A 144,179-nucleotide genomic window follows, 5' to 3' on the forward strand; every position below is an offset into this window, starting at 1 on the left:
TGGCGCTGTCAGGAGTTTTTTGGAGCAAGGGATTGCGCATATGTACATACCCATGCATGGTGCATCAAATAAAGTATTGCCCATTTTCCAGAGCCAGGTGGTTGCGTGGGGCCCACATGTGTACAGCTAGGATAGCATGTACATAGTGCAGCGATTTTCACTATTATCAATACTAGTGTGTTTTTTCTACAATAAGGAGGAGTTGGTAGCGCGTAAAACTTCTCGAGGAAGCTATCCGCGGGCCGACGACATGAGGTCAGCAGGTGCGTCAGATGGCATCTAGTGGCGTCAGGAGGGCGAGCGAGGTCAATATTTGCACGCGGATGAGGACGGACACAACGTGGGTGTTTGCTTGTGAGAATTATGCAGAAAGGTCATCATGAGGACCTTTTTTTGGGGCCACTTCACGTGATGGCGAGGTGCATTATTGGAAAAAAGCTGAGTGCCAGGTGTGCGAATGATGCAAAAAGGTGACAACTATGCACTGCGAGGTCAATTTTTGGCCTGTTCGGGGTCCGTTTGAGGTCATCTAAAAGGCCAAGGGTGCCCAACTAATAAAGCTAAGTGTGGGAACTGAAAAAACTGAGAGAAGACCAGAAAAAACGTGGAGAAGAGAGGAGGAACAGCCGCAGGTGTGTTTTTGCTCATTTTGGAGCCTGTTTTGGCCGTAAACTGCTCATCCGAGGTCGGATTTGAGCACTTTGACATTGTAGACTGGGGTTTTGGGCCGTTCCGGACGCGATGGCGCTGTCCATTTTGCCAAATTCCTCACTCTTTTTCTGCTGTTTTTCTGTGTAAGTTTCTCCTATGAGCGAAGTTTCTGCTCTAGTTTGTGATTGTATCTGGTATCTTTTACCCATATTGTGTGAGCTGTTTGCCCCATTGGTGTTGGCCCAAGCTCATTTGTATCTAAACATCAGAAATTCTCCTCTTTTGAGCTGAGTTTTTTGGGTGTGTGTGTGTGTATGTGTGTGTCTGTGTGGAGTGGGCAAGTGGATAGTCTCTCTCCTCTCACTCCAGAGGTGTGTTCCCTGTCTCGGCCAGGTGTGTTGTGTAAGCCGAGTGGTGCCCCATAGTGTGTGTGTGTATCTTCCCAAGAGTGTGTGTCGGGTCGTTATAGAGGCGCTGTGTGTGTTTTCATCCCGCTCACATTCTTTTGGTGCCCCCACTGAGGATCTTCTTCGAGTACCTTCTGCTTCGAGCTTCGAGCTTCGAGCTTCGAGCTTCGGGATTACAGGTTACAGGTTACAGGTTACAGGTTACAGGGACAGGTACAGGTGATTCACACAGGTACAGGTAGCTGGAGTACAGTGATGTCACTTGCAGTTGTTGTGGGAATGCATCACTTGGCGCCTATTTGAGCGCATTGTCTGTTGGATTGTACGTTACTTGTGGAAACTGCCATTGTACGCCTTTGTGGAGCCATATATGGTTTTATTTGGCAGTCCCAGCCATTTCTGAGATTTGGTTTGGAAGATAGTCATTTCTGAGACTTGACTATATGCGATTTGCATTAGCTTTCGTGTGAGGGTCGATAGCGTGAGGTTTTTATTGAGCTGGGGGATTCTCAAATGTGGAGATCCTTTCGGTGATACAGGTAGCTGGAGCACCCTTTTCGTGACCTCGCCATAGGCTATGTACTAGTGAGTCCTACTTGATGCTCGGGTTCTATTGTTGACAGTTTATGCATACATAGACAGTCTATATTTTGGGTTCCTACTGCTCTACTTCTGGGGAAACTCTGTCGAAATTTTCCCAAGTTATGATGGCTGGTTTTTTGGTATTTTGAGCCATTTATGCTGTTATGCTGCTGAAATTTTGGCAAAATCAGAGGTTGAGTCAGGTGTGCCTTCTTGGGAGCTTCATGGTTGGCTTTAATGGATGATCAAAATGGCCCTCAGTTCACTCCTTTTCATTTAACGCAAAGAATTCAGATTAATGTTCATGTGTCCAGGAAGATCTTTTTCCAGCAGCGCATAGTCTTTATGTTTGGGCCAAGAAGATTGAGAGAGATCCTGGAATGTCCTTTGCCTGTTGTCATTCCGATGATCAACTATGAAAACTCATTTGATGTGCATGTGTTTGTTCTCATCTAAAGCTGAGCTCCATTGAAGTTTCTGGGAATTGGGTAGTGAAAAGTTTTGGGTTCTTGCACGTGTGTTTGAAGGGGTTCTCTAGCCATGGCTTTCTCTTATCCGGAGTTTCATGGAAGAAGTGATGAAGATGTGGAAGAATTTTTGGAAAAGATGGAGGTTGCCTGCATTAGCAACCAGATTCATGACCCTACGCAAATGTTACGCCTTCTCCAAATTTGTTTGAAGAGTGATGCACGAGCTTGGTCCAAAGCATTTGAAGAGGAGTTGCGTATGGGTGATCCACCTATAAGATTGAGTTGGGACAATCTAAGGCATGGATTGGAAGTGGAGTTTGTGAAGATAGAAGACCCTGACAAAGTGTGGCAAGAAGTACAAGGTTTGGTACAAAAGGAAGGTGAGCCAGTAGATGCGTACATACGTAAGTTTTCATTGGCATGGGAGCGAATGTGCAAGGCTTTAGCACCACAGGTACCCCCGCCTGACATGATGAAGAAGGACAGGTTCTTGGCTGGTCTTTGGGAGAATATACGTTGGAGAGTAGAGCTAAAGAAGCCTAGGACATATGAAGATGCACTAGAGGTAGCAAGGAACAAAGAGTGGAAGCTGAGGAAAATGAGCCAGTTAGGGGTGGAGTCTTTGCCAATGAGGTCTGAATTTCAGCCTATGGACTCTTTACAAGGTCGTATGTCAGGGGTTCATCATGAACCAGTGGTTCCTGTTACTACTCAGGTTATGCCAGCAGTGGTCACTACAGCAGTGCAAGATGATGGCCTAAGGCAAGACATGAGGCAAGTGGTTGATCTGATGAAGAATCTCAGCCTAAACATGCTAGGTCAAGTGGGAAATAATCAAGGTCGAGGGCGGTTTTCAAATCAGCCAGGAGGTGAAGAAAGACCTAGGAATGGTGCTGGACAAAGTAATAGTAGGTTTTGGAGGCAGACGCCCACATGTTATAATTGTGGAGAGTTGGGTCACATCAGCCCGCAATGTGATAAGCCACCAAGGATGGGGGGAGACATGTATCCATTGCCAAGACAGGTGCTAACTAGGTCAAATGATTATGGCATCGAAATTAAGGGAGACGAAGGAACCAGTGGTCTGACCCAGGAGGAAAAAGGGAAGACAAAAGTGCTAAGTGTAGTCACCTTGGAGAAGGCATCAAAGCTAGAGGATACATTAGTGATGCCTATTGGGAAGAGGACCACAGAGGATAAGGAAGGAAGAAGTGCCCCAGGTCCTAGTAAGAAGAAAGGAAAGAGCCATGAAGGCGAGGATGTCAAGGCCAAGAGGAAAAGGAGAGCTCGTCGAAAGTTTCATGTTTCAGATTTTCCACTAGGGGATGGGCAATTAAGCTATGACTTGAAGGAGGATCTGACGAGCAGGAAGGCAGATGTTACTTTTGGGCAGCTTATAGAGATGGTGCCTAAGCTAAAGCGACAGTGGAAGAGGATGGTTAACCCAATGGAGAAAGAGCCAGAGAGAGGTTTAGTGAAGGTGTTGGCAATGGACGAGCTACCAGACATTTGTCCAATAGTAGATGTGTGGCATAAAAGGAAAAATTTGGGACAAGGTTATGTGGATGGCGGAGCCCAGATATGCGTCATAACACACTCATGCGTTGAGAAGATGGGTCTCATAGTGGCTGGGGTGTCAGGTTTTCGGATCAGATTGGCAAACCATCAAAAAGTAAAATGCTTGGGTGTTGTAAAGAGCTTAGAAGTGGAGGCATATGATGCAAAGGCAGTGGTTGATTTTCATGTGATGCCAGCAGGGTTGGGAGCATATCCTATTATACTGGGCAGACCATGGTTACGTGCAGTGGGAGCTGTTCAAGATTGGCGACATGGTACAATTAGCCTCTATGGAAAGACAGGTACCAAGAAGCTTTATAATATGGACACAAGGAAACGATTAGAGGAGCTTTATGAAGATGAGGATGAGTCTAGTGATGAAGACTCTTCCACGGTGGCAGATGAGGACAGTGATAGCACTACCAGCAGTGACGAGGATGCTGATGTTGCATTTATTTTGATGGATAAAGAAATCCAGGAGTGTGGTTTAGTCGCATTTGCGAATGAAGTTGAAGATGAAAGTGAAGGGCCTTATGAAGTGATTGAAGGGCTGATGCAAACCAAGGTTGAGTTGTCAAAGAAGCAGGAATTAATGACGCAAATGATTAGTGGAGACCTCTCAGCTATGGAGAAGGATATATATTTGCATATGCTGGCTAGTTTTCCTGATTTGTTCATTACTTCATATGAAGAGATCAGAGGGTTCAAGGGTGAAGAGATGCATATAGAGCTGAAAGAAGGTGCTAAGCCAGTGCGGCAAAGGCTAAGAAGGATGGGTCAAGAGCAAATGGAAGCCTTGCGGGTAGAGGTGGACAAGTTATTGAAGGCAGGGTTCATAGTTCCAGTGGAGACCACAGAATGGGTGAGTCCAGTTGTAGTCAGTCCAAAGAAGGATGGGAAGTGGAGAATTTGTGTGGATTTTAAACCCTTAAACGCATCCACTAAGAAGAACCCATATCCTCTTCCATTCATCGATCAGATCTTGGATTCAGTGGCAGGTTATGAGAGGTACAGTGTGTGTGATGGTTTTTCAGGCTATTTTCAATTGAAGATTGCTCTTAAAGACCGCACAAAGACAACTTTCATTACGCCATGGGGCTGCTATTGCTACACAGTATTGCCATTTGGGTTGTCAAATGGACCTTCCTTCTATCAAGAGAGAGCAAATTGGGTGTTGGAACCATTCATTGGTAGTTGTGTTAAAGCTTTTATGGATGACTTCTGTGTCTATAGCAGTAGGGCTGAACACCATGAGAAGCTGCAGATGGTATTCGCTAGATATGATGAATGTGGAGGACAACTAAATCCAAAGAAATGTCATCTAGCACAGCCAAGGGTGAAGCTATTGGGCCATATGGTGTCAGAAAATGGCATTGAGGCTGATCCAGATAAGGTGAAGTCTATTATTCTTCTTCCATCACCTATGAGTACGAAGCAATTGGCAACCTTTATACACAAAGTGAAGTACATGGCACGGTTTATTCCATTGTCTTCGCAGCTTCTTTATCCATTACAGCAAGTGGCAAAGCATGATCCATTGCAATGGGATGACAAGTGTGAAGAAGTGTTTCAAGAGGTGAAAGAGGTGTTAGGGGGGTTGTCAGCCATGCAGGCTCCTGATTGGGAGAAAGTTTTTTATGTAAATCCATCAGTAGGGGATGATGCCATTGGAGCCATGCTATTGCAAAAGGGGAAGGGCAGCCATTATATGAGGCCAGTGTATTGTGCAAGCCGAGTGAAGTTGGTAGCGGAGAGAAAGTTATCGGAAGTAGAGCTAGTGATGGCCAGTGTAATATTTGCTTGTCGACGATTTCGTCATTACTTGCTACCACGGCCTTTTGTTTTCTTGACGAGTTATGCCTTTTTGCCACAGTTAATTAATGGTATTAACATGTCAAATGTGGTGAAGAAATGGGTAATTGAGCTGCAAGAGTTTGAGTTCTCTTTTCTAGTGGAAGATAGTACAAGGGCTACCCTAGCTGATTTGTTGACCTACAAGGAGAATCCCCTTATTGTTAAGGAAGAGGTGGTGAGAAAGGTAGTTGAAGAAGTGCCACAGATCAGCAATGCACATGTGTTGTTCTTTGATGGTTCATACAGAAAGAGCCATGATGCAGCTTCAGGGGGTATAGCACTTTATGATCCAGAGGGGAAGCTAGTATGCAAGAGAGGGTTCAAATTGGATGCGCATAGTAACAATGAGGCTGAATATGCTACATTGGAAGCCGGATTACACATTTGTTTGAAGCATGGGGTTCGAAGGTTGAGCATAAAAGGTGATGCCTTGTTAGTGGTGAAGCAAGTGTTGGGTGTGTGGAAGAGCAAGAACACCTCATTGAAGGAAATGTGCTTCAGAATTAAAGGCCTGTTAAAAAAGTTTGAAGCATGGAGTATCAGACACATTGAACGTGCTCTAAATGGAGAGGCACATGAAGAAGCTCAAGGCATGATTGGGGAGCTATTTGTGTTGAGGACCACTTTACCTCTTTATCATGGCCGGGAAAGTTTGGCTCAAGAAGAGGAGTTTTTGCTAACAGGAATCATTCCAAAGGAGATTCAGAAGTCTAAGAAGTATGGCTTTGTGCGTAGAGCATACTCGTACAAATTGATTGGTGATGTCTTATACATGAAAGGGGCTGATCTCGTGTTGAGACGTGTACCTTGGCGGGAGGAGCTTTACAGAGTGTTGGAAGAGAATCACGAAGGCGCATGTGGTGGCCATTTTGCTCTAAAGATCACCTTGCATAAGATTTTGCAAGAGGGGTATGTATGGCCTAGTTTGCACAAGGATGTTCACCATTGGTGTAGGTCTTGCAATAGGTGTCAAGCATTTGGGAAGAGAGTGTTGAAGCCAGAGCTACGAAAAACCATTATGGCGTTTGATGTGTTTGAAAAGTGGGGAATTGATGCAATAGGCCCGTTACCTATCACAAGCAGGGGCAAAAGCTATATTTTGACGGCAGTGGACTATCTCTCTAGATGGGCAGAGGCTATAGCAGTAAAACAGATCACTGCAAAGGATGTGGCAAAATTTGTGTATGATGAAATATGTTGCAAGTTTGGGGTGCCACTAGAGTTACTTTCAGATAAGGGGCCTGGCTTTAGAGCTAAACTGCTAGATTTTTTATGTGCAAAGATGAAGATTAGGCACCAGCATACCACTCCTTATTACCCGCAGTGTAATGGCTTGAATGAAAGATTCAATGGTGAGTTGGTACAGATTCTTTCAAAAGTGACAGAGCACCAAGGAAAGAATTGGGATTTAGAATTGCCTAGTGCATTATGGGCTTACCGTACTTCGGTGAAGACAGGTACAGGGTTTACTCCATTTCATTTGGTGTATGGAAAGGAAGCACTATTGCCTGTGGAGGTAGAGTTGCCTGCGGTCAAGATGTTAGAGAAGTTGCTTGGGCCGCCTAGTGATGCATTCAAAGAGAGGCTCTTGCAGTTACAAGAGGTCCAGTTGGATAGGATGAGCGCATTGGAGCATTATGGGCAGATGCAGGATAAGGCTTTGACAAAGATAAATGAAAAGGTCAAAAGTAAGGGTATCAAGAAACATTACTTGGTTTTGCGCTACAACAGTAAGCTGGACAACACCTTCCAAAAGAAGTTTCAAATTAAGTGGGAAGGCCCTTTCAAGGTAGTAGAGTGTTTTCCAAATGGCACATATCAGCTGGCTAACCTGGATGGTGTTCTACATAAGTCAAGGGTAAATGGATTGCGTCTTAAATTGTATCATGCTAGATTGATGATGGTGGAGCAAGATGAACTGTCTGTGGAGCAAGCAATGTTGGTGAAGGATGAGGAGACATGTGATGCGGCGAGTCTCATATCGCTCTTTGCTGCTGCTGATCATGAATGATCTAGCAGGCTAGGGGATGGGCAAATTATGTCAGGAGTTTTTTGGAGCAAGGGATTGCGCATATGTACATACCCATGCATGGTGCATCAAATAAAGTATTGCCCATTTTCCAGAGCCAGGTGGTTGCGTGGGGCCCACATGTGTACAGCTAGGATAGCATGTACATAGTGCAGCGATTTTCACTATTATCAATACTAGTGTGTTTTTTCTACAATAAGGAGGAGTTGGTAGCGCGTAAAACTTCTCGAGGAAGCTATCCGCGGGCCGACGACATGAGGTCAGCAGGTGCGTCAGATGGCATCTAGTGGCGTCAGGAGGGCGAGCGAGGTCAATATTTGCACGCGGATGAGGACGGACACAACGTGGGTGTTTGCTTGTGAGAATTATGCAGAAAGGTCATCATGAGGACCTTTTTTTGGGGCCACTTCACGTGATGGCGAGGTGCATTATTGGAAAAAAGCTGAGTGCCAGGTGTGCGAATGATGCAAAAAGGTGACAACTATGCACTGCGAGGTCAATTTTTGGCCTGTTCGGGGTCCGTTTGAGGTCATCTAAAAGGCCAAGGGTGCCCAACTAATAAAGCTAAGTGTGGGAACTGAAAAAACTGAGAGAAGACCAGAAAAAACGTGGAGAAGAGAGGAGGAACAGCCGCAGGTGTGTTTTTGCTCATTTTGGAGCCTGTTTTGGCCGTAAACTGCTCATCCGAGGTCGGATTTGAGCACTTTGACATTGTAGACTGGGGTTTTGGGCCGTTCCGGACGCGATGGCGCTGTCCATTTTGCCAAATTCCTCACTCTTTTTCTGCTGTTTTTCTGTGTAAGTTTCTCCTATGAGCGAAGTTTCTGCTCTAGTTTGTGATTGTATCTGGTATCTTTTACCCATATTGTGTGAGCTGTTTGCCCCATTGGTGTTGGCCCAAGCTCATTTGTATCTAAACATCAGAAATTCTCCTCTTTTGAGCTGAGTTTTTTGGGTGTGTGTGTGTGTATGTGTGTGTTTGTGTGGAGTGGGCAAGTGGATAGTCTCTCTCCTCTCACTCCAGAGGTGTGTTCCCTGTCTCGGCCAGGTGTGTTGTGTAAGCCGAGTGGTGCCCCATAGTGTGTGTGTGTATCTTCCCAAGAGTGTGTGTCGGGTCGTTATAGAGGCGCTGTGTGTGTTTTCATCCCGCTCACAGCGCATTCATCATATTTGTCTTTCCCTTTAATAAATGCATGTTGACGCACATGAAGACGCATACATAGATCATGATATTCCAAAATGCACTTATGTTCATGCGATTGGATTGTAGGTTCAATAAAATCCAACTAAATTTTGTTGGTCAATGACATTGTCGTTCCTATGAAATCATTTACGTAAATGACTTACATGAAATACCATATGAATACGAGAGTGTGCAAGTAAATTGAGTTTGTAGACAAATCTCCAACTTTCTTGAGTATTTTATAAGACACAAAATATCTCGAAGATAGTAAAGGTTTTGGCCCCCTTTTTGAGAAGGTAACTTGTTGATATTTCTCATTCTTTATTAACACATTAAGTTTGATCATCCGCTGAAAGATCATATGTAGTATTGATGTTAAATTATGTATCCGATCATGTAAATGTAGCCCTTTAGAAAGCTATTAAACTTGAGACCACAATCACTCATAATGTTGTTGGGAAATCCATACACCCGATATAGATTGTCAACAAGAAGCTTAGGTAGCTCTGGTGCTTTAATTGTGGACTTGGTTGGAATAAACTTGGAAAGTTTAGTCGATCGATCTAAAACTACCCATACCAAGTCATGACCTTGTACAGTGGTTGGTAGACCCATACTAAAACTGATATAGATAATTTCCCATTTACCATTAGTAATCTTCAATGGATGCAAGGGACCTCCTACTTTCAAGCACTCTGCTTTATTCACTTGACATTTTTGGTAATGCAACACGTAGTAGTGAAAATACATGTGTAAACCTAGCTAGTAAAATTTTCATCATATGAGTCAATAAGTTTTCTTTATGGATGCATACTTTGCACTTGGATTGCCATGACATTCACAAAGAATTTGGCACCAATCTATTGATACACAAACTCTTTCCTTGCCGAGCAGGTACCCATCATCTATGAAAACCTTATTCCATCTCTAGAGATCATCACTCAAAGGAGGAGAACATGGTGTTTTCATCATTCTCATATTTCCCTTTAGAGATTCCAAAAACTCATTTCAAAGATCTATGAAGAGAAAATTGACCTCAGACATATGATAACTAAGAGCATCAACTTTGTACCACATTGTATTGTCCTTAACGATACCAGAGCTTTGCGTCATCACTCCTAAAGAATCTTCGCTCACTAACCCTTTATACCATTCAAATATTTTTGTTGTGTACACCATCTAGTACTTTCATGGTCAAACATAATCTCAAACTAAGGTCCATACAAATAGTGGTGCCACTTTTTCAATGAATAGAGTTTTCTTTTGTAAGCAAAATAATTCTATTGTGCAAAATCAAGATTCTTGGTTTTATCTGAAATTGACTTTCCCTATTGAAAAAGGGTTGGTCCAATATCATGGTTACTATCATCCATTTATAATGCAAATGATTTTGTAGAATCCACGATAGCTAAAATAGAAGGTGTAGCTAATTCATCTTTGAGAGAATCAAAACTTTTCTATTGAGCTTCTCCCACTGAAAGGTTTTTTCCTTGGCTTTTAGTTGGTTCATCATTGGATCAGTAATGTGAGCATAGTTTTGAACAAATCATTGATCAAAATCTTAATATCCCAAGAAAATCTATAGCTCTTCTAGATTTCTAGGAGAAGACCATCTCCTAAAGGTATCCACTTTGGATTTATCCATATGAAACCCAGTAGTTGAAATAACATGTTCCAAATAGTGAATTTCCTCCATGAGACAATCATTGTATGTCTCCCAACCTAAAGCTTAGGGTCACTTGATAGTTCGTCTTCCTTTTCTCAAGCTTTAATGATGACGCGTTACTCTAAAGTACATAAGCAAGGATAAGAGCAATATAAGAGAAGAAATCATCTATCCTTCATGTTTGTAAATATAAGGTTCATACACCACAAGCTAGGTAGATAAATCACAGGTATTAATGGGAGCTAGATCCTATATCACAAAAATAAACTTTCATTGACATACCTAGGATCTATAAACAACGCCTTTTTCCCCAATTTTAAGAGGCACGGCCGCCATTCAAAAAGTCCTAGATATGATATGCTACTTAGCATTAACTCTAGCAAGTAGACTTATGAAAAGTACCCAACTAAATGGGTCCACCCATGTGTAGATATAGTTCCATTTGGATTCTAGTCTCCCACTTTCCATGCCAAATTCATCCATTCTTGGTGTTATTTATTTACTACCATATTTTTTTACATGTACAATTAGGGTTCATTAACTTTAGGCACGGGAACTTTTATACAACCCTTCAAACATCACCCAAACAAATTTTCTCAAGTAGGGTCTAATGAAGATAATCCTATATTTTAACAAAAGAAATTATCGAACTTCATGAGTTTGCCTCTACTCCTTGACTTTCTCTATCTAATCAAAATAGCCTTGGCAAAGGTTTTCTTATTTGCTAGCCGTGAAGTCGGCAATTAAAATTTTTGTTGGTGCTAGCGATACGTACTCACTCACTGCAAGAGGCAATCTCCACAATCCACAACTTATTCTCCACCAAACGTGGTATTTCTCACTAACCACGAGATCCATTTTGCAAGAGCATGCCCTATTCCTTTTCTAGGGATAACATTCCATAGTGATCAAACAAGCTTACCCTAGATCAAACAGTTATTTTTTCAAACCATTCTAATCACATTCTTGGTTAATTCAGGATATCATAAGATTCTAAGACATTCTTTCAACTTCATTTATGAAACCACATGCTTGTCTCTTGTTATGATAATCCATGTAGAGGCCTAGTGTGCCAATTTTTTAATGGAAACTTTGAACAAGACTAGGTATGGATATTACAGTAAGGGACATGATTGGGAAGGCTAAGCTTTCCTCTCAAGGTTCCCAATGGAAAGGTATGGAGATGCACGATAACCCAATCACCCATGAATATTCAAGCCTTTTATTCAAAGGTACATCGAGGCAACAAGTACGAAAGTGCAATAGAGGAGTGGAGGCACTAGAGTGGGGAGATCTGACCATTTACTTCTAAAACTCCATCTTACACTAGTCCCTTTGGCACTCTAAAGCTTGTAACCTACCATTGAACCCTCTTTAAGGGGACATACTATCCAAAAGGATGAACAATAAATTTGTAAGACATCCGGTCCATTTCTAGGACAGCTTAGAATTATGTTATGGGAGCATAGATGCACTAGACGTCGATATCAAAAGAAGCTCTACCCCTATGCCATATACACAGTTGTATGAAGCACAAATTCAAAGATCTTTGATAGATGATGATATGGAGGATTGTGCCATTCAAAAAGATTTTATTTTCCTTCCATGTCTAGGTTCTAATGATGAGGATGAAGTAGCACAAGATAAAGTGTTTTTCCATGGTGAATCTGAAATTCCTAGTGAAGATGGATTGCAAAAGATGCACGAGGGTTTCAAAGCTAGAGGAGGTGAAGATGGTGAGTTGACTCGTCTACCAATTTTGCAAGGGAATCCAAATTATCAAAAAATATTTGCTAGTCTTCTTAAGGGTTGTGGAAGTTATGATTCGATTATGGTGATTTATTCTATCAATGATTGTTTGAGTGATAATATCTCTGCCATTAGAAGGGAATGACTACTCTTACATGCATTCTTATAGAGAGATAAAGGTTTTGATTACCAATGGGATATGGATGTTGTCTTGTGATGCAAGGAAAGTTCTAATGTATTCTATGGATAATCAAATGCTACTTGTTGTCTATGATGTTTCACACTATTCAAAATTAGGTGAGTTTTGGTGGTAAGACCGGGTTGGGGGCAGGGGGGGGGGAGGGAGATTCCACCGTCATAGTACATGTGTCTTTAGGAAGGTGCACTATACAACCAGAAAATTATTCTCTTCAACGTGTGACCTCAATACATCTAGTTGAGCTTTATATACTTTTTTTGTAAGTGTCTTTCTTTTTGGTCTACATAAGGCCTCAGGAGACTCCCAAAACTCATAGGAGGAATTACGGACTCTTGGATTATTCTTGTAGCGAGCAATTAGAGGCCATTCCTATAACCTTTTTAATGAGGGGAACAACAAAAATTCATTTTTTGTTGGAATGTGTAAGAGAGGCATTAGCTAGCTGCCTTGCACACTCTCTTATCATTCTAGTTATTGTTAGGGGGACATCACTCTTCCATCATCTTACATGTGCCACTGTAACTAATCGCCTAGATTTTTATGTTTAATAATTGTTTTCTAGGTTGGAAAGTCTAGCTTCGTTGGACTTCACATAGAAATTTATCAGGAACATTATGTTTACTTATAATGGAGTGTAGAGAGATAAGCATTTTGGAAAAATAGAAAAGAGGACCCTCTATGAAAATTTGGACATTTCATAATGGAGTGGGTTCAATTTACATGTTTTACATATTAAACACATAGGGAGATGCACATCGAGCATCTAAACATGTGGCGAAAGCAAATTAAAGGGAAACAATGGAAAATTCTAAAAACAAAAAGCAAAAGCAAAGTGTAAAACACTACTAATCCAGTACAAGTCTCATTCAAGTGTTCAAGACATTGAATGTTGTTTTTATTAAGCTACAAGAAAACAATGTGAATAGTTAAATTTTTTGTCATGGAACGAAGCAAAGAGTGGATTTGTAGACCATATAGTACACATCACACTAAAGTGCCATACGAAAGTATGGGGGAGAGTCAAAATTGTGTCTCCTAAAAACCTATAAGCAATTGAACCTATGCCATGTCCCTAGTCTATGTGTGCAGTACAAGCAAACTCATACACACGGAAGTTTGGATGCAAATTACAAGCCTTGTAGTCTTATCAATGTGAATTCATGCTACTCTCTTTGAAATGTCCACCATTATTAATATGTATACTTGCTTTGTGTAATGATTGAGGGACCCGTGTTCTGATCCACCTATCGACCTCCTCTTATAGGTGCCATGGTCCATCTTTAAAAGACCCCTAAGCATAGCAAACTACAGTTGGACTTGCCTAGGTACCATGCCCCACATAGTGGGCATCTTACCCTTCTCCTGATATTACTTCCCCCTTGCAGAGTAGTTTTTGTCCTCGAGAACGTCAATGAAAAATCTCTTCATAAGAGCACCAACATTCTTGTTGTATAATTTGCGTTAGGCGTACTGGTCCACTTGAAAAATATCGTGAATCCTATACCCATGCATGGATCTATCTACTCATTGCAAAGACTCAAAATTAAAAAACTATACGACATGGTTTTCCAAAGAGATTTTACCTTGGGCGAAAAGGGTTCTCTTCCAGGATATCAAAAAAATAGAAGAGTTAACACCAAACAAGATGCTCTAATTACTCTATAAGCTATCTGTTCCATGAACTAGATGATAGTAAGTTAATGAAAAATAATCAAGCAAATGATTAACCATTCAACATGGTTGTGACACTACAAAAATTTGGTGCCCTGAGTCAAAATCCATGGGTACATTTACTCTCCACATGTGGAGTATATTTGTTGTTCTCCTTATAAGAAGAAGAGCCTTGGGTGGACTTTTGCCGTAGAACTAAACATATGTTTCTCTGTGGTTAGACATGTCTACATGATATCTGAATTAGCATGTACCTCTACTTGAAAAAATAAAGTGTCTCCATATGGTTGTAAAACTCTTCTAATTGAGTTGCCAAAGATGATTGTATCTATGATCAAGGCTTACATCCAAACTATACACGCCTAGTGTCCTGATCTAGTAAGAAAGGATCTTGCTTTGCACTCTTTCCAAGGCTTTACACTCACCATACCATCTCTAGAGACTCTTGGAGAATTTTACAAGAGACAAGTTCGAGAAAAACTAGAGGGTACCCATCGTACTTGTTGAACCCTGAAATTTTGGGCCCCAAGTTTGGAACGGACCTGCCCCCAATTTAGAGACAATTAAATTTTCATATTCTTAATTAGAATCTTGCCTATGTGTCTTGTCTTGTTGTGATTTTCTAAAAAGTGTACCAAAGTTGGGCCTTGAGAGTTTCTAATGCACCAAAAAAGCTAGGTCAAAATTGAAGTTTCTCAAGTGAAGCATTGAAAAAAAATCTAAAAATATCAATCTTGGTATCATCGGACTCATCTTTTCATGAGGTTTCTGATGCAGTTTTTAAATATTCATAATGATTAGATTTTCAAAATATCTCCCAACAATATTAAAAGTAAAAGGCTTGTTTGTAAATAGTCTCTAAGCTGGCTACTTTACCCTACCTCTATTTGAAAAAATGAAGTGTCTCCATATGGTTGTACAATTCTTCTAACTGAGTTTCCAAAGGAGATTGTATCTAGGATCAAGGCTTACATCCAAACTATACACTCCTGCTAGTGTCCTAATCTAGTGAGAAGGGATATTGGTTTGCACTCTGTCCAAGGCTACTTGTTGTCTATGATGTTTGAAATTATTCAAAATTAGGTGAGTTTTTGTGGTGATAACTGAATTTAAACTATGTTTTATTCCGAGAGCTGCACCTTAAAAAATCCTTTCTATCATGTGTGATTAGAGACTAGTAAAAAAAACCCTTTACACATTTGCTAGATTGGAATAAAGCTATCCTTCTTTTAGGGTGTAAGACCGGGTGGGGGTGGGGGGGGGGGGGGGGGGGGAGATTCCACCATCACAATACATGTGTCTTTAGGAAGGTGCAACATACAACAAGAAAATTATTCTCTTCAAAGTGTGATCTCAATACATCTAGTTGAGCTTTATAGACTTTTTTTGTAAGTGTCTTTCTTTTTGGTCTACATAAGACCTTAGGAGACTCCCAAAACTCATAGGAGGAATTACAGACTCTTGGATTATTCTTGTAGAGACCAATTAGAGGCCATTCTTATAACCCAGTACAAGACTCATTCAAGTGTTCAAGACATCAAATGTTGTTTTTATTAAGCTACAAGAAAACAATGTGAATAGTTAATTTTTTTTCATGGAATGAGGCAAAGAGTGGAAATGTAGACCATATAGTGCACATCACACCAAAGTGCCATACAAAAGTATGGGGGAGAGTCAAAATTTTGTCTCCTAAAAACCTTTAAGCAATTGAACCTATGCCATGTCCCTAGTCTATGTGTGCAATACAAGCAAACTCATACACACGAAAGTTTGGATGCAAATTAAAAACCTTGTAGTCTTGTCAATATGAATTCATGCTCCTCTCTTTGAGTGTTCAATTTACATGTTTTACATATTAAACACATAGGGAGATGCACATCGAGCATCTAAACATGTGGCGAAAGCAAATTAAAGGGAAACAATGGAAAATTCTAAAAACAAAAAGCAAAAGCAAAGTGTAAAACACTACTAATCCAGTACAAGTCTCATTCAAGTGTTCAAGACATTGAATGTTGTTTTTATTAAGCTACAAGAAAACAATGTGAATAGTTAAATTTTTTGTCATGGAACGAAGCAAAGAGTGGATTTGTAGACCATATAGTACACATCACACCAAAGTGCCATACGAAAGTATGGGGGAGAGTCAAAATTGTGTCTCCTAAAAACCTATAAGCAATTGAACCTATGCCATGTCCCTAGGCTATGTGTGCAGTACAAGCAAACTCATACACATGGAAGTTTGGATGCAAATTACAAGCCTTGTAGTCTTATCAATGTGAATTCATGCTACTCTCTTTGAAATGTCCACCATTATTAATATGTATACTTGCTTTGTGTAATGATTGAGGGACCTATGTTCTGCTCCACCTATCGACCTCCTCTTATAGGTGCCATGGTCCGTCTTTAAAAGACCCCTAAGCATAGCAAACTACAGTTGGACTTGCCTAGGTACCGTGCCCCACATAGTGGGCATCTTACCCTTCTCCTGATATTATTCCCCCCTTGAAGAGTAGTTTTTATCCTTGAGAACATCAATGAAAAATCTCTTCATAAGGGCACCAACATTTTTCTAATATAATTTGTATTATATGTATTGGTCCACTTGAAAAATATCGTGAATCCTATACCCATGCATGGATCTATCTACTCATAGCAAAGACTCAACATTAAAAAATTGCACAACATTGTTTTCCAAAGAGATTTTACCTTTCAAGATATCAAAAAAATAGTAGAGTTAACACCAAAAGAGATGCTCTAATTACTCTAGAAACTATTAGTTCCATAAACTAAATGATAATAAATTAATGAAAATCAATCAAGCAAATGATTAACCATTCGTCCTAGTTGTGACACTAAAAAAATTTGGTGCCGTGAGTCGAAGTCCATGGGTACATTTACTCTCCACATGTGGAGTATATGTGTTGTTCTCCTTATAAGATAAAGAGCCTTGGGTGGAATTTTGTCGTAGAACTAAACGGATGGTTCTCTGTAGTCAGACATGTCTACATGATATCCGAATTAGCATCATGTAGGGTAAAGTAGCTAGTTTAGAGACAAATTTTTTTGGGCCCCAAGTTTGGGACGGACCTACCCCCAATTTAGAGAATTGAATTGGCATATCCTTAGAATCTTGCCTATGTGTCTAATTGTTGTGATTTTTTGAAAAGTGTACCAACGTTGGGCCTTGAGAGTTTCTAATGCATTAAAAAAGGTCAAAACTAAAGTTTCTCAAGTGAAGCATTGAAAAAAAATGTAAAAAATATCAATCTTGGTATCATCGCATTCATATTTTCATGAGGATTCTGATGCAATTTTTAATATTCAAACTGAGTTTTACAATTCATGAAGCTTTACAATTCCTCTAACTGAGTTTCCAAAGGAGATTGTATCTATGATCAAGGCTTACATCCAAACTATACACTCCTAGTGTCCTAATCTAGTGAGAAGGGATCTTGGTTTGCACTCTGTCCAAGGCTTTACATTCACCATACCATCTCTAGAGACTCTTGGAGAATTTTACAAGAGAAAAGTTGGAGAAAAACTAGAGGTACCCATCGTACTTGTTGATACCCTTTATAAAAATAAGTGGAAAGTTTTATGGCACACTCAGTGTCCTTGCTTGTAAAAGGAACTAGCATACCTTGAAATGGATTATGCAAATACTAAACTAATAATCCAAGAGTTTGCAAACATGATAAAATTTGTTGGAGCTCATGTTCGACTGTGAGAAGAACAATGATACTTTGCAAGTTTATGGCATTTGTGCCATATGCACAATTCTAGTGGTGATAAATGTCTACAACATTATGATTCGTACTCACCTTCCATATCAAATGCATGCATGAAATATACATTTACGAGATAGCTTGCACATCACCCTAGATATCATAACAGAAACTTTAGATCAACGCTAGGACCTTATCGCTTTTGAAACCTTCCTTGATACATGGTTACTCATTGAAAAGAATGCCACCAAATAATGAAACCAATCCAACAATTAAGAGGGCTTGCCATCACAGGAGAAGTATATGGCGTGGTGTGTAGACTTGGAAAAAAAAGACTAGGCTTGTAGCCTTGCCATCGGTGTCCTTGCTACACCATCCTATAGTCCCTTAAAGCAATGGGGAAAAAAAAACTTATAAGTGAGTCATATTCATTGAGTCCTCTCTAAATACTGTGTGAGGTCCCCACCCCGCCGTATCAAACAGTGGATCTGATGGTGAACCTGGTGTCCACTAGATCTATAGCGGAAGCAAACAATGTGGTTCAGGGTTCAACTAGTGGACGATCTCTCATCACAAAGTGAGTCGAGTTCGAGCCTACTAGTAATGAGATCTAGCTCCACCTCGCAGGGGAAGCGTACTTAAACTATTTAGCGATCCTAAGACCCACCTTCCAAGAGGAGAGAAACCCCGAGTGCCTTTTTCTCCATGTTTCAGAGGCACGTACTCTCGAGATTTCACCGTTCTAGGGGCAATGAGTATTACTAGAATCAATTTAAACACTATGGGGACAGAGAGTTCCCGACCAATCGGGACCACCCATCTCATAGGCATTGGCAAACGGAGCCAAGCCCCCACTTTCCACCCCCACACTCACACTTCCTCGTGTGACCTAATTACTACCACAAAGGTTGTTCAACATAGATATTCCTTGTTTAATTTCGAATCACATGGTTCATTAAAACAGCCCTTCAACCAATATTGCAAACAACACCAAGACAGAATTCTAGTAAAAATTCTACTCAAACTTATTCATAAAAATTCCAATGTCCTGGAGGTACAACATCCCCCCTCCAGCGAGAGTTTACTCCTCCCGTTGTCGCCTAGCTGCCCATACAACTAGGTATGTCCACCGCATAGAAAGCACGACATGGACATTCCCACCGCTTAACCAGCAGACGTGGGTTCCCACTGCTTAACCAGCAATCGTGGGTATCCACCGCTTAACCAGCAGTCGTGGATTCAAGAGCCCTTAACCAAGAACTCTGCCCGCTGTGATCAGTAGGGGGGTCAGGACTGATTCAACATTGGAAATAAAATGAACATGTTGAGCTAAATTTTCCCTAGCAAACATTCTTTCCTCTTGCAAATAGCATACCCATCAATCATTTCTTTCCTACTTTATACTTAAATGTACTATGCATTCAATGCCGAGGTTTCTGTCGGATTTCTCCAACATGTTCGGGGATATGTTCATTCCTAACTAATCGTATGCAATGTTAATTAAACAACTTGAATAGAAATTGGGACCTACCTCTTCCATTTTCTCGTCAATAGCCCGTGAGATGGCCGGTATTTGCTCGTCCATGGGAGCCTTTCCTTTTCCGTTGACATTGCTTGTTCTCGCCTCACGGTCGTGGGCACCACCGAAGCGAGTTCTCTTAACCGGAGCCATTTTACTCACTACTTAAAATAATTAGCTTGAAGAAAGAGCTAAGGTTCGCAAGCGTCATAACAATCCAATAGATAGATTAGCAACATTAATTAATCTCTCATATATGAGAGGTTTAGATTTTTCCATATAGCAATCATTATGGATGATGCATATTCCTATGGAAACCGGCTCTAAAGATAATTATTTGGCTTACATGATTAAGAATAATAGGATTTCACTAATGGAATTACCAGAGAGATGAATTAAGTATGATTAATCTCTTTCATAGGAATTAGATGGTGCAAATTCACCTTATGCATAGGTGTGAGGAAGAACCAATTCTTAGAGACTTAATGACGGATTAATTTCTCCTTAATTACGTCTTAATACATAAGAGAAATGAATTCAATTAAGCTACAATGTTAATGAGTGATTACAATAGTGATTCTCTTCAATCTGCACAATTACTACCTTATCGATTAATTACTATGCTATCTAGAGAGAGAAGATTCTGATAATTATGCTCTAATCATTAATCGAGAGTGAAGAATGGCTGATAATTCAGCTATGGAATGATGATTACATAATAGAGTACGAATAAGGAGAATTTAGGGAGTAGTCATAGAGATTTTCGACTAGGAATAGGCATAATAGACAAGGAATTTAGATGGTAGAGAAAAAGATTCACAGATGGCATTAATTAAACTGTTATTACCGTGATTAAGAGCTGGTAATCTTCTCGATTTTCTGATCTAATCGAGCTTCTTGAGATGAAAATTTGGCAGCACCTCCCTCCTAGCTTCCTCTTCAATAGGTGTGTGATTCGGCAACACCTCCCCAATGTGTGTGGGTGTGTGTGTATGCACTGTGTGTATGTGTGATCATAAGTGTGTGTGTGTGTGTATGTGTGTGTGTGTGCAGGTCTTTAAATAGGCTCCTACAAGCTGAAAATCGATCTGGGTTGCTAAATGCATCTGGGAGCTTCTCCAGTTAAGCATGGCAAGTCCAGTTCTCTGCCCACCAAGTGTCAAGTTGGCTTGGTTAACTGGTATTGAGACTGAGTTGCAGGCTTGGCATCTTTCCCAAGACTCCCACAAAGCAAGAGGGCGCCCCCTAACTGCTAAAGCTGATCTGGAGTGGCTTGGGACCTGTTCCCACACAGTCCCGGGCCCCCGGTACCTCCCCGGACAATTTTTAGGAAATTTGGTTCTAGGCTAAAACGGGTCATACGAGTCGGAATTTGATGCCGAAAATTGATATAGAAAGCTCTAACTAAGGCGTACAGGCCCGAGTACCTGCCATATTTAGCAGCCCCCGGGGTCCGAAAATGCATTTTTTTCGAATTTGGAGTACGGGTGCAGTTTTTCGAGACGATCAAAACTGGACGGGTCGGGTGACCAAAAACTTACTACTTTTGGAAAATTTTCACAAAAATTATTTTAATTCACATTTTGAAGCTTTATAACATTCTAAACATCATGGCATTGATAAAATCTGGAAAACTGCTAAAAATAGTAACTTATTCCATTATGATTACTTCATGGTACAAGGGTGTTCCTTTTGATCGGGGTCAGAGACCTTACAACCTCCCCAACGTGAAAAATTTGAGATGTCCTCATCTCAAGAATACACCTGTATAAACTCTATGCTAACTACTTAGGTACATATATCCTTTGTCTAAAGTAAAGACATTCGTTGATATTAGAATAGTCTTTAGCTTTATGCATCTTATTCTGCTGAACTTTGATGATATTCTGGTGCTTGATTTATTGCTCACTAGGATTAGCAATTGCATCATACATTGCTGATCTCTCATCAGCTTCATCACCCACAGTTGGTTGTCTCACTGCGGCATTAGCGAAAGCTCCGCTTCCTTGTCCTATGTATCCTCTTCCTCGGCCTCCTCTTCCATTTGGTTGACCTCGCCCATTGACGTTCAGAGGTACATTATTAGCACCAGATGTTTGGGAAATTCTTTTTGGACATCAACTTTTGTAATGTCCATACTCCTGGCACTCAAAGTATCTTATATTGGGAAACTCGATAGCTGTCGTGGTAGCTACTACCGGACGATGGTTGTATGCAGGGATGATTGGTCTGTTACTCCAGTTGTCTGGTTTGGCCCTCTTTGAAAAATAGTATTCACTATCTTGGGTAGTCCTCTGAATCTCTTTAGCTAACGGTTTGGCCCTTAGCAAGGCATCCTGTAGTGTTGTCGGCCTGAGAGCTTCCAACCGAGTATTCAAAGGATCGATTAGCCCTTGGCAAAACCTCGCCACCTATTGTTCCAAGGTCATCTTAGGAGCATATCTCCGTAGAGTGACAAACTTTGCATAATACTCTTTGACAGATGAAGTCAACTGCCGAAGTGAAAAGAATTCATTCATCTTCAAGGTTTTATACGCAGGTGGTAAATATCGCTCCATCACAGCAGCCTTGATGTCTTCCCATGACTGGGAAGATCCCTTGATATCCAAGTCCCTGCAATGTTGTTTCCACCAGATCTTGGCATCGCCAGACAAGCGGAACATCGCAAGCATGGTTTGGTTCACGGGTTGGGTTCCCGCAGCTTCGAAATAGTCATCCATTGCTTCCATCCATACTTCCGCATCTCTCTCCACATTAACCCCTTCTCCTTTAAAGGTTGGAGGCTGAGCTTGTTTAAGGAGGAGCTTCTTCTCTTGCGCTGCCGAGTAGAGAGTAGCAGGCGGTGCCTATCCAATGGTATAAAACTCATTACTATAGCACTCTTCTCAAATGAACCTAAGCTTTTCCATACTCAAGAAGAAATTTAACTTTTTGGGGATTAACCAGCCTACTTAATCTGTACAGCCTATCACAAAGGATTTTAACCATTCCATCATTTCAATTCCATTGAATACATCCAAAATTATCCGATAAATAATGGTAAAAACTTTACTCGAGAGCTTTGATCCATACTTATAACTTTATGTGCATCAACAGGCTACTTGCCCGCAGCACTAGTCGCACCAACGACTTCTCAAAAAACATCATGTGGAACCCACTGAATCCCGACAAGCTCAACGAGTAAAATTCTTTAACATCACTCAGGAGACAATCCACTAGACAAATCCAATGTCATTATTCTGGGAAACATCATGCTCAAGCTTTGAGTACGAGCTATCCTATTATCCCTTATTTAAAAAAAAAAAAATCAAACAACATCATCTTCCAGTTCGTAAACCTATAACTCTGATACCAGGTGTGAGGTCCCCAACCCGCCGCATCAAACAGTGGATCTGATGGTGAACCTGGTGGCCACTAGATCTATAGCGGAAGCAAACAATGTGGTTCAGGGTTCAACTAGTGGACGATCTCTCATCACAAAGTGAGTCGAGTTCCAGCCTACTAGTAATGAGATCTAGCTCCACCTCGCAAGGGAAGCGTACTTAAACTATTTAGCGATCCTAAGACCCACCTTCCAAGAGGAGAGAAACCCCGAGTGCCTTTTTTCCCATGTTTCAGAGGCACGTACTCTCGAGATTTCACCGCTCTAGGGGCAATGAGTATTACTAGAATCAATTTAAACACTATGGGGACAGAGAGTTCCCGACCAATCGGGACCACCCATCTCGTAGGCATTGGCAACCCGAGCCAAGCCCCCACTTTCCACCCCCACACTCACACTTCCTCGTGTGACCTAATTACTACCACAAAGGTTGTTCAACATAGATATTCTTTGTTTAATTCCGAATCACATGGTTCGTTAAAACAACCCTTCAACCAGTATTGCAAACAACACCAAGACAGAATTCTAGTAAAAATTCTACTCAAACTTATTCATAAAAATTCCAATGTCCTGGAGGTACAACATCCCCCCTCCAGCGAGAGTTTACTCCTCCCGTTGTCGCCTAGCTGCCCATACAATTAGGTATGTCCACCGCATAGAAAGCACGACATGGACATTCCCACCGCTTAACCATCAGACGTGGGTTCCCACTGCTTAACCAGCAATCGTGGGTATCCACCGCTTAACCAGCAGTCGTGGATTCAAGAGTCCTTAACCAGGAACTCTGTCCCCTGTGATCAGTAGGGGGTTCAGGACTGATTCAACATTGGAAATAAAATGAACATGTCGAGCTAAATTTTCCCTAGCAAACATTCTTTCCTCTTGCAAACAGCATACCCATCAATCATTTCTTTCCTACTTTATACTTAAATGTACTATGCATTCAATGCCGAGGTTTCTGTCGGATTTCTCCAACATGTTCGGGGATATGTTCATTCCTAACTAATCGTATGCAATGTTAATTAAACAACTTGAATAGAAATTGGGACCTACCTCTTCCATTTCCTCGTCAATAGCCCGTGAGATGGCCGGTATTTGCTCGTCCATGGGAGCCTTTCCTTTTCCGTTGACATTGCTTGTTCCGGCCTCGTGGTCGTGGGCACCAACGAAGCGAGTTCTCTTAACCGGAGCCATTTTACTCACTACTTAAAATAATTAGCTTGAAGAAAGAGCTAAGGTTCGCAAGCGTCATAACAATCCAATAGATAGATTAGCAACATTAATTAATCTCTCATATATGAGAGGTTTAGATTTTTCCATATAGCAATCATTATGGATGATGCATATTCCTATGGGAACCGGCTCTAAAGATAATTATTCGGCTTACATGATTAAGAATCATAGGATTTCACTAATGGAATTACCAGAGAGATGAATTAAGTATGATTAATCTCTTTCATAGGAATTAGATGGTGCAAATTCACCTTATGCATGGGTGTGAGGAAGAACCAATTCTTAGAGACTTAATGACGGATTAATTTCTCCTTAATTACGTCTTAATACATAAGAGAAATGAATTCAATTAAGCTACAATGTTAATGAGTGATTACAATAGTGATTCTCTTCAATCTGCACAATTACTAGCTTATCGATTAATTACTATGCTATCTAGAGAGAGAAGATTCTGATAATTATGCTCTAATCATTAATCGAGAGTGAAGAATGGCTGATAATTCAGCTATGGAATGATGATTACATAATAGAGTACGAATAAGGAGAATTTAGGGAGTAGTCATAGAGATTTTCGACTAGGAATAGGCATAATAAACAAGGAATTTAGATGGTAGAGAAAAAGATTCACAGATGGCATTAATTAAACTGTTATTACCGTGATTAAGAGCTGGTAATCTTCTCGATTTTCTGATCTAATCGAGCTTCTTGAGATGAAAATTTGGCAGCACCTCCCTCCTAGCTTCCTCTTCAATAGGTGTGTGATTCGGCAGCACCTCCCCAATGTGTGTGGGTGTGTGTGTATGCACTGTGTGTATGTGTGATCATAAGTGTGTGTGTGTATGTGTGTGTGTGTGCAGGTCTTTAAATAGGCTCCTACAAGCTGAAAATCGATCTGGGTTGCTAAATGCATCTGGGAGCTTCTCCAGTTAAGCATGGCAAGTCCAGTTCTCTGCCCACCAAGTGTCAAGTTGGCTTGGTTAACTGGTATTGAGACTGAGTTGCAGGCTTGGCAGCTTTCCCAAGACTCCCACAAAGCAAGAGGGCGCCCCCTAACTGCTAAAGCTGATCTGGAGTGGCTTGGGACCTGTTCCCACACAGTCCCGGGCCCCCGGTACCTCCCCGGACAATTTTTAGGAAATTTGGTTCTAGGCTAAAACGGGTCATACGAGTCGGAATTTGATGCCGAAAATTGATATAGAAAGCTCTAACTAAGGCGTACTGGCCCGAGTACCTGCCATATTTAGCAGCCCCCTGGGTCCGAAAATGCATTTTTTTCGAATTTGGAGTACGGGTGCAGTTTTTCGAGACGATCAAAAATGGATGGGTCGGGTGACCAAAAACTTACTATTTTTGGAAAATTTTCACAAAAATTATTTTAATTCACATTTTGAAGCTTTATAACATTCTAAACATCATGGCACTGACAGAATCTGGAAAACTGCTAAAAATAGTAACTTATTCCATTATGATTATTTCATGGTACAAGGGTGTTCCTTTTGATCGGGGTCAGAGACCTTACATACTGCTCTTCATGTGATTGGCGGTCCATGTATAAGACCCTATGACTACCATGTAGCTTTAGCACCTCTTAGCCCACAATCAGAACTCTTGGAAAAGCAAAGCCGATATCTGAAGCTTGACACCGTAGAGGAGGCCCAAAATTGGGTACTCCAATTGGAAAAACCTCTCAAAATACGAAACACAAAGTCCTCGACGATGACAACAACGTGCAAGATAAAGAAACATTCAAGTCACCCTCTATTGGTCCTCGGTGACATCGCTACACAAGTGAAAGTTATCAACAAACATAAGATGGGACTCCTTTTCATGGTCATTTGCACAACAAAAAGTGAAGGTCACCGTTGCCCTTCTGCCCTTCCAAGCTGTCTTGCCTTTGCATGTTTTTTGCCAAAAAGATGGCAGCAGTGCTAAAAATAGCAATGATAGCCCTTCCAACACCCACAAGAAGTGTTACTAAAGCTCTAATACCACTCTACTGACTATAATAAGGGACTATAATTTTCTCCTCTTAATCCGAGCACGTCCTCTTATTACAGGTGCCCTGACCTATTTTTCGGAGACCCTAAACATAGCACACTATAGTTTAGGAGCCGTGTCCCATCCAATGGGCACCTTATCCTTATCATAATGTTGTGGTACACATCGCATGAGATAAAACAGACTTCAAATAGAAACTTGAATGAAGTTTTAAAAAACTCAACGTTGTAGCCACCAGCTAGTGCAAAACTCGGCATGGACATTCTTAAAAAGGAATGAAGTTAACCACAATTCTCAATTTTCCATATTGTCAGGCAACTGAAAAGTTTGTAAAACTGTATTTTTTGTGAGAAAATGTCATGAATGTTTTAGAAAGTTCCCAACTCTACCATACCTCATCTCTCGCCCAACAGTATCCATATCCACCTGACAGACAGCTAGCTGGGAAAACCATAAGGGATGGAGATGTTGCTCAAGAGATCAAAACAAATTTAGTGACGATGGACATCCCGTCATTGATTGATCGATCATAAAAGGCTTGATGCCTTTGTTTATGAACACCTTCGTCGTATTTTCCACCCTTTGTCTTCATGGGACAAAGGCATAAAAGGTGATACCCAATAATCTCAAGATGGTTCCCCCTTGGATTATTGAACAACCATGATCTAGGATCCAGTTAGGAAGAGGTATCCTGACTGCTTTAATGCCAGTCTTTTCATGATTGATTCTTGAGCCAGAGGCTGAGCAAAAGAAGATGAGATAGTCACAAAACTATTTCAGGGATTTTTTATCATTGTGGTGAGCAGACCATTAGTGTCATCGGCAAACTGAGAGAGACATTTCTGATTACCATTAGGCAAAGTTATTCCCCTAATGGACCCGTTCTGTATTCTATCTAAAATAAGCCAATTCAAGGCATCAACTACTATAGCAAAACGTAAGGGTGACAAGGGCATCCTTGCCTAACCGACCTTGCTAATAAAAAAGCTTTGGACATCTAGCAGTTTATAGCAACACGTGTTTTTGCATTCCCAAGAAGAGTTTGGATGAAAGAAACCAGCGTGGGCTGAAACCCCTCATAAGTAAGCTTTCAATGAGGAAATACTACTCAAGCGTATCATATTCTTTATCAAAATCAATTTTGCCAATGGATATTCAATGCCTTCCCACATGGAAATCACAGCTTCGAGAATTCTTCTCCCCTTAACGAAACCCTTTTGCTATGAAGACAGCGAGTTCATGAGGGTAGGAGTGATTCTCAAAGCAATAGCTTTGGAAAAAAAATTGTTTTCTGTATTAATAGGACTCGAGAGAGCCTTGTGATGGAATGATTCCTCCCAAATCAGTAGCAAAATAGGAGCTAATGTGGAATTGAATTTCTTATAAAATTCAACAAGAAATCCATCTATCCTTGGAGTTTTATTCGGTTTGAGAGATTCAATAGTTCTCCTAATTTCCTCTATTGACAGGTTCACTTCTAGTTTTTCGAAGAGGGATAACCCTTTTCCTACATTTCCACATGCTATTGTGTGCTCTGATTTTCTCTCGGTGAAGGCTCTCTGAAGGGCTAAAGAGCTCCTCAAAATGTTTCCTTGCTACCTCTAGGTTTTCGTTCTGAGTGCCCGCTACTCCTTGGGGGGAAGATAGCATAGGAAGCACTTCCCCTTGCCGTTTCTGCTTAGCTTTTTGAACATCTCTTTTGAGGGCTTGTCTATTCTACCTGCCCACCATTCTCTCAAAAGGATAGATGAGTGATGCATCGTAAGATCCTCTTAAGATCTGATTTGTTTTTTCCTTGCTCTTGGCTTCGAGTTCCACCAGCCTTGAGTAAATTCGGTCTATGTTGGCTCTCCTTTAAGCTACTTGTTTCCTGAATCTAATCAGAGATTTTTGTGTCAACCTGATTGCTTCATACCAAACTTTGGCAAGGGTGACTCCCTTGGAAGAGTTTTGCACCCATATGGCTTTAATGTGGTCTTGGACCTTCTAAATTTTGAACAGAGTTGAGCCTCTATAGAACTAATGGTTACTAATCCTAGTGTGCTTATGAGCTAGGGTAATTAGTGTTAATAAGCCCTGTTAGTTGTAGGCAAGTTAGGCACAACTGCCTGGGGCAGCTATGTGCACGCGCAGCGGGTAGTGATCTATGGCACAAGAGGTTTACCTAGGCTTGGCTTTAGATTCCCTACTAATTTTATTAGCCAGTTGAATTCACAGATAGCATCTGTCAAGTCTGTTTTTTCAGGCATTTCCTCCTTGAGAATAATTTTGCCAGGTGAACTCTCCTGTAGCACCTACATGCCAGACATCCATTTTGTTTTTCAACAAGTCCCAACTGGTTTCTTCGGTTCCCGAGATAGTAGTACCCTTTCTTTTATACATGTCCTCTAAAGTTTCAACCATATTCATATCCCGAAAGAGTAGTACTTGTCCTTCTACTTTGGTGAGACTTTAAAAAAGTTTGGTTCCATCCATAGTAGAACATGAAGCATCAAGTGTGCAAAGCACTGGTTCTTCTAAGCACATGGCTAACCAATGGTGCCCTGTCAGTGACTTCTAAGCATTTATCCTCTAGGGGGGGGGGGGGGGGGGGGGGGGGGGGGGGGGGGGACCCTAATGTAGCTCCTCCTGAAACTCTACTATGGTTGGAGTGATGCTAGCAAAGAGCTTGTGAGATTGTCTTCAATCTCGGCTGAAATCAATCTCGGCTGAAGCTCCTCTTCTGTAATTTTAATCTCATGTAGGCCAATGACATTGACTGGGTAGTCCAAACCCAATTTTTGATTTTTGAGATTTGTGGGGGTCTTAGATCCCCTTGACATTCCACAATAGGAGCCTCATTTATTAAACCTCCTATCTCTCCTACTCTTGTTCTAACCTCCCTTAGAGGACTTTGAGATACCGAGTTATGGGCTCTCTTGTTGTCCTTATGGCAGTACATAGGAGCAAGCCATGTATTCTTCATAAAGGGGTATGGGGCCACATTTTCCTTGTTGCTTTTGTCAGCTTTATCAGATTTATTTAGATCCAATTCCATCTTGTAGTCAGATTCCTTGACTTGCCTATCCAGCCTCATTGTGGTGTCCTCCTCATCGTCTGAGTCAGGGAAAGTAGAATCGGCCACTTATGACTCCTCCCATTCAGACAGGGTTGCTAGGAGGGAAAACCTATTCATTTGTTTACCCTTAAGTTTGGAATCACTTTTCTTCTCATATTTCCCTTTGTTTGTCTGCCTAGCTGGGGGGGTGGGCTGAGAGTTACAATTGATATTAGTTTTTGCACTAGTCCCTTTCTCTAAGTTTACTTGTGGGGACCTTCTAATATAATATTGGAGAGTTTGAAACTTCAAAGCCAATTTGGGAATCACCAATGTCTTAAAGATTTGGCCATATGAACAAATCTCAAACTATTTTTTAAGGCCAAACTCTTCCACAAGGTAGTACTCAAAAAGATCTTTCACACCATGACTTTGGCTAAGATTTGGCCATCTTGTCAAATTTTAAGATCATTTTGAAAGTGGGAGTTGGGAAATTCCCAAATTCACTAATATGGTGTTTTCTCATGTTTAGGGTTTTTCATCGGGCACTCTTTGACAAAATGTCCCTTTGCCCCACCATTAGGAAGAGGGTGAGGTGTATAAGGGCCTATTTATTTGCCATGTTCTTATGGAGGTGATTAACATTTTGACAAATAGGTGTATGCCATGTGTGCAAGAATGGTGGGTGTGTAAGAGATGTATAAGAGGTTTAAAGGATGCACTTTCCCCCCCAAAAGGGAGATGGAAATTTTTATGATTTTTGGTCTTCCATATGTCAAGCCAAGGGCTAGAGGGCACGGCCCGACCTAGGGGAGGTCAGGGACCTACGCCAAGGTCCGGACTTAAGGTGTGGACATGGGATCCATTTACGGGTGCAAAGGGCCATGCACCATCTTAAAAAATGGTTGGCTTGGAGGAGGATCTGGCATTCAGTCTCCCCTCGGCCTTTCACTGGTATCAGAGCTTGAGGGAGGAGAGGCTATGGAGGAAGGGGGAAATATGTGACTTGCATAGCTTTGTGCATCTCTATCTCTCTCTCAAGGTCTCTCTCTCTTTCTCTCTCTCTCTCTCTCTCTCTCTCTCTCTCTCTCTCTCTCTCTCTCTCTCTCTCTCTCTCTCTCTCTCTCTCTTTGTCTCTCTCGACAATTAGCAAGGCAAGGGGATACATCATGCTGGTATGCGCAATTGTCCTCGTGGTTTCAAAGACACGGGTTCATTATGGAAAGATTACCCCCTTCCAATAATCTCTTGCGGCTCCATCACTGGCAATTACATGAACGGAGATTAATAAAATCATCCATCAGGATCTTATACAGTTGGATACTAAGAGGACATGGGTAGACCCTACACAAGAATTGGGCACGAAGATGGCCAACTACAAAGAAAACTTCGTATAGCTATCTTAAGATGGATTTGTGATTCGCCCGAGCTATATGGATACCCACCTATCTCATGGTTTGAGATGTGCTATTGGTCAGATTCGTACATCCTCACACCAGCTGGAAATTGAATTTGGCAGATTTAGGGGAATCCCACCTGAGAGCAAAATTTGCAAGTTATGCGTAATGGAGCCGGAGACAGAATTACACTACATATGCCATTGCACCGTATACTATGAGATACGTGGGCGTTTCCATTGCCTATTTAAAGAAGGCTTTGGACCTCTAGATAGAGTCATGCAATACCAAGATCAAAGATGCTTAGGCTTGTACCTACTGGAACTACATCGGCACAGGGATAATCTAATGAGAAGACAAAGAGCACTACAGCCTCAGAGGTAGATCACAGATTTCTTCGGATCGAGAGTAGCAGAAGTGGAAGGAGAAGCAAGAGGCCAGCAGCCAACACAAAGGAGTACCCACATTCATACCAAAGGCACCCTCATTGACAGGGCGATTGAGCTTAGGAAATCAAGACGACCACGACCGAGATGTAGAAGCACACTTCACCGGAGCAGACTACAACAAAGGATTAGAAGAATTCTAGCCAGACACCCAAAATGCTCCTAAGAAGTTTATCGAATACTTTGTATTTAGTTTTTCACATTTATTTTCACACTTTCACACTTAGTACTTTGGTACTAAGGTACCCAGACAATGTAACAGATTCACCACTTTTGTATCAGTTTGGTCTCATAGGTCATTCTGGCCTTTTGTAGACGTTAATATAACATTTCTCTCTCTCTCTCTCTCTCTCTCTCTCTCTCTCTCTCTCTCTCTCTATCTCGATCTCGATCTATTTCAAGCTAGGCTGCCATGGCGTGGGCAAGGTCCCTTGGAAAGAGGAAGAGAATAGGGATGCAGGAGAAGCCCCTTCCATGGTGGGCTCAAGTTTGCATGACCAAGCATGTCGGCAAGGGTTCAAAGCCGGGCGATGTGTGCAGCAACCCTTGGATGAGGGAGGCGGGTGGCTTTAACTTGCAAAAAACCAAGCGGTGTTGAGCGTGCCGAATTCGCCTTGGGACAAGAAGTGGAATTTGTCAAAGCAGCATATCCCAACAAACACCACACCACCCATCCTCTCAAGATGTCACCTTGCGCAGACAACGGTGCACTCCATAGCCAGGAGCTTAGAGCAAATTTTTAGTTATTTATTTTTGTTTCTCACACTATTGGGCACCCTAGGTGCCAATGGACCACCCAAGGGTCTCATCACACTACCATGTGGCCATAAATTGCCATGCAAAGCTGCATGGCTATAGGAAAACAACGATTTGCAGTAGGAGAGCCGCATGGGGAAGCTGCAACATGCCATCATGCATCCAAAGGCTGTACAATTCATTCGACAACAAAAATGGTCAACACACCTTGGAAAATTCGGCATGCAAAAGGGCATCAACATGGTTCGATGATCATTGGCAATGGATGTGGGCCAACACAGGTATGACTTGTCTGTGAAATCATTGCCGATCTTTTTATGCTTTGAATATGATACCCTACTCGACACAGTCCCACATAGACGAGGTAGCTCTGTCTCGACTTTCGGTAAATAGAACGGTATCCTCAGCGGGTCAACAAGGTCCCCAATATGCAGATTTATTTAAAGTTTGTTACTAACCTCAGTGGGTCAACAAGGTCGTCGATACGCAGATTTATTTAAAGCTATCTTGTTTTTGAGTTTATTTTGCGGAAACTTTTCCATTAGTAAAACCAAGCGTCAAGGCCATGACTCATGGTGGAAGGGGAGTTTGTTCCAATGGATGTCTGTCAAGGACAATTGTCACAGTGTTCTGACATGGCCGGCAAGGCATGTTGCATAGCGGTATAGGCAAGGCCTGCGGTATGTAAGGCAAACATTATTAGGAAAATCGATGCGAGTACTTTATAGGTATGTATGCTACCGTGAAATTTTATTTTCCATGCTTGTGCAATTTCAATACTTACAAGATCTGTTTGCATCTGCTCCAAGCTCCCTATAATGTCTTCAATAACTCTGAACTCTGTAGGAGAGTAGGGAATGGGCTGAAAATAATCATGATCCAAGGCATATATTGCCAACCTTTATGACCTTTCAGTTGAAATAAAAGTGTAGCATGTTCTTGTTCTGGATTCTCAATAGCCCTAAGAATGAGCTTGACTAATAGTTTGTCTGCCCAAGAGCTAATGTGAGTGAGCTCTAAGCTCCCTATTTCCTTGGGCAAACAACATCCTTTCCATTTTACTTTGGCCAATCCTCTTTTGTAAGGATCCTCAAACCACAAGAAGTTTTTACATACTCTTGATATTTTTCCAAGTGTGACTCAGGGGGTCTCCAGCATGACAAAAAAAACAAGACATAGGCTGAGAGGAAATGTTTGACCACCATCCCCCTTCCTACTAGACAAGCCTAAAAACCCATCCACCTGTCAAGTTTGGAAGCGAATCTTCCTTTGACCCAATTCCACCTCTGAACTAGAGTAAATTTGAACCCCATAGGGATACCCAATAATCTAATGATGGTTAAGTACCCCTTGGATTATTTTTGAGCGTTGATTCTTGTTGACTGTGGTTGTTTTGTGTTAATAAGAATATTATTAGTGTTTTGTGTGGTGTTTATTGCTAATCAATCTAATAAATCGTTGAAAACGTTTTTTTGTTGATGACACCCTGAACTTCATCTCAATTTTTGGGGGTCTTCTGTTCAAAATTTGGAGAAACGGGAAAAGCACGATGGAGCACAGCGTACATGGCACTTTTCATCCAAAACTTGTTCATCTCCTGAGCTCTTCTATTTGCGTTCTAGGTTTGTGTCAATCAGAGTTCGCGGCAGAAAGTTGTGCTATTTTTACTACAATTAAGCTTGATGCATCTTTTGTCCTCATGCGTCTTCGTGAAGCGTCCGCGATGATTTTTCTAATTTTGGCGTCGATTTTTTCGAGAAAATTTAGATTTTTGCTATTCATATTGTGGCCATCAATCTTGCGTCTCACGCCACTCTATTTTGAGGACTCTTTTATTATTAACGTCTCCTTTTTCCTGCTTTTTTGGGTGACGTCTCTCACATCTTTGGACATTCATTGAGCATCCTTCTTGCGTTTATCATTGACAGAACGCAGTCCTCATATTTCTCTCATTTTCAATTGTGGACTTCACAATATATTATGTGCAGATTTTGTGATCTTATCTTATCGTCTTCTCACAACAAGATATGGCTATGACTATTCTCGTCAATGGATTTCCGTTTGGCCAGCCTTTTGTTCCTCCTTTCCAAGGCCAAGGATTTCAAGGCTAGAAAGCAAAGATGTTGTTAATTTTTGAATGCAATGAACTCTCTGATGTTGTTCTTGGAAATCGTGTTTGTCCGCCGTAGCCTGTTGATATGGATCATGATAAAGTGCTTATCACTGAAGGACCTATATTTGAAGATTGGAATGTTGCCTATACGGATTGGCAACGAGGTGATAAAGCAGCTCGTTGGTATATGCTTTCTGCTCTTACTGATTACCTTTTGCTTGACATGTATGAATTGCCTACTTCCCACGACGTATGGAAGTACCTTATTGCAAACTTTTAGAAGAAATCTATTACAGAAATACTTTATTTGAGAGGGTTACTTAACAAGTTACAATATGAAGTTAGTATTTTCATGACAAGACATATTGAATCTTCCATGACAATACTTTATTTGAGAGGGTTACTTCACAAGTTACAATATGAAGTTGGTATTTCCATGACAAGACATTGAATCTTCCAAAGCTATTATTAATCAACTTGTTGCTGCCAATGATCCTGTTCCACGAAAACAACTGATTACACTTATTCTTGTTATGATGAAGGACTCCTCTTATGATAACATTGTTACTATTCTCTCCAATAAAGATGGTCTGAATTTTGACCAAGCCTGCATGTCTTTAATTGAATACTCTCAACGTCAAGAACGTTGTAATGCTGTTCATGATACAGCTATGATTTCACAAGGGAGACTGAGTCACAACAGAGCGAACGTGCTTTTTATGCTCGAATGCATCCATTTCAATGAGGAAACCACAGAGGTGGACATCGTGGTAATGTTTTCTCTCGTCTCAAATTTCCCAATATGCAATGTTATTACTGCAACAGAAATGGCCATAGTGAAGATGATTGTTGGGCACGTCAATATGATGAAGAACACAATATTACCACGAAACAACCAGGTTTATCTAGAGACTCTTCTTCTTGTTGTTGTGAATATTATGGACGATCTAATCATCCCACTCATATGTGTTATAAGTGTCGATTCGACACAAATCGTAATAGAGCATATGCTATTGAATATCAAACAATATTGTACCACAAACAGACTGCATTCTATGTTCAGTTGCTCCAAATAGAATACTTCATGTACATGATGGATCACTTTTTATTGTCGATTATGGTGCTAGAAGAAATATAACATGTCAGTCTAAGTGGCTCCATAACTATCATCCACTACCAGTTCAACGCGTTGTTTATCTTGCTGATGATACTACTTGTCAAGTAAAGGGTATTGGAGACTTATATGTTGGTACCTTATCTTCTTCCACTCGAATTTTGCAAAGAGTATTACATGTACCATATTTTCAACGTAATCTTCTTTCAGTTGCTAGACTTGTTGATCTTGGTTTGTTTGTTGGATTTGATCATACCAAATGCCGAATTGAGAAAGATAGACAGACTATAGCCACTGCTCCTCAAAACGGTAATTTTTTTGAACTCTCTCTCAACGATGTTGTAGCAAATGTTGTCACTACTCCAGGTGATCATGATTGCAAAGCATGGCATCACCGTTTTGTTCACGTTGATTTCTCAGAACTCCTTGAACTTGAGCGTCATGATCTTGTTCATGGCATGGATCTTAAAGCCTATCCCCATATAGAAATTTGTGAATTTTGTGCTCTTGGGAAACACAAGTGTAAACCCTTTCCTCTTTCAAATACAACTCATTCTCATGACATATTGGATGTTGTTCATACTGATATATGTGGACCTCTACCTTCTTCGAGATCACAATATCGCTACTTCATTACTTTCATTGATGTTTTCTTATAGTATATGATTGTATTTCTACTTAGACAAAAATATGAGGCCTTATGTGTTTTCAAACAATTTCAGAAGGCTGCGGAACTCCAAACCGGTCGTCGCCTTAAGAAGCTTCGCAGTGACAATGGAGGAGAATATGTTTCTCAAGAGTTTGCGAGTTACTGTGCTGACAATGGAATTCATCATGAACACACTATTCCATATTCACCTCAAGAGAACGGCGTTGTTGAACAAAAGAATCGCACTATTCTCAATGCTATAAGATGTATGCTGATTCATTCTCGTTTATCTCGTGTTTTTTGGGCTGAAGCTACTTTGACAACATTATTTATTCAGAATCATCTTCCTACTACTGCACCCTCTGGTAAGATACCCATCACATCATGGACAGGTGACATTTCTTCTGTATCTCATTTTCGAACCTTTGGATGCATTGCTTATATTCATATTCCCAAACAAACACGAATAAATCTTGATGCTCTTGGTCTTAAAGTTATTTTTATTGGATATTCTGACACTTCCAAAGGCTACAAATTCTATGACCCTTCCTCCAAGAAAGTAATTGTGAATCATGATGCCACTTTTAATGAATAACTTATGGGAGGCTCATGGTCCATGGATGATTCTGATGATACTAAATCATTGATTCAGGCTTTTCCATTTCTTTCAGATGATGAAACTCATCCTACAGACAAGATTTCCTCTTCACAACCATCCATTCCGAATGTTGCCAATGATGATATTGATATTTTTATTGATCTGCCTATTGATTTTAAACATGGCTCATGTCATGTTTATGATGACGGTATTGTTGATAATGCTTTCTCTACTTCTGCAGATGCCGTTACTTATGATGAAGCTATCTCTTCACCACAAAAGGATCAATGGAAAGAGGCTATGGAAGCAGAGTACGATTCTCTTATCTCTACATTTACATGGATACTAACTGAGCTACCTCCTGGTCGTACAGCTATTAAGTGTAAGTGGGTGTATAAGACAAAACCAAAAGCAGATGTATCTTTCAACAAGTTCAAGGCACATCTAGTTGCAAAAGGTTACTTCCAAGTAGATGGTGTTGATGATCAAGAGACCTCTTCACTAGTTGTTTGCATTACAAGTGTTGGAGTTTTATTAGAATTTGCTGTTCAATTTGATTAGAAGCTCATCAAATGGATGTGCGAACTGCTTTTCTTAATGGTGACTTGGAAGACGAAATTTATATGGAACAACCAAAAGGGTTTGTTATTCTAGGTAAAGAAGACCTTGTTGCGCAACTCCATAAGGCACTATATGGTCTCAAACAAGCTTCGCGAGCCTAGTATACAAAATTCGATCTTTTTCTCACCTCTAAAGGATTCATCTCTTGCTCTTCAGACCCCAACTTATACATAAAACACCAAGGTAGCAGCTTCGTGATTCTTTCTCTTTATGTGGGTGATACCATCCTTGTTTCCAGTGATTTGAGATTTCTTCAGCAAGTGAAAAAGTTATTGTCTTCTGCATTTGATACCGTGGATCTTGGAGAGATTCACTCGTATCTTGGCATTCAGATCCAACGAAACCGTACAAAAGATATTTTATTCCTTTGATAATCAAAGTTTATTGCACATATTATTCAAAAATTTGGTATGGAATCCGCACATTCGGCCAACACACCTTGTCTTGTGAGCTCTATGAAGAACACTTCTAACAATGGCGGTCAACTTGTCAACGAATCAACCTTATGCTAACTTGATTGGATGTGTTCAGTTTCTTGGCATGAATACTCATCCTGATATTTGCTTTGTTGCTAATTATCTTGGACAACATCTTGCACGTCCTTCTCTTAGGCATTGGTCTGCAGCATAGCGTGTATTGAAATACTTGAAAGGCCCTACAGATTTTGGTTTGGTTTATCGTCAACAACTCACATCGGATTCCATGCAATCTCTTTCTCTTTTGGGTTACACAGATGCAGACTAGGTAAGCTCACATTCATCTATGCAGTCTACTAGTGGAAATTGCTTCTTTATAAATGGATGTCTTGTTTCTTGGACCAGCAAGAAATAATATTGTGTTGCAGTTTCTACAATTGAGTCAAAATATGTCGCAGAATCACTTGCAGATCGTGAGTTGATCTGGCTTCAATAAATTCTTGTTGATATTGGTTACTCTCCTCTTTCTAGCACACCCTTGCGGTGTGACAACCAAAGTGCTATTTAGTCTTACAAAAGACTACGTTCAAGTCAGAGCACATTGTTGTCCATTATCATTATGTCAGTTATGAAGTACGCATTATGGTTGAGCACTATCCAAGTGACCAGATGATTGCAGACATTCTTACCAAAGCCCTCATTGAGTCATGTTTCATCCTCTTGCGCTTGGAGCTTGGAGTTGCTTCCGCCTCACTCTTTCTAGATTAGCTTCTCTGCTATTGTGGTAGCTTTGTACATTTGACATTGTAATCATGTAGGTACCATGGACTATGCACACTCCATATTTGCACATTGTGATCTCTGAGTCACTTGTATACTTGTACATAGATACACAACTCACTTTCACATCATCATTGCTCGTTCATATTTTCACATTGTATAGGGGCTTGGGTTTTTCCGTTGAACTCCCCAAGGGTTTTTCTCATCCAAAGCTAGAGACCTTTGTTTCAGTGGGGGTGTTCGAGCTATACATGGCTCACTCTACTCAACTTGGTCTTGCCTATATATTTGTATCTTGTACTAAATATGAATCAATATTTGGGAGCGTACATGGTGTGTCTCTTGTCTCGTCTCTCTCTCTTTCTCTCTACATCTCAACAATAATAGAATGGTAGGGCATAAAATCCTTCATGCCATTCCCCTAGGTCTTTCATTGGTATCACAGGAGTATAAAAGCATCCATGGAGGAGACAGGTTGGGGTGCATGGGCCTTCCATGAAGAATGTATGGATGTTTTCTCTCTCTCTCTCTCTCTCTCTCTCTCTCTCTCTCTCTCTCTCTCTCTCTCTCTCTCTCTCTCTCTCTCTCTCTCTCTCTCTCGTATAGCGAGCTTGACAAAGGAGAAGAAGATGAAGCAGTTTTTGGCAACACGGTGTGGGCAAGGCCTCTAGTACACAGAGGGAAGAATTTTTTACCGGAGCTAAATACTCCCCAACAGACTTCATGAGGTTGTGAGGAATTTTTTATTCTTCTTTATCATGTAAAGCTGAGCAACACAATGCTCATAATCTATAATTGTCTCTCGCTATGCGTTGTGCTCCCAGGTTTTCATTGTAATTTTTTTCACTTTTTCCATATGTTGTGTGATCATCGACTATATGGTTTTGGTCAAAATTCCCTTAGAGGGGCTGTCTCACCACAAGGAAGACCATGGTGTGGGCCACCAGGAGGCATTTAAGGGTGTGCCCAAGGGGCTCTCCCACCCAAGGGGAAATCCCATAGGTTGGAGGCCATGGGTGGAACCAATAATGGCGAACCCATGATTGAGGCTAACTCATGCAAGGCATCATGTATGGGCATTTCAAGCAAGACATGGCAATTTTTGATGATTTAAGTAATTGGGAAAAGTACGTCACATGCAAGGAAACATGATGAGACCATCCATATCCAAATAAGCAAGGATTCCAAATGGAAGTGCCAAAGAACGCATTCTCCAAGCAAGATTAGCATGCAAAGCTTTGGTAATGGTTTTGAATTAATGTTGTACAATATGCAACAATGGGATAGAAGGATTCCAACCAAAAGTTGGTATCTTTTGACAATCCTACGACGTATTGCATGGAATAATAGTACATCCGACAAGACTCCACATGCTCATGTTTAAGTTTTTGCTTCAACTTTGAATTGGTTATGCAATCATTTTCATTCTGTCTGGGTTTGTGAATTCCAACTTGTGCACTAATTTTTGTCCAAGGGTTTTGTTGGAGTTTCTCAAGCATGGCTTGATTGTCATCATTGTCATCAATCCATTTCTCTACATGGATTGGCAAGCATGATCGATCATTCATTTCTAGAACTTCACGTGTCTATGACTTATACATATATACGATAGGTTTGCACATCATTTCAGACAAGCATGCCTTGTGTTAAGTTAAAGCAAGGTTGTCAACACATTATGATGTTCCTCAATTGACACGCAATTAATGAATCATCTCTACATAAGCAAGCACGGTTTGAATTTGTAATAGCATGGTTGCGAATGACTTAGGAAGCATATTATATACATGACAAGAATGTCCGTTGACTATGAGCATATCGGTTCCATGCTGTTTATTCTTTTAACACCAAACCTATGGCAAGAAAGGCTTCAATTTTAGGCATCTTGCATCAAATTTTTCAAGAGGGGAGACTTTGGAATGGGCTTGAGTATAGGTTTCAGTATGACAAAAGCCAAGAGGACATACATAATACATATGACAACTCTCACTTTATCAGCATACACGGCTATGAGCCAGATTCCATCAAAGCAAAGTAATCTGGCAGAATTCACAAGAAGAAATGCTTATAACCCATGTCTAGGTATTGCCCATCGATTTGGGATCAAGGGCACTAGCACCCAAATTTGGGATTTGTTAATATAAGGATATAAGCTCACATTTTACGCATGACAATGTGTTAGTGCAAGCTTCAATATACACATTGACATTGTATCATCAGTATGCACGTCAATATATTATTCATCAAAATATACAATAATATAAGTCTCCTTAAATATATCTAAATAAATATTGAAATAAAAATAATAGTATGACATTGGCTTTTGCAGTGACATTGGTTTTTGCGCATACCAACACTGATTTAAAGACGTGTATTTTGATACTTACATCGACGCTGGAACATGATTAATTTTTTTGGATAGAGAGGATTGGCAACTGATGCTCCATGTACTGCTGCACCAGGAACCAACCCTCTCTACCCAAAGGAAGAGTCTAAAAGAAACCACACTCCGCCTACATTTTGATGTTGAAGAGTACATTCAGTACAAATGAGCAAAATTGTAAGCATAACAAAACCATACACATTACAAGCTTCCAAAAGCATAACCATAATGTTCGACTCCCAAACCATAAGCACAACGACATGAAGATTTTATAACCATAACCAAAACATGACTTGAAACCGTAACTATAACAATATGAAAAATTTCAAGCAAGAATCTTATAATGATTTTAAATTCGTAACCATAGCAACAAGAAGATTCTCAAATCATAAATGTTACATGATTAAAATAATGTTACCATATTCACATTATAATTGTAAAACCATAACCATGCCCTGATTTCTATACCATGACCATAACATGATTGTCAAACCATAACCATAACATGATTTCCATAACATAATTACAAAACCATAACCATAACGTGATTGCCATACCATAATCATAATCTTAAACGGAATGCAAAACCATAAACATAAAAATCAAACTGTATATGTATATAATGAATATGATCATCGGGATGACCATAACTACAAAAAATAATATATGAAGGATGTGACTATCATCGTGATACCTCCCAGTTGATAGCCTCCCTCTCCTCGTAGGGTTGGTTCAAAAAATCCACCCATAAGTCTATGCTTGTACCCATACTTCTCCTCTCGGTGTGTCAGAGGGTGCTTAACTGCAAAATAAACAATTAACCACAGGATAAGTATTCAGAAAGCATATACATATCCGGCAATCAAAAGTGTATATAAATTACTTAAAAAATCAATTCAAAGAGTGTTGTATCCCCTAGTCCCAAGATTTGATGCTCCAACAAACTCCAAACGTACTCTAGCTTCATCTCTCTGCTGTTGAAATCTCTACGGATTGTCTTGTGTCTCTCATGAAATCCCACCACTCCTTTGCGTCAAACCATGTCAGATTTGTACTCTAGCCTTGTATGTGTCTCTCGCCTTTGACTAACGGTGTGACATTGTGGAAATTTCTACGCTCGGCATGTATTCTTTGTGAATGGCCTCGAAGATCATATTCTTTCTCTCATCATCCTGATCATCCCAAATATCCATCACAGAGTGGCCAAACTAAACTATACAAAGCTGTTGAATCTTCTATCGCATGGCCTTTTCGACCCTATCCATGACAACAGCCCCGTCCTTGGTCTTGTACACCTTTCTAGGATCATGCTCATGTGATATGGAAGGTGTATGTGGTGTGAAAAATGGTGAACTATTTACTGAAGAGAGTGGTGAACGCTCTCTCAATGGTGTGGACACATTAGTAGAACTGCTACTACAACAACCACCACCTTTAGAATGAGGCTTATCTCGTCACGAAGAAGAACAAGTCGTTGGTGTAATTGGCATACTCGACTGAGCTGTACAGCTGTTCACTGTAGGGAAAACACTCATCCTAGACGTACGGCCAGTTGTACTGGGTCTAGAAGGACCATCTCCCCAAAGGTTCTCCACGTAAGCAACCTACTCCGATGTAAACTGTGATAAAAAAGAAACCATTTTCTCGTGTGACATGCCAGCCAGAGTGTTTTTGGAAAGGAGAGCATGCATGGTCATTCATTGGCCATGGCTACAAATACACCAATAACAGAGATATATTAATTAGTTTGTTCACATATGAATAAAAGAATAACTTAAGCAATGCAAATAACAAAAAAGAATTAGCCTGCAACACAGCTCATTATATCTATCTAATGTTGTAGAATAATTAAAAAAGTTTTACAAAGAGACCCTAGAAAAAATCAATAGTCAATCTCTCATCTTTTATGAGAGTTGATGCACAAAAGATATCTATCTCAATCTATACTTTTGCATCTTTGTCATCAAACTCCACTTCTACATTGCTCTCTGCATCTACTTGCAGATCTGAGAGCTCATCTTTCGGTTCAAGCAGCTGCTCACCACTGATCTCCAGCTCAAAATCCACAATTACATCATCCGTCGGCCGTGTACTTTGGTTATAAATATCTTCAACCTCAAACTTCAATCCTTCACACACTTTTTTGCTATGTGGAGAAACTTAAACAACAAAGAGGCAGTGCGATTTTCATCCCATAGTGGATCTATTGTGAACATAACTTGCTCACAATGCTACAAAAGTATGAATACATCCCTACCATATATCCACACCCGCCTAGAGTTCACTTGAATTAGTCCACTCTTATCTTTATGCACAGTTTCATTAGGCCCACTAATAATAACTTTGAATCACTTGATATCAAAGATAAAAATCTCAAATTTCCTAAAGCTAATCTTCAAGATGTCTTAGATGTAGCCAAAATATTCAATCTGGCTAGTCTTAATGTCTCATCCATGTCACTACTCTGACTTTCTTGGACAAAGATTGACCTAACCCCACTATCAAAGGTGACCTTTGTTTGTCTATCCGTTGTACCCTAAAGTGTCTTCCATGAGACCGCAAAGCTCCATATTTGTGATACTACAAGAACATAAATTAAAATCATTTAATATTACTAAATTAATGTGGTCATATGAACTTGAAAATGAAAGTTGCAACAATATTTACATGCTAGTCCACAACCCCTTAACATCTCCTCTTCTTCTTCTGTAATTTAAACTCTGTTCCTCTTTGCCTGCAAAATTGTTTGCATGTAGCCACCACCAACCATAGGAAAGTCTAGCGATTTTTGAAGATCATCTAGAAAAAAAATGTTTCTAGTGGTACAATTGCTCTTGAATTGAAAGCGAGATGTCATGTGCTATTTCTTTTCTTCTTCGTACCTCTCTAGACACTTTTGAACACCATATTAGAGACTTTGAGACTTTAGAGCCAATTTGGGAATTAGCAACATGTCTGAAAGATCTAACCATATGAACCAAAGCCTTTCATAAGGTACTACTTGAAAAGACCTTCGAAGCCATGCTCTCAAAACTTTGGTTAAGATTTGACCATGTGGTCCAATCTTAAGCTCTTGTTGAAAGTGGAAGTTGATAAATTTTGATAATCACTAATATGGTGTTTCTGTTGATCGCATGAAATTTCTTGTGATCACAATGCTTATTATAACATTCACATAATCACAATCAATCTGATCACACAAAATCCGATAAGTGGTGATCTAGAAACCCACTAAAACCCCATTGGGGTATGTTTTTTTCTTGACGGGGCCATTGGAAAACTATAAGAAAGCTAAACCGACTCATTAAGAAATTAAAAATTCTTAGTGGGTATACCAAATTGGACAATTTTTATAGTTTAACGGAAAGTCAAGTGAACATTTCACATGATCATGTATTTTGAAATGTGATCATTCACATGTTTGTGTTCATGTTGATGAAATCCATGTGTATGACTTCTGTGGCTCGTCCCTTATCACCTTGACATGCACCTCAGTAGTCCACATTCAGAGAATCTCTTTCTAGATTAAGAGAATCCAAAAACTCACTGATGAGAACAAGAGACTCCTGCACAAGCCATTCTTCATCCATGCTACCCTTGAGGCGAGCCCTTTGACAAACGAACCCTTTTAAAGTCTTCATGAATCTCTCCAGGAAGAACATCTACTTGCTATGGACTACCTTAGTAATTGTAACTTCATCAACCACATGCACAAGTAGATGCAGTTGGATGGTAAGAATGTTTGTTGGGAAGTACTTCTCCATCATACACACGGATTTGATAGAATTTAAGCAAGTTGCATCTATGATATCTTTTCTTATCTCTTTTGATGGGATCCAATACACTAACTCGCTGATTTTATCGATTGTACAGACAATATTTTATGAAAATTGGTAAGATAAACTGTAAAAAATTGTGCCAATCGTAGGTCTTAAGACCAATAAGATTTCCATCTCTAGTAAAAGACATTTTCAAACATCGCGTACACGCAGTAGGAGTCTTGACTAAAGATATGGTCTTCTTCAATTATTGCTCCTCTACACGATGTGAGCGGGATGAAAACACACAAGACGCCTCTATAATGACCCAACACATACTCTTGGAATGATACACACACACACACACACACACACTATGGGACACCACTCGGCTTACACAATCCACCTAGCCGAGACAGGGAACACACCGATGGAGTGAGAGGAGATAGACTATCTGTTTACCCACTCCACACAGAGAGACACACACACACACACCCAAAAAACTCAGCTCAAAAGAGGATAATTTATGATGTTTAGATACAATCAATCTTGGGCCAATACCAATAGGGAAAATAGCTCACACAATATGGGTAAAATATGCCAGATACAATCACAAATTAGAGCAGAAGCTTCGCTCATAGGAGAAACGTACACAGCCAAAATAGCAAAAAAACAGTGAGGAAGTTGGAAAAACGGACAGCGCCATCGTACCCGGAACGGCCGAAAACCCCAGTCTACAATGTCAAAGTGCTCAAATCCGACCTCGGATGAGCCGTTTACGGCCAAAACAGGCTCCAAAAACACACCTGCAGCTGTTCCTCCTCCCTTCTCCATGTTTTTTCTGGTCTTCTCTCTTTTATCTCAGTTTCCACACTTATATTTATTACTTGGGCACCCTTGGCCTTTTAGATGACCTCAAACGCACCCCGAACAGGCCAAAAACTGACCTCGCAGTGCATAGTTGTAACCCTGCTGCATCCATCCGCACACCTGGCACTCAACTTTTCCCAATAATTCATCCCACCACCACGTGAAGTGGCCCCAAAATATGGTCCTCATGATGACCTTTTTGCATAATTAGCAGAAAAGAACACCCACGTCGTGTCCGTACTTATCCACATGCAAGTATTGACCCCATTCGACCTCCTGACGCCACTAGATGCCATCTGACGACACCTGCTTACCTCATGTCGCCAACCAGCGGATAGCTTCCTTGAGAGGTTTTACACACTAGAAACTCCTCATTATTGTAGAAAAAACATACTGGTACTAGTGATAGTGAAAATCGATGCACTATGTACATGTGGGTCCCACGCAACCACCTGGCTCTGGAAAATAGGCAATCCTTTATTAGATGCACCATGCATGGGTATGTACATATGTGAAATCCCTTGCTCCAAAAAACTCCTGACATAATTTTCCCATCCCTTAGCCTGCTAGATCATTCATGATCAGCAGCACCAAAAAGAGATATGAGACTCGCTGCGTCACAGGTCTCCTCATCCCTCACCAGCATTACTTGCTCCACAGACATCTCATCTTGTTGCACCATCATCAATCTAGCATGATACAATTTAATACGCAATCCATTTACCCTTGACTTATGTAAAATCCCATCCAGGTTAGCCAACTGATATGTGCCATTCGAAAAACACTCCACTACCCTGAAAGGTCCTTCCCACTTAATTTGAAATTTCTTTTGGAAGGTGTTGTCCAGCTTAGTGTTGTACTGAAAAACCAAATCATGCTTCTTGATACCCTTACTTTTGACCTTTTCATTTATCTTTGCCAAAGCCTTATCTTGTATTTGCCCATAATGGTCCAATGCACTCATCCTATCCAGTTGAACCTCCTGTAACTATAAGAGTCTCTCTTTGAATGCACCACTAGGCGGCCCAAGAAACTTCTCTAACATCTTGACAGCAGGCAACTCTACTTCCACAAGCAATAGTGCTTCCTTTCCATACACCAAATGACATGGAGTAAACCCTGTATCTTTCTTCACTGACGTACAGTAAGCCCATAATGCACTAGCCAATTCCAAATCCCAATTCTTTCCTTGATGCTCTGTCACTTTTGAAAGGATTTGTACCAACTCACCATTGAATCTTTCATTTAAGCCATTACACTGCGGGTAATAAGGAGTGGTATGCTGGTGCCTAATCTTTATCTTTGTGCATAAGAAGTCTAGCAGTTTAGCTCTAAAGCTCGGCCCCTTATCTGAAAGTAGCTCAAGTGGCACCCCAAATTTGCAATATATTTCATCATACACAAATTTTTCCACATCCTTTGCAGTGATTTGTTTTACTGCTATAGACTCTACCCATCTAGAGAGATAGTCCACTGCAATCAAAATATAGCTTTTTCCCCTGCTTGTGATAGGTAACGGGCCTATTGCATCAATTTCCCACTTTTCAAACACATCAAAGGCCATAATGGTTTTTCGTAGCTCTGGCTACAACACTCTCTTCCCAAATGCTTGACACCTATTGCAAGACTTACACCAATGATGAACATCCTTGTGCATACTAGGCCAGACATACCCCTCTTACAGGATCTTATGCAAGGTGATCTTTAGAGCAAAATGTCCGCCACATGCACCTTCATGATTCTCTTCCAACACCTCCCACCAAGGTACACGTCTCAACACGAGATCAACCCCTCTCATGTATAAGACATCACCAATCAATTTGTACCTGTATTCTCTACGTTCAAAGCCATACTTCTTAGACTTCTTAATGTCCTTCGGAATGATTCCTATTAGTAAAAACTCCTCTTCTAGAGCCAAACTTTCCCGGCCTTGATAAAGAGGTAAATTGGTCCTCAACACAAATAGCTCCCCAATCATGCTTTGAGATGCTTCATGTGCCTCTCCATTTAGAGCACGTTCAATGTGTTTGATGCTCCATGCTTCAAACTTTTTTAACAGGCCTTTAATTCTGAAACACATTTCCTTCAATGAGGTGTTCTTGCTCTTCCACACACCAAACGCTTGCTTCACAACTAACAAGGCATCACCTTTTATGCTCAACCTTCTAACCCCATGCTTCAAACAAATGTGTAATCCGGCTTCCAAAGTAGCATATTCAGCCTCATTGTTACTATGAGCATCCAATTTGAACCCTCTCTTGCATACTAGCTTTCCCTCTGGATCATAAAATGTTATACCCCCTGGGTTCATTAAAGGAAGGTCCATCCTCGATAACATCTTGGCAGCAATGGTGGGCATCAAGTACGCAACTGTCACAAACATGTCAAATGCTCTATGTTGAGATGATGAATGACTCTCGATGCGTGAAGATTATAGATATGAGGGTGGCAACTGAGTATTCGTGAAGTAGCATCATGGCTCTTTCTGTAAGAGCCATCAAAGAACAAAACACGTGCATTGTTGATCTGTGGAACTTCTTCAACTACCTTTATCACCACCTCTTCCTTAACAAGAAGGGGATTCTCCTTGTAAGTCAACAAATTGGCTAGGGTAGACCTTGTACTGTCTTCCACTAGAAAAGAGAACTCGAACTCTTGCAGCTCAATTACCCATTTCTTGACCACATTTGACATGTTAGTGCCATTAATTAACTGTGGCAAAAATGCATAACTCGTTAAGAAAACAAAAGGTTGAGGTAGCAAGTAATGACGAAATCGTCGACAAGCAAATATTACACTGGCCATCACTAGCTCTACTTCCGAGAATTTTCTCTCTGCTACCAACTTCACTCGTCTTGCACAGTACACTAGCCTCATATAATGGCTACCCTTCCCCTTTTGCAATAGCATGGCTCCAATGGCATCATCCCCTACTGATGGATTTACATAAAATGATTTCTCCAAATCAGGAGCCTGCATGGCTGACAACCCCCCTAACACCTCTTTGACCTCTTGAAACACCTCTTCGCACTTGTCATCCCATTGCAATGGATCATGCTTTGCCACTTGTTGTAATGGATAAAGAAGCTGTGAAGACAATGGAATAAACCGCGCCATGTACTTTACTTTGTGTATAAAGGTTGCCAATTTCTTTGTACTCGTAGGTGATGGAAGAAGAATAATAGACTTAACCTTGTCTGGATCAGCCTCAATGACATTTTCTGACACCATGTGGCCCAATAACTTCACCCTTGGTTGTGCTAGATGATATTTCTTTGGATTTAGTTGTCCTCCACATTCATCATATCAAGCCAATACCCTCTGCAACTTCTCATGGTGTTCAGTCCTACTCTTGTAGACACAGAAGTCGTCCATAAAAGCTTTACACAATTGCCAATGAATGGTTCCAATACCCAATTTGCCCTCTCTTGATAGAAAGATGGTCCATTTGACAACCCAAATGGCAATACCGTGTAGCAATAGCAGCCCCATGGCGTAATGAAAGTTGTCTTTGTGTCGTCTTTAAGAGCAATCTTCAATTGAAAATAGCCTGAAAAACCATCACACACACTGTACCTCTCATAACCTGCCACCACTAAATCCAAGATTTGATCAATGAATGGAAGAGGATATGGGTTCTTCTTTTCATTTAAAGGCTTAAAATCGACACAAATCCTCCACTTTCCATCCTTCTTTGGACTGACTACTACTGGACTCACCTACTGGACTATGAACCCTGCCTTCACTAACTTGTCCACCTCTTCCCGCATGGATTCCATCTGCTCTTGACCCATCCTTCTTGGTCTTTGCCGCACTGGCTTAGCACCTTCTTTCAGATCTATATGCATCTCTTCTCCCTTGAACCCTCTGATCTGTTCATATGAAGTAATGAACAAATCAGAAAAACTAGCCAGCATGTGCAAATATATCTCCTTCTTCATAGTTGAGAGGTATCCACTGATCATTTGTGTCATCAATTCCTGTTTTTTCTGGCCTTCTCTCTGCTTTTTCAGTTGTCAAACTTAGCTTTATTATTTGGGCACCCTTGGCCTTTTAGATGACCTCAAACGGACCCCAAACATGCCAAAAACTGACCTCGCAGTGCATAGTTGTCACTCTGCTGCATCCATCCGCACACCTAGCACTCAACTTTTTCCAATAATGCATCCTGTCACCACGTGAAGTGGCCCCAAAATATGATCCTCATCATGAACTTTTTGCATAATTAACACAAAAGAACACCCACGTCGTGTCCGTACTTATCCACGTGCACGTATTGACCCCATTCGACCTCTTGATGCCACTAGATGCCATCTGACGCACCTGCATACCTTATGTCGCCGACCCATGGATAGCTTCCTCAAGAATTTTTACGCGCTATCAACTCCTCATTATTGTAGAGAAAACATACTAGTACTGGTGATAGTGAAAATCGATGCACTATGTACATGCTGTCCTACCTGTACACATATGGGCCACCTGGCTCTGGAAAATGGGCAATCCTTTAATAGATGCACCATGCATGGGTATGTACATATGTGCAATCCCTTGCTCCAAAAAACTCCTGACAACGACTCAAAACCCATGGACTTAAATGGTCTAGAAAAATTTCCATTGGGTTTAAGTTGAGGCCACATCTCCGGCATTTGACCAACAACCTCTAGGTCATCTCTTTGGGCCTTGCTCTGCCCTTTTCTAGTGATGGTCTTCCATAGGATCTCCCCCAAATTCTTAAAAATGTGCATGGAAAATAGAGAATCTCTTCATGTCGGGTGTCTTATGTTAAGTATAGAGCCTGATTTACCCCTTATAATTTCCTGGTGTTAAAAATGAATATTTGTTGTTATGAGAAGAAGCCATCGTGCATGAAGAAAAATCACTCGCCAAAAATCCAAATTTTCATGGACACTCTCTAGATTTGCTCGAGATTGGCTTTACCAAAATATTCTTTTTTTCCATGTTCATCATCCAAATATTGTATATTGATGACAAGTTGATTGCAAGTGCTAAGATGCAGGACATAAAAGACCTAAAAGAGTAGTGGTCTAAATCTTTTTCAATGAAAGATTTAGGTGTTGCAAAGAAGATACTTGGTATGAAGATATCAAGGGACAGGATGAAAAATACAATAAAGCTATCTCAAGAGGATTACGTCAAGAAGGTACTTGAAAGGTTTGCAATGCAAAATGCAAAAATGGTTCCTACACCTTTGGATGGTCACTTTAAACTAACCAAGGATATGTGTCCAAAGACACATATCTCCTCTTGTGTCCAAAGACACAAGAGGAGATAGCCTATATGTCTAAAGTTCCATATGTTGTAGTAGTAGGTTCTCTTATGTATGTTATGGTCTGGACAAGGCCAGACATTGCACATGCAGTGGGAGTTGTAAGTAGGTTCAATTTAAACTAACCAAGGATATGTGTCCAAAGACACGAGAGGAGATAGCCTATATGTCTAAAGTTCCATATGCTGTAGCAATAGGTTCTCTTATGTATGTTATGGTTTGGATAAGACCAGACATTGCACATGCTGTGGGAGTTGTAAGTAGGTTCATGGACAACCCAGGTAAAGAGCACTCGCAAGGTGTAAAGTGGATACTTAGGTATCTGAAAGGGATGACAACAAATGCTTTGTATTTTGGAAAAACTGATATTTTTCTGGAAGGGTATGATGATGCAGATATGGTAGGTGACAAAGATACTTGAAAGAGCACTACTGGCTATGTATTCACGGTTGGAGGCACAACAATAACCTAGGCTTCAAAGTTGCATAAAGTGGTCTCTTTGTCTACCATAGAAGCAAAGAATGTAGCAATGACAGAGGCAAGCAAAAAAATTTTGTGGCTTCAAGGATTCTTAGAAGACCTTGGATTGAAACAAGAAAATTGTGTCTTGTATAGTGATAGCCAAAGTGCTATTCATCTTGCAAATAAGTAAGCATTTCATTCAAGGAAAAATCACATTGAGGTGAGATATCACTTCATACGCGCTGGTTTGGAAGAGGGACAACTAAATCTACGAAAGATACATACAAGTGAAAATCCTGCAAACATGTTTAAAAAGGTGGTCAACAAGGAGAAGTTGAGCTTTTTCTCATCTTCAATCGGCATTCAAGGATAAGAAGCCAAGATGGAAAGCAGTCACATGTTTGGTGTGGATATCAGTCTCCAAGTGGGAGATTGTTGAGTATGGAGCCTAATTTACACCTTAGCATTTTTTGTATTAAAAACGCACATTTGCAAGGCTCCCATTGTGGGGACAAGATATCCCGTGTGAATAAAAATTACTCACCAAAATATTCCATTTTGCCTGAATATTATGGCTGGGAGGCGACAGAAAAGTGATCAACAAACAACCGATCGGTTGGCCGTTGGCCGGTGGGTGGTGGTTAGAAGTCAATGGCTTATGGGCGGTGATTGAATTTAATGTCCGGTGGCCGATTTCAAGATGGAAATGTCTTCTCAAGGACGGCCACACATGGACGCATTGGAGAGTCCAAGTCAGACTTGTCAACACAAGGGATGCTACACACGATTGCCTCTCATGAGAGAGGGTAGCACTTTTGGCCTATAAAGGAGGCCTCTTCTACACACAAAAACGGATTGTGAAGAATTGTGGTGCATTGTGAAGTTGATGTGACGTGGTGAGCATGAAGCAAGGCGGGAGCTCCAAAAGGGTATAATCTCTCTATAATCTACTTCTTGTTTTGAAGTACTAAAGCCATTGAGTGGATGCTTTCCCCTGGACATAGCCCACATTATCTCTCTCCATTAAGTAAACTACTTAATTATCCACTTAGCTACGTCCTATTTCCTAACAAATGATATTAGAGCAGGGTTTTCTCATAGCTAAAGTATCTCAAGGAAAGTATTCCTGGAATTGAGTGGAAGCAATGGCGGAGGAAGGGAAGCTCAATGGCAAGAACTACCAACACTGAAAGATGCAGATTAGAGACTATCTCTACCAGAAGGACCTTGATTTGTCACTAGGCGATCTTGCAAAGAAGCCCACAAGGATGGTAGATGAAGCATGGATTGCCCTTGATCAAAAGGCACTGAAAACAATTTGGTTAATCTTGGGGTCAACGGTGGCCTTCAAAGTTTTGGAGATGAAGACCACAAAGAACTTGATGAAGTCACTTTACGGTCTTTACGAGAAACCATCTGCATTCAATAAGGTATTTCTCATGAGGAGCTTGTTTAATCTAAAGATGGTAAAGAATGGTTCAGTTGTAGAATACCTAAATCACTTTAATACCAACATAAGTCAGCTTCAATCGATGAAAATCAATTTCGATGATGAAGTGCGATCTCTCCTTATACTCTCATCTCTACGGGGTAGTTAGGACAGCCCTGGGATGGATATAAGTATCTCTATTTTTGGAACAAATACTCTTAGGTTTGATGATGTTGTGAGTGTTCTCCTAAGCGAGGAAATGTGAAGGAGAGGCACAAGTGAATCATCGAGTTATGTAGTGTTAGTTGAAACAAGAGGAAGGCCGAAGGATAGGTTCAAAAACCAAAAGGGTCGTGATCGCTCAAGGTAGAGCAAGTCATGCACAAAGTCAGTTTTTGAATGTTGGAACTACAGCAAGAAGAGCAATGTCAAGAAGGATTGCTAGTCCAAGAAGAAGAAGGAGTTAGAGTCTCAAGACAACAAGCCAACATCAGAGGTCAATGTGGCTGGTATAGTGGAGTAATATACTCTAATTATCTCATTAGAAAAAGCGTTTGATTCCTAGATAGTATATTCTAGAGCTTGATTCCATGCGGCACCACACAAGCAACAGTTCCAAGATTACACCAAAGGTAATTTTGGATATGTATACTTGGGAGATGATGAAGCTTGAGTTATTATCGACAAATGTATAGTTTGTTACAAAACTCATAACGGAAATGAATGGAAGCTTAAAGATGTTAGACATGTTCCTTCTCTTCGTAAGAATTTGATCTCTACAGGAAAATTGGACGATGAAGGTCACAACATTGCATTCAGAAACAAACAGTGGAAGATCTCAAAGGGATCCTTGGTGGTTTCCAAAGGAGAAAAGGTTGGTACACTCTACTTGTGTCAGCTGATAATCTTAAACTTGTGCAACAATATAGAAGTCGACAGTGCAGTGTGGCACTTCAGGCTTGGGTATATGAGTGCCAAAGGAATGAAAATACTTCAAACAAAGAAGGCTCTACCAGGTTTGAAACAAGTGGATTTAGTGTCCTGTGACAATTGTGTTTATGGTAAACAAAAGAGGCTAAAATTTCAATTATCAGGAAATGAAAGAAAAAAAAATGTGAGCTGGCTCATTCTGATGTTTGGGGTCCTACAAGTACACCATCCCTTGGTGGCTCATTGTACTATGTAACATTTATAGACGATGTAACTAGGAAAACATGGGTTTATGTGATAAAGAATAAATTTAATGTATTTTCCATATTTCAAAGGGGGAAAGCCTTTGTGGAAATGAAGCAGTACCAAAGTTAAATGCCTCAGATCCGACAGTGGAGGCGAGTATTGCAGCCAAGCTTTTGAAATCTTCTGTACTAGCAATGGCATTCGGAGGCAATGGCATAGAATTTCCAAAAGGATGAAAATAATCAATCATGGAGCAAGCATGAAGCATGTGGCTACATGAAGGCTTACCACTTGAGCTTTGGGAAGAAGTAGTAAGTATGTTTGTGCACTTAATCAACCGGTCACCCTCAACGGCATTGGATGGGGGAGTTCCAGAGGATGCATGGACAAGTAAACCGGTGAATTATTCATTTCTCAAAGTGTTTGAGTGTGAGGCTTCCATGCACATAGTTAGAAGCCTAAGGTCAAAGTTAGATGCAAAGTCCAAAAAGTGTTTCTTAATTGGCTATGGAGAAGGTGACTTTGGGTATCGCCTATGGAATCCTGAAGATGGTAAAATCTTTAGAAGTATGGATGTAATTTTCAATGAACAAAATATGTACAAAGATTACTTGGAAAGAAAACAAACAAAAGAAACAAGTGATGAGTACATGGAGCTTGAGGACGGTGAAGACTCAAGGAGCGCAAGTGGTGACAATGTACAACAACGTCAACGAAATGAGGAGACTCAACCTATTCCTCAAAGATCTACAAGAGTAAGTAGACCTCCAGAAAGGTTTATTCCTTCCTTCAACATCTCTTGATCTCAGATTTTGGAGAGCCAGAATCATACAAGGAAGCTATGCAATATGAATCCAAAGAAGAATGGATAAAGAGTATGCAAGTGGAGATGGAATCATTACATGGCAACCAAACATGGGAGTTGGTTGAGTTTCCTAAAGGTAAGTGGGCACTTCAAAACCAATGGGTGTACAAGCTGAAGAAAGAAGAAGGTGGGAAGAAAAGGTACAAGTCTAGGCTTGTGGTAAAAGGGTTTTCTCAAAAGAAAGGTATTGACTTCAATGAAATATTTTGTCATGTTGTAAAAATGAACTCACTTAGCCTTCTCTTAACACTAGGTTGGTAATGGGACACTTTTATGTCCTGTTAAGTGACCATTTTCCTTGAATTATGTCAAGAGTTTCAAAATGGATTTTCAGGTGCTATCTGTCTAGAAAGTTGTCTCATGAGCTGAAAAAAACTCGACATTTTTTTGGAATATCAATTCCATCTTTAACCTTGTCCTTGCACAACATTTCACAACCTAAACTGTGTGAAAAAACGGGTCCTGTTTTTGGCCATTTTCAACTTTTTGCAACTATACCACTCTAGAATTCATGTTTGTGAGGTCTATAATGCTAGAGAACTATCTTTAGTAGTCCTCAACATGTGTTGATGCTTCTAGGAAGAAAGAAATGTTAAAGTTGTAAGTTATGACCAAATTACAAAAATTGTCAAATCCTAGTTTTTAGCCAATTTTAGCTCTTGTATGATTTTTTTGGTGGCTTTCATGATATCCAAATGTAGTTTTGATTTTCTATGTCGCATATTATAACATAAAGCTAATATTCCTTGAGTTTTGGGGCACCTAATACACTATTTTTCATAGTAGACAACGATGGTTGATTTTTTTAATTATAGAAGAAAATGAAACATTCTAGTATATCAAGTATAGCTTTTTCAATATTGTTAGTTTCTTGTGACAACTACATGCATTTTGTAGATAGTAACCATATCTAGTCATAAGGATCAAATTTGGCTAGATATTGAATAGTTTCTATGGGATTCTACAACTCATAATGTTGAACCCAGTTTTTTCATGTTTACTGTATTTAGCACTTCATCTTTGTCCCCAAGATTCCCCTTGGTAAGAGATGTATTATTCTTTTGACATGCTCCATGGATCCTTGTGAGCCTTAAGGACAATAGGTAACTAAGAAACCATGCATATATTATTTGTATTGAGCTTGGTTATAGAAACTTTGATGATAGGTTTGCAGAATGGTAAAAATATAACTTTTTTGTACCTATTTCTTTTGGCAAAACAAAAAATAGTGAGTGAGAAGCAATCATATGTTCTAATCACCAACCCATTGAAGTTAACTAGGGAATTTATCTCAAGTCCTACAAAAATCCCTAATCTTATTTTTATGCAACAAAACATAAGAAATGACTGTTTTGATGAAAATGTAATGGTCCATCAACTTTGGAGGCTTGGTGTGACCAAAAGATGAGACATTTTACAAGTTTCTTATCTTTTCCATGTGGAGTAGGCCTTGAACTATAACCTCATGAAAGGATTTTACAAAATGAGTGGATCTACTATGGTTTTGGAGGTTTTTTTCAAAACCCTAAAAGGACACTTTTATGTCCTGTTAGGTTACCAACCTAGTGTTAAGCCTTGTGGCTACTCATGATTTAAATCTTGAGCAAATGGCTGTAAATACAGCATTCCCTCACGATCACTTAGAGGAGGAAATTTACATGCTTCAATCAAAGGGTATGAAGTAAAAGGTAAGGAGGAAATGGTTTGCAGCTTAAAGAAGAGCTTGTATGGTTTAAAGAAAGTATCAAGACAGAGGGACTTTGTTAGAGAAAGTTTGGACTCACAAAGGGGCCTTGTAAGGAGTAATTCATTTCTCAAAGGGGCTTGGTCTCATGGACAAAAGGATGGCCCCAAGAGCATGGTTGAGTGAAAAAATTGTGTTGGATTTGGTGCTAGCTCCATACTAGTTGTTCCCAAGACCACACTCAAATCCTTGATCACAGCTTTTGAAAGCTTGGTCCTAGGACCAAGCTTGCTCTCTTGGATAGAGGATGGTCCCAAGAGCATGGTTGAGTGCAAAATTTATGTTGCCTTTCTATAACATATTAGCATGCTCGGTTCTAAGGCACTGCAAGAATGCATAGAGTGAGAATGGTTAGTTCAAGATTTTATTCCCAAGGACAAGGTTGGGCATTTAGATATAATTGAAGGAGAGTTTGGAAATTTTTTGATCAATATCATGAAAGAATTGAGAATTCTTAAAATTTCGAATGCTATTTTGAGAAGTTCTAGAATGTTTAAGTGTATAGGTCTACCCAAAAATTGGTTTCTAGGATGGTGTTTAAACTTATGTGATGAAAAATTTTGGTTTAAGGAGCTTGTTGGAATTGTCCCAAGAGCTCTGTGTGGTTCCAAGAGCATGGTTGAGTGTAGAAATTGTGTTGGCTTCTAGCAACATGCTAGCATTATTGGTTCTAAGGCCATGAATGAATGTGAAGATTAGGAATGGTTGGTCCCAAGGACATGATTGGAAATTTAGTAAAAATTGAATGCCAATTTGGAAATTTTTGGATAAGGCCATGCATAAATGCACAGGTGGGCATGGTTGGTCCTAAGAACTTTGTCCCAAGGACCTGGTTGGATGCTTGATTCAAAGGCCAATTTTAGACGCTTTATCTCGCGATGGAGCTTGAGCTTGAATGCACAAATTTTCCATGGTCCCATGATCATGATTGGGTGCTAGCCACTAATATCATCATATGATACTTGTTCCCAACCAGATTCAAATAATTGGTCACAAATCTTTCGGACGCTTTAATGCTAATTGGTAGATGCAAACATGGTCACATTATGGTTTTGGAATTCTCATGATTATGTCTACCATCCTCTAACATGTTGACATGATCAGTTCTAAGGTCATGCATGAATGCAAAGAGTGGACTTGGTTGATCCAAATATCTTTGTCCCAAGATAGTCAGATGCTTGATCCACATGGATGCTTCATCTCACAACATGCTTGAACTTGAATGCACAAATTTTCCATGATACCATGACCATGTGTGGGTGCTAACTCCATAATGATTGTTCCACAACATTCTTGAACTTGAATACAAGAATTTTCCACGATCCCATGACCATGTGTGGATGCTAGCTCCATAATGATTGTTCCTAGGACCACCACCATATCCTAGATCACAAGATTTGGAAAGCTTGGTTATACGACCAAGCTTGTTCTCTTGGACAAAGGATGGCCCCAAGAGCATGGTTGAGTGCAAAAATTGTATTGTCTTCCTATAATATGTTAGCATGCTCGATTCTAAGGCCATGCATGAATGCATAGAGTGGGAAGTGATTGTTCAAGGTCTTTTCCCAAGGACAAGGTTGAAAATTTCGATAAAATTGAAGGAGAGTTTGGGAATTTTTGTACAAATGTAAGGGAAGTATTAGAGGTTTTTTTCCCAAGGACAAGGTTGGGAAAATTGAAGGGAAGTTTGGGAATTTTTGGATAAATATGAGAAAAGTATTCGAAATTTTTGTAATTTCGAGGAGTATTTTGAGAATCTCAAAATAACTTAAGTGTATAGTCCTACACAAAATACTAGTTCATAGGATGGTGTTTCCACTCATGGGATCAAAACATTTGGTTTAATGAGCTGTTGAAATTGTCCCACCAATCAAGCTACCATCTCCAAGATCAATACTATAAGTGAAAACGCAAAAGTGATGATGGTCATGCATGCCTAGTTTTAAAACCTCACTAGCTTCCATGGTCCCAAGACCATGCAATGATGTTAGGCCCTAATATCACGCATGATAGCAAACTGTATTCTAGGCCCACATGCCATGATAAGATGATTGGTCCTATGACCATGCTTGAACCCATATGGCATTATGGCTTAATTGATAATATTATACACATTGACAAAAAAATATGGAATTATTCACTTTCAAGCGCTTCAACTTTCGGCCAACTTTTGAATTCAGAGTTTGAATAATCATTTATTTTCCCCCTCTTTCAAAGTCTGCCTCTCCCACTTGAGTAAGTGAATCTTTGCAAATAGATTGATGTCAAATTTTTTTTCAATCCATTCTTCCCTTCTCTCTCTCTCTCTCTCTCTCTCTCTCTCTCTCTCTCTCTCTCTCTCTCTCTCCAACTACATCACATCCTTCACCTCTCTCAATCAGCTGTGGGTGAGAGGCAATGGCTATGGGTGTGTGGGGTGAGACAACAAGTGTGTACAGCAAAGGTCTCCCAAGGTACAGAGCCATCCATCTCTCTCTCTCTCTCTCTCTCTCTCTCTCTCTCTCTCTCTCTCTCTCTCTCTCTCTCTCTCTCTCTCTCTCTCTCTCTCTCTCTCTCTCTCTCTCTCTCGCGCGCGCGCGTGCGCGGCTTCCGCCCGGACCCAGGCCTTGGCAACATGACAGAAACTCTATCTCTCGATCTAGCATGCACTGGGACTAACGAGCTATGGCGACTCTGGCGGAAAGATTCAAGAAGCTATTTCAAATTTCAAAAATAAAACTGTGTTTTGATTAAGAGGAAGATCACACCCAGTGCTCGAAAATTACATTTTTCGAGAGACTTGGCAAACGTACATATGAAATTTTTTTAAGGTAGTGGACTAAATTTGAAGGTTTTTACACTAAGTTGTGTAGTTTTCTCACCTTGAATTGTACATTTTAGATAGCTTGAGCACATAAAGCCGTTCAAAAAATTTGGCTTGGTGGGAGCTCAGCTTACAAGTTTGAGAACATAAGCGCAGTCTCTCACAGATTTGCCTCCGGCCACCCAAGAAGGCAAGCAAATAAGCACAGTAGACATTTTTGTGTTCAAGACCCCCGTTGGCTGGTTGGCTGTGAATTCAAAGGCTTGATTTTTCTGGTAGTAGGAGCAGCAACCTTCACTTGGAAAGGTGTGGCCACATCAGCCTACGTCCCTGTAGACAGTGTGTGGCTGACTCCACAGTGACTGGTCGCGCTTATGTGCTGAGCACAAGAGGTAAATTGAACATTTGTAGGTGAAAATTTCCCTAGGATTATTTGTATTTATGATCGGCTAAAATTGCAATCCTACCTAGATTCAAAGATCGACTTGAAGAAGACTTGTGCAATTTTACAAGTTTTAGTGTAACTACCCTCATATGCTTCGAATTTGACCTAAAATTCGAAATAGTTCTAGGTCTGCCCTTATTTGCTTCCGTTAGAAAAATGTTTTCGGGCAAGGTCTTGGTTATAACGTGGAACTGCTCAAAAAACCATGCTTTCCAAAAACTTGGCAAAGCTATAGATGAGAAATTTTAGGGGTAAATTGACCAAAATTTGAAGATTTTAACATGTTTTTCTAAGTTTTGTACGTTTGTCCCATGCTTCCTAAGAGTGGTTATGGGAGCGGGAGCACAATTATAAGTAATTTGGTAACTATACACTATTGTAATTAAAAGACATTACAGATCCATCATCCAAAATTCTAGTGCTCACATGTAGCACATTTTTTGACTTTATCGACATGGTGGTGAGTGCATTCTCGCATGCAGAGTTGAAGCTCATAGAATAGCCAACAAACGCTCTCTGGTGATGGGTCCACTCCACGCAAAGCAGGAACATTGATGACCACTTTGCATTCTACTTCGAAACTATGCTAGAGTCGGCATAGTTGTTGAGCTTCTGTCATAGTAGAGCTAAGCATGTTACTTTCCTTCGCATGACCAATCCTGATGGCATATTAATTGCCAAAAGTAACAAATAACCACGCCTCGTGTGACCACTGCCTAACCAAATAAAATAAGGGCACCATTAAAAATCTTCTAATTTTTAGGTCTTGCTTGAGAAGTTCTTGATGTAATTTTTTTCCGAAATATCGTCTCATAAAATGTCCTCATTGCATATATACCCAATATGGCTATCCCAAGGAAGCTCTCGGTCTTTTTAAGCGGATCTGAAGGGAAGAAATTTCTTAAAATACAAGACCTTCACATGCATGTGAGAACTCACGATTACGGGATGTTGGAAAAACTTGTGCTTGGCAACACATTAGTCAATTTCTATGCCACATGGGGTGCCCTTATAAAAGCAGGAGAAATTTTTTATTAGATTTTTATACAAAATGTGATCTCTTGGAATACGTTAATTACATGATAGGCCCAACATGGTTGTATTTTCATTGGATAATTTCATGGCTTGTGCCATGATTGGGTTTTTTGATAAGGGAAAGAAAGTAACCCCATGGCTTGTTCTATGATTGGAGCCATTGATAAGGGAGAGAAAGTAACCACAATTGCTCTGTGGCAAGATTTTTTCATAACTTAGCAATTGTGCTAGATTTGTAGCATACCAATCCCAGTTATCTCATTAATTTGAACTTAAGAGCATGGTCACACCACGAGTAAGCTTGCCAAAAACATTCTTCCTAACTAAAGAAATAAGGGCACCATATGAAATCTTCCAATTTTAGTTCAAAAGTTTAAAGCAATATTTGCCAGTATTTACACGAGAAATTGCGAAATTCATTCGATTTTTCTTAGCAATAGTGCTCACATAACCTAGTTTCTAGTGTATATTTCCTAGTTGAAAATGGAAAGTCCCAATGATAACTTCATTAGAGCTTAATTTAAAATTAGACATTTTTGTTAAAAATCCTAATAAATACCTTAGATTTGTCCATTAATCTTTGATATCTCATTTGATTGACCTTAACAGCATGGTAACAGCAAGAGTTGGCTTGCCATAGATATTCTACTAGCTTAATCAAACGAAGTAAGGGCATCATGAGAACTCTTTCAGTTCATAAGTCAAAATTTTGAAGCTTTAATTGGTATTTACACTAACTTAGTTTACCAAGTCTCTCTAATCAAGAGATTGGTGAACACCAACATGCAAGAAGGTCAAAGCGCTACCAAGTTTGTGGATACCTGGCAGGCTCTTCTTGATGAAGCCATCATCTCGGGATTGGCTGTCGCTAAGACATTACAAACCATGATTTTGCTGGCAGCCCTTCCATCCTCTTGGTGGGCATTCATCACCACACAAGCCTCAACTGTGAATCTACAACTACAACCCTTGGTAGCCAAAATCCACCAAGAAGAGGCTCTCCGAGCTCAATCTACGGGAGCCCAACCAGTGGCACTTGCCACCACCATAAACCCAGCTAAGCCTCGTGGCAATACCTCCAACCACCAAGGCTTCTTCAACAACAACAAGCAACCTCCTTTCCACCACCATTCAAACTTCAATCATGGTGGTTGTCAATGACAATACCATGGTGGTAAGAGCAACCCTCATGCTCACTTTCACTGCAACTTCTATCACAAACATGGACACCTAGAAAAGATTGACATCAGAAAAAGAGGAATCAAACAAGTAAAGGACTTCTCCCAAGCTACATCCACCAAAGGTTTAATGCGGGCAACTTCAGCCCATATCCTCAAGCCCAAGCTCATTATACTGAGCTATCTCACTATGATGGCACCACACAACCACTTCTCATGCCGCCCCATCCCCCCATGCAGTTGTATGCTACTTTCCTAGATGCCAACTCTACCTTTGCTAATATGTGGTTCCTTGATACTGGTGACACCCATCATATGACATATCACAAGGAATAGCTCAAGAATCTTACCTCTCTCTCTATCCCATTAGAAGTCAGCTTAGGAGATGATAGCACCCAATCTGCTCAAGCTTATGGTGATGTTGAGATCACTTTGCCTGAAGGTCAAAAAATCATTGTACCTCAAGTCTACTATGTTCCTGGTCTACGCAAAAATGTCATCTCTGTGTCCGAACTTACAGATCAAGGATTAAAGATGGAATTCTCTCATCTCGGTTGTCACATCCATGCTCGTGCTCCTAGTGGCCAGATTTTCACTATCACTTGTCCTCGGCAAGGTAAGCTATAACCCTCTTGGTAATTCATCTACATAGTCTTATGCTTTCGCCACTATAGCCAACATAGCTATGCAAGAAGAAACCCTCAAGTGGCACTATAGGCTTGGCCACATTTCTCAGCAAGCTCTCCATCAAATGAAGAATTGACAGCTAGCTCTTGGTCTTCCCAAACAACTGTCTTCTATTAGCCTCTGGGAAGGTTGCATCATCGGTAAAGCTACTCAAAAACCCTTTCCTAAATCTTCATCTCGCACTTCACATCTGCTTGCTCTTATTCATTTAGATCTCTGCGGCCCTCTCCCTGTCCAATCCCTCACAGGTCATAAATATTTTCTGACTTTTATAGATGATTATTCCCGCTACACATTTATTTATTTTCTATCATAAAAAATCCTCCACATGTTCTCACTTTCAACACTATAAAGCTCAAGTTGAGAATCACATTGGATGGCGCATTCAACGATTTCTCTCCGACCAAGGTGGTAAGTACACTTCCAAAGCTTTCTTGGATCTTTGCCACATAAGTGGCATACATCATGAATTCAAAATCCCTAACAACCCACAACAAAATGGCATAAAGCAGCGTAAACATTGCACTTTGCTTAATGCTGCTCATGCCATGCTCTCGCAAGCGCAATTGTCTTTTGGATATTGGGAAGATGCAATTTCTATGGCTTCATATCTTCAAAATTGCAAATGCAACTCTACACTCCAAGGTGAAAAACCCTATGGTCGTTGTTCGGTGCTCCACCCCCCTTCAGTCACTTACGTATCTTCGGCTGCCCTGAATATCCCCTTGACACCCATCCACTCTCCAAATTGGCACCTCGGAGTACTTTTCCATATCTTCGTCGGCTATGGTGATCCCATAGGCATAAAAGCTTACAAGCTCTTCAATCCACGTAAACATACTTTTCTCTAGAGTCCTTCCGTCATCTTCTTCGAAGACTCCCTTCTCCACATGTACTCTTGCACCAACCCTGTTCTTCCCTTAACATCAGCATCCGCACCACCTCCTTCAGCAATGGACCCACCCACACTCCTGCTCTCTCTAGTATCTCCACTACTCGGTGTTTACTCATCCTCAGGTTTGCTTATTTCATCCTCATCAACAGCCCCCCACTCACCTACCCCGCTCTCTTTCGAGCCCCTCCCGGCTAACCCCTTACATGCCCACGCTCCTCTCTGTGTGGCTACACCTCACTCCCTTCCCCTTTTGGATGCACATCTCCTATATACAGCCCTACTTTTTTCGCTCCTTCCCCTGTTCCAGCCACACAAGAGCAGCCTCTTGCTGCTTCATCACGTTCGGCTGAAATCTCCTTAAACTCAGTCCCTTTTAATTTCACGCCTATTAAGGCACAATCAACTCATTTCACACCCTCTAATTTCCAGCCACATCCAAATTTTACCTCAATTTACTCCCGTAACCTCACCATAATTCACCTACAACACCCTCCTCCCCCTCTTCCTCAGAGTGTTTTCATCATCTCAGCCGGCCCACTCACATTCAGGCTGCACTCTCCAATCCACCTTCCGTTGCTCTCACCTACACTCTCCTACAACACACATAACACCTATATCTACATGCTCTACCCCATCTCTTTGCACATATCATCGTCGTGCTTTCCGTACCCCTAATGCAACTCTCCATGACCTCTCTCACACCATGGCTCAAAAACCATCCCACTCCTCCCTCAACAGTAGCGCCACTCCCTCCTCCCCCTCTTCCTCGCAGTGTTTTCATCATCTCAATCGGCCCACTCACATTCAGGTTGCACTCTCCAATCTACCTTCCGCTGCTCTCACTTCCACCAACTTCACTCGCCCCACCCTCTCTGAAGTCAAATATCAAACCTCTGACTCCGCTACTTCTCCCTAACCAACCTCAGCATGAGCTGCCACATCCCCGTCATTCTCTCCTCCTAGTTCAAGTGAAGCTTCACCTGTTCATCCTCGTGTTCACTTACTGAAGGACATCTATCAAGAAACCTATTTTTACACGGACCTCTCCGATGAAGCTATCTCCCAAGAAATTTCTGCCATCCTCGAAGACAATGTTGGCCCCTCCATTTCAGTTGCCCTCAACTCCGATGAAGCCCCCGCTTGGATCGAAGCAATCTATGCTGATCTCGCTACCCTTCATCATTGTCACACTTGGACATTGGTTCCCAAGCCACATCATCATAATATCATAAGCTGCAAGTGGCTCCTGAAGCGCAAGCTCCACCATGATGGTTCTGTTGAGCGGTACAAAGCGCGGCTCATTGCTCCAACGTCCCGAGGTTGACTACAATGATACTTATTCCCCCGTTCTTGGTATGTCATCTTTTCATCTCAGGGTCGCCATTGCTTCTGCTTTTGATCTTCCACTACATCATTTCGACATTATCACTGCTTTCCTACATGGTCTGCTAGAAGAAGAAATTTATATGCATCAAGCCCCCCACTTCATTGATCCCCATCACCCCAATTATGTATGATTCTTTCATTGCCCCATATATGGTCTCAAACAAATCTTTTGTCAATGTTATTTGCGCATGCACAATCATCTCTCCAACAAGGGTTGGATTCGCCTCTTTACTGATCCCACTCTTTATGTGCTTCACCATCCTTCTGGCTTTGCTATCTTAGGTCTCTTTGTGGATGATATCCTTGTGGTTGCATCTCATCCTGCCATCATTGACATAGTGCATGATATGCTTGCCTCCAGCTTTCCTATTAGTGACAAGGGTCCCATGGATTTCTTTCTTGGCATCGTTTTCTCTCGTGATCCTAATGGTTGCTTCATAAAGATTTCTCAATCACCCTACATCAAGAAAATTCTTGAGCAATTCAGTATCCACTCTACTAATGGCCAGCCCACACTACTTGCCCTCAATGCCAAACTCGCTCCATAACTTCACTCCTACACTTAAACTGATGCTAATTCTCTTCAAGATTTCAAATACAATAAGCTTCTTAGCCATCTTCTCTATCTCATTACTCGCACTCGCCTTGACCTTTGCTATGCCGATCACATTCTCTCCCGTGCACTTCAGATCTCTTGCCACATCCATCACCAAGCTGCCCTCCATTGCCTCCGCTACCTCAAACACACTATGCATTATTCCTTAACATTCCATCGCCAGGATGGTCCTCTTTCTTTTACATGATATGTGGATGCCGATTGCGCTGCTCAAGATCCTCTTCGACACTCTACCTGAGGATATGTCTTGACACTCACCGGCGAAGCTATTACATGGACTTCCAAGCGCCAAGACACCATCGCACATTATTCTACAGAGGCGGTGTACGTTGCGGCCTCACTTGCTTCTTGCAAGGTCCTTTGGCTATCTCAACTCATCTATGAGATGCGGCTTCCCATCCCCATGGATCGAAGACCTATTTTCCCTTGATTGCAACAACCAATTGGCCATTGCCTTGGCTTCTGCTCCTCAGCTCAGCTCAAAGACGCGGCATATCTCCATTTCCTATCATGCCTTGAAGGAATTGGTGAAGCATGGTTTCATTTTCCTCATCTACACTCCTACAACAGATAATCGGGCTGATTCTCTCACCAAGCCTACTGATCAAGCCAAGTTGTATGCATCATGTCAGATGCTTGGTCTACTCTCTTGAATTAATTTTCAGGGGGGATCTCTCATCACACTCATCAAGTTCCTTTTTTGATGTCTTGTTCTCCCACTTAAGGAGAATGTTAAAATGTTTGTAAGTGGGAGTGCACTCCACCATAGATTAGGCCCACTATTTTCTCACCAGCCACTCCTAAATCAGTGGCCAGCTACCTCGTAGATTAGCTCTTAGCTACCACCCATAATCAACTGCCATTCATGTCTATAAACAGGTCTATCGGTTCAATTTATCTTTATGCAATCAAGCTTCATTACATTCAACTGAAAACTCTATTTTTATCTTGCTGTGTACATTAGTGATTAGCTTAACATTTGTATTAGCACTTGTTTCCTTTCTCTTACACAGCTATAGGTGCTAGTGGGCACCCATGGTATCATATGGTGTATTGAGGCTCTTTGTTGGGTTATGTATGCAATTGGTCTCTCTCTCTCTCTCTCTCTCTCTCTCTCTCTCTCTCTCTCTCTCTCTCTCTCTCTCTCTCTCTCTCTCTCTCTCTCTCTCTCTCTCTCTAATCATGATGTCATATCGAGTGGAGGCTCTGTGTTGGATTGTCGGTGAGTTTGCTCTCTATCTGTGTGTGTGTGTGTTGCTGCAGGCGGTTCATTTACAAACTAGAGGTTGCAGGTTTGAGTTGGGAGAACAAATTAGCACTAAGAACCGCCGTCTCTGTGTGTGTGTGTACGTACTTAGAGTTTTTGAGTAACATGTCACAAGCTCATAGTTCATATGTAATGTGTAGGGAGAGTGAGGATTCTAGAGTCCCAGTGTTCAGGCTCGCACTATTGGCGGACCATCTTGGAGAAGTACAGACTTGCTAGCCTACTTTTGAGATCTGGTGTCTGCATGCAAAATCACCGTCCTCAATGAGAGAGAGAGAGAGAGAGAGAGAGAGAGAGAGAGAGAGAGAGAGAGAACCCAAATGGTAAACAGGGGAGCCACCAAGCTGCAAAGTCGACACTCAACAGGCGCAAGATGCCCGCTTACATGAGCACAAGATATGGCTAGGAAGAGGCGGCCACTTGTGAAGAGGAAGAGGCTGGCTACTTACAGTGGAACCTTGAGAAAGAGTGAGAGTAGTGTGTCCCATAACGTGGCCGTGCTAGAGCACCATTGGCATGGCTAGGGTAGTTTGGTATCCTTTCACCTCTTAATCGCCTACTTTGAGTCAGTAAGAGAGTCAAGAGTTTTCTTTGGTTGTGAGGAGCATGGATCGGGCAACGGTAGGGGCACTGCATCGGTAGTACCGTCTGTTGGTTACACAAAAAGGACGAGGGCCCAAGTGCAACTTCAATCTGTTGAATGTGTGATGCCTCATACACTCTGCATGAAGGGCACTCCAAAAGCTGTGGCTAGTCATGGATTAGGACAATATGCCTACCAGCAACAACGTTGTATCAAGGTTCTCGGTCTCTTACTGCTTTTGTCGCGATTCCAATTGGTAAGATTTATTTCCGTGCGTGGGTGGTGCCCACTACAATTATTGATGGCATGTAAGGGACGATCTGCACGGATTGGGGTAGAACCCCAACCTTCCTTCGACAGCAAACACCACCCAAGATTCTCGACTCTACTAAAATTAGTTGGGAAATGCTCTTCTGCCCCCACCGCGTTGAACAAGGGTGGTGCTTCGTGCTGGCTCAAGTTTCTGTATGAGACAAAATAGATGACGAGTGGCGGGGGTTCTACCCCTGTCCGTGTGGATCCATCCTAAGATGGCTTTAATTCAAAAGTGCATGGCACTGGCACGTCGTCCTCTAATGATGAGTTTATCCCACTAGCGGCACCACATCCCCAATTGCAAGAGTTTCTATGGCTTGATGATAGGCACGTTTGTTGGTGTCTTTGTCAAGACCATCCACAAGTGTAACAAATGGATTTAATGTCCTCCCTTATTTTTTTTGGTTGCCTAATGATATTGGCTATCATATTGGCCCCCTAGCCCCCAACCTTGGTACGGTGATGTGACAATGCTGCTACCAAAGAAGGTTGATGGGTGTGGAGATTGGAGGGAGGAAAATTTGGTAGTGAAGTCCTAGGACTTAGCCCTAAGGAACCTATGCAGACATGTTGTGTCAACATCATAGAGGCCCTAGATACGACCAAGGAAGGATATGGAGGCAGCTTGGTCAAAGGCCATTGAAATTTGACACGCACATGCCACTCTCCTATGAATAATTTTTAAAAACCGTTTACTGGGAGCCGTCGATGTTCTCGAGAACACGAGTGTTTGCAACATTTGCAGGACGTGATTGAGGAAGCGAGGAGATGGCCTCATCAACTCTCTCTCTCTCTCTCTCTCTCTCTCACACACACACACACACACACACACACACACACACACACACACACACACAACGCCCAATGTCGGGCATCCTCAAACACTGATGATGATGATTTTAATCTTTCACTTTACTTCACTTCATTTGTTTTTGTACCCAGATATTGGATTAGAGGATAGTTTCCCACGACATTAAAAATTCTCTTCTTCTTCTTCTTTTTCCTCTCTCTCTCTCATACTTTTTGTGAACATTGATCAGGGCAGGGTAGGGCAGGGTAGCACAGGGTGTGAAGCCGGTATTTTTATTTTACCATGTACATGGGTAGCAAAATCATGTGGCTTCAATGCTAGCCTTGCAAATTGTGCTATCAGTAGCTTGAGGAGCCCGTCTCTGACCATAGTCGCTCCGCTCCTTCCTTAAGAATAGCCCATCGCTACATGTAGTTAGAAGCGGCCCATTCTATGCCGTTACTTATTTTCACCATTTCTTGCATGAATTGAAGAATTTGAAGCTTATAACATGTTGTAGCCTTGGTGGGATGTTTTCCTTCCTTAAAAGCAACCGATGGTCACCTCCTGGCGAGGCCAAAGAAGCTCTAGGTTTGTTATATCGAAAGTAAAGCCTGTGGCATAATATGAGAAAATGACATGGATGAACATATATAGGGTGTTATTAATTGCAATGCTTGTGTTTGCTCAAATGCCAAATCTGGACTTTTATCAGTCCTTAATGGGAGAAATCATCTATGACTGAACACCTAATCTGGTTTTTTCTCAGTACTTAATGGGACAAAAATCATCTATGATTGAATGCATGTGTGTGAATAATTTTGCACATTCTTAAGATGATTCTGGTGTTGGCATTGTTTCATGTGTACGCAATGATGCTAGCAAGTAGCACTGCAGCCCTTTAATAGGATCAAGCAGCAATTACAGTCGCTAGCCAATATACCAGATTCTCATACTAGGAAGCTCATCTATTGGAATGGATTGATCGCAGGGTTTTTTTTGGTGAATGTAAAATGACGGCAAATACCTATGCTTGTATCTGGAAGGCATGTCATAGGCTCACACGAGGGGTCAGTACATACAGAGATCAATGGACGTCAAGCTAGACATGCATGGCATATCTACCTGAAATATCACGTTCAATCAGCTCAAACTCCATTCTTTAATAGCTTTGTGTTGGGTCCTCTCTCTCTCTCTCTCTCTCTCTCTCTCTCTCTCTCTCTCTCACAGACACACACATCGAATGAAGCTAAATACAAGCTGGTGTAAAACGAAAAGGCAATAACAGAACGATATGCACCCGAGAGTTACCTGCCCAATTCTTTAGTAATCAATATAGCTTTAGTAATCAATTACCTTCTAGGTAGGCATTGGATGCACCCGAGAGTCAGCTCAAACTCCATTCTTTAATAGCTTTGTGTCTCACAAGTGTGTGTTGGGTCCTCTCTCTCTCTCTCTCTCTCTCTCTCTCTCTCTCTCTCTCACAGACACACACATCCAATGAAGCTAAATACAAGATGGTATAAAACGAAAAGGCAATAACAGAACGACATGCAGAGTAGCAAAATTACCTTCTAGGTAGGCATTGGATGCACCCGAGAGTTACCTGCCCAATTTGAACGTGTCATACTCTCTCTCTCTCTCTCTCTCTCTCTCTCTCTCTCTCTTACTCTTATTCACACACAGTACATGTTCATTGATCAGGATGTACATGCAATCATACAGGACGTGGATCCCGTTTATTATACTCTCTCTTTCTCTCTCTCTCTATCAATATTCATAGTACATACCCTGGACTAGACGAAAAGCTTCCTTGATGGGGGCTTTTATAAGGTAGCCTACGTCGCGAGCGAGAGCAATCGCTGCGGCTTTCGTGACAGTGCGAGCACATCGACGGGAGGTCTGCAGGTGCAGACTCGCTTCAAAGTTGGTACTCTTCTTGCTGATCGGCACTGCGCCTGCGGGAGGGAAAGCTGCCTCTGCAATAAAGGCGGCCATACTAGCAGCAGAATCAGAAGAGCTGAGAGAGAGAGAGAGAGAGAGAGAGAGAGAGCGAGAGACGAAGGAGCGTCGACGACAAGACTAGGGCATGTGTCTTCTATCGAAGCTCTATAGAACGTTCGTGTCTAATGAATTATTGAACAAACAAAAATGACAATCCAGCAACGAAGATCCATCCCTAAAATAACTTAGGGTGCACTTGGCAAACCCCAAAATGTGTGTGATTGTGCAATCACCATAACTTCCCTTTATTTAATCAAAACTCACAATGGTGAGTATATTATATTAGCATAACGAAAAAATTACAACCTCATGCCATGTTTCTAGCTGGTTTTTAACATAAGGATTTATTTTTAGCTATAAGCTAAAGTAAGGATTTTAAAACCCAACCATGCAAGAAGCTATGGTGAGAACACAGATTTGGGTGTACTCGTTTGGGTTCTCGAGATCTAGGTTGGGAAAGCCGCATTGCAAGAAGAAAAGAAGCATTGCTTGACATACTGAGGGATGTAGGTGTGTGGTACGATGGCATTAAGCAGACATAGAACTTCGTATGTTGGGGGTGTTCTACGGAGGAAGCTTCAAAGCTACACTTATTTACCTTGCCCACTAGGTGTAGACTTATTAAGCGCTTTTTGCCTAACGTGGTTCCTATGTTATTGAGCGTGCTTTTTTCCTTTCAGTTTGTACGAGTAATATCCAAATTATTAAGCACGCTTTTGCTTTAACCTAAAGCATTCCTTTGTGTTGGCATTAGAAGCCATTCCCACCAGGAGTTACAATCGCGGGTCTTTGGCTCCTTGAAGCTCTCTGCTTCGGGGTAGCTAGGGACGATGGAGATTTCCTAAACCGTCCTACACCGAGGTAATGATGTCATTAAAACTAATATCTAATTTTCCCAAATGATTTTCTCATGTTAAACTCATCATTTATTACGGGAAGATAAAAGGGGAACAAGAACTAGAATATTGGTATGTGCTACTAGATCTATCTCAATAGGGACCAAAAGGAGAGATAATAGGGGTCCACATGGAGGTGGTCTTCCAAAGAGCAATGTGATTCTAATGGATCTTTAAAAGACCCAAGAGTAAGCTTCATTAGATCCTCCAGAGGATAGTGTTAAAACCCTTAGGTATAGGACCTCTCGACGGGAACTAAGCCTAAGCTTGGGATGTGTGGTGCTCACAAAAGTCAAACCACTTGCCTACAATGAAGGGGGCGAGTCCTAGAGGTAGGGGAGGAGAGAACACACACACACACACACACACACACACACACTCTCAAGGCATGCCCAAGACACAAGAGGCATTAAGGACACATGTCAAGCACCTAGTTGAGTTTCTCCCATTCAAGCCTCATTCCTATTGGATGGCTTATGGCAAGGACCAATGAGAATTAATCTTGAGTAAATTGAGCTTTAACAATTTAGAAAAACCATATTCAAAGAACTGATGAAAATTAAGACCCCTAAATTCCTATTGGACAGTCTACCAAGGGGTCCAATGATAATTAAGCAGCCCATAAGCTAGCTTAATTCCTATCGTCCAGTAGACCTAGAGGTCCAATCAAAATTTAGTTTCATTTAAATAATAAGCTAAGCTCTCTCTAAAGGGGAAAGGGGGACACTTGTCACAATGCTACAACCTCTGCTAGTTTATGAAGGAACCCTCTCATTGGCTAGCTCCCAGGATGGACAACTATTAGTGATCATAGTAGCAATAGTGCTCACCCCAACAAGGCGGACATGAGAGGGAGGAGAGGGAAGGAGCATACCTATAGTGGAAGCAATGATGATTAAACACAATTTAAATTTCTCAAGTATAGCATATAGACAAGAATGAACAAAAAGCCACATGAATACAATATATATTATAAAACGGAGCAAAATTGATCAAATACAATGTTTATGTCTCGATCATTTCATCGATCTCGGACTCAAACATTGCCTCGTTGGGAATGTGGTTTGCATGATCATCCTCCGAGCTGTTAGAGACTACATCTTGTGGCCCCACGAGTGCTCCTTGACCAAAGTGCCTATGAACACATGTTGGGTTGCAAGATTGTTGCTTGTTGGCCAGCATTAGAGTCTGACGAGTTATGATTGGCAAAACTAGATCTATAATAGATGGATCAAACTCACCAAATTCGCAAACGTGCTACAATGAAATGAGTCTTGTTCGTCACACATCATGCTTGCATTGATTACAAGAACATAAGATCCTTGTTGAGAGATAGATGTTTTGGCTGGACGGCCCCACATCATCGCCACTACTCATAATGAATATAAAAACCTTATAACCTGGACATAAATTTAATCTTCTATTGGGATCCTCCGTCTTATCACTCTCTCTCTCTCTCTCTCTCTCTCTCTCTCTCTCTCTCTCTCTCTCTCTCTCTCTCTCTCTCTCTCTCTCTCTCTCTCTTTGTTCACACTGTAAACTACCTCACATTCTCTAGTCATGTACGATCCCCGCACACCTTGGTCTAGAGGTGCACGGAGATCAGAATCACCGGGTTATAATCTCATCTTTATTGGTCAATGCATATATTTGTGGGTACGAGAAATCTACACACCCACGTCTACATGACAGTGCATGTTGTGGACAAAACCCCTTTGCCTCTTCTCTAGCTATAGCAATTCACAACATCTTAACATCTCTTCACAGTAGATCCTTGTTCAAGGGATTACTTAGCACATTACATATTGGCCTCCAATCTGAGTATCATGACGTTGAAAGCTTTCCAACTTAAGGTCGCATCCGTAGAGAGTAAGAGAGGGATCACCCTTGGCCTAACTCTAATTTTTTCCCATAATCCTAAAGGTAGACTTTAATATAAAAACTAAATCCAAAATCTAATCTTAAATCTAACCTAATTGAACATATGGTGATTCTGAGCTAATTGACCATGGTTAGTGGGTGAGTTAATAGGTGTCAGATTCTGATGGGAATATACATATTGTTGTGTAACTAGTGTTTGCTCTCGGGGCAAAGCCTTCATTGACATGCCCTAAAATCTAACCAAATCTATTCTTAATTCTAACATAAATCTAGATCTAATTTAACCTTAAAGTCAACATAAACCCAAATCTAATCTAATCTTAAATCTAACATAAACCTAAATGTAATCGAGCTTAAATATAACCTACCTAATCTTAAATCTTTCCATAATTTTAAATCTAACCTAATTTTACACTCAGCATAAACCAAAATCTAACCTAAACCTAAATGTAATCTAACATAATCTTAAATCTTAACCTAATCTTAAGTCTAACCTCATTTTAAATTTAGCATAAATTTTAAATATAAGTTAAATGTAATCTAACTTACTTTTAGATCTTAATCTTACATAATCTTAAATGTAATTTAAATGTAGCCTAACCCTAAATCTTAATATAACATTTCATTTCATATTTTCACTACTTTTTATCTCTCTCTCTCCCTTTCTTTTCTCCCCTTACCTCTTGTTTTTGTTTTGTCTCCCTCTCTCTCTCTCTCTCTCTCTCTTTGATTTCTCTCTCTCTCTCTCTCTCTCTCTCTCTCTCTCTCTCTCTCTCTTCTTTATCTCTCTCTCTCTCTATCTCATTCTCTCTCTTTACTTTCTCTCTCTCTCTCTCTCTATGTTTCTCTTCCTCTCTCTTCCTCTCTCAATGTGTGTGTGTATGCATTCTTTGTTTATGCATGTGTGTATGTGTATGTGTTTTTTGTTTATGCATGTGTGTACTCTCTCTCTCTCTCTCTCATTCAAAGACACAATGTGTGTGTGTGTGAGAGAGAGAGAGACAGAGAGAGAGAAAGAGGGGAAGGGGACATGAGAGAGAGGAGAGGGAAGGAGCATACCTGGATCTCCTTCCCCTCCTTGTGTGTGTGTGTGTGTGAGGAAGAGAGAGAGAGAGAGGGAGAGCGCGGGTTTACCTTTTTTGCTAGAGCGCCGAAACTCAGATATGAGATTTGAGTTTTTGGTGCTCTCGGTTTATTTCTTACCCCTATAGGTGTTGCTATGGGCATCGCTATAGGCGTCGCTATGCAACAAAGAAAATAGCGATGCCCATAGCAACGCAATGGATTTACACTTTTGAGCGTCGCACTGCGAGTGTTCCTAATGTGAAGTACCTCTTATAATGTTAATCTCTTATTGAGCATCATCTATTACCTCGACCACAATATGCTTGTCAACTCGCTTCTGTCGTTTTACAATCATATTCACCGCTTTAGAGACTATTTTCCAATCTTATGTCAACCCCAGTTCTCCTGTTGGGTCCTCCAATAATTGCACCAAATTGTTTTGAAGTCGTGGATCAGTGGCTTGAATAAAAAATTCCACCTTCTGATCCTTCAAAGAATGTTGTTCTGCGGATGACAACTGATTAAACTTCTTTTCAAAGTCTCGTAACAGTTTCGTGTAGGTAAATTTTTACTCTTCTTCTGCACCGACTTCATAAAACTTTGTCTGGTCACCCTCTCAGAATCTTCCAAAAAATATTCCTAGCTCTTCCAGCGCCTTCTTGAAGTCCTGCCAATTTGGTCCTTGAGCCACCTAAATTTCTTTAATCCGGCCCCTAAGTTCCAGCATTGCAATCATATGAAATCCTTCCAATGATTCTTGGTCTTCAATTCCATTATCTTCCATAGACTGCTCATAAAAATTGAAAAATTTGAAATATCTCGGCCTTCGAACCGCTGGAACGTCTCTGTAACACTTTGCCAAGCTTTACAAATCCGCCCTTGCAGATTATGTTGTTGGGAAGACTGTTGCTGTTGCATGTACGCTCAAAACTGTTGCATCATCTGCTGCATGGCTGCCTCTTGCAGTGTAGACGTAGGCTTAAACTATTTTCCCACCCCGCCTCGGGTTTCGTGTCGGATTCACTAGGTGTCGGCCTATATGGGTTTGAAATGTGACCCAGGTTAGCGTCAGGCTACTGTCTATGGGAAAAATCGAGAACCAAGAGTTGCCACACCGCACAATAAGGTAGTTTAGCTTACTTGGTAATGCTAAAGATGCACAAAACTTGCTCGAAAACTGATAACACTGACGCACAACTATTGAAGCAGTGCCGTTAACAACACCTGTTAAATATGTCAAATGATGGTTTAGGAGTCCAAGCTCCCCTTACAGCTTTGTCCGGGGAGTTGCTTCGTCATTCATCAAAACTGATCAATTAAAATTAAATTAGCATTGATGATCAAGATTTCTCTTCTGATGGGCTTCTAGATTCAACCCTACTTAACTTTGACCAATCTGCTTGAGCCTTGGCTTACCGAGCTCCCTTCAATTTGATTCTTCAACTCTCCTTGCTTAAATCCAAAAGCACGAGAGATCCGTGTTCAATTTGTTTCTTCTACTTTCCTTGCTCAGTTCCGAAAGCACGAGAGATCTGTGTTCAATTTGTTTCTTTGCTTTGGTTGGAGAACGAGAGAGAGACAGAAGAATCCTTGCTTATCTTGTTCCCTCTGAGCTCCCGGATCCTCCTCCTTTGGTTGCTTTACTAGCAAGGATGAATGAGAGACAGAGTGAACCTCTCTTGATTATGAGAGAGAGAGACAGAGAGAGAGAGACTTCCTTGCTTACGAGAAAGAGAAAGACAGAGAGAGAGACTTCCTTGCTTACGAGAAAGAGAGAGAGTGAGCCTCTCTTTCTTACGTTTATTCCTCCTCAATGCCTCTTGCACCCACAATCTCCTCTCCTTCCTCGTTACCACAAAAACGAAACTCTCCCTACATGCAATAAAAAAACCTCTATAAATAGCCCGTTTCTCGCTTAGCAACGACGACGCCGTCATTGCTAGGGAGGCATAAAAGTCACCCCTTGTGACGTGGCATGGCGGATATTGAGGCGCACAGATTGTGGAAAAAATGGCCCCAAATGTGGTCGCCCTGCCAAGCTGAGCACATCTCATTTCTTGGCCGCGCTCATTGGAGCTTCCACGCGGCCACTATGTCTGCCTCAAGGCCTGTGCAATTGCTTGCTCATTGCCGCCACGCCCTGGCTCGTTTTCCCTTTTCCTATTCACACCCCATTTTGTTTAGGGTGGCCATACCTATTTTCCCTCGGGCGTTCAAGTTCTTTTTTAATTTGGGCGGCCATTAGATGAGCCTTTGGGCGGCCTAGCCTAGGTTGCCCTTGGGCATTGGGCAGCCAAGCCTTTTTATAAGGGCCCCACATTTGACATGTATACCGGCAAGGAACCGCCAAGATCAACATCTTCCTCCAGCATCCCCTATCAAGTCAATACACTCCATGAGACGACATTTTGGATAAAGAGCTCGTCAAGGGCTTTTTGTGCTTTCGTAACCACACCACAATTGGTACACATATTGGGCAAGACATTGCTAAGCACAACATCTTTCCCTAACAGCCCCTATCGAGCCTGGCATATCCCACAATCAATACTCTCCATGAGACGACATTTTGGACAAAGAGCTCATCAAGAGCTTTTTGTGCTTTCATAACGGCACCACAATTGGTATACATATCGGGCAAGGTATTGCTAAGCACAACATCTTTCCCTAGTAGCCCCGTGCTTCCATAATTGTTGACCTAAGCAGTGCGGAGCTCCATTTTTGCCTATCGAGCACACCTAGCTACCAATGCACTGCAAGTGATGAAATTCTGGACAAGATCTCCTCGAGCACTTATTCTACTGTATTCAAAACCCTGCCTGAGTCACAAAACTCCCAGATGGCACACCGGCCGAGCCGACCAGACTGGTACGGAACCGACCCCCGATCTTGGAAATCGGAACTCCGATCACTGATGTGAAACGATCGCTGCACTCCACAAAATGAGCACTTCAGGACCATGCATTCATTTCATTTCTGTCCTCTCAGCTGTAGTTGCCCAATCCGGTACGGATCTGCAATTGAATTAAACTTCAAACCACCATAACTTTTGTAACGTAGGTCAAATCAAAGAGCCGTAAAGACAGGTCGGTAGAGCACTTCAAGCACTACAAGTCTAGATCATAATCTCTAATATGTGCTCACTTCAAGCACACTCCTTTTTAGCATCATTATGGCATTTGTTGGTTTGAAAGCCGCATCTGGCATACATTAACCATAGAAATAGCTTGTTACCAAGCCCTGAACACTGATCATTAATCAAGTAAGCTTCCAATAAGCTTGATCTGCATTTTTTTGGTATCTTTCTTAGCATGGGAGCGGAGCTGCTTGACAGCGGGTAAGTGGACATCCCTATTTAATTGGTCTTTTGACTTGAAAAGAGCCCACAATCCTATCATTGAACAGAATCTCAAAGTGACTACCATCCCCCAAAGTAAAGACAATCGACATAGCTGAGACCCAAAGCCCAACAATTTCATGACATCTTCTATGAATGACCACATAATCATATCATAGACCTTGTGCATGTCCATCTGCAATAGAATACACTCTTGCTTAGTGCAGAAAAAATACTCAATTCCAACTATTGCTGCCAAAATATTATCGTAGTAGGTAGACTTGCCTTTGGAATATTTATGCCGATGGCAAGAGATGGCTTTATCAAGCATTGGGAACATCCTAAGGGCTACATCTTTGGCAATGATCTTACATGGCAAAATCATCATAAAGATGGGGCATCCATGCTTTAGTTGAGAATAGCATAATATCTTTGGTATAGTTTTTATGAGACCTCTCTTAATGCTATAATCCAAAGTCCCTTTGAGCAAGGGTTGGTTAGCCATAATCACGATAGAGACCTTTAGGTCATCCCAAAATTCTCTAAATAACTCTATAGCCAATCTGTCCCAACCAAGAGACTTCTTCTTGCCTGGAGCTTGCAATGCAAGTGAGCATTTGTCTTTCGAAAAGGTCTTCTCAAGGAGATTGGCTTCAACATGATATATCCTCTTGCTCACACTAGCAAGCAGAGAGGCTCTGGCTTTTTCCACTCCTTGAGAGTGGGTCTCAGGTTGGCCAATAACTTGGCCCAAAACTCAAGAATCATCTTGGCCATTTCATCTTGGTCCTGTGTAGCGTTCCACATCCCCATCATACAAGTGACTGGAAACGGCCCCTACTCCTTTTGATTTTTATGGCCCAAAAACAATGTGCTTGATTGTAGGTCTCAGGATGAAGGAAGGTCTCTCTAGAGCGCACTCTAGCCCTCTTGACCTCCTTGAGTTAAAGTCTGCTAGGTTAGGTTTAGTTTCCAGACACCTCTTGTGCTCTTTTTTGGAACTGACCCCATCATTCACTTCATCCTCAAGCTACTTCATGCGCTGATCTTGGGACTTTTTCATTCTGGGATGACCCACACTTCCAGTTTTTTTTTTCATGCTCTTGGTAAAGATCTCCCAAGATTTAGGGTTTTTGGACGAACATCTTTATTAAGCCTACATAGCGCGTTTTTGGTTAGGCTTTGGAAGAGAGGATCTTTGAAGAGATGTTCCCCTTAGATAAGAAGCTTCCTTGTCCCTTTGGAAAAACTTTTGGCCTTCCCTTTGACTTTGGTGAATTTGATGGACAATGGCAAGTGATTTTTTGGTTTTAGTGTTGTAACCACCTTCATCTCGATAAGTGATGGAATCTAGTTGGCTCTGAAGAATAAGGTGATGAAGATGGAGAAGAGGGTGACCTCTTTCTCTCCTTTTTCTCCCTTTGATTCCTCTCTTCCTTGTTGGGATTGCAAAGAGAAGGACTGTGCGGTGATCTTTTGACCTTAGAAGGAGTTGGGCATCTTTGTGACCATCATCTTCCTAGAGCCACATCTTTCAAAGGTTTTGGAGACTCACTTATTTCTCTTTGGTAGGGTTCCTCCTCTTCTCTCACCAGAGAAAAGTATTCTTTTGAAAGCGTCACCAAGAGACTTCCTAAGTAATCTCTTTTCTTGTGGAGTTTGAAGAATCCCATGGGTGCAAAGTTGTTGGACAACTTCACCTTGTAGAGTGGGGTTGCCCATGGCTTATTGTTGGAACCTTGCCATAAAGCCAAACACTAGTGTCGGTTTTGCTAGATTTGCAAGTTGACTCACTTGATTAAGGATAACAATATAAACATGACACCTAGTTAGCTTGGTATGAACAATACTTGTAAAAGAGAGAGAAATGGAGAAATCGAGGACCGGACTACTTGGAACCGGTCCCCCCTCCGAAAGGCTTTTGTATTATATGTTCTCCCATAAAGAGAGATTGGTACATTACATTCTCTGTGTTCCTTGATACCTTGTTGATGCCATGAAGATGGAAAGCTTCGTGCACCAATTGATATTATGTCCAAAACAAAAATATAACTTACTTGCAATAGCATAAACTTGTCCTCAGCCTCAATCCGAAGACCTCAAACAACTTTAAAGGTGAAGAGAGCTGGCAAGGAGTGAGGAAAGTGAAGAGAATATGTAACATACGAGAAAGAAGTATTATCCTTACCATAGATTACTCTTAGATCTTAGCTTATCATAGTAATGTAGATGGTAGAGAAGATGAGCATGCCATTGTAGCTTGACTCTTGCTTGGATTTGCATTCCATAGCCAAGAGATATTGGTGTAGGCTCTCTACTTCTCAAGCTTGGAGAAGCACATGGAGTTTTTGCTCAACACATGAGTTGTGTGAGTGTGTTTGAATTTCCAATGAAAACTGAGGGCCTTTCTTCCATCTTGGTCGACCCCTCTCTCTCTTAACTCATGCTTGCATCCTACTGATGGAGTTCGAGAATTTGCAACTGCCCAAGAATCTAGAAACCTACATATACAAACTAGATTAGACATACCTCTCTCTCTCTCTCTCGTGATAGATAAAGATCTGTCGCAAGTAATCGAGAAAACTATGGCAAATAGCAAAGAGATTTAATTTAGGACCAGAGTGTCTTGTCATAGCTACATATAAAAGGCATGTTGTCGAAGACATAGCTTTTACAAGATACATATAATGCACACGGGAGACAAATTCACAAGAACTTCACAGGAATATCTCCACACAGGAATCCCTCCCCCTTTATGAGTCCTCTCTCTCTCTCTCTCTCTCTCTCTCTCTCTCTCTCTCTCTCTACATAGGAATCCCTCTCCCTATTATCTATAGTATAGATTATAACTTGTCCATGTTCTCTTCTCCATTCAATAATAAGATTACATGTTCGTGTTTTTAATGCAGGTATGGATGATGATGAGTTTCTTTCTTCTTTGTCACCCCAGTAGAGGATGTGGTACAAGGAGAGCCATTGCTCTCGAGCACCATCATGTTTTTCCACTCCTTTAGCGCCTCCCGCTATATTTTGGAGCATTCAGCGTGCTCCGAATCTTCGGTGTCGATGAGACGATCTTCACACTCATCTAGGCACCGACACTCTAGTGGTGGCGACGGCGGTTGCTATGGGGATACCGCCACTGATGCCTGGACACCACCTCCTATTCGACGAGACTCCTTACCTTCCCCTTCTTTGCCCGCCCCCACACCAACCACGACATCGCCATCCATACCAGGTTTTGCACGGTTATCGGTCGTTCCTGGCTACACACCACTAGCTACTCCTCCGGGAGTCATCGCAATCGACACTCCTCGCTTCAGGGCCCAGACTCTAGTGGAGACACCTGACATTCGTACCCCAGTGAGACGCCACTAGAGACATACTAAACACCTGGAGTGAAGTGCCAAATGAATTAAAAGCTAGAGTCATCAGCATATTGCATGACGAGTTTCCCATGTCAATTCGGCATGAGCACTTCAATGAAGACCTGATGAAGGTTTGAATGTGCGAATGCAACAAGCACAAGCTTTTTGAAGTACAAAAATCAATAAAGCATGGGTGGAACAGACCAGATTGGTTTGCAAAGAAGATTGGAAGAATGCAAAGCGATCAGCACGCGAGAATCCTGACAAGTGGAAGCAACAAAAGGAGGCAGCCAAAGTGCGAGTAGAGGCGGCGACATGATTAGTATTCTGAGTTCTCACGGCGGCAGGGTTAGTATTTCACTTTACTCTTTTACATTTGTAGTATTTTAATAATAATCTAAGAAAATAGATTGTTTTGTAATTATATGTTTATACTTACAGAAAGTCTTATTGTTTTTTTCTGCAGAATCCGACAGATACGCCGCTTGGACGCAATGAGACGTCTGATTAGTCAACGACGTCAGTCTAGCCATAGCCAGATAGCATTAGTTTTCTTTTTTCATATCATGTATAATGAGGTCACGTGCTTTTTGTAGCTATTGGAAAACCATGTATGTTCTCAATAATGACAATTGTGTTGTAATACTACATTTGCAAAGCTTAACAATCAAGTGGTTTTGCCTATGATGTGTATAATTGTCATTGATTTACTTTTGTCCAGTTTCTTTTGTCTATAATGTATCTTTATTCTGCAAACAATACTATGCATGATGGAGTTAATGGTTATATTGTCTTGTGGGTGACTACTTTGTGTCTATACCTTGCACTTTCTTTCAAAGGTGAATCTGGGCATATCTTGGATTCATTTAAGTTTTCTCTATTTTGGAAACATTCAATATGGTTGATGGGTGGCACGGCATTCAATGCCATGCCACCCAAACAATTTTACTCTCGGGTGTCGCTATAAGGGTCTCTATATCAGGTCCTGCAATGTCACTATAAGCGTCGCTACAAAAAATCTGCAACCGTCGCTATATGTGTCACTATATAGCAACGCTTATAGCAACGGTTATGGCAATGTTCCCATAGCGATGCTGCTAGCGACGGCCTTAGCGACGCCGGGGAGTATAAAAACCCAATGTATTTCCGTCGCTAAAAGTCTTACAAGTGCACATAACCTCTTGTAGTGTAAAGATAAATCACCCTCGACAACACCCAAGGTGGAGGATCCTGTTATCGACGATCTGGTAAAAGGTTATCAAGAGCTAAATTTAAATTTCAAAACTTTTAAATTTGAAGGGTTAGCTATGAACCTAAGCAGCAACAGCCACCACATAGAAACTGGGATAATCGATGCATGTGGTGTGACAGTGAAGACCATAGGTATGTGAAAGAGTGTGATCAGCTTGATAAAGCTTACAAGAAGAATGTGGTTTTATGGAAAGACATGAAGATACATCTCAAGGGAACAGGTGAGATACTCCGCTTAAACTTTGGCAGGGGCGGTATGAAGAAGCTAGTGGAAGGAATACAGCATAATGTTGCTCTTGTGGAAGCAGCTACATATGGGCTACAAGTTTGTGGTAAGGGAGATGATGAGGGTACAGGTGCAAAGGGCCAGCTGTATGCTTTAAAGACAGCAAAAGTAGGTAAGGTAACGTATGGGAAGTTACGCCAAGTAGGGAATTAAATCCGAGAAACTACTTGGTGGACCGATCCAATAGATTCTCTATCAGTGTATGCATATATTGCTAAATCTCAAGCCAATGAAGCTATGGTGGAAGAGAAGCGGAAAAGGGATGAAAAGGTTGTTGGGATGTCAAAAAGACCAACAAGATCCACCAGCAAGAAAGAAGAAGGGCCCGCTCCTTAGCCTGCTCCTGAAGTGGTTATGGAGGAGGCTCCGAAGGACAAAAAGCAAGGTAAGCCTAAAGAACCCGCGTATAAAATCAAATTTGATATTGAATTGGCTACATATTTGAAGAAGGTTTTTGAAGAGCGTATCCTGAGTAGTAAACTAGAGCTCACATTTGGGGATATTTGGGAATTACCAAGCGCTAGTTCCATGAGGAGATCATTGACATTACAAAAAGGAAGCGACAGATACCGAGTGAGCAAGAGCCAGAATCAATTAAGAATCAAGTGGTTCATCACATTTAGCAGATTCTTGAGGAAGAAGAGTCAAAGCCGTTGTGAGCGGGATGGAAACACACAAAATGCCTCTATAACAACCCGACACACACTCTTGGGAAGATACACACACACACTATGGGGCACCACTCGGCTTACACAACACACCTGGCCGAGACAGGGAACACACCTCTGGAGTGAGAGGAGAGAGACTATCCACTTGCCCACTCCACACAAACACACACACACACCCAAAAAACTCAGCTCAAAAGAGGAGAATTTCTGATGTTTAGATACAATTGAGCGTGGGCCAACACCAATGGGGCAAATAGCTCACACAATATGGGTAAAATAAGCCAGATACAATCACAAATTGGAGCAGAAACTTCGCTCATAGGAGAAACTTACACAGCCAAAACAACAGAAAAATAGTGAGGAGTTTGAAAAAATGGACAGCGCCATCGCATCCGGAACGGAAACCCCAGTCTACAATGTCAAAGTGCTCAAATCCGACCTCGGATGAGCAATTTACAGCTAAAACAGGCTCCAAAAACCCCAAAAACACACCTGCGGCTGTTCCTCCTCTCTCCTCCACGTTTTTTCTGGTCTTCTCTCAGTTTTTTCAGTTCCCACACTTATCTGTATTAGTTGGGCACCCTTGGCCTTTTAGATGACCTCAAACGGACCCCGAACAGGCCAAAAACTGACCTCGCAGTGCATAGTTGTCACCCTGCTGCATCCATGCGCACACCTGGCACTCATTTCTTTTCAATAATGCGTCTCTCAACCACGTGAAGTGGCCCCAAAAATTGGTCCTAATGATGACCTTTTTGCATAACTTTGACAAGAAAATACCACTTTGTGTCCGTATTCATCCACGTGCAAATATTGACCCCGTTCGCCCTCCTGACGCCACTAGATGCCATCTGACGCACCTGCTTACCTCATGTCGTCGGCCCGCGGATAGATTCCTCGATAATTTTTACGCGCTATAAACTCCTCATTATTGTAGAAAAAACATACTGGTACTGGTGATAGTGAAAATCGATGCACTATCTACATGCTATCCTACCTGTACACATGTGGGCCCCACGTAACCACCTGGCTATGGAAATTGGGCAATCCTTTATTCGATGCACCATGCATGTGTATGTACATATGCGCAATCCCTTGCTCCAAAAAAATCCTGACATAATTTGCCCATCCCCTAGCTTGCTAGATCATTCATGATCAGCAGCAGCAAAAAGAGATATGAGACTCGCCGCATCACAGGTCTCCTCATCCCTCACCAACAACTCCTTGATCCACATACAGCTCATCCTGCTCGACCATCATCAACCTGGCATGATACAATTGAAGACGCAATCCATTTACCCTTGACTTATGTAGAAACCCATCCAGGTTAGCCAACTGATATGTACCATTCGGGAAACACTCCACTACCTTGAAAGGGCCTTCCCACTTAATTTGAAACTTCTTTTGGAAGGTGTTATCCAGCTTACTATTGTAGCGCAAAACCAAGTCATGTTTCTTGATACCCTTACTTTTGACCTTTTCATTTATCTTTGCCAAAGCCTTATCCTGCATCTGCCCATAATGCTCCAATGCGCTCATCCTATCCAACTGGACCTCTTGTAACTGCAAGAGCCTCTCTTTGAATGCATCACTAGGCGGCCCAAGAAACTTCTCTAACATCTTGACCGCAGGCAACTCTACCTCCACAGGCAATACTCCTTCCTTTCCATACACCAAATGAAATGGAGTAAACCCTGTACCTGTCTTCACCAAAGTACGGTAAGCCCATAATGCACTAGGCAATTCCAAATCCCAATTCTTTCCTTGGTGCTCTGTCACTTTAGAAAGAATTTGTACCAACTCACCATTGAATCTTTCATTTAAGCCATTACACTGCGGGTAATAAGGAGTGGTATGTTGGTGCCTAATCTTCATCTTTGTGCATAAGAAGTCTAGCAGTTTAGCTCTAAATCCTGGCCCCTTATCTGAAAGTAGCTCTAATGGCACCCCAAACTTGCAACATATTTCATCATACACAAATTTTGCCACATCCTTTGCAGTGATTTGTTTTACTGCTATAGCCTCTGCCCATCTAGAGAGATAGTCCACTGCCGTCAAGATATAGCTTTTGCCCCTGCTTGTGATAGGTAACGGGCCTATTGCATCAATCCCCCACTTTTCAAACACATCAAACGCCATAATGGTTTTTCGTAGCTCTGGCTTCAACACTTTCTTCCCAAATGCTTGACACCTATTGCAAGACCTACACCAATGGTGAACATCCTTGTGCAAACTAGGCCATACATACCCCTCTTGCAAAATCTTATGCAAGGTGATCTTTAGAGCAAAATGGCCACCACATGCGCCTTCATGATTCTCTTCCAACACTCTGTAAAGCTCCTCCCGCCAAGGTACACGTCTCAACACGAGATCATCCCCTTTCATGTATAAGACATCACCAATCAATTTGTACCTGTATGCTCTACGCACAAAGCCATACTTCTTAGACTTCTGAATCTCCTTCGGAATGATTCCTGTTAGAAAAAACTCCTCTTCTTGAGCCAAACTTTCTTGGCCATGATAAAGAGGTAAAGTGGTCCTCAACACAAATAGCTCCCCAATCATGCCTTGAGCTGCTTCATGTGCCTCTCCATTTAGAGCACGTTCAATGTGTCTGATGATCCATTCTTCAAACTTTTTTAACAGGCCTTTAATTCTGAAGCACATTTCCTTCAATGAGGTGTTCTTACTCTTCCACAGACCCAGCACTTGCTTCACCACTAACAAGGCATCACCTTTTATGCTCAACCTTCGAACCCCATGCTTCAAACAAATGTGTAATCCGGCTTCTAGAGTAGCATATTCAGCCTCATTGTTACTATGAGCATCCAATTTGAACCCTCTCTTGCATACTAGCTTCCCCTCTGGATCATAAAGTGCTATAACCCCTGAAGCTGCATCATGGCTCTTTCTGTATGAACCATCAAAGAGCAACACATGTGCATTGCTGATCTGTGGCACTTCTTCAACTACCTTTCTCACCACCTCTTCCTTAACAATAAGGGGATTCTCCTTGTAGGTCAACAAATCAACTAGGGTAGCCCTTGTACTATCTTCCACTAGAAAAGAGAACTCAAACTCTCGCAGCTCAATTACCCATTTCTTCACCACATTTGACATGTTAGTGCCATTAATTAACTGTGGCAAAAAGGCTTAACTCATCAAGAAAACAAAAGGCTGTGGTAGCAAGTAATGACGAAATCGTCGACAAGCAAATATTACACTGGCCATCACTAGCTCTACTTCCGAGAACTTTCTCTCCGCTACCAACTTCACTCGGCTTGCGCAATACACTGGCCTCATGTAATGGCTGCCCTTCCTCTTTTGCAATAGCATGGCTCCAATGGCATCATCCCCTACTGATGGATTAACATAAAATACTTTCTCCCAATCAGGAGCCTGCATGGCTGACAACCCCCCTAACACCTCTTTCACCTCTTGAAACACTTCTTCACACTTGTCATCCCATTGCAATGGATCATGCTTTTCCACTTGTTGTAATGGATAAAGAATCTGAGAAGAGAATGCAATGAACCTTGCCATGTACTTCACTTTGTGTATAAAGGTTGCCAATTGCTTCGTACTCGTAGGTGATGGAAGAAGAATAATAGACTTAACCTTGTCTGGATCAGCCTCAATGCCATTTTCTGACACCATGTGGCCCAATAAATTCACCCTTGGCTGTGCTAGATGACATTTATTTGGATTTAGTTGTCCTCCACATTCATCATATCGAGCCAATACCATCTGCAGCTTCTCATGGTGTTCAACCCTACTGCTATAAACACAGAAGTCATCCATAAAAGCTTTAACACAACTACCAATGAATGGTTCCAACACCCAATTCGCTCTCTCTTGATAGAAGGAAGGTCCATTTGACAACCCAAATGGAAATACTGTGTAGCAATAGCAGCTCCATGGCGTAATAAAAGTGGTCTTTGTGCAGTCTTTAAGAGCAATCTTCAATTGAAAATAGCCTGAAAAACCATCACACACACTGTACCTCTCATAACCTGCCAATGAATCCAAGATCTGATCGATGAATGGAAGAGGATATGGGTTCTTCTTAGTGGATGCGTTTAAGGGCTTAAAATCTACACAAATACTCCACTTCCCATCCTTCTTTGGACTGACTACTACTGGACTCACCCATTCTGTGGTCTCCACAGGGACTATGAACCCTGCCTTCAACAACTTGTCCACCTCTTCTCTCAAGGCTTCCATTTTCTCTTGACCCATCCTTCTTAGCCTTTGACGCACTGGCTTAGCACCTTCTTTCAGCTCTATATGCATCTCTTCGCCCTTGAACCCTCTGATCTCTTCATATGAAGTAATGAACAAATCAGGAAAACTAGCCAGCGTGTGCAAATATATATCCTTCTCCATAGCTGAGAGGTCTCCACTGATCATTTGTGTCATCAATTCCTGCTTCTTTGACAACTCAACCTTGGTTTGTATCAGCCCTTCAATCACTTCATAAGGCCCTTCACTTTCATCTTCAACTTCATTCGCAAATGCAACTAAACCAAACTCCTGGATTTCTTTGTCCATCAAAAGAAATGCAACATCAACATCCTCATCACTGCTGGTAGTGCTATCACTGTCCTCATCTGTCACCGTGGAAGAGTCTTCATCACTAGACTCATACTCATCCTCATCTTCATAAAGCTCCTCTAATCGTTTCCTTGTGTCCATATTATAAAGCTTCTTGGTACCTGTCTTTCCATAGAGGCTAATCGTACCATGTCGCCAATCTTGAACAGCTCCCACTGCACGTAACCATGGTCTGCCCAGTATAATAGGATATGCTCCCAACCTTGCTGGCATCACATGAAAATCAACCACTGCCTTTGCATCATATGCCTCCACTTCTAAGCTCTTTACAACACCCAAGCATTTTACTTTTTGATGGTTTGCCAATCTGATCTGAAAACCTGACACCCCAGCCACTGTGACACCCATCTTCTCAATGCATGAGTGTGTTATGACACATATTTGGGCTCAGCCATCCACATAACCTTGTCCCAAATTTTTCCTTTTATGCCACACATCTACTATTGGACAAATGTTTGGTAGCTCATCCATTGCCAACACCTTTACTGAACCTCTCTCTGGCTATTTCTCCATTGGGTAAACCATCCTCTTCCACTGTCGCTTTAGCTTAGGCACCATCTCTATAAGCTTCCCAAAAGTAACATCTGCCTTCCTGCTTGTCAGATCCTCCTTCAAGTCATAGCTTAATTGCCCATCCCCTAGTGGAAAATCTGAAACATGAAACTTTCGACGAGCTCTCCTTTTCCTCTTGGCCTTGACATCCTCGCCTTCATGGCTCTTTCCTTTCTTCTTACTAGGACCTGGGGCACTTCTTCCTTCCTTATCCTCTGTGGTCCTCTTCCCAATAGGCATCACTAATGTATCCTCTAGCTTTCATGCCTTCTCCAAGGTGACTACACTTAGCACTTTTGTCTTTCCCTTTTCCTCCTCGGTCAGTCCACTGGTTCCTTCGACTCCCTTAATTTTGATGCCATAATCATTTGAACTAGTTAGCACCTGTCTTGGCAATGGATACATGTCTCCCCCCACCCTTGGTGTCTTATCACATTGCGGGCTGATGTGACCCAACTCTCCACAAGTATAACATGTGGGCGTGTGCCTCCAAAACCTACCATTGCTTTGTCCAACACCATTCCTAGGCCTTTCTTCACCTCCTAGCTGATTTGCAAACCTCCCTCGACCTCGATTATTTCCCACTTGACCTAGCATGTTTAGGCTGAGATTCTTCATCAAATCTACCATTTGCCTCATGTCTTGCCTTAGCCCATCATATTGCACTGCTGTAGTGACCACTGCTGGCATAACCTGAGTAGTAATAGGAACCACTGGTTCGTGATGAACCCCTGACATGCGACCTTCTAAAGACTCTATAGGCTGAAATTCAGACCTCATGGGCAAAGACTCCACCCCTAACTGGCTCATTTTCCTCAGCTTCCACTCTTTGTTCCTTGCTACCTCTAGTGCATCTTCATATGTCCTAGGCTTCTTTAGCTCCACTCTCCAACGTATATTCTCCCAAAGACCATCCAAGAACCTGTCCTTCTTCATCATGTCAGGCGGGGGTACCTGTGGTGCTAAGGCCTTGCACATTAGATCCCATGCCAATGAAAACTTACGTATGTACGCATCTACTGGCTCACCTTCCTTTTGTACCAAAGCCTATACTTCTTGCCACACTTTGTCAGGATCTTCTATCTTCACAAACTCCAATTCCAACCCATGTCGTAGATTGTCCCAACTCAACCTTACAGGTGGATCAGCCACACGCAACTCCTCTTCAAATGCTTTAGACCAAACTCGTGCATCACTCTTCAAACAAATTTGGAGAAGACATAACATCTGTGCAGGGTCATGAATCTGGTTGCTAATGCATGCAACCTCCATCTTTTCCAAAACTTCTTCCACATCTTCATCACTTCTTCCATGAAACTCTGGATAAGAGAAAGCCATGGCTACCCAAGTTTCAATGCTTTGAGAACCCCTTTGAACACACGTGCAAGAACCCAAAACTTTTGACTACCCAATCCCCAGAAACTTCAATGGAGCTCAACTTTAGATAAGGACAAACACATGCACATCAAATGAGTTTTCATAGTTGATCATCGGAATTACAACAGGCAAAGGACATTCCAAGATCTCTCGTAATCTTCTTGGCCCGAACATAAAGACTATGCGCTGCTGGAAAAAAATCTTCCTGGACACATGAACATTTATCTTGATTCTTTGACTTAAATGAAATGGAGTGAATTGAGGGCCATTTTGATCATCCATTAAAGCCAACCATGAAGCTCCCAAGAAGGCACACCTGACTTAACCTCTGATTTTGCCAAAATTTCAGCAGCATAACAGCATAAATGGCTCAAAAGACCAAAAAACCAGCCATCATAACTTGGAAAAAATTTGGCAGAGTTTCCGCAGAAATAGAGCAGTAGGAACCCAAAATATAGACTATATATGTATGCATAAACTGTCAACAATAGAGCCCGAGCATCAAGTAGGACTCACTAGTACATAGCCTATGGCGAGGTCACAACAAGGGTGCGGATCTCTACATTTGAGAATCCCCCAGCTCAATAAAAACCTCACGCTATCGACCCTCACACGAAGGCTAATGCAAATCGTGTATAGTCAAGTCTCAAAAATGGTTGGGACTGCCAAATACAACCAAGTATGGCTCCAAAAATGCGTACAATGGCAGTTTCCACAAGTAACGTACAATCCAACAGACAATGCGCTCAAATAGGCGCCAAGTGATGCATACCCACAACAACTGCAAGTGACATCACTGCTAGTATATCACTGTACTCCAGCTACGTGTACCTGTGTGAATCACTTGTACCTATGCCTGTCCCTGTAACCTATAACCTGTAATCTGCAACCTGCAACATGTAACCTGTAATCCCCAATCTCGAAGCTCAAAGCTCGAAGCAGAAGGTACTCGAAGAAGATCCTTCGTGGGGGCGCCAAAAGAATGTGAGCGGGATGGAAACACACAGAATGCGTCTATAACAACCCGACACACACTCTTGGGAAGATACACACACACACTATGGGGCACCACTCGGCTTACACAACACACCTGGCCGAGACAGGGAACACACCTCTGGAGTGAGAGGAGAGAGACTATCCACTTGCCCACTCCACACAAACACACACACACACCCAAAAAACTCAGCTCAAAAGAGGAGAATTTCTGATGTTTAGATACAATTGAGCGTGGGCCAACACCAATGGGGCAAATAGCTCACACAATATGGGTAAAATAAGCCAGATACAATCACAAATTGGAGCAGAAACTTCGCTCATAGGAGAAACTTACACAGCCAAAACAACAAAAAAATAGTGAGGAGTTTGAAAAAATGGACAGCGCCATCGCATCCGGAACGGAAACCCCAGTCTACAATGTCAAAGTGCTCAAATCCAACCTCGGATGAGCAATTTACGGCCAAAACAGGCTCCAAAAACCCCAAAAACACACCTGTGGCTGTTCCTCCTCTCTCCTCCACGTTTTTTCTGGTCTTCTCTCAGTTTTTTCAGTTCCCACACTTATCTTTATTAGTTGGGCACCCTTGGCCTTTTAGATGACCTCAAACGGACCCCGAACAGGCCAAAAACTGACCTCGCAGTGCATAGTTGTCACCCTGCTGCATCCATGCGCACACCTGGCACTCATTTCTTTTCAATAATGCATATCTCAACCACGTGAAGTGGCCCCAAAAAGTGGTCCTAATGATGACCTTTCTGCATAACTCTCACAAGAAAATACCACTTTGTGTCCGTATTCATCCACGTGCAAATATTGACCCCGTTCGCCCTCCTGACGCCACTAGATGCCATCTGGTGCACCTGCTTACCTCATGTCGTCGGCCCGCGGATAGATTCCTCAATAAGTTTTACGCGCTATAAACTCCTCATTATTGTAGAAAAAACATACTGGTACTGGTGATAGTGAAAATCGATGCACTATGTACATGCTATCCTACCTATACACATGTGGGCCCCACGTAACCACCTGGCTATGGAAATTGGGCAATCCTTTATTCGATGCACCATGCATGTGTATGTACATATGCGCAATCCCTTGCTCCAAAAAACTCCTAACACTGTGGTGGTTTCAAACCCGATTGTACCCGAGGTAAGAAACATGTATCTTAATGATAGGAAAGACGAAGAAACTATACCTAAAAGTCACTTTTCAAGGACTCATTCGGCCAGAGCAACGACAGAAACTGTGGTAAAGCTTGGCCACATTGAAGAGACGATCTTAGCTCTTAATGACCATGGTTCAAAAATCAATCTTATGGCAAAGAATTTGCACCAGAAGGGGAAGTGGCCTATTGATGTGGACCATGGGTGGTGGATTAGAGCTGCCAACATGCTTCCAGGAGATCTTTACAGTGCATTTGCAAATGTCAAGGTCACTATTGGGGATGTCTGTGATGAGCAAAACCTTTTTATACCAGAGCATTCCTCCTACCCACTAGTTTTGGGATAGCCCTACATTATGGCTGTGGGGATGGAAATTAAGGTGCTAGATGATGGATCGGCCTATGCAAGGGTTTGGAGCTGAGATGATAAGAAAACAGTTCAATTATTAACTGTATGTGTTGACCATGCAAGAAACAAAGACAGTTTACATGATCGTCCAATGCCAAAGATACGCAAAGAGTTCAAAGAACAAAGATTTGCTCAGGATTTTCTTGGGGGTTCCACTATAAAGCGGGATTATGGTGGTACAAGTGAGGAGAAGCTCTCACAAAGAGAAACCTTCTCTTCAACATTTTTGGGATTCACATTTGAGGGTTCAATATCTTATAGAAAGTTTAATGACTTACCTAAGTGGGAGAAAAAATATGTTTCAAGTATTCAAAGTGAGTTGCAGGATTGTGATGTGTTGAAACCAGATGATGTGATTTCAGCAATCTTCAAAGAGATTTCTTATGTTGACACTATGTCAGAGCTTGAGGATATCAAGAAAAACAGGTTAGAAAGTGGAACTGAAGTTGTTAGGGTGCACTCAATGGACATGTATGAAGAGATGGACATATACAAGGCACTTATGCATGTTGAGGATGACTCGAGTAAAGCAGTTGAAGCACAATTAGAGACGACGTACAAGACAATTGCAATGAAAGTGAGACCAGTGGCTACACCTCTACCAGAAGGAAGTGATGGGGTGATTAAAGAAGCTTCTCGACAGCCTATGCTCAGGAATCCAAAGAACATTGGGCATAAATTCACTAAGGAGACAATGCAGCAGCAGCTGAAGGTTGGAGAAGATGGTTTTCTCAATGAAGAGGAAATCAAGTGCTTTCAAGGTATGCTCGAAAAACATTGTAAAGATTTTTCTTTTGAGCCAAGTCAGATTGGGTGTGTGGATCCAAGGGTTGTTTCACCTATGCTTATATTCACTATTCCTCACATGCCATGGGCTTACGTCCCATTCTAGTTCCTAAATCTCACTTGCCAAAACTTATCAATTCGATTAATGAAAAGATATAAATGGGAATTTTGGAGCCATCGTGTGCTCCATACTCCAATTGATGGTTCACAGTTCCAAAGAAAAAGGGTACTTTAAGGTTCATACAGGACATGCAGTCGGTTAACAAGGTAACAATCTGCATTGTGGGTGTTGGCCCAATTGTGGATGAATTTGTAGTGTCCTTTGCACGTAGATCAATTTACTCCATGGGTGATCTTTAATCTGGATATGATCAATTCTAGTTAGCTTTGGAGAGCAGGGATCTTACTACGATACGTACACCTCTCGGGTTGGTAAGGATGTGCTCATATGATGAAGGACATGATTAAGGTATTAAGGGCCATGATCCCTCATGTTACTATGCCTTTCATTGATGTCTACCAATTAAAGGCTATGAGGAAGGCTCAAAAGATGAGGTAAAAGATCAGAGGGGCCAACATCTCCAAATAGTTTTTCAAGCTATGAGGGAGAATAAACTTTTCATTAACCAAAAGAAGAGTGAATTTTTCCTCCAAGAGATTCAATACTTAGGTCATATCATCTCTCAAGATGGTATTCATATGGATCCAACCAAGCTTGAGGTTACAAAAGGATGACATAACACAAGCAATATATATGAGCTATGAAGCTTTATTGGTATGTTTGCATACTATAGACGTTTCATAGCTAAATTCTCCTGAATATGAAAGGCCACTACATGACTTGTTGACCAAGAAAAATGTTAAGTACATTTGGAATGCTAAAGAGAAAAGTTCTTTTGAGAAGCTTAAAGAAAATCTTACCTCTTAGCCCATGCTTACACTATCGGATCTCTCAAAACCATCTGAGGTCCAATGTGATGCTTGTGGAGATTGATTGCCTTGGAGCAGTTTTGATTCAAGAAGGGCATGCCATTGAATATGAGAGTCAAAGACTCAATTCCAATGACCGAGTACTGGGCATCTACAAAAAGGAGCTACTAGATTTCCTACATGTCTGCGACACTTGGAAGCACTATCTATTGGAGTGGGGACTCCATTTATCCTAGAACGGACCACCAAAGCCTTAAGTACTTCATGACGCAAACCAAGCTCTCCGACAAACAAATGAGGTGGGAAAATTTTCTCTCGCAATTCAATTTTCATAGTGCTCACATTTCTGGCAAGCACAATCAAGTAGCTGATGCACTATCATGACGACCAAGGGAAAATGTGGTGTCCATAGAAACTCACAATGATCTATCATTCATGATAGATGAGTATGCTACTGACCCCAATTTTAAGGATGTAATTTCAGTCCTTGCCTTAGGGAAGAAAGAAGAACCATTCACCTTGTAGGATGATTATCTTCTCCATAGAAATCGGCTATGTGTTACTCACTCTCTTCATGAGAAAGTGATATATGAATCCCATGCTCCTCTCTATGCGGGGCATAGAGGGATTCAACCTACTCATCGAGGAGTAGAAACATATTTCTATTGGCCTACCATCAAAATGGACATACAAGACTATGTGTCAAAATGTGTGGTGTGCCAAAAGACAGTATAATACGGAGAAGCAACCTGGATATCTCCAGTCTTTGCCAATTCCTGATTCACCATGGGAGAGCATATCCACGGATTTTATCTTTGGATTGCCCAGGTCCATCCATGGGAATACGGGAATATGGACAATACTAGAGAGATTTAGCAAAGAAGCACATTTTAACAAAAGGGTTTTTTAATTGATTTTAGAGAAAAACCTGTACATTATTGAAGAAAAAGGGGTCATTTTACTATCTTAAACATGTACGTAAACGGGGGTTTTTTAATACCTTTTGCTTGCACGTTATATGCATAGTTTCTTAAAGGTGCACCCCCCGAGTTAAGTAAATGACCAGTAAAGGCTATATAGGGGAGCATAAATGGATTGATTACCTTCACTCTGGTCAAAAAGGGGAGAAGCACATGCTCCCACCTTTGCATCTTATCCCTTACTTTCTCTATAACCCATAGGAATATTTTCTTGTGAGTTACATCCATTCCCAGAGGGGCTCCTAGGTGTTGAAATATCTTCCCTTTTGACACTATCTCCTCGGTCCACATTGACGGATCGAACGATTCATTCAGAGAGAGAGATTAATCTCTTCTTTTCAATGCTACACTTTGACCCTGAAGCTAAGGTATACATTAGAACAATTTCTACAACTTTTCGAATAACTAGAGGGCATGCTTTAAGGGAAAGCATGGGGTACTCCATGAAAGGATTTGCCAAAAGTTGGTCATTGTTAGGAAAATCCAATCCTTGAGTCTCCCCTTTAGCAACACTGTCTTCGAGTAATGTTACTAGATAATGGGATCCAATAGCTAACATTAGAGGGGCAAGTGGACAACCCTGTTTTATTGATCTTTTAAGAGTCACATGTATCCATAATTTTTTCATTGAAGAGGAGCTCCAATTGGATATCAGTTGGAAAGACGCTTGTCAAACAATCATCATAACTTCTAATCAACAACTCGTTAAGCTTTGTGCAAAAAACTGTTTGAGGTCTAGAAAACTTTCTAAACTCCTTAGTATTGGCTTCACCCACATAATTCCAAGAAGTATAGCACTACATCTACTTTGGAGACCCCCCATGAACGAATAGAGATAATTATTTTCTGATTGATTTTTAATATAAGGATTTGTTTTTAGCTTTAAGCTAAAGTAAGGATGTCAAAAACGAGCAAGCATATTATGCCTCAAAGGAAAAAAGTTGTGAGGCCACAACGTTTAGAATCCATCTCCCCTCTTAGCCTCTACTCCTTATTATATAGGTAACCCGTGAGCTCTGCTCAAACTAGCACCTGACCTCTAGCCCTTGGCCTAACATTACTCCCCCCTTGGAGAAGCGTTTTTGCCCTTGAAAAAAAAAAGAGAATTTTTTTCTTAAGAACATTAATGTTTTCCCAAGTGGCGCATTCATCATATTTGTCTTTCCATTTAATAAATGCATCTCGACGCACATGAAGACGCATACATAGATCATGCTATTCCAAAATGCACTCATGTTCATGCGATTGGATTGTAGGTTCAATAAAATCCGACCAAATTTTGTTGGTCAATGACATTGTCGTTCCTATGAAAGCATTTACGTAAATGACTTACATGAAATACCATATGAATACGAGAGTGTGCAAGTAAATTGAGTTTGTAGACAAATCTCCAAGTTTCTTGAGTATTTTATAAGACACAAAATATCTCGAAGATAGTTAAGGTTTTGGCCCCCTTCTGAGAAGGTAACTTGTTGATATTTCTCATCCTTTATTAACACATTAAGTTTGAGCATCCGCTTCAAGATCACCTGTAGTATTGATGTTAAATTATGTATCCGATGATGTAAATGTAGCCCTTTAGAAATCTATTAAACTTGAGACCACAATCACACATGATATTGTTGGGAATCCATACACTCGATATAGATTATTAACAAGCAGCTTAGGTAGCTCTGGTGCTTTAATTGTGGACTTGGTTGGAATAAACTTGGAAAGTTTAGTTGATCGATCTAAAACTACCCATACCAAGTCATGACCTGGTACAGTGGTTGGTAGACCCATACTAAAACTGATTTAGATACTTTCCCATTTACCATTAGTAATCTTCAATGGATGCAAGGGACCTCCTGCTTTCAAGCACTCTGCTTTATTCACTTGACATTTTTGGTAATGCAACACATAGTATTGAAAATACACGTGTAAACCTGGCTAGTAAAATTTTCATCGTATGAGTCAATAAGTTTTCTTTACGCATGCATACTTTGCACTGGGATTTCCATGACATTCATAAAGAATTTGGCACCAATCTATTGATACACAAACTCTTTCCACAAAATCTATTGATAATGCAAATGATTTTGTAGAATCCAGGATAGCTAAAATAGAAGGTGTAGCTAATTCATCTTTGAGAGAATCAAAACTTTTCTATTGAGCTTCTCCCACTGAAACGTTTTTTCCTTGGCTTTTAGTTGGTTCATCATTGGATCAGTAATGTGAGCATAGTTTTGAACAAATCATTGATCAAAATCTTAATCCCAAGAAAATCTATAGCTCTTCTAGATTTCTTGGAGAAGGCCATCTCCTAAAGGTATCCACTTTGGATTTATCCATCTGCAACCCAGTAGCTGAAATGACATGTTCCAAATAGTGAATTTCCTCCTTGAGAAAATCATTGTATGTCTCCCAACCTAGAGCTTAGGGTGACTTGATAGTTCATCTTCCTTTTCTCAAGATTTAATGATGACGCCTTACTCTAAAGTACATAAGCAGGGATATGAGCAATATGAGAGAAGAAATCATCTATCCTTCATGTTTGTTAATGTAAGGTTCATATACCACAAGCTAGGTAGATAAATCAAAGGTATTAATGGGAGCTAGATCCTATATTACAAACATAAAGTTTCATTGACATACCTAGGATCTATAAACAACGCCTTTTTCCCCACGTTTAAGAGGCACGGCCGCCATTCATAAAGTCCTAGATATGATATGCTACTTAGCATTAACTCTAGCAAGTAGACTTATGAAAAGTATCCAACTAAATGGGTCCACCCTTGTGTAGATATAGTTCCATTTGGATTCTAGTCTCCCACTTTCCATGCCAAATTCATCCATTCCTAGTGTTATTTATTTACTACCATATTTTTTTACATGTACAATCAGGGTTCATTAACTTTAGGCATGGGTTCTTTTATACAACCCTTCAAACATCACCCAAACAAACTTTCTCAAGTAGGGTCTAATGAAGATAATCCTATATTTTAACAAAAGGAATTATCCAACTTCATGAGTTTGCCTGTACTCTTATACTTTCTCTATCTAATCAAAATAGCCTTGGCAAAGGTTTTCTTATTTGCTAGCCGTGAAGTCAGCAATTAAAATTTTCCTTGGTGCTAGCGATACGTACTCACTAACTGCAAGAGGCAAACTCCACAATCCACAACTTATTCTCCACCAAACGTGGTATTTCTCACTAACCACGAGATCCATTTTGCAAGAGCATGCCCTATTCCTTTTCCAAGGATAACTTTCCATAGTGATCAAACAAGCTTACCCTAGATCAAATAGTTATTTCTTCAAACCATTCTAATATGTGACAATCATTGTAATCACATTCTTGGTTAATTCAGGATATCATAAGATTCTAAGCCATTCTTTCAACTTAATTTATGAAACCACATGCTTGTCTCTTGTTATGATAATCCATGCAGAGGCCTAGTGTGCCAAATTTTTTTACGGAAACTTTGAACAAAACTAGGTATGGATATCACAGTAAGGGACATGATTGGGAAGGCTAAGCTTTCCTCTCAAGGTTCCCAGTGGAAAGGTATGGAGATGCATGACAACCTAATCACCCATGAATAGTCAAGCCTTTAACTCAAAGGTACATCGAGGCAACTAGTACAAAAGTTCAATAGAGGAGTGGAGGCACTAGAGTGGGGAGATCTAACCATTTACTTCCAAAAATCGATCATACACTGGTCCCTTTGGCACTCTAAAGCTTGTAACCTACCATTGAACCCTCTTTAAGGGGACATACTATCCAAAAGGATGAACAATAAATTTGTAAGACATCTGGTTCGTTTCTAGGATAACGTTTCTAGGATAACATTAACAGGAGATGGAAAGGTATTGATCGACTAGCTTCTCAGTTCAATTTGAGTGGGATAGAAAGACTGATGGCAATCAGAGTTCTAGAAGGGCTGACAATTGTTGTATGTCCGTATATTACTTGGCCCAAGAAGAAGAAATTTGGAAAACCAATTACCAAGGATGTTTACCTCTTTCTGATAGACTTGTCTCATTGGTTCGATCTCTCCCTTAACAAGAAATGAATAAAATAGTGGCCAGGTGAAAGATGGGGGATGATAATGAAGAACTTATGGTATCCACAATGGCCCCCATCTCCATGAAGTTCTTTATATGGAAGGTACTATGTGGGGCCCTACCAAAAGGAGTGAAAATTTATGCTATAGGGATTCGATTAGATAAATTAAATGACTATAAAAATTGGCATGTGAGGACCCCCCTCACCTATGCAAGGACTACGCAGCTATCAGCAGCCTAGCATGGAAAATGTGCAAGTGGGTTCAAAGGAAATGGAGGATAGGTTTCTCTAAGAATGACCTCTTCATTGGTGCTATGTGGTTGAAGAGCCACACGCTCTTGGTATGTACTCAAATCATCAGGGTTTGCTACTTCAATGAAATTTGGAAGGCTAGGAACCATATGGTGTTTGAGAATGCTCTTGTAACTGCTAGCTTCACAAAGATAGTACTTGAAAGCAAGGAATTGATTGTCTTCATTAGTAAAAGAAAGGACTCAAGTGACAAGTATTGGGACATCAACGCCATTTTGATGGTCTAGTGGGTTGCCTCTTTGAGAAGTCTAATGTAATCTAAGATCCATCAAGGTTCAACACAAGCTTGAGGTTTCTTTGTACATTATTTTGATGAATACAATACATACACTCACTATTGGGAGTTTGGGGGGAAAAAAATATATTCCTAGAGAATATAGAAAAGATGGGAGTAATTGAAAGGAGCTACTTTGTGAGAAAGGAATGATTATATGGATATGGGGTCATGATACAATTAGAAATAGAATATACAATGCTAAACAAAATGTAGGTTTTCATGAATAGACCCAAAGTATACTGATTTAGATAGATGTTCAGGATCAGGTTGTAGCAAAGCTCAAAGTAGTGAGAGATGCATATTCTTTGTAGGATGATTTTTCTGCATAGGTTAATGCAATTGGCAATACAACACAAGTTGAAGAAACATAACATGTCAAAACTGAAGCTTATATTTTGATTTTTTATTTTTACTTTATTTTAAAAAAATTATGGGAGGGAGGGGATTGCTAAAGCTAGTGGTTGTACCATTAGCAATCCAAGTGATAATGTCAAAGTCTGAGGATGCTTGTTATTCTATGGCTGATGTATGACAAGATACCTTTGACATAAGAAATGATATTTATGATCAAATGCATGAACCTATGCTTATTGTAGAGGAGAATTATACAAAGATGATGGTGAAAATAGTAAGAGAATTCTATTATTGATTCTTTTCTATATAGGTTATATGGATATGATTCAACTAGTGAAGATACCTCTATTGATGAGATTGCCTATCTAGAGGCGGTGCAAGAAAGGTTACTACATACAAAGAAAGGATCTGCAAGTGACACATGAATCTATGAAGAAATTCAAGCATAGGACTTAACCATAAATAGTTATGTATATAAGAATTATGTTATGGGAGCATAGATGCACTAGACGTCGATATCAAAAGAGGCTCTACCCCTATGCCATATACACAGTTGTATAAAGCACAAATTCAAAGATCTTTGATAGATGATGATATGGAGGATTGTGCCATTCAAAAAGATGTTATTTTCCTTCCATGTCTAGGTTCTAATGATGAGGATGAAGTAGCACAAGATAAAGTGTTTTTCCATGGTGACTCTGAAATTCCTAGTGAAGATGGATTGCAAAAGATGCACGAGGGTTTCAAAGCTAGAGGAGGTGAAGATGGTGAGCTGACTAGTCTACCAATTTTGCAAGGGAATACAAATTATCAAAAAAAAATTGCTAGTCTTCTTAAGGGTTGTGGAAGTTATGATTCGATTATGGTGATTTATCTATCAATGATTGTTTGAGTGATAATATCTCTGCCATTAGAAGGGAACGACTACTCTTACATGCATTCTTATAGAGAGATAAAGGTTTTGATTACCAATGGGATATGGATGTTGTCTTGTGATGCAAGGAAAGTTCTAATTTATTGTATGGATAATCAATGCTACTTGTTGTCTATGATGTTTCAAACCATTCAAAATTAGGTGAGTTTTTGTGGTGATAACTAAACTTAAACTATGTTTCATTCCGGGAGCTACACCTTAAAAAGTCATTTCTATCATGTTGTGTGATTAGAGACTAGTTTAAAAAAACCCTTTACAGATTTGCTAGATTGGAATAAAACTACCCTTCTTTTAGTGTGTAAGACCGGGTTGCGGGCAGGGAGGGGGGAGGGGCAGGGAGATTCCACCGTCATAGTACATGTGTCTTTAGGAAGGTGCAACATACAACAAGAAAATTATTCTCTTCAAAGTGTGATCTCAATACATCTAGTTGAGCTTTATAGACTTTTTTTGTAAGTGTCTTTCTTTTTGGTCTACATAAGGCCTTAGGAGACTCCCAAAACTCATAGGAGGAATTACAGACTCTTGGATTATTCTTGTAGAGACCAATTAGAGGCCATTCTTATAACCTTGTTGATGAGGGGAACAACAAAAATTCATTTTTCGCTAGAATGTGTAAGAAGGCATTAGCTGGCGGCCTTGCACACTCTCTTATCATTCTAGTTATTGTTAGGGGGACAACACTCTTCCATCATCTTACATGTGCCACTGTGACTAATCACCTAGATTTTTATGTTTAATCAATTTATTCTAGGTTGGAAAGTCTGGCTTGGTTGGACTTCACATAGAAATTTATCAGGAACATTATATTTACTTATAATGGAGTGTAGAGAGATAAGCATTTTGGAAAAATAGAAAAGAGGACCCTCTATGAAAATTTGGACATTTCATAATGGAGTGGGTTCAATTTACATGTTTTACATATTAAACACCAAGGAATATGCACATCAAGCATCTAAACATGTCATCAAAGAAAATTTATGGGAAACGATGGAAATTTCTAAAAACAAAAAGCAATAGCAAAGTGCAAAACACTACTTACTTGGTAATCCAGTACAAGACTCATTCGAGTGTTCAAGACATCAAACGTTGTTTTTATTAAGCTACAAGAAAACAATGTGAATAGTTAAATTTTTTGTCATGGAGTGAGGCAAAGAGTGTAAATGCATGTGGACCATATAGTGCACATCACACCAAAGTGCCTACAAAATTATGGGGGAGAGTCAAAATTGTGTCTCCTAAAAACCTATAAGCGATTCAACCTATGCCATGTCCCTAGTCTATATGTGCAGTACAAGCAAACTCATACATACGGAATTTTTCATGCAAATTACAAACCTTGTAGACTTGTCAATGTGAATTCATGCTCCTCTCTTTGAAATTTCCACCACTATGAATATGTATACTTACTTTGTGTAATGATTGAGGGACTTTTGTTCTTGTCCACCTATCCACCTCCTCTTATAGGTGCCATGGCCCATCTTTAAAAGACCCCTAAGCATAGCATACTATAGTTGGCCTTGCCTAGCTAGGTAACGTGCCCCACATAGAGGGCATCTTACCCTTCTCCTGATATTACTTCCCCCTTGAAGAGTAGTTTTTGTCCTCGAGAACGTCAATGAAAAATCTCTTCATCAGAGCACCAACATTCTTCTAGTATAATTTGCATTAGACGTACTGGTCCACTTGAAAAATATCATGAATCCTATACCCATGCATGGATCTATCTACTCATTGCAAAGACTCAAAATTAAAAAACTATACGACATGGTTTTCCAAAGAGATTTTACCTTTGGCGAAAAGGGTTCTCTTCCAAGATATCAAAAAAATAGAAGAGTTAACACCAAAAAAGATGCTCTAATTACTCTATAAGCTAGCCGCTCCATAAACAAGATGATAGTAAATTAATGAAAAATAATCAAGCAAATGATTAACTATTCGACATGGTTGTGACACTACAAAAAATTGGTGCCCTGAGTCAAAGTCCATGGGTACATTTACTCTCCACATGTGGAGTATATTTGTTGTTCTCCTTATAAGAAGAAGAGCCTTGGGTGGACTTTTGCCGTAGAACTAAACAGATGTTTCTCTATGGTTAGACATGTCTACATGATATCTGAGTTAGTTGTACGTCTACTTGAAAAAATAAAGTGTCTCTATATGGCTATACAATTCCTCTAACTGATCAGTTGCCAAAGCAGATTGTATCTATGATCAAGGCTTACATCCAAACTATACACGCCTAGTGTCCTAATCTAGTAAGAAAGGATCTTGGTTTGCACTCTGTCCAAGGTTTTACACTCACCATACCATCTCTAGAGACTCTTGGAGAATTTTACAAGAGAAAAGTTGGAGAAAAACTAGAGGGTACCCATCGTACTTGTTGAACCCTGAAATTTTGGTCTCCAAGTTTGGAACGGACCTGCCCCCAATTTAGAGACAATTAAATTGGCATATTCTTACAATCTTGCCTATGTGTCTTGTTGTGATTTTCTGAAAAGTGTACCAAAGTTGGGCCTTGAGAGTTTCTAATGCATCCAAAAAGGTCAAAATTGAAGTTTCTCAAGTGAAGCATTGAAAAAAATCTAAAAAATATCAATCTTGGTATCATCAAACTCATCTTTTCATGAGGATTCTGATGCAATTTTTAAATATTCAAAATGATTAGATTTTCAAAATATACCCCAAGAATATGAAAAGTAAAACGCTTGTTTGTGAATCGTCCCTAAGCTGACTACTTTACCCTACCTCTACTTGAAAAAAACGAAGTGTCTCCATATGGTTGTACAATTCTTCTAGCTAAGTTGCCAAAGGAGATTGTATCTAGGATCAAGGCTGACATCCAAACTATACACTCCTGCTAGTGTCCTAATCTACTGAGAAGGGATCTTGGTTTGCACTCTGTCCAAGGCTACTTCTTGTCTATAATGTTTGAAACTATTCAAAATTAGGTGAGCTTTTGTGGTGATAACTAAATTTAAACTATGTTTCATTCCAAGAGATGCACCTTAAAAAATCTTTTCTATCATGTGTGATTAGAGACTAGTAAAAAAACCCTTTACACATTTGCTAGATTGGAATAAAGATACCCTTCTTTTAGGGTGTAAGACCGGGTGGGGGTGGGGAGATTCCACCATCACAATACATGTGTCTTTAGGAAGGTGCAACATACAACAAGAAAATTATTCTCTTCAAATTGTGATCTCAATACATATAGTTCATCTTTTTAGACTATTTTTGTAAGTGTCTTTCTTTTTGGTCTACATAAGGCCTTAGGAGACTCCCAAAACTCATAGGAGGAATTACAGACTCTTCGATTATTCTTGTAGAGACCAATTAGAAGCCATTCTTATAACCTTGTTGATGAGGGGAACAACAAAAATTCATTTTTCGCTAGAATGTGTAAGAAGGCATTAGCTGGCGGCCTTGCACACTCTCTTATCATTCTAGTTATTGTTAGGGGGACAACACTCTTCCATCATCTTACATGTGCCACTGTGACTAATCACCTAGATTTTTATGTTTAATCAATTTATTCTAGGTTGGAAAGTCTGGCTTGATTGGACTTCACATAGAAATTTATCAGGAACATTATATTTACTTATAATGGAGTGTAGAGAGATAAGCATTTTGGAAAAATAGAAAAGAGGACCCTCTATGAAAATTTGGACATTTCATAATGGAGTGGGTTCAATTTACATGTTTTACATATTAAACACCAAGGAATATGCACATCAAGCATCTAAACATGTCATCAAAGAAAATTTATGGGAAACGATGGAAATTTCTAAAAACAAAAAGCAATAGCAAAGTGCAAAACACTACTTACTTGGTAATCCAGTACAAGACTCATTCGAGTGTTCAAGACATCAAACGTTGTTTTTATTAAGCTACAAGAAAACAATGTGAATAGTTAAATTTTTTGTCATGGAGTGAGGCAAAGAGTGTAAATGCATGTGGACCATATAGTGCACATCACACCAAAGTGCCTACAAAATTATGGGGGAGAGTCAAAATTGTGTCTCCTAAAAACCTATAAGCGATTCAACCTATGCCATGTCCCTAGTCTATATGTGCAGTACAAGCAAACTCATACATACGGAATTTTTCATGCAAATTACAAACCTTGTAGACTTGTCAATGTGAATTCATGCTCCTCTCTTTGAAATTTCCACCACTATGAATATGTATACTTACTTTGTGTAATGATTGAGGGACTTTTGTTCTTGTCCACCTATCCACCTCCTCTTATAGGTGCCATGTCCCATCTTTAAAAGACCCCTAAGCATAGCATACTATAGTTGGCCTTGCCTAGCTAGGTAACGTGCCCCACATAGAGGGCATCTTACCCTTCTCCTGATATTACTTCCCCCTTGAAGAGTAGTTTTTGTCCTCGAGAACGTCAATGAAAAATCTCTTCATCAGAGCACCAACATTCTTCTAGTATAATTTGCATTAGACGTACTGGTCCACTTGAAAAATATCATGAATCCTATACCCATGCATGGATCTATCTACTCATTGCAAAGACTCAAAATTAAAAAACTATACGACATGGTTTTCCAAAGAGATTTTACCTTTGGCGAAAAGGGTTCTCTTCCAAGATATCAAAAAAATAGAAGAGTTAACACCAAAAAAGATGCTCTAATTACTCTATAAGCTAGCCGCTCCATAAACAAGATGATAGTAAATTAATGAAAAATAATCAAGCAAATGATTAACTATTCGACATGGTTGTGACACTACAAAAAATTGGTGCCCTGAGTCAAAGTCCATGGGTACATTTACTCTCCACATGTGGAGTATATTTGTTGTTCTCCTTATAAGAAGAAGAGCCTTGGGTGGACTTTTGCCGTAGAACTAAACAGATGTTTCTCTATGGTTAGACATGTCTACATGATATTTGAGTTAGTTGTACGTCTACTTGAAAAAATAAAGTGTCTCTATATGGCTATACAATTCCTCTAACTGATCAGTTGCCAAAGCAGATTGTATCTATGATCAAGGCTTACATCCAAACTATACACGCCTAGTGTCCTAATCTAGTAAGAAAGGATCTTGGTTTGCACTCTGTCCAAGGTTTTACACTCACCATACCATCTCTAGAGACTCTTGGAGAATTTTACAAGAGAAAAGTTGGAGAAAAACTAGAGGGTACCCATCGTACTTGTTGAACCCTGAAATTTTGGTCTCCAAGTTTGGAACGGACCTGCCCCCAATTTAGAGACAATTAAATTGGCATATTCTTACAATCTTGCCTATGTGTCTTGTTGTGATTTTCTGGAAAGTGTACCAAAGTTGGGCCTTGAGAGTTTCTAATGCATCCAAAAAGGTCAAAATTGAAGTTTCTCAAGTGAAGCATTGAAAAAAATCTAAAAAATATCAATCTTGGTATCATCAAACTCATCTTTTCATGAGGATTCTGATGCAATTTTTAAATATTCAAAATGATTAGATTTTCAAAATATCCCCCAAGAATATGAAAAGTAAAAGGCTTGTTTGTGAATCGTCCCTAAGCTGACTACTTTACCCTACCTCTACTTGAAAAAAACGAAGTGTCTCCATATGGTTGTACAATTCTTCTAGCTAAGTTGCCAAAGGAGATTGTATCTAGGATCAAGGCTTACATCCAAACTATACACTCCTGCTAGTGTCCTAATCTACTGAGAAGGGATCTTGGTTTGCACTCTGTCCAAGGCTACTTGTTGTCTATGATGTTTGAAACTATTCAAAATTAGGTGAGCTTTTGTGGTGATAACTAAATTTAAACTATGTTTCATTCCGAGAGCTTCACCTTAAAAAATCTTTTCTATCATGTGTGATTAGAGACTAGTAAAAAAACCCTTTACACATTTGCTAGATTGGAATAAAGATACCCTTCTTTTAGGGTGTAAGACCGGGTGGGGGCGGGGAGATTCCACCATCACAATACATGTGTCTTTAGGAAGGTGCAACATACAACAAGAAAATTATTCTCTTCAAATTGTGATCTCAATACATATAGTTCAGCTTTTTAGACTATTTTTGTAAGTGTCTTTCTTTTTGGTCTACATAAGGCCTTAGGAGACTCCCAAAACTCATAGGAGGAATTACAGACTCTTGGATTATTCTTGTAGAGACCAATTAGAAGCCATTCTTATAACCTTGTTGATGAGGGGAACAACAAAAATTCATTTTTTGCTAGAATGTGTAAGAAGGCATTAGCTAGCGGCCTTGCACACTCTCTTATCATTCTAGTTATTGTTAGGGGGACAATACTCTTCCATCATCTTACATGTGCCATTGTGACTAATCACCTAGATTTTTATGTTTAATCAATTTATTCTAGGTTGGAAAGTCTGGCTTGGTTGGACTTCACATAGGATTTTATCGGGAACATTATGTTTACCTATAATGGAGTGTAGAGAGAAGCATTTTAAAAAAAATAGGAAAGAGGGCCTTCTATGAAAATTTGGGCATTTTTATAATGGAGTGTGTTCAATTTACATGTTTTACATATTAAACACAGAGGAAGATGCACATCAGGCATCTAAACATGTGGGCGAAAGCAAATTAAAGGGAAACAATGGAAAATTCTAAAAACAAAAATCGATAGCAAAGTGCAAAACAATACTTACCTGGTAATCCAGTACAAGACTCATTCAAGTGTTCAAGACATCGAATGTTGTTTTTATTAAGCTACAAGAAAACAATGTGAATAGTTAATTTTTTTTCATGGAATGAGGCAAAGAGTGGAGATGTAGACCATATAGTGCACATCACACAAAAGTGCCATCCAAAAGTATGGGGGAGAGTCAAAATTGTGTCTCCTAAAAGCCTATAAGCAATTGAGCCTATGCCATGTCCCTAGTCTATGTGTGCAGTACAAGCAAACTCATACACACGGAAGTTTGTAAGCAAATTAAAAACCTTGTAATCTTGTCAATGTGAATTCATGCTCCTCTCTTTGAGTGTTCAATTTACATGTTTTACATATTAAACACATAGGAAGATGCACATCGAGCATCTAAACATGTGGCGAAAGCAAATTAAAGGGAAACAATGGAAAATTCTAAAACCAAGAAGCAAAACCAAAGTGCAAAACACTACTAACCTGGTAATCTAGTACAAGTCTCATTCAAGTGTTCAAGACATTGAATGTTGTTTTTATAGAGCTACAAGAAAACAATGTGAATAGTTAAATTTTTTGTCATGGAACGAAACAAAGAGTGGAAATGTAGACCATATAGTACACGTCACACCAAAGTGCCATACAAAAGTATGGGGGAGAGTCAAAATTGTGTCTCCTAAAAACCTATAAGCAATTGAACATATGCCATATCCCTAGTCTATGTGTGCAGTACAAGCAAACTCATACACACGGAAGTTTGGATGCAAATTACAAGCCTTGTAGTCTTGTCAATGTGAAATCATGCTACTCTCTTTGAAATGTCCACCATTATTAATATGTATACTTGATTTGTGTAATGATTGAGGGACCTGTGTTCTGCTCCACCTATCGACCTCCTCTTATAGGTGCCATGGTCCATCTTTAAAAGACCCCTAAGCATAGCAAACTACAGTTGGCCTTGCCTAGGTACCGTGCCCCACATAGAGGGCATCTTACCCTTCTCCTAATATTATTCCCCCCTTGAAGAGTAGTTTTTATCCTTGAGAACATCAATGAAAAATCTCTTCACAAGGGCACCAACATTTTTCTTATATAATTTGTGTTAGATGTATTGGTCCACTTGAAAAATATCGTGAATCCTATACACATGCATGGATGTATCTACTCATAGCAAGGACTACACATTAAAAAAAATTCACAACATTGTTTTCCAAAGAGATTTTACCTTTGGCCAAAAGGATTCTCTTCCAATATATCAAAAAAATAGAAGAGTTAACACCAAAGGAGATGCTCTAATTACTCTAGAAACTATCAGTTCCATAAACTAAATGATGATAAATTAATGAAAATCAATCAAGAAAATGATTAACCATTCGACCTAGTTGTGACACTAAAAACATTTGGTGTCCTAAGTCGAAGTCCATGGGTACATTTACTCTCCACATGTGGAGTATATGTGTTGTTCTCCTTATAAGATAAAGAGCCTTGGGTACGTGGACTTTTTCCGTAGAACTAAACGGATGGTTCTCTGTGGTCAGACATGTCTACATGATATCTGAATTAGTATGTAGGGTAAAGTAGCCAATTTAGAGACAAATTTTTTTGGGCCCCAAGTTTGGAACGGACCCGCCTCCAATTTCAGAGAATTAAATTGGCATATTCTTAGAATCTTTCCTATGTGTCTAATTGTTGTGATTTTTTGAAAAGTGTACCAAAGTTGGGCCTTGAGAGTTTCTAATGCATTTAAAAAGGTCAAAAATAAAGTTTCTCAAGTGAAGCATTGAAAAAAAACCGTAAAAAATATCAATCTTGGTATCATCATATTCATCTTTTCATGAGGATTCTGATGCAATTTTTAATATTCAAAATGATTAGATATCCCCCAAGAATATTAAAAGTAAAAGTCTTGTTTGTAAACCGTCCCTAAACTGGCTACTTTACCCTACCTCTACTTGAAAAAATAAAGTGTCTCTATATGGCTATACAATTCCTCTAACTGATCAGTTGCCAAAGCAGATTGTATCTATGATCAAGGCTTACATCCAAACTATACACTCCTAGTGTCCTAATCTAGTGAGAAGGGATCTTGGTTTGCACTCTCTCCAAGGCTTTACATTCACCATACCATCTCTAGAGATTCATCTTGGAGAATTTTACAAGAGAAAAGTTGGAGAAAAACTAGAGGTACCCATCGTACTTGTTGATACCCTTTATAAAAATAAGTGGAAAGTTTTATGGCACACTCAGTGTCCTTGCTTGTAAAAGGAACTAGCATACCTTGAAATGGATTATGCAAATACTAAACTAATAATCCAAGAGTTTGCAAACATGATAAAATTTGTTGGAGCTCATGTGTCCTTGCTTGTAAAAGGAACTAGCATACCTTGAAATGGATTATGCAAATACTAAACTAATAATCCAAGAGTTTGCAAACATGATAAAATTTGTTGGAGCTCATGTTCGACTGTGAGAAAAACAATGATACTCTGCGAGTTTATGGCATTTGTGCCATATGCACAATTCTAGTGGTGATTAATGTCTTCAACATTATGATTCGTACTCACCTAGATCATATGTAATGGAAAAATCGTCAAACCTTCCATAGCAAATGCATGCAGGAAATCTACATTTACGAGATAGCTTGCACATCACCCTAGATATCATAACAGAAACTTTAGATCAACGTTAGGACCTTATCGCTTTTGAAACCTTCCTTGATACACGGTTACTGATTGAAAAGAATGTCACCAAATAATGAAACCAATCCAACAATTAAGAGGGCTTGCCATCACAGAAGAAGTATATGGCATGGTGTGTAGACTTGGAAAAAAAAGACTAGGCTTGTAGCCTTGACATCGGTGTCCTTGCTACACCATCCTATAGTCCCTTAAAGCAATGGGGAAAAAAAACTTATAAGTGAGTCATATTCATTGAGTCCTCTCTAAATATTGCTCTTCATGTGATTGGCGGTCCATGTATAAGACCCTATGACTACCATGTAGCTTTAGCGCCTCTTAGCCCACAATCAGAACTCTTGGAAAAGCAAAGCCGATATCTGAAGCTTGACACCGCAGAGGGTGCCCAAAATTGGGTACTCCAATTGGAAAAACCTCTCAAAATACGAAACACAAAGTCCTCGACGATGACAACAACGTGCAAGAGAAAGAAACATTCAAGTCACCCTCTATTGGTCCTCGGCGACATCGCTACACAAGTGAAAGTTATCAACAAACATAAGATGGGACTCCTTTTCACGGTCATTTGCACAACAAAAAGTGAAGGTCACCGTTGCCCTTCTGCCCTTCCAAGCTGTCTTGCCTTTGCATGTTTTTTGCCAAAAAGATGGCAGCAGTGCTAAAAATAGCAATGATAGCCCTTCCAACACCCACAAGAAGTGTTACTAAAGTTCTAATACCACTCTACTGACTATAATAAGGGACTATAATTTTCTCCTCTTAATCCGAGCACGTCCTCTTATTACAGGTGCCCTGACCTATTTTTCGGAGACCCTAAACATAGCACACTATAGTTTAGGAGCCGTGTCCCACCCAATGGGCACCTTATCCTTATCATAATGTTGTGGTACACATCGCATGAGATAAAACAGACTTCAAATAGAAACTTGAATGAAGTTTCAAAAAACTCACCGTTGTAGCCACCAGCTAGTGCAAAACTCGGCATGGACATTCTTAAAAAGGAATGAAGTTAACCACAATTGTCAATTTTCCATATTGTCAGGCAACTGAAAAGTTTGTAAAACTGTATTTTTTGTGAGAAAATGTCATGAATGTTTTAGAAAGTTCCCAAATCTATCATACCTCCTACTAGACCTCAGCTCTCGCCCAACAGTATCCATATCCACCTGACGGACAGCTAGCTGGGAAAACCATAAGGGATGGAGATGTTGCTCAAGAGATCAATACAAATTTAGTAACGATGGACATCCCGTCATTGATTGATCAATCATAAAAGGCTTGATGCCTTTGTTTATGAACACCTTCGTCGTATTTTCCACCCTTTGTCTTCATGGGACATATACCGTCCTGGCGAGCCAGTATTACGCATATATGACTCATGAGTCATGAGAGAAGAAGGAGAAGAGAATAGAACCGCAGAGAGGCAGGCAGAGAGAGAGAGAGAGAGAGAGAGAGAGAGAGAGAGAGAGAGAGCACAGAAGAAAGGTAAGTCATGAATGATTGATGAAAGGAGCATCGTGGACGCCCTCATACTTGACTTCTAAGAAAGGTTTTCCGTTATTTACGTGGCAGCCTATACTTACTCATTTACGTGGCAGCATATAATTGATCAGGGAAGTATAGAAATTGAAAGTAATTATCGGTATCAACAGCTCAACGCTCACGGTCATGACGTCGTGCATGTGCATGACGTCGTGCTCTTCGTTGATTGCTTCCGCCAAGATTCCAACTCCAAATTGCAATATTTATACAGCCGCACGACTGAAGCTCTACATGTTGGTGCATCTCTCTCTCTCTCTCTCTCTCTCTCTCTCTCTCTCTCTCTCTCTCTCTGAGATAGCTATATTACTTATTATTAGGCAATGGTTACGCCAGGAACAAATAACTAAGCCTCGTTTATTTTTTCTACCATAACAAAGCATCACTTCCATCTTAGTCAAAGTCCCCAGGCAAATTTTTGATCACCTAGGCAAATTGTTGATCACCTACTCTATGTATGTGACCATTCCAGGAGGACCTCTTGACTTTTGTTGAGATTAGCAGCATTGTAAAACCCCAGGCCAGGGCTGGCCTTGTAAATTCGACAATGGTCTAGCTTCACTTGGTTTACTTGCAGGTTGACATTAGAAAAAAAATTTCTCAGACTGTTGGTCTGGTAAGCACCGTCAAATAGCATGTTGTTCCTATCTTTCCACACAATCCATAAAAACTCGCCTCTATTTCTATTCCACAACACATCAAAGGTTTTGATCGAGTCTCCTAAGAGCCGTTGTTTCCAGCTTGGGGTGTAACCGAGGGCAATTATCAATGGTGACAATATTTTTCTTGACATAGGGCTGATGACACAAAGATGAGGCATGTTCTTTATGGTTCTACTGCACCTACAACAACTATCATTGTTGATGTTAGCATCCTTCATTCTCTTGCCTATCCATGCTGCTTTGTGTAGTAGAAACCACAGAAGGATAGACTGTTTGGCCTGAATTCCTGTGTCCCATATATTTTTGAATTTAAAGTTCCACTGTTTCCTGTCATAATTAGTGCGTCATCCCCTATTCAACGTGACATGTAGGGGTTCCTCAAGAGCTGGAGGTAAGCTAGGTGGGTGGGACAGTCTAGATCCCCCTTTCTAGTACAAGGTTTTAGGTGATAGTTGGTCTCCACAGGATAATGTCCAGATTTGGCCTTGAGGGAAAAGGGACCTTCTATTGATGATTAACCTAAGTTCCCACGGTTGTAGCATGTGCATGGTTATTAGATCAGCCTCAGTTAACCACTTGTGATCCTGAGTGTGCCACAGGTCTTTCCACCTTTTTATCCCATTGCTGTGGATTCTCCTAGCTGACCTTAACTGGTTAGTGTCCAAAGGGGGGGTGGGGTGGAGGGAACACCATAAGGATTCTTAACCTCTGATGGGCCAACTAAACTTAGACTCCTAGTTCAATTTTATCATCTCTTTGTATCTGCTCCAAGCTCCCCATAATGTCTTCACTAACTCTGAACTTTGTGGGAGAGTAGGGAATGGGCTAAAAATAATTGTGATCCAAGGCATATGTTGCCAACCTTTATGAACTTGGAGTTGAAACCCGTCAAGATGTCGAAATAAAAGTGTAGCCTATTCTTGTTCTGGATTCTCAACAGCCCTAAGAATGAGTTTGATTGATAGTTTGACTGCCCAGGAGCTAATGTCAGTGAGCTCCAGGCCCCCTAATTCCTTGGACAAACAACATACTTTCCATTTTGCTTTGTCCAATCCTCTTTTATGAGGATCCCGAGTCCACAAGAAGTTTCTACATACTCTTGATATTTCTTGCAAGTGTGACTCAGACAAAAAAAACAAGACATAGGCTGCTCGAGGAAATGTTTGACCACCATCCCCCTTCCTGCTAGACAAGCTTGAAAACCCATCCACCCGTCAAGTTTGGCAGCGAATCTTCCTTTGACCCAATTCACCTCTGAACTAGAGTAAATTTGAACCCCATAGGATACCCAATAATCTAAAGATGGTTCCCCCTTGGATTATTGAACAACCGCGATCTAGGATCTAGTTAGGAAGAGGTATCCTGACTGCTTTAATGCCAGTCTTTTCATGATTGATTCTGGAGCCAGAGGCTGAGCAAAAGAAGATGAGATAGTCCCAAAAATCTTTCAGGGATTGTTTATCATTGTGGTGAGCAGACCATTAGTGTCATCGGCAAACTGAGAGAGACATTTTTGATTACCATTAGGCAAAGTTATTCCCCTAATGGACCCGTTCTGTATTCTGTCTTTAATAAGCCAATTCAAGGCATCAACTACTATAGCAAAACGTAAGGGTGACAAGGGCATCCTTGCCTAACCGACCTTGCTAATCAAAAAGCTTGGGACATCCGGTAGTTTATAGCAACACGTGTTTTTGCATTCCCAAGAAGAGTTTGGATGAAAGAAACCAGCGTGGGCTGAAACCCCTCATAAGTAAGCTTTCAGTGAGGAAAGACTACTCAAGCGTATCATATTCTTTATCAGAATCAATTTTGACAATAGATATTCAATGCCTTCCCACATGGAAATCACAGCTTCGAGAATTCTTCTCCCCTTAACGAAACCCTTTTGCTATGAAGATAGCGATGTCGTGCAGCTCCGCTGCCATGATGAGAAAAAGAGCAGAGAAATGCAAGCTAAGCTTCTTTGAAGCCTACACCTTTAATGGTCAATGATCAGGGCTTGTTAACAGGCCAAGTCTAATGATTAATGTATGCCAGATGCGGCTTTAAAGGGCCAATTGATGCCTTAATGATGCCAAAAAGGAGTATTCCTAAAGTGAGCACATATGTGAGTTTATGATCTAGAATTGTAGTGCTTGAAGTGATCTACCGGCCTGTCTTTACGGCTCGTCGATTGGAGTCACGGTGAAGAAATTATGGCACTTTGAAGTTTAAGTCGTTTGCAGATCTGTACCGGATTCGGCAACTGCAGCTAAGTTGATAGAATTGAAATGAATGCACGGGCCTGAAGTGCTCACTTTGTGGAGCACGTCAGTCTTTTCAGATCAGTAATCGGAGTTCCAGTTGCCAAGATATTAGCCTTTAAAGATTCGTCGGGGGCCGACTCCCAGTTTGATCCGCTCAGTCGGTGTCCCATCTGGTATTTTTTTAAACTTTGACCGAGTTTTTGGACTGTCCTGCAGCAACACTTTGGTTGGTATGATTGTTCTTGACAAGAATATCATTTATCGGAGGTTGCTGATAGCAGGAAACGCCCGACACGGCTATGGCTTAAGCAGATACAAATTGAGGGTCATTGTTCAAATGCAATCACTTATACTTGCATCTAGCTAGCACGCTTGTGGCACTATTCAAGACCTTTTTAAGGGCGTCAAAATTCATGATGATATTGTTAATCGAGGGCTACTAGAGAAAGTTGTTGTGCTTGGCAATACCTCGATCGGCAATGTATGCTAAATGTGGTGCCCAACAAGGGCCAAGGGCCACCAAAATTCAACCCAAGTGGCCGCCCAATGGATAAGCTTGGTGATGCCTTGGCCAATATGTATGCACGACTGAACTCTCTTCTCTCTCTCTCTCTCTCTCTCTCTCTCTCTCTCTCTCTCTCTCTCTCTCTCTCTCTCTCTCTCTCTCTCTCTCTCTCTCTCTCTCTCTCTCTTCTCTCTCTCTCTCTCTCTCTCTCTCTCTCTGCGAGCTGCGACAGCTATATTACTTATTATTAGGCAATGGTCACGCCACGCTTAGTTATCTGAACAAATAACTAAGCCTCATTTATTTTTTCTACCATAACAAAGCATCACTTCCATCTTAGTCAAAGTCCCAGGCCCAGGAAAATTGTAGATCACCTACTCTATGTATGTGACCTATAGTTCAGTAATCATATCTCCCTCTCCCTTTCATTCCTCCATCATCTGATGCAGGTGGTCCTTGGACCCCTCCAGGAGGACCTCTTGACTTTTCTTGAGATTAGCACCATTGTAAAACCCCAGGCCAAGGTTGGCCTTGTAAATTCGACAATGGTCTAGCTTCACTTGGTTTACTTGCAGGTTGACATTAGAAAACAATTTTCTCATACTATTGGCCTGGTAAGCACAGTCAAATAGCATGTTGTTCCTATCTTTCCACACAATCCATAAAAACTCGCCTCTATTTCTATTCCACAACACATCAAAGGTTTTGATCGAGTCTCCTAAGAGCCGTTGTTTCCAGTTTGGGGTGTAACCGAGGGCAATTATCAATGGTGACAATATTTTTCTTGACATAGGGATGATGTACACAAAGATGAGGGATGTTCTTTATGGTTCTATTGCACCTACAACAAGTATCATTGTTGATGTTAGCATCCTTCATTCTCTTGCCTATCCATGTTGCTTTGTGTAGTAGAAACCACAGAAGGATAGACTGTTTGTCCTGAATTCCTGTGTCCCATATATTTTTGAATTTAAAGTTCCACTGTTTCCTGTCATAATTAGTGAGTCATCTCCTATTCAACGTGACATGCAGGGGTTCCTCAAGAGCTGGAGGTAAGCTAGGTGGGTGGGACAGTCTAGATCCCCATTTCTAGTACAAGGTTTTAGGTGATAGTTGGTCTCCACAGGATCATGTCCAGATTTGGCCTTGAGGGAAAAGGGACCTTCTATTGATGATTAACCTAGGGTCCCAAAGGCTGAGCAGACCATTAGTGTCATCGACAAACTCAGAGAGACATTTCTGATTACCATTAAGCAAAGTAATTCCCCTAATGGACCTGTTCTGTTTTGTGTCTTTAATAAGCCAATTCAAGGCATCACCTACTATAGAAAAACATAAGGGTGACAAGGGCATCCTTGCCTAACCGACCTTGCTAATCAAAAAGCTTTGGACATCCGGCAGTTTATAGCAACACGTGTTTTTGCATTCCCAAGAAGAGTTTGGATGAAAGAAACCAGCGTGGGACTGAAACCCATCATAAGTAAGCTTTCAGTGAGGAAAGACTACTCAAGCCTATCATATTCTTTATCAAAATCAATTTTGACAATATATATTCAATGCCTTCCCACATGGAAATCACAGCTTCGAGAATTCTTCTCCCCTTAACGAAACCCTTTTGTTATGAAGACAGCGAGTTCATGAGGGTGGGAGTGATTCTCAAAGCAATAACTTTGGAAAAAAATTTGATGTCTTTATTAATAGGACTCAAGAGAGCCTTGTGATGGAATGATTCTTCCCAAATCAATAGCAAAATAGGAGCTAATGTGGCATTGAATTTCTTATAAAATTCAACAAGAAATCCATCTATCCTTGGAGTTTTATTTGGTTTGAGAGATTCAACATTTCTCCTAATTTCCTCTATTGACATGTTCACTTCTAGTTGTTCAACAATTCGAAGAGGGATAACCCTTTTCCTACCTTCCCACATGTTATTGTGTGCTCTGATTTTCGCTCTCTGGAGGGCTAAAGAGCTCCTCAAAATGTTTCCTTGCTATCTCTAGGTTTTCGTTCTGAGTGCCCGCTACTTCTTGGGGGGAAGATAGCATAGGAACCACTTCGCTCTACCGTTTCTTCTTAGCTTCTTGGACATCTCTTTTGAGGGCTTGTCTATTCTACCTGCCCACCATTCTCTGAAAAGGATAGATGAGTGATGCATCGTAAGATCCTCTTAAGATCTGATGTGTTTTTTAAAGATATTGATTTTGGGCTGAATTTCTTTGTCTTCCTTGCTCTTGGCTTCGAGTTCCACCAGCCTTGAGTAAATTCGGTCTATCCTTATGTAAGCTACTTCTTTCCTTTGAATCTAATCAGAGATTTTTGTGTCAACTTGATTGCTTCATACCAAACTTTGGCAAGGGTGACTCCTTTGGAAGAGGTTTGCACCCATATGGCTTTAATGTGGTCTTGGACCTCCTAAATTTGGAACAGAGTTGAGTCTGTATGGAACCAATGGTTACTAATCGTGGTGTGCTTATGAGCTAGGGTAATTAGTGTTAATTAGCTCTATTAGTAGTAGGCAAGTTAGGCACAACCGCGAGGGGCAGGTCTGTGCACGCGCAACGGGTAGTGATCTGAGGCACAAGAGGTTTACCTAGGCTTGGCTTTAGCTTCCCTATTAATTTTTTTAGCCAGTTGAATTCACAGATAGCATCTGTCAAGTTTGTTTTTTCAGGCATTTACTTCCTGAGAATAATTTTGCCAGGTGAACTCTCTTGTAGCACCTACATGCCAGAGATCCATTTGGTTTTTCAACAAGTCCCAACTGGTTTATTTGGTTCCCGAGATAGTAGTACCCTTTCTTTTATACATGTCCTCTAAAGCTTCAACCATATTCATATCCCCAAAGAGTAGTACTGGTCCTTCTACTTTTGTGAGAATTTACAAAAGTTTGGTTCCATCCATAGTAGAACATTTAACATAAATTGAAACAAGGGTGCAAAGCACTGGTTCTTCTATACACATGGCTAACCAATGGTCCCCTCTCAGTGACTTCTAAGCATTTATCCTCCAATGGGGGGGGGGGGAACTGTAATGTAGCTCCTCCGGAAACTCTACTATGGTTGGACTGATCATGCCAACAAAGAGTTTGTGAGATTGTCTTCAATCTCGGTTGAAGCTCCTCTTCTGTAATTTTAATCTCATGTAGGCCAATGACATTGACCGGGTAGTTCAAACCCAATTTTTGATTTTTTGAGCTTTGTGGGGGTCTGAGATCCCCTTGACATTCCACAATAGGAGCCTCATTTATTAAACCTCCTACCTCTCCTACTCTTGTTCTAACATCCCTTAGAGGACTCTTAGATATCGAGTTGGGCCCTCTTGTTGTCCTTATGGCAGTACATAGGAGCAAGCCATGTATTCTTCATAAAGGGGTATGGGGCCACATTTTCCTTGTTGCTTTTGTCAGCTTTATCGCATTCGTTTAGATCCAATTCCATCTTGTAGTCAGCTTCCTTGACTTGCCTATCCAGCCTCATTGTGGTTTCCTCCTCCTCGTCTGAGTCAGGGCAAGTAGAATCGGCCACTTATGACTCCTCCCATTCAGACAGGGTAGGCTAGGAGGGAAAACCTGTTCATTTGTTTCCCCTTAAGTTTGGAATCACTTCTCTTCTCATATTTCCCTTTGTTTGTCTGCCTAGTTGGGGGGGTCGGCTGAGAGTTACGGTTGATATTAGGTTTTGCTATAGTCCCTTTCTCTAAGTTTACTGGTGGGGACCTTTATCTCATGTTTAGGGTTTTTCATCGGGCACTCTTTGAAAAAATGTCCCTTTGCCCCACCATTAGGAAGAGGATGGGGTGTAGAAGGGCCTGTTTATTTGCCATGTTCTTATGGAGGTGATTAACATTTTGACAAATAGGTGTACGCCATGTGTACAAGAATGGTGGGTGTGTAAGAGATGTGTAAGAGGTTCAAAGGATGCACTTTCCCCCCCAAAAAGGAGATGGGAATTTTTATGATTTTTGGTCTTCCATATGTCATCCCAAGGGCTAGAGGGCACGGCCCGACCTAGGGGGGATGTTCTTTTTCATGCTTGTGCAATTTCAATACTTACAGCATCTGTTTGCATCTGCTCCAAGCTCCCTATAATGTCTTCACTAACTATGAACTCTGTAGGAGAGTAGGGAATGGGCCAAAAATAATCGTGATCCAAGGCATATGTTGCCAAACTTTATGACCTTTGAGTTGAAACCCGTCAAGATGTCAAAATAAAGTGTAGCATGTTCTTGTTCTGGATTCTCAATAGCCCTAAGAATGGGTTTGACTGATAGTTTGTCTGCCTAGGAGCTAATGTCAGTGACCTCTAAGCTCCCTATTTCCTTGGGCAAACAACATACTTTCCATTTTACTTTGGTCAATCCTCTTTTGTAAGGATCTCCAGACCACAAGAAGTTTCTACATACTCTTGATATTTTTCCAAGTGTGACTCGGGGGGTCTCCAACATGATAGAAAAAACAAGACATAGACTGAGAGGAAATGTTTGACCACCATCCCCCTTCCTACTAGACAAGCCTGAAAACCCATCCACCTGTCAAGTTTGGTCGAAGCGAATCTTCCTTTGACCCAATTCCACCTCTGAACTAGAGTAAATTTGAACCCCATAGGGATACCCAATAATCTAAATATGGCTCCCCCTTGGATTATTGAACAACCGTGATCTAGGATCCAGTTAGGAAGAGGTATCCTGACTGCTTTAATGCCAGTCTTTTCATGATTGATTCTGGAGCCAGAGGCTGAGCAAAAGAAGATGAGATAGTCCCAAAAAAAATTTAAGGGATTGTTTATCATTGTGGTGAGTAGACCATTAGTGTCATCGGCAAACTGAGAGAGACATTTCTCATCACCATTAGGCAAAGTAATTCCCCTAATGGACGCGTTCTGTATTCTGTCTTTAATAAGCCAATTCAAGGCATCAACTACTATAGCAAAACGTAAGGGTGACAAGGGAATCCTTGCCTAACCGACCTTGCTAATCAAAAAGCTTTGGACATCATGCAGTTTATAGCAACACGTGTTTTTGCATTCCCAAGAAGAGTTTGGACGAAAGAAACCAGCGTGGGACTGAGCCTATCATATTATTTATCAAAGTCAATTTTGACAAATAATAGATATTCAATGCCTTCGCACATGGAAATCACAGCTTCCAGAATTCTTCTCCACTTAACAAAACCCTTTTGCTATGAAGATAGCGAGTTCATGAGGGTGGGAGTGATTCTCAAAGAAATAGCTTTGGGAAAAAAATTGATGCCTGTATTAATAGGACTCGAGAGATCCTTGTGATGGAATGATTCTTCCCAAATTAGTAGCAAAATAGGAGCTAATGTGACATTGAATTTCTTATAAAATTCAACAAGAAATCCATCTATCCTTGGAGTTTTATTCGGTTTGAGAGATTCAATAGTTCTGCTAATTTCCTCTATTGAGAGGTTCACTTCTAGTTGTTCAACAATTCGAAGAGGGATAACCCTTTTCCTACATTCCCATATGCTATTGTGTGGTCTGATTTTCTTTGGGTGAAGGCTCTCTGGAGGGCTAAAGAGCTCCTCAAAATGTTTCCTTGCTATCTCTAGGTTTTCATTGTGAGTGCTCGCTACTCCTTGGGGTGAAGATAGCATAGGAACCACTTCCCTTTGCCGTTTCTTCTTAGCTTGTTGAACATCTCTTTTGAGGGCTTGTCTATTCTACCTGCCCACCATTCTGTGAAAAGAATAGATGAGTGATGCATCGTAAGATACTCTTAAGATCTGATGTGTTTTTTTAAGATATAATTTTGGGCTGAATTTCTTTGTCTTCCTTGCTCTTGGCTTCGAGTTCCACAAGTCTTGAGTAAATTCCGTCTATCTTGGTTCTCCTTATGTAAGCTACTTCTTTCTTGAATCTAATAAGAGATATTTGTGTCAACTTGATTGCTTCATACCAAACATTGGCAAGGGTTACTCCTTCGGAAGAGGTTTGCAACCATATGGCTTTAACGTGGTCTTGGACCTCCTAAATTTTAAACAGAGTTGAGTCTGTATGGAACCAATGGTTACTAATCTTGGTGTGCTTATGAGCTAGGATAGATGAGTGGTGCATCGTAAGATCCTCTTAAGATCTCATTTGTTTTCTTAAGATATTTATTTTGGGCTGAATTTCTTTGTCTTCCACCAGCCTTCAGTAAGTTCGGTCTCTCTTGGCTCTCCTTATGTAAGCTACTTCTTTCTGAAGCTAATCAGAGATTTTTCTGTCAAATTGATTTCTTCATACCAGACTTTGGCAGGGGTGGCTCCTTTGGAAAAGGTTTGCATCCACATGGGTTTAATGTGCTCTTGGACCTCCTAAAGTTTGAATAGATTTGAGTCTGTATGGAACCAATGGTTACTAATCTTGGTGTGCTTAGGAGCTCGGGTAATAACCAGCGAGTAGTGATCTGAGGCACAAGAGGTGTACCTAGGCTTAGCTTTAATCCTATTAAATTTATTAACCTGTTGAATTCTTAGGAGCTCGGGTAATAACCAGCGAGTAGTGATCTGAGGCACAAGAGGTGTACCTAGGCTTAGCTTTAACCCTATTAAATTTATTAACCTGTTGAATTCTTAGAGAGGACCTGTCAAGTCTTGTTTTTTAGGCATTTTCTCCCTGAGAATAATTTTGCGAGGTGAACTCTCCTACACCTACATGCCAAAGATCCATTTGGTTTTTCAACAAGTACCAACTGGCTTTTTCGGTTCCTGAGATAGTAGTACCCTTGCTTTTATACATGTCCTCTAAAATTTCACCATATTCACATCCCCAAAGAGTAGTACTGGTCCTTCTACTTTGGTTAGACTTTACCAAACTTTGGTTCCATCCATAGTTAAACCTGTAACATAAATTGAAACAAGGGTGCAAAGCACTGGTTCTTCTATACGCATGGCTAACCAATGGTCCCCAGTTAGTGACTTCTAAGTATTTATCCTCCATTGGGAGTTTTGGGGATCCCTAACGTAGTTCCTCCTAAAACTCTACTATGGTTGGAGTGATGCCAGCAAAGAGTTTTTGAGACTGTCTTCAATCTCTGCTGAAGCTCCTCTTTTGTAATTTTAATCTCATGTAGACCAATGACATTGACCGGGTAGTTCAAACCCAATTTTTGATTTTTTGAGCTTTGTGGGGGTCTGAGATCCCCTTGAAATTCCACGATAGGAGCTTCATTTTTTAACCCTCCTATCTCTCCTGCTCTTGTTCTAACCTCCCTTAGAGGAATTCTAAGATACCGAGTTATGGGCCCTCTTGTTGTCCTTACGGCAGTCCATAGGAGCAAGCCATGTATTCTTCATAAAGGGGTATGGGGCCACATTTTCCTTGCTACTTTTGTCAACTTTATCGGATTTGTTTAGATCCAATTCCATCTTGTAGTCAACTTCCTTGACTTGCCTATCCAACCTCATTGTGGTCAGCGCAAGTAGAATCGGTCACTTCTGAGTCCTCCCATTCAGGTAGGGTTGCTAGGAGTGAAAACTTGTTCATTTCTTTCCCCTTAAGTTTGGAATCACTTGCTAGGAGTGAAAACTTGTTCATTTGTTTCCCATTAAGTTTGGAATTACTTCTCTTCTCATATTTTCCTTTGTTTGTCTGCCTAGTTGGGGGGGTGGGCTAAGGGTTATGGTTGACATTAGTTGCTGTGTTAATCCTTTCTCTATGTTTATGGGTGGGGACCTTATCATGTTTAGGTTTCTCTCTCTCTCTCTCTCTCTCTCTCTCTCTCTCTCTCTCTCTCTCTCTCTCTCTCTCGATCTGTTTCAAGCTAGGCTGCCATGGCATGGGCAGGGTCCCTTGGAAAGCGGAAGATAATAGGGCCGTAGGAGCAGCCCCTTCCATGGAGGGCTCAAGTTTGCATGACCAGGCACGTGGGCAAGGGCTCGAAGCTGGGCGACGTGTGCAGCAACCATTGCATGAGGGAGACGGGCGGATTTGACCTGCACGAAACCAAGCGGTGTTGAGCGTGCTGGATTTGCCCTGGGCCAAGAAGTGGAATTCGACACAGTAGCATAGCCCAACAATCACCGCATCGCGCGTCCTCTCAAGACGTCTCCTTGCGCAGACAGCGGCGCGCTGCCATAGCCAGGAGCTTCGCGCAGTTTTTTTTTTTTTTCTTACAGTATTGGGCACCCTAGGGTTCCCATGGGCCACCCAAGGGTCTGAGAGCGCTGTGAAGTTGGAGGAGTAGGAAGTTGGCTGCCTTAAGGGAGGCACTGCAGGGGCTATACAGCGGGGGAGGCAGGAGGCCAAGAGGGATGAGCAAGAGAGGGCGTTCAGGAGCGCCATTGAAGGTGAAGAAAGGACAGTTGGTCGACTGAGGGGCTCGCGGGCCATGCAAGGAAAAGGAGGAAAGCTGATCCGGCGGCTGCTCAAAAGCGCAAGGAGAGGGGCGACACCTACAGGGGCACGTTGAAGCAAGCCGTCAGCTGCAGACGAGGCGGTGCTCTGTCGGCAGGTCACCACAGGGTATGCAAGAGCTGATGGGTGCTATCCGCAATCCAAGGGCATAGCAGCTGCTCCGAGGGGTTGAAGGCCGTCAAGGGGCCGTTACTTGCAAGGTAAAAAGGACAGCAGCCGATTGTGTAGGGAGCTGTGCTATATGCAGACCATGGAGACCGCCAAGGGCATGGGAATGGAGGTTACTATGTGCAGGAGGGACTAGGCTTTGAACGGAATAGGAGAGCGCCACAGGAAGGCGGCCAGAGATGGTGAAGGTGAGAGAAGCGAGGAGTGGAGGAGTTTGAGGTCCTCATGCTCGATAAGGACAGCCGGGGGTATCATTGCATGGGGAGGAGTTATTTGAAGGCCAGGGCCTTGAGCTACAGTTTTTGAGAAGAGAAGGCCACCATGGGCTTGTGAAGCACGAGAGAAGGTCGCCAAGGGGAAACCGTCCATCTAAATTGAGTAGAAGCAGAGGTGCTCTAAAGCATGCACAAATGTACTACCTATGCCGCCATCATGCCCGAAGTTGTTGTGATGGAGTTATTACTTGTGATTTTGATGGAGTGTTTGTCTTTGCTCTATCTTTCCATCTCATCTTGTGCCGGTTAATCCGTGGTAGTGTTGGCTCTGATTTTTTTTTTTGTGTATGTGTAGTGAGAGAAGGGGAGAGATAGTGCAAACAGTCTGTGTGAGAGAGAACTGATTCAAGAGTGTGATGGTGTGTTGCTAGGTCAATTATGTGTGGGTGCGTTTATAGTGTATGATGGTGAGCTATCGATAAGTGATTGTGTGTAACTGGTGGTGCTTGAAGGCAAGACGATGCAAAGTGTGCGTGTGTGTGTGATCCTGTGTGGTAAGGGGTGTTGGATATTCCCTGGGCTATAGAGAGGAAGTGTAGGGTGTTCTAGGTTTGTTCCCACGTCTCCCTTCCCATCAGTGGTGTCCCCACTGAGGATCTACTGATTGCTCCTCGGTGAAGTTTTAAAGCCTGAAGATGATGCATGATATTGACTTGGTGCTTGCTGGAGAAGAAGAGGCTGCGGATTGGTTTTCCGATCTGGAGAATTGGTGGACATGAAGCCAAATTGAAGACATTACCATTGGTTCTACAAGGACGAGCCAAAGCCTGGTTTAAAGGATTGACGGTTGCAGATCATCAGTCGCTGAGCGAGATTCGCAAACAGTTTGTTGAAGCTTTTCACAAGCAGGTTTCTCCATCGGACTTGGGTGAACAATTGACCAAGCTGAAGCAGGATATAGTGAAGATTCTGCTTTGTTTTTGAGTAAATTTGAGTCTATTTGGGAGAAACTAGCTGCAGTTACATGTGTACGAAATGGAGATCATTTCAAGCAAAAGCAGTTTCTAGCATGCTTGCATCCGCGAATCAAAGAGAAGGTCGAGTGTGGTGGTGCATAGGACTATGCGCAAATGGTTTTCTTGGCAAAGGTAAAGAGCAAGAAAGCAAACAAGAGCTGGAGATGGGTTTATTGAAGCTGGAGATGGGTTTTCCTATATATCGAGCTCGACAATGGAGTTGCATCATGCCATGAAGCCAAAGGGGAGTTCAAGCGTCAAAGAGGTAGCTGCTTTGTCATGGGTAAGACATTCTAGTCATTCGTTTTAGTTTGTACCTCCAATTTGGTGTACTGCTATACAAGAGTTTGTTAGCCCAGCTAGCAAGGATGCGGTCCTAGCCGAAGAGTGTATGCATGGAGAATCAAATGAAGCTATGGATCAAAGCTCGTAGGAAAAGTTTGAAGATGGTGACAAAGCGATGGTTGAAGCTGTATAGGAAGAATCTAGCTAGGGGATTGGGCAACCTTGCCCTACTAATTGTATTAACACTAGGTTGGTAATGGGACACTTTTATGTCCTGGGACACTTTTATGTCCTGTTAAGTGACCATTTTCCTTCAATTATGTCAAGAGTTTCAAAATGAATTTTGAGGTGCTATCTGTCTAGAAAGTTGTCTCATTAGCTGAAAAAAACTCGACATTTTTTTGGAATATCAATTCCATCTTTAACCTTGTCCTTGCACAACATTTCACAACCTAAAATGTGTGAAAAAACGGGTCTTGTTTTTGGCTTTTTTCAACTTTTTGCAACTATACCACTCTAGAATTCATGTTTGTGAGGTCTATAATTCTAGAGAACTATCTTTAGTAGTCCTCAACATGTCCTAATGCTTCTAGAGAGAAATAAATGTTAAAGTTGTAAGTTATGATCAAATTACAAAAATTGTCAAATCCTGTTTTTTAGCCAATTTTAGCTCTTCTATGATTTTTTTGGTGGCTTTCATGATATCCAAATGCAGTTTTGATTTTCTATGTCGCATATTGTAACATAAAGCTAATATTCCTTGAGTTTTGGGGCACCTAATACCCTCTTTTGCATAGTAGACAACGATGGTTGATATTTTCAATTATAGAAGAAAACGAAACATTCTAGTATATCAAGTATAGCTTTTTCAATATTGTTAGTTTCTTGTGACAACTACATGCATTTTGTAAGTAGTAACCATATCTAGTCATAAGGATGAAATTTGGCTAGATATTGAATAGTTTCCATGGGATTCTACAACTCATAATGTTGAACCCATTTTTTTCATGTTTGCTGTATTTAACACTTCATCTTTATCCCCAAGATTCCCCTTGGTAAGAGATGTATTTTTCTTTTGACATGCTCCATGGCTCCTTATGAACCTAAAGGACAATAGGGAACTAAGAAAACATGCATATATTATTTGTATTGAGCATGGCTATAGAAACTTTGATGATAGGTTTGCAGAATGGTAAAAATTCAACTTTTTTGTACCTATTTTATTTGGCAAAACAAAAAATAGTGAGTGAGAAGCAATCATATGTTCTGATTACCAACCCATTGAAGTTAACTAGGGAATTTATCTCAAGTCCTACAAAAATCCCTAATCTTATTTTTATGCAACAAAATGTAAGCAATGACTGTTTTGATGAAAATGTACTGGTCCATAAACATACCAGAGAACGAGGTGATACATCATGACTTTCTTTCTTGCTTGGCCAATGATATGGTTGTAGAAGCCGTCCTAGACGAGCAGGTTGACATTCAAGAGCTAATGATTGAGAAATCCAATTTGCTCTCACCCGAAGTGGTTGAAGATGAAGTATCACAAGCTATGGCGGAAGAAGATTGGCATGGTAAGTCATGTATAGAGTGTATGGCAGTTGAAGGACCTACAACAAAGGGTATGCTTGAGGAGCAGGTAGGCTTGGTTCTCCAAGAAGCAGTGGTAGTGGAAGACAGGTTGCCAAGGGTGGGTGTTATGCTATTGATGGACATGCTTTTGCAAGTTCCTTTATAGGTAGTTTTCAGTACAAGAGGTTGTGTGCTCTTGTGACGCTGTTAGCGACGGAAATACATTGGGTTTTAATAACCCCCGGTGTCACTAAAACCGTCGCTACGAGAGCGTCGCTATAGGCGTCGCTATATGCGTCGCTATGAGCGTCGCTATATAGCGACGCTCATAGCGACGCATATAGCGACGTTTACACAGAAGACTATAGCGACGCTACAGAGCCATAAATAGCGACGCTTATAGCGACGCCCGAGAGAAATTTTTCTTGGTGGCAGGGCATTGAATGCCCTGCCACCCATCAACCATATTGTACTTGATTCACTTTTTTAAAAAAGTGCAAAGGTAGATAATAGACCCAAAATAGTCACCCACAAGACGCATTGTTTGCAAAATTGACAATTGTACACATCATAGGCAAAATGAATTGATTGGCAAATGTAATAATGACAATTGTACAACATCATAGGCATAAAGAATTGATTGGCAAAAGGAACTGCGGTGACAAATGTAATAATATACATGGTTCAAAAAGACGTATAAAATCCGTCTCATGATACATAAGCTATGAGAAACCCTAAACTAATGCTATCTAGCTACGGCTAAACAGACGTCGTCTAGTCAGACGTCTCATCGCGTCCAAGCGGCGTATCTGTCGGATTCTGCAAAAAAAGACAATAAGACAGCTTTCAGTAAGTATAAACATGTAACGACATTTATAAAACAATACAAAAAATAAAAAAGAGTAAACCCTAATACTAACCATGCCGCCGCGAGAACTGAGAATGTCCATCAGGGCGTTTAAGCCCTTCCTGCCTGCGTACTCGCGCTCGTACGGTGTGGGATCACGTCCTGTCATCGACCACTGTCAAAACATACAAAGATTTCTTTATGTTAGAACTAAAAAACTCATAAACCCTAAACTATCGAACATGCATAAAGAGCAATGTGAAAAGACTTACAAAATCGGCCTCAAATGATGCCCATCCACCGCTCCCCAAGTGGTGCGAGCTCCCTGCCTCTACTCGCGCTCTGGCTGCATCCTTTTGTTGCTTCCACTTGTCGGGATTCTCGCGCGCTGCTTTCTTCGCATTCTTCCAATCTTCTTTGGCCAGCCAATCTGGCCTGTTCCACCCATTCTTGATTGCTTTTTGCACTTCGGAACGCTTGTGTTTGCAGTATTCGCACATTCGAATCTTCATCAGGTCTTCATTGAAGCGCTGATCCCGTGTTGGAACGGGAAACTCATCATGAAGTATGCTGATGACTCTGTTTTTTAAATCACTTGGTACTTCACTCCATTTGTTTAGTATGTAGTGTCTAAACAGCTGAGAGCAAAGACTACGCATGCGCGAGATCACCTTCTTGCCGTCATCATCCATGATGATGCCGCCGCTGATGTCGACGGAGTAAGGCAAGCCCTCTGGCCGGTGACGCGTGAACCTGGGTGTCCCAGCAGGGGTCTCTAGCGGTGTGTCGATGGGGGTACGGACGTCAGGTGTCTCCACCGGCGTCTGGGCCCCGAAGCGAGGAGTGTCGAGTGGGGTGGCTCCTGGCGGAGTAGGTAGAGGTGTGTAGCTTCTAGGAACAGTTAGCCGTGCAAAACCTGGCGTAGATGGCGATGTTGTGGCTGGTGTGGGGGCGGGCAAAGAAGGGGAGGGTAAAGAGCCTCGTCGAACACGAGGCGGTGTGGAGGCATCGGTGGCGGAATCCCCACAACAACCGCCACCGCCACCACTAGAGCGTCGGTGTCTAGACGAGTGTGAAGCTCGTCTCGTCGACACCGAAGCTTCGGAGCGCGCCGAATGCTCCGAAAGAGAGGGAGATGCGGATGGTGTAGGAACGCGCGATGATGCGCCAGCGCGATGACGCTCCACGTACCACTGTCTCTGCTGCGGTGACAAAGAAGAAAGAAACTCCTCATCATCCATACCTGCATTAAACACACGAATATTTAAACTTAATATTGAATGAATAGAGTAGACAATGACGCAAAGACCATTAAATACAATGACGTAATGAGGCATGTAAATACAATGACGCAATGAATCGAGTGATAGAAGAGGCAAGTCGAAAACTCAGAATTTTCAATCAAAAGATGTGAGCGCGAGTAGAAAAGAGCGTTATACACCATGGAAGGTACTTAGAGAGCCAAAGCTTTTACAACACGGAGCAAAATTGTTCAAATAAAATATTTGTGGCTTTAAGAGATCTCTCTCTCATCCTCGCATAACTCAGCATAACTTCCTATATCTATATAGAGCTCTCTGTTTAAACACATATCCTCTGTTTCATTTTGTAGCTCCTCTGCATGCACCCCATATAGAGTAGTAGCATCTTGATGCTCGTCTGGCACCACCGCAGCGGCTTCTGATTGAGCATCTTCTCTGATCTCCTCCATTGATGTCGTTGTGATTGGCACATGGTAGCCTTCATACGTCCTTGCACTACGAGGGGCTACCTCTATGACGTACCACCAGTTTGATGTAGACTTTATAGGATGAAATATTACCTGCCAGAGCCACATAACTTACATGAGAGCTTTCAAGCACATAACTTGTAAAAGGGGGATGTTAACTATTTATATACTTACTTGTTCACAATGCTCGGGTAGTACGAAAGTGTCTCTTAGGTCAGTCCATTTCTTAGTAGAATCCACCTCAAGAAAACCAGACTCTCCTCTACGCACAGTAGCGTTGCGACCCTCCATGATTATCTTGAACCATTGCACGTCGAACAAGTCGACAAAAAATCCTCTATAATCGATCCTCAAAATCTCTTGCAGCGTGCCGAAGTAAGTGAGTTCCGCCACCACAGGATCTGCATCAGAGAAACGTCGTCGACTAGATTGTTCAAATTTTGCCATGATTCCACAATCTTGAGTAAAATGCTTTTTGTCGATTCGTTCCACCCTAAAATGTCGACCTTTACACCATGCTGCTGTGTATGACTTATACTACAATGAACAAAGATTATGAGTGGCCGTTCAAACGTTTATAAATAAAGTCACTTGCTAGTCGTACATTGCAAACATACCTTGGTCGCGCAACCCCGAGAGTACTCCCACTCTTCTTCAGTCACTTCGTCACCGCATTGTTGTGCGCTTTTCAATTGGTTGTGCAACCATCTTAAGCTCATGAAGGTTGGTAGGCTCTCCAGAACCGCTGGATAGTGCATCGGTGGTCGTCTTCCCCGTCTCCACTCGATTCGTACCCTTTGTCGCTCTTGCTTTGCATCCTCATATTGTGAAATCCACTTTTGCATCATTGGATTGTGAAGCATGCAAAATCGGTTGATTTTAGCCTCTAGATCTTCCGTCATCTTCTTCTCAACACCGAGATTGCACATGACAATGCCAGATATGCGCTCATCATCTATGGTTCGCCATAGCGTGTCCCGGGATTTATCAAATCCGTCTAGCCACTCTCCAATGTACACTAGGGACTCTGATACCAACCAACCTTCTGCCATGCTACCCTCCGGACGTGCCTTTTGACGCACATATCCCTTAAGCGTTTTCATGAAACGCTCTAAGAAGAACATCCATCTGGAATGAACTGTGCCAACTATTTCCACCTCATCAACTATGTGAACAAGAAGATGCACCTGAATGGTTAGCATGGTAGTAGGAAAATGTTTCTCAAACATGCACACAAGCTCCGCAGCATTTAGTTTGGCGAATGGTATGGAGTCTACGTTGATCTCCTTTTGTGAGATCCATTGCACCAGCTTTGCAAGTTTGTAGATTGTGTTACGGATGTCAAGAGACAAACATCCCTCAAGGGCAACCGGTAAAATAAACTGTAAAGTATGTGCAGCAATGATATTAAAGTCCACATTTTATGCAATGATATTAAAGACCACTATGAACGTACCTGACACATTTTATGCCAATCGTGTGACTTCAAACCGGTAAGCTTTCCTTCTTTAGTAAAACACGTTCGGAGCGAGTGCATTACGCCAATGGGGGTCCGCAAAGATCGAATGGCCTCTTTTACTTTGCGTTCTTGGGCTCCTGTGAAAATCCATGGTGCTTTAGGGAGTTTTATCGATCCATCAGACGCTGTTTGCGGCCAATATTGCTCCATACGATCCACATTTCTAAGGTCAACTTTGGCTCCCAAAGTATCTTTCTTGCCGGTCAAATGGTCCCATAGTAGATTACCCACATTCTTGAATATGTGCATTGGATCGAGCAAGTGATTGATCATGAGTCGGGGCCAGTATGGTAACTCGTACCATAGAGATAGTCTCTTCATCCCTGGAGGCAATCCGTCATCGCACATCTCCTTCTGCTCTAACCATGCTTGTGCAGACATCCTTGGTGGCTCTCTTCCCAAAAAGCCGTCGCGTAACACATGATTCTCTGGAAGATACGCTTGATGACCTTCGTAGATTTGCTTCTTCAGTGAGGGTGCCCTACGTGCATTCAGTCTAGGTCCACATGTGACACATGCTCTATATCCGCTTGTTTGAAGCCTTGCATGTATACACATGATAATAGATCAACTATGGGAAAAAACAATATTTACAGTGTCTGAGTGAGGAGTGTCAATAGATCACCTGAGCATTCTGTTAGCCCGGGATAGTCATGCATGGTCCACATTAGAATGCCTCTGATCAAAGCATTCCGTGGTCCTGTGTGTCAGCTCATATCCACCACCTCTATGCCAATCCACAATTGTTGTAGCTCTTCCAATAGTGGACGAAGATACACATCCATATTCCCCACTTTATATCGCCCTGGCACAATCAAGCTTAGCCATAGGTGCCCCTTCTTCGTAGTCAACCACGGGGGAATGTTGTAGTTGACGATGACAACGGGCCATACTCTGTAAGATGTTGATCTTTGACCAAATGGATTTACGCCATCCATAGCCAGGCCTAAGCGCAAATTTCGAGCTTCCCTGGCAAAATCCGACCATGTTCCATCTATATGTTTCCAGGCTGCGCAATCTGCAGGAATTCGTAGCACACCATCCGAAGATTTATTCTCCTCATGCCATGATGCTAGGGCGGCCATGGACTTACATTCGAAGAAATGTTTGATGCGAGGAAGCAGAGGAAAATGTCGCAAAACCTTTTGTGGAATTTTTGTCCCGTGGAGATCTACTCGATATCTTTCGGAATCACATTTCGGACACTTCTTCATGTCTGTGTATTCCCCTCTAAAAAGAATGCAGTCATTAGGACAAGCGTGGATAGAATTGTAATCCATCCCCAAGTTTCGCAAAATCTTTCTTGATTCATCTCGGGATTCTGGCATCACATTGTCAGCTGGTAGTATGTGCTCTTTCAGCAATCTACACAACATAAAAATATGATACAGTCGTGTAAAAATCTATCAGATCATTGTACATTTAGAGTTCTATTAAAGTAAACTAATTGTAATAGATCACGTGAAAAGCGCTGTGACGCTAGTGTCACTCCATCCAAACTTTGCCTGCATGTTGAGAAGAACCAGGAGTGCTTTCAATCTAGACATACATGCTCCATTATACAATGGCGTATCGGCTTCACTTTTCATATCATCATAGATAAGCCTTTCTGAATCCATGATCGTCTCGATCATTTCATCAATCTCGGGCTCAAACATTGCCTCGTTGGGAATGTGCTCTGCATGATCATCCCCCGAGCTGTCAGAGGCTACATCTTGTGGCCTCATATATGCTGCTTGACCAAAGCGCCTGCGAACACGTCTATTGGGTTGCAAGATTGCTGCTTGTTGGCCAGCGTCAGAGTCCGACGAGTTATAATTGGCAACAACTCGATCTATAATAGATGGATCGAACTCGCCAAATTCGCGAATGTGCTGCAAAGAAACACGTCTTGTCCGTCGCACAGCATGCTTGCATTGATTACAAGGACATAAGACCCTCGTTGAGAGATAGGTGTTTCGGTTGGACGGTCCCACATCCTCGTCGCTACTCATAATGAGGATAAAAAACTTATTACGTGGACAAAAAATTTAATATTCTATTGGCATTCTTCGTCTTATCTCTCTCTCTCTCTCTCTCTCTCTCTCTCTCTCTCTCTCTCTCTCTCTCTCTCTCTCTCTCTCTCTCTCTCTCTCTCTCTTTACCTCACATTCTCTAGTCATGTCCAATCCCCGCACACCTCGGTCTAGAGGTGCACGGAGATCAGAACCACTGGGTTATAATCTCGTCTTTATTGGTCAATACCTATATTTGTGGGTACAAGAAATCTACACACCCACGTCTACATGATACTGCATGTAGTGGACAAAACCCCTTTGCCTCTTCTCTAGCTGTAGCACTTCACTTCATCTTAACATCTTTTCACAGTAGATCTTTTCACTGTTCGTCTAACTCTAAACCCTAAACCGTAAGTAATTCTTGCGTGGACTCAATCTAACGTAAATAAGCGTAAATCTAAATAAACATAAATCTAACTAAAAATAAAGCTAAATCTAATTTAACATAAGTCTAATGACTAGAGGTTGTCTAGATGGTCATTGTGTCGGGGATGTAGTGACTCTTGCCGCCCTGAAGATCCACCTTCTTCCCTATCTTCTGAAGACATTTCACCAGTACTTTTGGATCAACGGAGCCCACCATGAGTGAAGGCAGCAATACCCTATATTCCATTGAGGGATTTCTTCACCCGCTTCATGCAGGCATCGTAGTCTATGGAGACCTAAATCTAATCTAATATAACGTAAATCTAAATCTAGCTTAAATAAACGTAAATCTAGTTAAAAATAAACCTAAATCTAATTTAATGTAAGTCTACATATAACCTAATCTTTAACGTCTTTTAAGATAGTTTCCTACGACGTTATAACTCTCTTCTTCTTGTGTGTGTGCGCGTGTGCCAATAAAAAGAGATAAATGGTATAACCTTTCTATCACCCATGCCAAGTATGATAGATTGATTATGTCATTTCCCTCTTGAATAATAGGTCTTGAGTTCAACTCCTCGTCGGCTAGATCTTTAGGTCTTTTAATTTTAATTAGTTTCCTACGACATTAAATTAGTTTCTCTCTCTTTCTCTCTCAATGTGTGTGCATTTTTTTGGATCGTATGCATGTTTTCTCTCTCTTTTCCTCTCTCAATGTGTGTGTTTTTTGTTTATGCATGTTCTCTCTCTCTTTTCCTCTCTCAATGCGTGCGTTTTTTGTTTATGCATGCTCTCTCTCTCTTTTTCTCTCTCAATGTGTGTGTGCATTCTTTGTTTATGTATGTGTGTGTGCGTTTTTGTTTTTGTTTGTACTCTCTCTCTCTCTCTCTCTCTCTCTCTCTCTCTCAAAAACACTATGTGTGTGTGAGAGAGAGAGAGAGAGGGAGAGAGAAAGAGGGGAAGGGAACATGAGAATGAGGAGAGGGAAGGAGCATACCTGGCTCTCCTTCCTCTCCTCGTGTGTGTGTGTGTGTGTGTGTGTGTGGAGAAGAAAAAGAGAGAGAGAGAGAGAGAGAGAGAGAGAGAGTGAGGGAGAGCGTTACCTGCTCCTTGCTTGAGGGCGCCGAAAAGCTCAGATCTGAGATCTGAGTTTTTGGGCACGCTCGGTTATTTTTTTACCCCAGTTGGCGTCGCTATGAGCGTCGCTATAAGCGTCGCTATGAGCGTCGCAAATTTACAAAGAAATTTGCGACGCTCATAGCGACGTCGGGAAATATTTTTTTGAGCGTCGCTGTGTGAGCGTCGCTAATATGAAGAGCCTCTTGTAGTGTTTGCACGGTTTGCAAAGCTCTCGTGATGAGAGGTATGCTATGGAAAGCTTTGTAGCAGGTGAGACGATGATGGTGTATGGTGCAGATGCTTCACAGACTGGTTGACAGGCTTGTTTTGTATATGAAGCCGGCGTATGGATACATGTTGAAGTTCGATGTTATGTCAAGTTGCATGAGATGTTGATTTTTGGGCTTACAGGTGCAAAAAAATGGCTGATTATGCATGTACTAGCGACACTGCGCGTACAAGAGAATTGGAGAATCAGGCAAAAAATCTAAGAAATTGAGAACAGCCTGGTTCTCTTGCTGCATCATCTTCTTGGTGATTCTCACTAGCTGGAACAGTATTCAGAGAGCAGTTTCCTGTGCTCGGACTGGCATTCTTGTATGAGGTCCTTTGTTAGTGGCTGTTTGGTCCTCAAGAATGACTTTGACTCTCTGATCCAAAACGCCTCTAGCAGTTTTCATTTGCACCAAAACTTCCTTGAGTTGTACCCTAACATCCTTCATACAGTGGTAAGTTGGTTTGTTACCCAACAGAAGTTCCAGTTCCAGAGCTAGGGAGCAACAATTTGCAGTAGACTGCCTTTGCCAGTGCGGGTTTGCCACTCTCTCATCACCATTGAGTATCCATTCAACAACTCATTCTAGCAGCTGGACTGTACTGGGATGCGCAGGTAGTCGGCAAGCTTCTTTATCATGGAAATCTGTTGATTTCCAATGTTCTACCATTTCCCTGGGTCGCACATATAACCTTTGAAATCTTTCCAAGTCAGACAAGAGATCTTCATTATCCAGATAATGTCTGGTTATAGAGGCCTGTTGTTGTCTCAATTGCCTATTCAGTGTAATGAGCTGCAGTGAATGTTGATGATCAACAACTTGTCCCTCATACTGCACTTTCATTTTCTGTTTAGCACTTCTTCTCAGATGGGACTGATCAGTTGGCTGATTCCTAGTGTGACTCGGTTGCTGCTCTTGAGTCTGTTGATTACCCGGCTGGTGCTCTTTGTCCTGTCCTTCATGCTGGCCCTTATTCTGGCCTGGCTGGCCTCCTTCATTTGGCTCTGTCCCACCAGTACCAGGTCTTGGAGGTGGAGATGGTGGTGGGGCATCATCATCATCCTTTGTATGCCTAGTTTCTTGATCATCCTCCTCCTAATCAGCTTCACCTTCCTGGTCTTCTTCTTCCTCATCTGGAGAAGTCTACTGCTCAATATAATCTAATATTGCTTGATTCATCAGAGCATTATTATACTCAGTCACCTTGTCCTGCAAATCACTTTGCATACTTTCCATCAAGGTCTTTAAATTCTCTAGATTGAAAACAGCATTGCCTGATGGATTTAAAATTTCAGACAAGCTGTTATAAATGTATCTTTCAGTCACAGAAGCCTTCAGAGTTGTATGGTGCAGTAGTAGTTTTTTGAATTCCGCCCGCTTCATCCTGAGCATTTTTTCAGCCCGCTCAGCAGCTCTAAGTGCTTCATTTCGTTGATTTTTGATGATCATTATTTCAAATTCAGCCTTAGCTAACTTTTTGTTTAGCAACTCATTAGTCGTTTCTAAATGAGCTTCCAGTACCTTGTGTTGTATGTTCTGCTCTTCCTGGGATTTCTGGATCTTTTAAATCTGATCTTGTGCCTGTGTCAAGTCAGCTTTGAGCTTTTTGACTTCCTCTTCTGATCCAGCAGCCTGCATCAGTTTTCCCATACAACTGACAATGGTATTCCAAGAAGATTGTATAAGGACTGAACATCTGTCTTTGACTGTGGTTGGATCAGATCAGTAGACTCATATATTGCCACTGGAGCTACGTAGGGTAGAGTTGCATAATCAGCTTTACTGAGCAGAAGATGCCATTTCAATTGCTTAGTCTGTATTTGCTGCAACTTGTCCCGTTTTACCAGTTGTAGAAGGTTTCCAGTATTTGGAGTAGGAACTCCACCAGGCAAAGTCTAGGAAGCTGGACCTTTTCCTTTGTCCAGTTGACTTTTCCCTTTGTCCTCTGACTGGTCTGTTATCTTCTCAACAGTGTCTGGCTTGGCATGATCTTTCCCAGATCCAGTATCAACTGCACTTTTTGCTACTGACTGGTTAGGCACAGTCTTCTGAGAAGATTGCTGCTTTGTCTGGCTCACTACAGCTTTCTCGGTGTTTACTGTCTTGACCTGGCTTTCTATTTGCCTCAAAACCTCACTGCTCTTTGTCAGAGTAGTCTTTGGCTTCTTTGAACTGCCAGCATGTTCTGCAGTTGCTTTCCTTTTCAGGTCTATTGATATAGTTTGACTGTCCGTTTCTTCATCGTCTGAGGACAGCTCAATGTTCTTTGGCTCAGAAATTGGCTTCTCACTCCAAGCCTTCTCTACCTGCTCATTACCATCTGCTGTAGTAGCCCAATACAGGAATTGCCAAGCATACCAGGCTTTGAAAACATTTTGAGATTTTAGCTTGGCAGTTTGCTGGAGTACATTGTGCGAGAGAATTTGACAAAGATTAATAGGAACCTGTGGATCCAATATCTTGGCCAACAACATAGCAAACAGTTTTTCGGATACATAGGTTGGGTTTTTTTTAAGGCTTACTGCTTTGGCTACAAACCTGTAAGCAGTGGAGGCTTCCAGTCCTGCTACTACTGGAACTCCTTGACCACTTGCCTTGCACTTTCGTCTAGCCGTTTCATCCTCCTTCAAAGCTATACTTATCTTCTGTGCAGTTGTCACAGAAGGTTTGGGCTCATTGGGCATTCGGAATGCAAATGCTATGGCGTCTGGTGTCACTGACACCTTTCTACCATTTACCATGGCACTGCCATCTTCAGCGTTGAAGGAATCAAGAACTTGCTTGATGTTGTCTGCATCAAAAGCAATTCTTGTAGCTTGCAACACAACTCTAAGATCCCAGAGTTGTAGCAGAGCCATTGCTTGATCAGTAACGCTAGATTTTACTGTACGGGATAATGGGAAGGCTTGCCTTTTCCTCAGAAACTATGGCCTGGGTTTCCTCAAGAGACTTCTACATCTTCTCTGAGTGTTTCCTTCTACCCATAAACTGTGATGTCGATGACGATGAAACAAGCGAAAGAGAAGATGACTTACTTGTCGTATCATAGTCGTTCCATGGTGTCACTGGTAAGGCTAGCTGACAGTTAACTGTCTTGTCAGAGGTCGAGGTTTGCGGCTGCAGCCAAGAAACCTCGGAGCTTGGCGATGGCGAATGGTTAACATGAGGAAAGCGTCGCGCAGGGGATTTATGAGGAAAAATGCTAACTCTCCAGACTGTTATACGTGTTCGCGCCATAAAAGCTCCACCACTTGCCGCTCCTAGAGTTTTGTGCGTCGTTGCTATCGTGGCAGACATGCATTGGACAAGACTGCGACCCATTCTTCAAATAATTACCACTGGCGTGCCATTTGACCGTTGGGCGCTTAAAAATTGGAAAGTGTGTCCACACTGGTACTGGACTGATTTCCAGTCTCGATTTACCATACTGGTACTGATTCTAAGGTCAGCCTAATCTGGTCCTTCTTGTACTGGTTCTGAACTTGGAACTGGTTGCACATGAAAGAGTCCAAAAATGTTTGATTCCGGTATCTCTTGATTAGCAACCTCCAGTTCCTTAGTACCTTGTTCTGGCCCAGTTTCTCTGGTCTCTGAATAATAAAGCTTGATCTTTGCTCCATTATATACTCCTGGCAACATCAGTCAAGATAAATCTTTCAGTCTGACTGTGCCATTGGAGAAGACCCAATCTACCTCAAAAGGTCCTGCCCAGGCAATTTTCAAGTTCGGCTTCTTTGGACCCAGTCTAGATTGATATAGAAGCACTAAGTCTCCTTTCTGGAATTCATGAACTTTAATTCGATGATCATGCCAGTGATTCCTTCCTTGTTGAACAATTTCTTGTTCCAACATAGCCCTTTGCCTCAGTTCATCTAGCTGCATCAGTTCATCCAACCTCTTTTTAAGATTATGGTTGAAGTCTAACCCATACTTCACAACCATTCTCAGACTGGGGATCACAAACTCCATAGGAATCACAGCTTCAGTACCATACACCATTCTGAATGTTGTCATTCCGGTAGTTACCTTATAAGCTATCCTATAAGCCCATAGAGAGGTCTAAAGTTGCAAATCCCACTGGTCTGGTTTCTTTTGCACCACCTTAGTGAGAATAGTCCTTATTGTCTTGTTGCTACTTTCAGCTTGTCCATTGCATTTGGGATAGTAAGGAGTAGATTTCCGATGCTTGAGTGAAAGCATATCCGATAGGATTTTCATAGTGTCATTGATAAAATGTGTTCCTTGATTGGTCACAATCTCTATTGGACATCCATATTGGTAGACAATATTCTCAAATAGAAACCTTGCAGTTGACTTGGCTGTGTTTTCAAGAAGAGCCTTAGCTTCAACCCACTTGGTAACATAACAAGTAGCCATTACTATGTACTTGTTCTTCCTGGGAGTCACCTTCTTAAAAGGTCCCATAAAATCCAGTCCCCATTTCATGAATACTCCCAGGGGTTGTATTGGCATCAAGGGAGTCATATCTGCAACTGTTGGTCGACCCATTCTTTGACATATGTTACAAGTTTTACAAAAACTTCTGACATCAGCAATCAGTGTTTGCCACCACAGACCAGCTTGCACAATCTTCTTGTGAGTTACTTCGTTTGAAAAGTGTCCACCAGACTCACCATTACGCACTTCTGAAATCACTTGCATTCTTCCTTCCATAGGAACACATCGTCGAAGTATACCATCAACACCCATTCGATAAAGTAATCCTCCTATGATAGTAAGTTTCAGGCTTTTTATGATTAGAGCTTTCTTCTGATTCTGCTTCCAATCCTCTGGAAAGGCACCTTGGGAAAGGAATTGATAAATATCATACCATTCAGGATCCACTGCTTCTTCTGTCTCTAACTGAAATAAATCAGCATCCACTGGTTCATCTCTCAAGGGTGATTCTGAATATCCTTCCATACTTCTTGAAAGAAAATCAGCTCCACAATGGTTTCGGCCAAGCTTATGGAAAATTCTGAATTCAAATTCCATAAGGAACATCATCCATCTTATCAGCCTGCCTTGAATAATGACTTTGTTCATCAGAAATAGAAGAGCTTGATGGTCCACATAAAAATGGAAGAACTTTCCCAACAGATAATTCCTGAACTCCGTGGCGCTAAAAACCATTCCCACGGCCTATCTGTCAGTAGTCGTATAGCCTTGTTCAGCCTGACTGAACCTGCGACTAGCAAAATAAACTGGATAGTCTGTTCTGCCATCTGGCTGAGCTAATATTGCCCCCATTGCCAATCCCGAAGCAGCTACATGTACGTGGAAAATAATATCCCAATTCGGCTGCCTAAGGACTGGTTTACTGATAATAGTTTTTTTGAGATTCTGGAAACTCTCCTCACATTCAGCAGTCCAGTTGAACTTACTAGTCTTCTTTGTAAGCTCATATAGTGGTACTGCTTGAGAAGCAAACTTGTGTACAAATATTCTGTAGAAATTCACATAACCCAAGAAAGAACTCAACTCTGAAGCAGTTCTGGGTGCTTTAGCTTGCTGAACACACTGTATTTTGTCATTGGCCATCTCTATCCCATCACGGGAAACCACATGTCCTAGTAGTTGCTCCTTCCAGACCAGAAAAATAGATTTGAATGGATTCAAACAGATCTGCTTCTCTTGACAGCGTTTGAAAACCATTTCTAGGAATAGAAGGTGTTGTTCCTCATCTGAATAGACAGTGAAGTCATCCATGAAAATGGCAAGGAGCCGATGAAGAAATTCATTAAACATCTCCATCAAACACCGCTGAAAAGTAGTTGGTGCATTGCACAGGCCAAAAGGAATCACCAAAAACATGAAAGCTCCCCACTCACTGATGAAAGTGGTCTTGGTTCTATCTTCAGAAGCTATCTGTAACTGGTTATAGCCGCTATCACCATCCATGAAGCTATACATCTCATATCGTATGATCTCATCAAGCAACACATCAGTAAAAGGTAAGGGAATGGATCCTTAATAGTCTGGGCATTTAGTTTCCTATAGTCGACACAAACTCTCAATTTTCCATTCTTCTTTGGGACAACAACTATGGGAAATAGCCAATCACTGCTTGCCACTTCCGTAATGAACCCAGCCTTGAGAAGATTATCAATCTCCTCCTTGACCTTCTTTGCATAGTTGGGGTTCATCCGGTATCTTTGCAATCTTACTGGCCTAGAATCCGGTTTCAGTGGTATTCAGTGCTGACAGACTTCAGGATCTACTCCCTTCAAATCTATATGTTCCCAGGCAAACACATCTTTATAGTTCTGGAACATTTTTCGTGCCTTTTCCTTCATTGCCGGGTTGAGGTGCTTGTTAACCTTGATCATTCTAGGATTTTCCTCTGATCCTAGGTTCCACTCTTCTAGTTCTTGGTCATCTGGAAGCAACCAGTTTGGTCCGCCTCCTTTTCGTTTGGTCGATTCTTCAACATAATCCCAAGATGGTCCATTCATTTCTGAATCATTATTCTGATCCAGTGGGTACTCTTCAGAACATACTGGTTACTCTACTATACCAGTATCAGTTGGTTCCACCATCCTTCCAGTTAGCTGAACTGTTCCTTTCCCTGTATTGACTTCGGTAAACTGATCAGGGAATTGTCTCTTCTGCTTGACAACCTGCTTTTTGTTCCGTAAGACTGCATTCAAGTATATTTCTGCCAAAGGGAATATGTTCATAGCCGCTAGCATTCACTCGATCTTCTTGTCTCTGTACTTTTGACACAAATCGTTCGGCCTCATTTCCTTTTTCCAGCTCCTGGTATTGTTGTTCTGGATTTGGATTTTGCCACTAGCCCCTTCTATGGTCAAAGTTTGGTTTGCATAGTCATGAACACCATGTGCTGTTCTCAGTCATGGGCGCCCTAGTAGCATCTCATATGCTCCCTACACATCCAGGACTAGGAAACTGGTTTTGAATTTCTCCCTCCCAACTCTTATCTGCATGTTTTCAATCATACCCATAGCCTATACGACTCTATGATCTGCCATTCTTACTTTGAATGGTGCTGGTTTCATATTAGTGATACCTATTCTTTGATGAAGATGGGCTCCCATTATGTTGACTCCTGCCCCTCCATCCAGGATAACGCTTGAGAGAGGTTCCCACTGCTTCCTAACCTTGTGGTGTACCTGAATAAGTGGAACTTCATCATCCCGGACAGCCATCAGGTCCACTGTTCTAGCCTCTGCCTCAGCTTTCCTGCGCTGTCTGATAAAGTTGGCCACCTCAGGAAAGGTCTTTCTTATATCCTTCAGCTCTACAGTCAGCTTCTGGATTCTATCACAAATTTTTACATGAATTTCTTCCCTCTCTTGGTCAGACTGATTGTCAGAGCTTGAAGAATTGGTATCTTCACACTGCCATTCTTCTTTTGCAGTGCTTCCACTCTTTCCATCCACTCCCATCTCATCAGCTAGTCCATGTACCACAGCCAGCATGGTCTTAGTCATGGTCGGTACTGACTGATCTTTATCAGTCGACGGGGCTGGTATCCTCTGAGTGACTCTAGCTTTGGAACTTTCTGGCTGCTCTGGAAACTTCTTAGGTAAATCCTCCGAGATTTTAGGTGCTAGTTCCCTCTGCTCTTGCCACTCATCTACCACCTTCTCTTTACCTTTGGCCTTCCAAACTTCCCTTTGTTGAGCCCACTTGCTGCTGTTAGAATTGACTGGTTCTTCTGAAGTGTCTGGTATTTCTTCAATGACTACTCCCTTGCTCCTAGTAACTACCCTGACTGGGACTGGCTCTTGTGCCTTAGCCTCAGTAGTAGTCGTTACAGGTGCATGTGGACATTGGGCTGCAAAATGACCATACTTCCCACAAGTATAGCAATTCATGCTCCTGTTCTGGAAGTTGCCTCTTCCTCTGCCTCTGCCCATTCCTGGTTGGTATCTGCCACATCCCTGACCAGTACCACTGGTACCTGGTCTCTCCTCTTGAGCTACCTTGACTGGTTCTACCTTCACTGGGTCAGTGTAGGCAACCACTGACAGATCCTTTCCTTTCTTAAAGTGGTTAATTTTGATGCCACACTTATTCCATAGGTGACTAAAGGCCTTGCAGTAGGTACATTGTGGACACTCAAAGGAGATATGGTCCTTGGATTTGCATCTTGAACACCAAGTCTCCATCTTTCGAATTGGCTGTCTTGTGTGGCTAATTTTTGCAATCTGCCTAGCCATCTCTGCAATTTTCTTGGTCCATGATCCCTTCTTTGATTTCTCCTTTGCTCGTTGATTGGAGCTGCTCTCGGAACTACTGGACATTTCACTGGAATGAGAAGTTTCAATAACAGAGCTACTGCTACTGGTCCTTGGCTTCTTGTGGCTCTTTTCCTTCTTAGCCTATTGTTCCAGTTTTAATTCCCTTTGGACTAGATCATTGAATTTTTTTGTAGGGGTTGGTACCTCTTATTCCCTAAGCCTCTTGCTTCTGAACCCATTCAAGAACCATGCCCTCAATCTATTCTCAGATGGCGGTTCTTGCAACTGCCTGGTTAGCTCTTTTATCTTTTCCACATAGTTGCGGATTGACAAATTCCTCTCTTTGATCTTATCTAATTAACAGAGAATATCTTCGTCCCCTCTATTGTCGGAATATTCCAACTTGAAGGCCTTAAGCAATTTGTTATATGATATGAGCTGGAATGCAGGATAATGGTAATACCATTTCCTCGCTGCCTCCTTCAAAGTTTGTGGAAAATATTCCCCCCAATCATCTCTATCAATGTTTTTTAGTTTAGCATACTGCTCGAAAGCTTGTATGGGAACATCTGGATCATCCCTTTTCCCGCCTTTGAATATTGGAAAGGAAATCTTCAAGGAAGCTGTGTAATCATTTCTATTACTACTGATCCTGCCACTTCTCTTCTTGGATTCAGAATGACGCTTCGTCAGTCATCTTCTCTTGCTTGGGGTCAGACTCTCTTCCTAACTCCTCAGGAATGGGGTCCACACGAATGGTAGATTTCCCGCCACGATTGGATTTTGGTGCCATTGCTAAAACTTCAAACTGGGAGAAGAGTCTTTCAGTGAACGAGCTTCAGCTCGAGCCACCGTGATCGCCAAAATGAAATTGGAGCTGATCTCTTGAGACAACTAATCCCAGTGTTGGAAGATTTCAGCTACTAGTGTGGGAAGATTTCAGTCAGTAGACTGAACAAGAATCAGAGAGTAGACTTGAATGTGGATACTGAAATAAGAATCAGACTTATGTACTAGAAATAAGGTTCAGATTCAGATTCAGATTCAGAAGACTGGACGAGAAGTAAGTATAACTAAAATATATGCCATGACTGGGATTACAGATCAAGATTACAACGAATATGATTTACAGAGAGAAAGTACAGCCGACAACTGGCAATGATTCTCAAGTACAAGTATAGCCAAGGCGCTAACCCAAATGATAATAATTGCCAACCGGATTATAATGTAATGGGCCCTATTTATATACTTCGGGTTTACTGTAGTAATTACCATAGTAATTACTAAGTAATTCGTTGCCTATCTTCTTAGAAGACGTTCCCACATAGTGAACTATCCAGTCGTCTACAGATGTGTTTGAAAAGTGGGGGATTGATGCAATAGGACAATTACCTATCACAAGGTGGGGGAAAAGCTATATTTTTACTGCAATGGACTATCTCTCTAGATGGACAGAGGCTACAACAATAAAACAAATCAATGCAAAGGATGTGTCAAAATTTGTGTACGATGAAATATGTTGCAAGTTTGGGTTGCCACTTGAGCTACTTTCGGGGAAAAGGCTAGGATATAAAGCTAAACTATTAGACTTTTTATGTGCAAAGATGAAGATTAGGCACTGGTATACCACTCCTTATTATCCAGAATGTAATGGTTTAAATGAAATATTCAATGGTGAGTTGGTACAAACTATTTTGAAAGTGAGAGAGCCCCAAGGAAAGAATTGAAATTTGGAATTGCCTAGTGCATTATGGGCTTACCATACATCGGTGAAGATAGGTACATGGTTTACTCCATTTCATTTGGTATATAGAAAGGAGACTATTGCCTCTGGAAGTAGAGTTCCCTACAGTCAAACTGTTAGAGAAGTTGCTTGGGCAGTCGAGTGATGCATTGAAAGAGAGGCTCTTACAATTACAAAAGGT

The 144,179-nt window shown here is 41.2% G+C and overlaps 1 long non-coding RNA gene across 2 annotated transcripts; it reads right to left on the bottom strand.

Moving 5' to 3' along the window:
* Window positions 1-40,721: 40,721 nt before the first annotated feature.
* On the bottom strand, window positions 40,722-111,037 carry LOC147460029 (uncharacterized). Of its 2 annotated transcripts, XR_015187744.1 has the most exons (5): window positions 110,687-111,037; window positions 104,088-104,148; window positions 101,301-101,361; window positions 69,345-69,379; window positions 40,722-40,984 (listed from the first exon to the last, which is right to left on the bottom strand). It is a non-coding gene; the product is annotated as an uncharacterized LOC147460029 (long non-coding RNA). The 2 variants fall into 2 exon arrangements; XR_015187745.1 differs by lacking the exon at window positions 104,088-104,148.
* Between the last annotated feature and the right edge of the window lie 33,142 nt (window positions 111,038-144,179).

This window comes from Adiantum capillus-veneris, chromosome 4, assembly GCF_014529385.1.
Source record: "Adiantum capillus-veneris isolate H3 chromosome 4, ASM1452938v2, whole genome shotgun sequence".
NCBI classification, from domain to species: domain Eukaryota; kingdom Viridiplantae; phylum Streptophyta; class Polypodiopsida; order Polypodiales; family Pteridaceae; genus Adiantum; species Adiantum capillus-veneris.